This window comes from Podarcis gaigeae (assembly GCF_964106915.1).
Source record: "Podarcis gaigeae genome assembly, chromosome: 5".
NCBI lineage: Eukaryota > Metazoa > Chordata > Lepidosauria > Squamata > Lacertidae > Podarcis > Podarcis gaigeae.
The window spans coordinates 4,453,839-4,598,017 of record NC_139681.1 but is presented as its reverse complement, the minus strand read 5'-3'; the positions used below and the strand labels follow the sequence as shown (position 1 = coordinate 4,598,017).

The 144,179-nt window shown below is 42.3% G+C and overlaps 2 protein-coding genes across 6 annotated transcripts in view; one reads left to right on the top strand and one right to left on the bottom strand.

Annotated features, from left to right (window-relative positions):
* SCUBE1 (signal peptide, CUB domain and EGF like domain containing 1) overlaps positions 1-4,095 on the bottom strand; it is a 178,979-nt gene extending 174,884 nt beyond the window's left edge. For all 3 annotated transcript variants that reach the window (XM_083738725.1, XM_083738726.1, XM_083738727.1), the window contains exons 1-2: positions 3,905-4,095; positions 1-102 (exon numbers count right to left, since the gene is read on the bottom strand). The exon at positions 1-102 is cut by the window's left edge and continues 21 nt beyond it. In XM_083738725.1, coding sequence (XP_083594851.1) covers positions 1-102; positions 3,905-4,004 — 202 coding nt within the window. In that variant the 5' untranslated portion in view covers positions 4,005-4,095. The remainder of the gene's footprint in view (positions 103-3,904) is intronic.
* A 51,669-nt stretch (positions 4,096-55,764) lies between these two features.
* MPPED1 (metallophosphoesterase domain containing 1) lies at positions 55,765-143,557 on the top strand. Of its 3 annotated transcripts, XM_083738936.1 has the most exons (9): positions 56,032-56,297; positions 57,981-58,143; positions 69,398-69,455; positions 70,662-70,936; positions 75,941-76,122; positions 91,256-91,481; positions 126,123-126,238; positions 137,975-138,088; positions 141,590-143,557. In XM_083738936.1, exons 4-9 carry the CDS (start codon positions 70,785-70,787, stop codon positions 141,706-141,708), a joined length of 909 nt encoding a protein of 302 aa, XP_083595062.1. In that variant the 5' UTR covers positions 56,032-56,297; positions 57,981-58,143; positions 69,398-69,455; positions 70,662-70,784; the 3' UTR covers positions 141,709-143,557. The 3 variants fall into 3 exon arrangements, with proteins under 3 accessions (XP_083595060.1, XP_083595062.1, XP_083595061.1); XM_083738934.1 differs by lacking the exons at positions 56,032-56,297; positions 57,981-58,143 and adding an exon at positions 55,765-55,878; XM_083738935.1 differs by lacking the exon at positions 57,981-58,143.
* The last annotated feature ends 622 nt before the right edge of the window (positions 143,558-144,179 follow it).

The following is a 144,179-nucleotide window of genomic DNA, read 5'->3' as shown; positions in this document are numbered from 1 at the left end:
CTTTATAACCTGGTTTGCAAATGCATTTGTATGACTTAGGCGTGTTTTGACAAATTGCATCAATGTGACAGTCGTCTGTCCCTTCTGTGCATTCATCAGCATCTGCATCACAGAACATATAAAAAAAGAAAAACAAGGGATTTCATAAAAACGTTTGAGAGATTCCACTTGGAAAATCTGTTCACCTGAGTTTGCTCCAAGTGTCACCAAAGGCAACCCAGAATTATTTAGATGTCACCACTGCAACATACATACCATAAACAAAACGCAAATGCCTCGTATCTAGCAAGGAAGAGCTGTAGGCAAAAGAAAACTTAACCCTCGTGAATTGATTTTTTAAAAGATAACCTGGCTCTCCGTAAAATAGTTGGGCATCTTTTGAAGCCATTGGAATGAAGCCATTGGAATGAATGCTTCAGAATGAAGACCAAAATCCAAACTAGGTTTCTGCCTTAGAAACACACTAACATTGCCCATATTCGTCACGTGAAACTGGGGACCACTTCTTGCATTATTTTTGGCAATGAAGAATGCATAACCAAATACAAAATGCACGCAACTCCATCAAGCGAGACATGTGCCTGCAGTGTATTTTAGCGGTTGTGTCCCTTTAAAATAGATGCAAGCAGAAATCGCACCAGTAGGCTACCTTAGCAGGCACAGAACAAGGCAACAGGGCTGTGAGGCTCAGAAAGAGCAGCAGGGGCACCTGTCACCTGAAGCAGCCATCTCACTCTTAGCTAATGTTAGGGACAGCCTTTCTAACAGGTGAATACTGCAGACAAATGACTGCAGAAGCCTGTGAAACATGCCACAAAGTGAAGTTTAATCCAGCTGAATAGCCTGCTCTCTATGAAGAGATGCAATGACGGCACATACTAAGGAGCAAAACTAACGCAAGCTCCTTGATTTAAATCCGACTACTCTCAGTAGGGTGTAGTAGGATGCAGCCCAATCAGATACACAACTACTCAGAAGCAGGCCCCACGGAGATCCATGGAACTTACTCCATGGAACTTAAGTAAGTGTGCATAGTATTGTAGCCTTAAAAGGGTCAGGTGTAAAAGGTCTATTTCCAAAGGAGCCAACTGACTTTCAAGTGAGCAGCCCTTCTGAACATTTTCCACAACTAACGGCATACAATGGATGTCTAGTGTATTATTATTTCCATGCCCCCCCACTACGTTTTTTAAAGGGATACGAAATGCTGTACTGTTGCTGCTGCTGAGAAAATTGATGGAAGAAAGAGCTAAACATAATAAATACTCAGAAAAAGGAGTAAGAGGAAACCCATCAATCCACAATCCATGCTGTTTTACAGCATTAATTCAGGCAGGGGAGAGATATTGTCAAGAGAAACAGCATTCCCTGCATAAGGGGGAAGGCACTGGGAATCAGCTGTCCCTTTGGAAGAACTTTGTCTTTGAGAACCAGGCCTTGGGAGACCTTGGTGCTCACGGAAGAAAGTGGCCCAAGGCTATTGATTACTGTCTAAATGTCAATCAGGCAACTCTGCCTTATAGCGAGAAGAGCCTTTAAATGGATTTCCTCATAATTTAATACCAGAGGCCCATCTGGGGCTCTTTATCTTATTGGCTGCATAGCCTCCACCAGCAATAATGATATGGCTAACAATTAACTGCCTAAAATCATGAGCCAATAAATGTGAAGTTTTAAATTTATAATATAGTGGGGAGGGGGCATGGGGAGAGCAGAAAAAGACTCCTCTACCATCCATGTGCAGTTTGTTTCATGCCAATTAGATTAACAGATCCTAAGAAAAGGTGCACCAAAGTGAAAAAGACTTTGATTGTTAGCCTGAAATCCTAACGCTAATTGTTTCAGAAATGCTCACTCAGCCATCTCCAGCGATAAAACAAGGATTCTTCAAAGTCACAGAGGAGGGGAGAGGAGGGGGCTGCTAAGGGGCAGCAGGAATAATCAGATATTGTGGCCAGGCACACATCAGAGAACTTTGCAAGGGGAAGGAATAAAAAGCAGAGAGAGGAACTGTTATTTCGGGCGAACCTTCTAAGAAGTAAAATACTTAAAACACAGACAGGCAAGGTCCCTTCCGCGCTGGTGTGCTCCTAACAAAGCGGAGAAAGAAAGAAGTTTGCTCTCCACGACTGAAAGAGAGCGAGAGAGAGACTAGTGGCTTAATTGGTTTCTTTCTTTTGATTTATTTCAACTGCTCAAGCAGTTCAGAACTAGCTGTGGGGTTTTTTATTTTTTTTAAAGTTGGGGGGCAGGTTTCAGTAAATTTTTCAGGGCACAGTTCAGATCACATACACATGCCACTATGTATTCAGTCAGGCAGGGGATAAAGTAGGAGGTGGCGCTTTTGTTTCAAATGCCTAAGTTCATACTTTTGACTCATTAAAAGGGGCAAGCGGCTCTCCCATCAAGCTCAGCAGAAGTGACAGCTGGGCTCCTTTCTAATGCCGTCAAAAAACTCAAACTGCGTTGAGCCCAAAGGGGACATTTCACAGCAAACCGAGGATGCCTGAGAGTCAGGCGTGTGAATGCCAATGAGTCAAATGGAAAGGGCAGATCCAACGGCGAAACTTCCTCTGCTGCACAGCTCCTGCTAGGCTGCTTAGGCATTATATTTTTAATCCCTGACCCCTCACCATTTTTAGGGACAATGCTGGCTTATAGGGAAAGATTAATGCAACTAGATTCCTAGGTCTGTCTTATTCTTCCTGATACTTCTGACAGAAGAACATTTAAAAAATAGTAAAACTGAAGTGCACCCCCCCCCCAAAAAAAGGTCTGCTTTTTTGAATGTGAGAGGGTTCCTGTGTGTTTGTGCGCAGTATCACAATCCCGGCTGAGCCACCTCCAAGGTCAGGGAATTCTACAGCATCCCTCTGGATCAGAAGTGATTGAATACTCTGCTCCATGCACGATTCAGAGGGGCAGAATCACCTACCTACCCCCCCCCCCAGAAGTTGGCTGAAAAGGGGCAAGGCCAGAGCAGTGAATCATGCAGAGACACAGTGGACAGCCCCCTCCATGAGTACCTGGATGCTCACAGCAGCATTTAATTATTTAATTAAGTTATTTCTCCCAGCGCAGTAGCAGGACACTGTTTGCAAACTGGTGTTCTAGGAGCATCACTGACTTGTAAGGCAAGGGACAGAGACAGCTGGTCTCCGCATATCATATCTCCAGTTAAAATCTCACAAAACATAAACAGAACCACCAAGATGCTCTAAATTTCTGCTGAAAGAGAAGGAATATAATTTTCTTGCACCTACAGCTGCAGGTTCAGGCTATCTGGAAACCTACGGAGGGCCAGAGAAGAAACCCTATAGTAGCTTTAAGGTATTTGCCACATTATATTGAACCCTCCCCCCCCCCCCAATACAAAGAACCCAAGTCAAAGAAGGGTCAGGCAACTATTCGAAGCACAATAGAAGGATCCTGTGAAAATTTGGCTGGAGCAGGAGCCTGGCTGGGAGGGGCGAGGAAGCACAAGGTGAAGTTAAGAAATCCTATAATGAACCTTTTCGCGCTGCTGCTGCTGCTGCTGCTGCTATATGGGAACTGGCTCAACTTCTCTGTCTAGACAGGTTGACCCCGGACACCGCGAACTGGTGCCTTTGCATCTCCCCACTTCGGGGAGAAGAACTTTGAAGAGGAGTCGGGAGTCTGAGAGGCGCGAAACAAAGCTGGAAAAGAAAGTCCTGCACCGAAAACACCCTCCCGCCCCCCGCCCCCCCCCCGCCCCGCCATGCAACTTCTCCCTCTCCGGCGGCAGAGCTCCTGCTCCATCCCGGGAGAAGCCGCTTTCCCTCCGCCGCCGCCGCCGCCTCCTCTCTCCCCGCCGCCGCCAACCTGAGCCCCCCGAGCGGCGAGGGGAGAAGGCGCCTCCTCCTCCTCCTCTGGCTGCCCTTACCTGGGACGCCGCTGGCGCTGGCGGCGGGGGCGAAGCTGCGCGGGTGCAGCAGGAGGGCGAGCGCCCAGCCCAAGTGCCACGCCAGGCGCACAGTCCCCATGGCAATGAGGCGACCCGGCGCGAGGTGGGGCGTGCGCGGCTGTGCCCGGGGCGCGCTCGGCGCTGGCCGACTCGCAGCCGCAGGAACGGGCGCGCCCACAGCGCCCCGCTGATTCGCGGGGGCGCCGCGCGGGGGGCGGGACGGGCGGGGAGCGAGGCCAATCGCCCGGCCGGGGGAGGGGCGCCGGCTGGGGATCGGGGGCTCCGGGCAGCGCAGGGAGGGCAGAGGGGCCAGAGGCCCGGCGGGGCGCCCGAGTGAGGGGCGCTGCTGCCACCTCCTCCGCCGAAAGCCCGGAGAGGAAAAGATCTCCCAGAACGTTCTTAGGAAAAGTTCTGTGACCTTGCTGCTCACTTGGCTCTTTTTGAATTTTTCCTAATGCATTGCAATGTTATTTTAATGGATTATATGCGCGTAACGGTGGGTTGCAATTTCTGCCTCGGCGTTATCCGCTGATGTTTCGAGAGTTATTTCTATATTGTGCTACTACTCTGTTCAATACGGCTTGATTCCATGCAAGTTGCTCGTGTGAAGTGTGACTCATCTGGGTCGGGTTGTTCTCAGGTGCGTCGTCTTTGTGGATCATTCTGTCGCTGCTCCGGTTTGTCAACCTCCTTGTGCACAGCGACACAGAAAGGCGGTATACACATAAGAAGGGAAATGAAAAGGAAGTTTCCCTACCTCTTTCTCTCTCTTTCAAATGCAAACCACCAATTAAAATTATTAGTGTCAGCCGTTAACACTCTCTTTGATCTCCTTTCCAAGAAAACTCCCTTAACTGGCAGACCCTGCTCATCATTTTTGCCCCTTGACCTGCAGTCAGAGGGTAAGAGGGGCTGACTGCCATACCGGACTGTTTGCAGAGGTTGCATTAGATAATGTGCAGGAATGGGGTTGCCAACTGGTCAGCTAGTCTTGCTGTCCACCCCCCCCCCAATGCCTTTTGCACAGCCACCTGTGCAAGTGTCCTTGGTGCAGAGATCATCAACAGTAGTTGGTTGTAACTTGCTTTGGGTTGCCTCAGGCAAGACAAATCAACTCACAAATTTAATAAATAATAATAGCTGCCCAGAGTGGCTGGAGCAACCCAGTCAGATGGGCAACGTACAAATAAAGTTGCTGTTAGCAGTGGCGGAAGCAGTACCAAAATGCCAATAAAGGCAGAAAGAAACATGCATACCCTCCAACATTTCTCCAATGAAAATAGTGACGTCCCATTCCATAATGATAATTTTACTATTTATACCCTATTGACAGGGTTGCCCCAGCCACTCTGGGCAGCTTCCAACATATATAAAAACATAATAAAACATTAAACATTAAAAAGCTTTCCTAATACAGGCTTGCCTTCAGGCGGCTTGGGGGGTCAGATAACTCCATACCCTCCAACATTTCTCTAATGAAAATAGGGACATCCTAAGGAAAAGCAGGACATTCCGGGATCAAATCAGAAACTGGGACAGCTTCTCTAAATCAGGTGGGTCTCGGTGACAATGTTTACCAAACATTCAAGGTCATAATCTCTGGATGGCTGTGGACACTTGGCTGTGCCACCCTAACCAAACTTGGAAGCTGGCTTAGGTGCACAGCCTTAAAGGTCCCTTGTGTAGGCAGAGAGTGGCTGCCGTCTCCAGCAACTGCCGTTTTTATTTTTCTTGCTTCCCGAGGCAAAAAGTTTGACCCCCATCTCTTTCCCCCTTCCCTCCTCAGGTGCACAGCCGGCATATTTCAATGAGCCTTATAACCTGGCCTAGGCGTCTTTGCTGTGGTCATTGGGACGCCGTTCCTAGAAAATGTGCCTGGGATTGCAGCCTCCAACATTTTCAGAGCTGCAAGGATTTGACTGCCTGATTTGCAAAGAAATGGCTCGCCTCAAGCTAAAGGCAGGAATCTTTGAAGCCCACAGTCCAGCAAACCCAACAGCAGATCTCCTTGACAACCACTAAGAGGGATTCCCCCCCTCCCTTTCTTGGGCACAGACTAAAAGAAAACTTTTTGTATGTGCCTTTTTTCCCCTTTCCCTTCAGGCTCATCTAACCCTTAGTTCTGCCTTTTCCACTCCCTTCAGGTCATTACCATTAATACCAGCCACTAGATTTCCATAACGTTTGAACAGAGCTAAAAGGACTCCCCTCCCTTTTCTTGGGTATTTTAATTTCCTGCAATGTCAAGTGACAACGTTGTTGTTGATGATGACGATTTTAGCAAGGACATATTGAATTGGCTAGATTACTGAACTAGTGATAAAATGTAGCTCTTTTTATAAAAAAAAAATACAGAGGAGGGGATTCAGAGGGTCACTCCTTGTTAAGTGCAGATAATAATCATGTCAAAGTCGGCTACATGTGAATTTTCCAGCAGTACAAAAATAATCCTGCTCCTTCCTTAATTGCTTTCTTTAGTTCATTTTTCTTAGATATTATGAGTAGCGTAGGAAGGTAAGCTCGTGTGCTGCCAAGCTTTCTTCCATATAACTATATAACCAGAGTTTCTAAAAGCTTAGTATTGAATTAAGAAACTGTAGATAGAAGATTCTTCAGCCTGTTTTTATATTAGTTCCTTTATGCAAAATACTTCCTACAGCAATAGATTTCCATTTGAAACAGAAGTGAGAAGAGAGACAAAATAAATTATAACATGTAAAACACTAATTGCAGATAAAAGAGTTAAATTCCACTCCAACACATTATACATAGTGCAATAGCAGCTCCAACATACGGACATTTCGGAAGACGAAGAAATGATTAGGTATTTTTAAAGTCCTTGTTAATTCTTAATTATAAAAATCTAGAAATCCAATCTGTGATATATAATTTTAATTTTTTTATTATTACTAGGAAATAGTTTTGAATTCTTATTCTTCATCTATTGTGTTCATTCAGTTTATTTGTTTGTTTGCATGTGCCATTTTATACTGCCCCCTTTAGCCCCAAAGACTCTCGAGTGGATTATAAAAATCAGTGTTAAGAGACGTGCTGCCCTCAGGTTTACAAATGAGGAAGGCTCAAGGAAAGGACTTCTCAAATGTCTGCACCTCTCTCTCTCTGGATCTTGTTATTTCTTTAAGGCTTTTCTTTTCTCTGCTCTCCTGGACATTTGTGCAGAAAGGCATGAAGAAGTTGTAAGTTTCTTGCTGAGCTTTCTCTCTGCAAATGTCCCTGGGGAAGCTTACCTAGTACCTTAGAGCTCCATCTAGTGAACTTCAATACATTTTAAGCAGAAATTTCATTCTTTAAAAGATGGACATGCTAGAACTACCATTTAACAGACAGCTATGGCAAACATTCTGGATACGAAAATCCTCATATTAAAAACTATCACATTAAAAGCAAACCATTCAAATAACAATGTGTAACAAGCAGTTAAAGAAATGAGGCAGTGGCAAAAGTAATCGTTTCTTAAAAACCTGTCAAAACAAATATACATACACACAAACAAACACACACACACACACACACTATATATATATATATATATATGCTTTCGTAGATTTCGTATATATATATTGAGATTTCGTAGATTTCGTATATTTCGTAGATTTCGTAGATTTCGTAGATTTCGTATATTTCATATATTTCGTAGATTTCGTATATATATATTGGTTTGTACATATATTTTCCAAATAAAACACAGCATCTCTCATCTTATACTACATTTTGGCTATAGGCCTAGGACTTCCATCAACCACGTCTAGTGATTTTCGACCTTCATCTCATAGTTAAGATAAGGAAATGCAAGACTATTACTTTTAATAATCCATACTTTAAAATCCATTCTCCTAAAAATTTTCCTGTAATATTTAATATAGTTCTCCTTACAAAACTTCTTGTAATCCTACAAGCGAAGTCAGTTGATTACAAATGTTTTTCAAATAACCTGCAAATTTACTCCAATCCTTCAAGAATTTCCTGTCCCGCTGGTTTCGAATTCTTCCTGTCATCTTATCCAATTCTATGTAGTCCATTAATTTCATCTGCCACTCCTCTTTCATCAGCAATTCTTCCTGCTTCCATTTCTGTGCCAATTAAACTCTCGCTGCCATTGTCGCATATAAAAACAGTTTTTTATCTTGCCTATTAATGTCCATGCCTACAATCCCAAGTAAAAATGCTTCTGGCTTTTTAATAAATGTATATTTCAACATCTTTTTCATCTCATTGTAAATCATTTCCCAGAAACCTTACACCTTTTTGCATTCCCACCACAGATGATAAAAGGTACCTTCTTTTTCCTTACATTTTCAACATTTGTTACTTATTTTATACATTTTAGCTAATTCCACTGGTGTAATATACCATCTGTACATCATTTTCATCATATTTTCTTTCAAGGCATGCAGTAAATTTTATTCCTTCTTTCCACAATTTCTCCCAGTCTTTTAACTGTATATTATAACCAAAATCTTTGGCCCAATGTATCATAACCAACTTAACCTCTTTGTCTTTCAAAAGCCATTCCAACAGCAACAAAACAAATAGATTTTAAATTGGCATCTAAAGCCAGTTTCCAGATGCAGATGGAAGAGTATTCCAGAGCTGTGCCGCCACCACTGGAAAGATCCTGTTCCTTGTGCTTATCCACTGGAAATGTTGCAATGGCACTATCTGAAGCTGATCTCAGAATCTGGGTGTTTCTGTATAGGAGCAAGAGGCCTTTGAGGGTTTTAAAGGTCAGTTTAAAGCTGACCAGCACTTTAGATTGATCTTAGAAACAAATAGGTAATCAATGCTTATGCGGGGTTTGTGTTTCCTTCTAAAAGTGGTGTCTTTTACACATATATACAACCTGACCCTATGGCGGAGAGGTTCCCAGATTTAACACCCCAAAAACGTCTGCTTCTCCCATAGCCCCAGCCTTGGATTCCAACAGAAATCAGGCATGAAGTCTCTCAGCTGCTCAGCCTGCAGCTTGCCACACAAATTCCCAACTCTGGCCTTTGTCTTTCTAACTACCAGAGAATTAGACTACTACCTGGCACAGAGCCACTTCCGTTGTTTCCTTCATGGCCATTGCCTCACCAAGAAGCTAGCCTGGCTCTTTCCAGGAATTGAGGAGCCATGCTGGACCCAGGAATTAGAAGGAGGCTCAGGTATACAGTCTACTCCCGCAAACACATAACAGACATTATATGCACCAATCTGTGACTGCTCAACGAAAATCTGCCCCCAATATTTCAGAGCAATTTAACTTTGCCATACTCTTTATTAAACCACCAGGAACCAAAAGTAAGGCATGCTGCGCCTGAGCAGCCACAAACAAATGCTTCTACAATTCTCTACCCACCCACCCAACGCCAACTGATAACTTCACAGTCCTGAGGCTTTGAAGAGAGGTCTATTTGAAAGAGCTGAATATAGCAATTGTCAAGAAACAACTAAGTACCCCCCCCCCAGCTTTCTAACGTCAACTACCCTATAATTTCCCGAATATCAGACTTCTAAAATTGGACATTTGTCTTTGGGGAAGGAGTGTGGGGAAGAGAACAGCCACCATGGAAGAGTTCCTCTCCCCTCTTTTTCTTGCTGCCACGATTTTGGGGTTCCTCCTTTGCCCTTCATCACTCCTTGCCCTCTCCCTTACTACTGAGGGTCTCCAACACAATACCTTTCAAGTCTGAGACTATCCCAGCCAAACTGCCATGACCTTTCAACACTGGAGATCTCTCCTAACGGGAGATCCCATATGGAGGGTCACTGAACCAGCTCTCCTTATAAACCGGCTGCATTTGGCTCTTCCCCGCCCCCAGTTCTTTCCATTCAAGTTCAAGAACTTTACAGCTTTAAGAACTTGTGGCTGAGTTTGCTCTTCCCTCCTCACCTCTCTTTCCTTTTGTGTCGTGTGTTTTAGGTTGTAAGCCTGCAGGCATGCACTTGCCTTGTGGTTGTTGATCTTAGGTGAGCCTTTTTGGCTGAAGAGTGGAGTCATAAGCAAGTCCTGAGTTGGGTTTCTTTGAATGAAAAAGCACCGGAGACACAGAGCATTTAAAAAGCTTGCTTTATTTACAAACGTACAAGCAGAGCATAATGGAGACAGAAAGCCAATGTTGCAAGGAAGGAGTTTTGCCAGAAAATTGCCTAATAGAGGAATGACTGGCCAGCTGCCGCAGCACTATGAAGCTGTTGTATATGGAGTGTGACCTTTGGTGTATGTGTTGCAGCAATAATGCAGCCCCAGGTTGCATCAACAAAAGTATAGGTCTTAGTAGACTACAAGCTTAACATGAGTCAACAGTGTGATGCAGCGGAAAGAAAAAGAAAAAAAAGCTAATGCCATTCTAGGCTGTAGATCTAGTGTCCAGATCAAGAGAAGTTATATAAGTAATATTCCCACTCTATTCTGCCTTGGTCAGACCACACCTGGAGTCCTGTGTTGAGTTCTGGGCACCACAATTTAGGAAGGATGTTGATAAGCTGGAACGGGTTTCAGAGGAGGGCGGCCAAGATGATCAAGGGTCTGAAAAGCCTTATGAGGAATGGTTGAAGGAGTTGGGTATGTTTAGCCTGGAAAAGAGGAGATTGAGAGGAGGTATGAGAAAAATCTTCAAATATCGGAAGGGCTGGCACATGGAAGATGGAGCAAGCTTGTTTTCTGCTGCTCCAAAGGGTAGAACCTGAACCAATGGATTCAAATTACGAGAAAAGAATTTCTGACTAAACTGAAGGGGTTTTGTTTTTTTTTTTTTTTAATAAAAAGACAGAAAATAATCTCAAAAAAGACTAGTTAGTGTTCTCTCCAGTCCCATACAATTCCTATTTTCTGTGTCTCCTTTCTTGGTTTCAACTGCTTGGATTTTTTAATATAAAAAAATACCACTTACACTTTGCATTTCAACTCCCGTAATCACTGTGATGAGAAATTTTAAAATAGAAAAGAAGAGGGCACAGATCTTATTTTTTTGGCAGGCATTTGCTTTTTCCTCTCATTATTGGTCTTTTAAAGAAAACAACCAGGAGGAATGCACAATTTTCACACTAAAGAAAAATAACGGGGATTCAGAGCTGGAAACTCAATCTAGGCACCACTTAAGAAAAGCTTCCCTGGAATAGCCTAACTGCTGGAGGATGTCAGTTCCAACATTGCAGCATCAAGTTAAAGGGTTGAGAACCAGATTTGTACAGTCTCACAGAGCTAGAGCTATAACCCAGAGATGCAAAATCATGTGCAATGATATGGCTATGCCCACACTCACACTGCAGGGGTGGGGGGCGGGGCGGGGCGGAATGCAGGCCTTAAGATGTTATCCTTTTGCCACAGAAAACATGTAGGTTCATCCCTACATGTTAAGGGCCTTGAAACAAAAGAAAGAGGAGCTCTAGTAACGTAACTGAAACAAAAGAAAGCAGAGCTCTAGTAACGTAACTGCTTCTGACATGCTAATTTTAGTGGATGTTTTGTTTAAAAGTCACAAAACAGTAATTCTCCATATTAAGTTTTGGTTGTTTTGGACGTCTGGCCACCTCCTTCTAGAATTGGGGAATCATGTAGACTGTGGTCAGTGAGGGCATTGTTGCCGGGGCACGGACCTGAACAATAGCATCTAAAGCAATTTTTTTTAGCAACCCCTACTCTCCACTCTTTTCTGCCCCACACCCATTTTAGACTTCCGTTTGAACTTAGAGGGTTCTGGAGGAATTCTCCTGTTTTCTAGCCAGTCAGCTGTCTGCCCCACTGCCCTTAGCCAATCCCCAACTATTCCTGTGTTGTAGAGGTCCCACCTATGTTTCTTTTAATTTGCAAAGACCTCCATGTATAGTCCGATATTTGTAGGCCTGAATATCTTGATTGTGTCCAATATCCATTTTTTCCTTTGATTTTTAGGTTCTCCCCATTATTTCAAACCTACACACACTTTCCCTGAATCAAAAACTGGGGGAAGGCAGGCTAGAGATAGACCACTTCTTCTTCTTCTTCTTCTTCTTCTTCTTCTTCTTCTTCTTCTTCTTCTTCTTCTTCTTCCTCTTCTTCCTCTTCTTCCTCTTCTTCCTCTTCTTCCTCTTCTTCTTCCTCTTCTTCCTCCTCTTCTTCTTCCTCTTCTTCCTCTTCTTCTTCTTCTTCTTCCTCCTCCTCCTCCTCCTCCTCCTCCTCTTCTTCTTCTCATTCTTTATCAGTATGTAATTTATATCCATTTTAATTCTCCTCTAGGGATCTCCCTGGTGGTGGTATTCATGGGTCTCCCTTTCCATATGTTATCCTTAAAACCTTAAAAGCCCCCACCGTGAGATAGATTATACTGAGGGAAAGCAACTGGTGCAAGACCACACAAGGAACTTAATGACTGACTCATAATTTGAATTCTGATCTCCCAGGTTCCAGCCCAGTTAATATCCCTCCACCTTATATCATGTTCTGGGAAGAAGATGTAGAAGCGAATAAGCTGGAGGGGAATAATCTTTTCCCATTGGTCTGGAAACTTACGGGTTCCCTTGCTCACAGTCCAGTGTGGTACCTTTAGAACCAGCCACTTTAGGCTATACTCCTGTACATTCTTCCCAGGGAGCAATCCCCATGGAATTCAATGGAGGTTACTTTTGGTTTCTTTGACATGAACCCACACTAGATATTGTGAGAGCAGATCTGAACCAAGGTAAGACTGTTAGGTGTTAAGTATTTGCAGTTGTATGCTTGTCACGCTGGCCACGTGACCCGGACGTGTCTTCAGACAGCGCTGGCCCCTGGCCTCTTAAGTGAGATGGGCGCACAACCCTAGAGTCGGACACGACTGGCCCGTACGGGCAGGGGTACCTTTATCTTTTTAATGTTCAAGTGTCCGTTGCTGCTACTGCCCCTCTTCTTCTTCTTCTTCTTCTTCTTCTTCTTCTTCTTCTTCTTCTTCTTCTTCTTTGTAAAGGAGACCAATAAGGTTACCAGATTTTTTTTCAGTGAATCATGGGACACTTTTCAACTTCCTACTAAATAGATGGATTTTGTCAGGGGACCGATTTGTAAATCTGGGGACTGTCCCCTGCAAACAGGGACGTCTGGTAAGATATTTTGTAAAGGAGACCAATAGGGAGAGAATCAGAACCGGTGAGGCCACAGATCATTTCTGCCTATAGAGAAGCAACTGTGACAGAAGGGACCGCCCTCTGAACCAAAGTAAGACCCTTTTCAGTTAGGTTGCACACTAAATATTTTTGCAACTGCAGTGTTTAAATGTCCACAGTATCTTTGCAAAAGAGGAGGCTGGGGAGAAAAACGAGAGCAACTGGCCATGCCCCTGTGACCTCCTTAGTCTTGCCCCATGACTGCCCAGCTGCCACTCGCTACAGTGGGGAAAATCCCTTTCTCCCTCCTCTTACTGGTTCACACTGGGCTGCTGCTTGCATCATAAATTCACACAACACCTTGCTTCCTCCCAGATCTTGGGTACTGCTAAATGTTTATAGATTCACTGATGTCACCATTTTAGCTACCAGCAAATTCTGTAGTAAATTTCCAAAAGATTACTTTCTTCCTTTATCTCCTTTCAGTTCAAAAACATATATGCTCATCATTTGCTGACTATAGCATCAAGTGCTGACCTAGCGTTTGTGCTGGAGTCATCGCAGATTGATCATTGCAGCAGAACATTCACACGCAATGCTTTTCCCCGGAGACTGTTCACACTTCTAGCTGACAGTCAACAAATGTTGGTTCTCAAATAATGGACATATTGGTAATCAAATAATGGTGAACCAGCCATGAATTTTCTTATTTGACTGCATGAACTTCAAAAATTCCTTCAATGAAGTGGGATTTGGGGGTTTCCAGTGTTTTCCTTTCTTGTCTGACAGAATTTTTTCTGTAGGCATTGTTTTACGTTAACAGTCTTCCACAAGAACTTTATGACCAGATCAGATCATAATTATTTTATTTATTACATGTATATGTATAACCCTTCCTTCCAAAGGAGCCCAGTGCAACCAACAAAAAGTGATAAAACAATAAAAAACATCTAAAAACTGGTTCCAGTACAGATGCAGACTGGAAAGATTTCAGCTTAAAAGGCAAGAGAAGGCCCTTGTCTAATGTTCAAGGGGAGGTGCTGAAACCCTAAAGGCCCGATTCCAACACTGGGCAGAATTGATTTCCTGATGAGATGGTATCTACAGGAGCCTTCCACCTGCACAGTGCAGTGGTCAGTTGGGTTTATAAGGGGTGAGACAATATTTCAGATATCCTCGTGCTAAGCTGTGTATGGCTTTATATACTAAAATCAGCACCTTGGACTCCAGCAGTGAATTGGCAGACAGTGTAATTCTTTCACAACGGCAGCCCCACATAGAGTACATTGCAGTAATACAGCTTGGAGGTTACCAGCACATGGGTTACATTTATTCAACAACCGATGTATTAATTTAAATAAATTAGTTTGACAACATCTTTGGGGGGCTTAGGACACTCCTGTTGATTACAGTTCTCATTGTCTGCTAACTCTTCACCATGGTTCAGATGCACATATGATAACTGAAAATGGAAAATTCACATTTCTTTAGATTTGGTGTTCCCATTAGTCATTCCTTAATTGTTTGGTTAAATAAGGCTGAATATTATGTCATACCTGTCCTTATGCTCCAATTTCACTGCAACATGGGCTTAAAATATTCTGATCTACCACAGAATAGAAGAAAATAAATTGGAGAATAACCATCTAAAAATTTAAGTCTCTTCAGCACGAAAATTCTAGGATAGACAGGATGGAGTGGTGGTTGTTGTGGAATGCCAAAGTCAAAATATTGAAAGAATGTCACATCAATGCAAAATCATAATCAGAACAATACCATAACATATACATTGTATTAAATATAACAAGAAACAAACAGAAAGATATAATGAAAGCTCTTTCAGCAAAACTTCAGACATAAAGAAATTGGCACAAATAGCAGCTTCTGTTCCAGTACCATTCCTCCTTAGCTTCTGTGCAGCCACCACAAATATAGAAATCTTTTGTATGACATACTTCCCTAGTTTATATAGGGAAGTTTATATGTTAGCCTGCTTATTTATATTTGCCTTTTAGCATGGTTTTATGCTGCTATGAATTTACTTTTTAGTTCCATAGAAATGAAGGGACGCGGGTGGCGCTGTGGGTAAAACCTCAGTGCCTAGGACTTGCTGATCATAAGGTCGGCGGTTCAAATCCCCGCGGCGGGGTGAGCTCCTGTCTTTCGGTCCCAGCTCCTGCCCACCTAGCAGTTCGAAAGCACGTCAAAGTACAAGTAGATAAATAGGTACCGCTTTATAGCGGGAAGGTTAATGGCGTTTCGGTGTGCTGCGCTGGTGCCGGCTCGCCAGAACAGCTTCGCCATGCTGGCCACGTGACCCGGAAGTGTCTCCGGACAGCGCTGGACCCCGGCCTCTTAAGTGGGATGAGCGCACAACCCTAGAGTCGGACATGACTGGCCCGTACGGGCAGGGGTACCTTTACCTTTACCTTTACGCTGCTATGAATTTACTTTTTAGTTCCATATAAGTGGGACAACATGTATTGCATGATAATGTAAGTCTTCGAAAGTTTGTGGGTCACAAATGAGTAATTATTCTTCTATTGGAATTTTATGGCAGCAGCAACCACTGAGTGGCATTGCTTGGGATCTTAAGGTCAAACGGCCCTCTGAAAACAGATCTCTAATAAACATATTGCTTCTAGGTAGCAAAATAATGAAATCTGAATCAGCTCCACATCATGCAGGATATATAACTCGCCTCATTCAGACGCGTGAATCATAAGAGCCCTCTTGGGTGAATCATAATGGCCGATCTCAGCCAGCATCCTGTTCTCACAGTGGCCAACCAGAAGCTTATGGGGAGCCAATAAGCAGGAACTGAGCACAATCCAGCCTCCTGCTAATCTCTGTGACATGGAAAACATGAAAAATGATGGAAACCTTCTAAAGGGACATGAAGTGGATTCAGTGAAAGTATTTTGTATTCCTGTGATGCTGGCTAAGTGTTCAGAACCATATTCTGAACAGGAGCACTATTGCGATTTCAGCAGGAGAGTAAAATTAAATGGCCCATTCTTGGATAGATTGAGATTAAACCATATAATTTAAGAACATTTGTTACGATGAGGTTTTTTTTAAAAAAAATTCCCCATAATGATACAGGCCAAGCACACAAGGGGTGGTTGTGTTAATCTAGCAAAAACACCAGTAGCACCATGAAGGCAAAATCTTTTCTGGGACCAATTTTTCAGATGTAGCTTCAAGTAATTCTTTTGGGAAACATAATAAATTGTGCACAGGCACCAGCAGCTGCAGCTGGGATCAAAGCTCTCAAAAGCTGGATGTTCTCCGCTGCCTTCATTGACTTGCTCATGGCCTTTCACAACCAGTAGGCCATCTCTCAGAGTCTCTTTCCCTAGGGCAAAGGCACCTTCTGGGTCTCCACCTATTGCTTTCCCCGCTACCATTGAAGCTGCAATGCCTGGCAGGAGAGGCTTCAGTATTGAGGAGGGTTGCAAACCCACCCATTTGGTTCTTGTTCTACTGCTGGTGGTCTCCAGATCCGCCTGATGCCCACCAACTGCTGGGGCGAGCCAACTGTCTGACCTTGCCAGCCGTCACAGATGCAGCAGCCCTCTTCCTAAAGCCAACTCCTCTGGGTCAAACTGGGTCAAATACTGCCCCTGTTACTGGCACTAGAGCCGTAGGAGCAGGCTCTCCAGCAGTAGATGGCCCTGTGCTCACCATTGCTCTATGCTCCAAGACAAAAAGGAGAAGTAGGTTTGCCCCATTCTGTGTAAATGAGGGGGAGAGAGTTCTGGAGTCCCTTCTGAAGAGGAGGAGGGGGCTGAGATGAAAGGAGCATCTGGCTCTTTACCAAATGTAGCCTTCGCTGCTCTCACTCGAACACCTACTGCTCACTCGAAGTCTGAGTGGAGGAAAGACCTCACCGTAAATCTCTTGCCTGCGACCCACAAAAATCTGGAGGCAGACCTGTTTTCCCCTTTGGTATGTATAAAAATAATAGACATGCCCATTTAACTATTTCTGGTTCAGCATAGTAGTTCTGCAGCTGGGCTGGAGTTGGCCAGAGACACAGCTACCCCAGAGAAATTGTCACATAGGTTTGACTGCCCCCTCACCGCCCTTCTTAAATTGTGACCATCATTCTGATCATATGGAAAGGCAGCTGAGGCAGATGGGAGTTGTAGTCTAAATTTATGGTGAGCACCAAGTTGGGAAAAGGTAAAGGTCCCCGGACAGTTAAGTCCTGTTAAATTCAACTTTGGGGTGTGGTGCTCATCTCTGCTTTCAGGCTGAGGAAGCTGATGCTTCTCCTTAGACAGTTTTGCCTGCTGGCTGCAACATGGCTGGGAAATGCCATCAAGTCTTGTCAGAGTTTTTTTCCTTGCAGGGAAACACCTTTTTCAGCATAAACAAAACTTTTTCACAAAGTAGCATCTAATAGATATTACTGTGTGTCTTCTTCTGGAATGAGGGGGAAAGTGTGCTGTGTTGAAACTAACCACTGTAGCTATGGGGAAAATAATATTTATTCAGAAATATTTAGATCTCGCCCCATCCTATCCCCGTCGTCTGCACAAGGCACAATGTTAGCAGCATGATGGAAAAAGTGGAACTCGGGGCAAATAGGAACAATGCGCTGGACAGAAAAACATACAAAAATTATGAGATACATTAATACTGGATTATAATCATCACTGATGCCTGTCAGCTATGATCACGGAAAGAGCTAAGATGCTGAAATATAGCTAGGCATGTACAAAGGCAGAACACTGACAGGGACTCTTCAAGATCTTCTGCTGTCGTCTTTCCCATCCCTACTGCCTGCTACCTGACTATTAAGCTGGAGCTGCCAGGCATTGAACTTGGAACTTTGTTCTTGCAAAAACATTGGTTCTACCACTCAGCCATGGCTCTCAAGTTTAACAACTGGATTTGTTTTTTGTGAGTGTGGGCTCTCTTTTCAGTGTGGTGAGAAGGATTCTTTCCTAGGGGTTTTTGATGTCTTTTATGCTTTATGTTGCTTTGGGCACTCATTTGTGTATGAAAATCAGCTAATAATAATAATAATAATAATAATTTATTATTTATACCCCGCCCATCTGGCTGGGCCTCCCCAGCCACTTTGGGCAGCTTCCAAAAAATATTAAAATACTGTACTACATCAAACATTAAAAGCTTCCCTAAACAGGGCTTCCTTCAGATATCTTCTAAAAGTCTAGTAGTTGTTGTTCTCTTTGACATCTGGTGGGAGGGCATTCCACAGGGCGGGTGCCACTACCAAGAAGGCCCTCTGCCTGGTTCCCTGTAACTTGGCTTCTCGCAGTGAGGGAACTGCCAGAAGGCCCTTGGTGCTGGACCTCAATGTCCGGGTAGAACGTTGGGGGTGGAGACGCTCCTTCAGATATACTGGACATGATAAACAATAGATATTACACTCTATGAGTTAAATTCATAATTGGTAGAGCATGGGGCTCTTAATCCCAGGGTTGTGGGTTCGAGCTCCAGGTTGTGCAAAAGATTCCTGCATTGCAGGGGGTTCGACTAGTAGATGATCTTTGTGGTCCCTTCCAACTCTATGATTCTACCAAAGCAGAATAATGTTCTACCATAACATTATTGTATGATCAAGAAACAGAAGGAGAGTGGAACAATGCAGAGGTGTTTGTGGGTTATAGACATGAGAAGCAGCTCTGATTGTCAGTCACTGAGGTCACTAAGTCCAGGAAGCAGATTTGGCTCTGAACCAATTATATTTCCCTTTACTTTCATCCATATGAGTTAATGCTTGAATTCTCTCCTTGCTGTTTGAAATGTAATGTGCTGCACCTGCACAGACACTAGTAGGATCTTGGCTTTGGCCCAACTTAGACACTCTTTCTGTGTGTGCTTACTTTTGGGTTGTTCAGTAAAAGCACCAGCCAAATCTGAATTAATCATTTGGGAGTAGGAATAATCTGAATAACTTTATGTTGGATGGTAGATCCAACATTTTTTGTTTCGTTACATGTTGCATCTGTCTGGAAGTGTTCCTTCTGTAATTTTGGGAAACAGTGATCAATTCCAGACTCTCTCTCTCTCTCTTTTGAGGGGTGGAAGATATCTGCCCCCATTGACCAACGTGACAGCCATCTTTTCTCTGCCACAAAGAGTTCTCCTAAGAATGATGCTACATTATGAATTTGCCTCAGGGCTCTTTTTCAGTCAGAACTCTCCAGAATTCAGTTCTGGCCATCGTAAGAGAACAAGAGGCATTCATGGTGAGTTCCAGCACCCCTTTTTCGAGAAAAATAGCACTGCATTGCCTAATGATGAACTTATATTAATGTTATTGAGGCCAATGTTCATCAATAACTTTTTTAATGAGAGTATGTTTTTGGAATACATATGAGATGAACATCTATTTTTCCTGTTTGGCCAAAATGTTTTTGAAGCCACTCAGAATTTTTATTTCCAGCATAGACTTCAGAGAGGTCCATTAAATTCCAGCAATGGATTGATACTATCAAAAATTGAGGGAAAGGAGAACGAAAATGCCCTCCACAATCTCTCTCCTAAGGTATTATGGGCTTTGCTGGATAGGAGCTGTATCCCACTTGTCATGGATTTGCCCTACTCCATCCTATTGAGTCATTGGACATAATTACCTGATACCTTCCTAGTGTGGATGGAGATGAGTCACCAGATCTGCTCCATCCTTTTTTGGAGAGGTCTCTATGCATCCCTGCTAGGGCACACTGTCCCCTCCAGATGTTGATGAAGTAAGTAGATAAGGGCACACTCTAGCATGACCAAACAAGAGAATCGAGAATAGATAATTTTGCACATAATCCTCCAACCACAATTGCCTCTCCCCCCCCCCCCCCGGAGGTTAGACCAGTGTTGCGCTGGCACATGTCTTAACAGTAGGTGTTGGCTCTCCAGCTGCAGTAGATGAAGGCAAAGTCATGGTATGAAACAGCGGAAAGCCTCATACACAAAACACATCAACATGAATAAGAGCTTTGCAAGGGAACTACTTGCAATGGACCCTGTGCTTCCTGGTTTGTATCCCATGACTTACCAGTTTGTGTTCTAAAGAAGCGGCCAGACTGTTCTTAGATGTGAAGAAAATTTATATTTTGAAATGTTTACTTTTTATCAGTTAAATATTAGTTATAATTCTCTATGCAGGGCCAAGAATATGGCTTAGAGTATCCGTTTCTTTCCAAGACACGTCTAAATCCTGACCATTTCTAAAACATGTATACACATCCATCACACATTCTTTTTGCGACTGCTTCTGAAATCAGGATAGCCTTTGTCGTAGTAGAAGGACTATTGTTATTGTTTAGTCGTTTAGTCGTGTCCGACTCTTCATGACCCCCTGGACCAGAGCACACCAGGCACTCCTGCCTTCCACTGCTTCCCACAGTTTGGTCAGGCTCATGTTTGTAGCTTCGAGAACACTGTCCAACCATCTCGTCCCCTTCTCCTTGTGCCCTCAATCTTTCCCACTAATTTATCCACTACCATGAAGGTAGTTTCTGTTAAATCCAGCAACACAGTTCAAATAACAAGATGTTAGACTGAGCCACTGAGTGTTCAAAATACAGATTATGACAAGACCTAGGCTAAATATGTATGTTTTAAAAGGTTGAACCAGCATTCCCAATTCCCAGGCCTTTGTTGGTTTGACACTGTTCAAAACCTATGCCTATTATCATGGTACAGCAGTGGCTAATTAGGTTTGTGCTGCTACAGTATCTCTCCAGCAAAAGAAGATATTGAAATTCAGTGATGGCATTCCTTAAAACATCATTTGTCTTTCATCTGTGTAGAGGTATTTATATACTTTTTTTCTCCAAAGAAGCAGATTTGGCAGAATAGTGGGGATTTTTAGAAAAATAAAGGGCATGCTCTAAAAATTATTTAGCTGAAAATAACACAGTTACAACAGTTTCCAAAAATACCCATTGTTTCACAAAGACAGACATTACAGTTTGTTCTATTTTTTACTGAGATGGAGCCAAGTGACATCTTGTTGCCAGCACTACAGTAATCAAGATGATAGTATGATTTCACTTGCTAAAGCCAAGATATAATGTGCTGCAAATTAGAACGGAGCACTAAATAAAGAAAGATAAGCAACACAAGAGAAGATGATGGCTAATTAAAATTGAAAGATTTACAACCCTCGCCCACACCCCACCCCCATTCCTAGCCTAGTCCAAGTTTGAAGCTTGATTCCCACAATTGGAGCTTGTCTTATGTAAGAACTCATCATGCGAAACGATCATTTAAAACTGACCAGGATAATGCAGGAATAGGAAGAAAGGAAAATACACTAAAAGTAAATTCAGACTGAGGATGGGAAGACAGCCGATTGCTTCTTGAACGAGAAAAAATGGGAGGGGTTTAGGTTGACAAACATCTATTGCATCAGGTGTTCAGAATTTGTGAAAAACCAAAAACTAGTGACACAATTTCCCATCAGGTCTGGAGTGACAAGTAGGAACAAGTAGTTCTGTATAACTGGGGAGATCTATCGATGGGAAAGTGGGCAAGAGGGGGCCTTCGTGGAACCATGAATAATATGGTCACTTGTGAAATAAAAGAAAGCATTTGTATGAAAGATAAAAGGCATTATACGAAGCGCCAGATATTATTGTTAATATACCTTTAAAAAGCTTTCCAGTAAACCACTAAATAAACAGGGCCGTTTGGTCTTCACCCTCAGTACTTTAACTTGTGGCTTATCGTCGTAAATAATTGAGAACCAATGTGTTTAGTTGATATTTTTGAGACTGCAGATTCTGAGCCTGAAAAAGGGCCACAAGAGAGAGCATCTTGGTAGAGCAGTTTCATCTTTTAAAAAAGTGTATTTCTATATAGCATCCACTAAGATCCATTCATTTGTATCCAATGATTTTGGGCCTCTTCTGCACCTCATCCCTTCTCTCCCTTTCCTTTTTCTTTATAAGAATATTGTTTTGAAGTCGGCCAACGAAACATGTTTTATTTAAGTACTATATTCCTGGAGCAATGGATTCTTTGGAGAGCTAAAGGCTGCGGAGCACTTCATTAGTTCCACATAATGAAAGAATGGTGCGATTGAAGGAGGTCTCTAAGGGAGAATGGCGTGGAAATTAGAGATCCGTCTGCTCACTTGCAAAAAAAAAATAAAAAAATTGTGGATTTGCTAAATAAAGCACACCGTCTCCATTCAAGTCCACTGAGAAAAGGGTACCTCACTCAATCCTCTTACCGTTGACAATATAATAAAACCAGAGGGACTTTTTTGAAGTAGATCTGCACATTCCACATTTGGATTGAGGGGCAATGGACTGTTTAAATTGCTATTTACATTTCCAGCTGTTTTACCAGTGATTTGCCCATCTTAATAGCTCTTTAAGCTTTTAAACAAGAAAATAGCTATTCTCACGACTCAAAGAAGAAACCATGGTTATTTCAGACTGCCCCTATTGAAAAAGGCTTAGCTCCCTCTGTCTTTATATATGCTTTTCTTTTTATGCTACTTCCCTTTTCCATCCCTTCCAGGTTTCTAGATTTTGTCCTTTTTTTAAAAAAAATTTACATTATATATTTTAGTAACATAAGTCTTTCCTGATACTGCTGATTCAAGGGGAGGGGGGAGACTACAAGCAGCCAATACGGTTCCCTAGAGAGGCTTAAACTAGCCAGAAAACGAGAATTAAGACTATAATCTTCTGCTAGTTATTGGAGAGTTAGGTTAGTGTTAAATACTCTGAGATGATAGAAAATGGTGTATTTATTTATCCACTTTTCTCTGGAGATGCATCAAATTTAGATGCATCAGGCATGATTTAAAACTCTGTTTTTACTTATTTTATTTTATTTTGCAGATAGTGGAGAGAAAGAAAGAAAGAAAAACATATCAGATGGCAAATATGGAGGGATTTTATTTCCATGTTGATCTATAAAACACTGCAGCAATTCTGTTATAATTTGAAATCATTAGCTGCCTTCAACTAAGTGCCTTTAAATTGTTATTCATGGTGTTTGGGGAGAGGGAATCTCCCTTGTCTGAACCATACATGCCTTATCATTTTTCTTTTCTCTTAAAGTGTCTCTTATTAACTCTGAAAATATTCCATGTTTAAGTAAAGTGGAAAACTTCCAAAACTGATATTCTTCAAGTGCATTGACTGGAAAATATTCAGTCTGTTCACTGGAAAGAAAATTGACAAGCTATATTTTCTAGGCATTGTCATTTTAAATCATCACAGTCAAGAAATGGAAAGCATTTGCATTTGTGATTCTGCCCTCCCCCCACCACAACAAATTGTGTAGATTAAAAGTCCAGAAAGCCAATAAGATTACTCCAGAGTAAGTGGCCTTGAAACCCGTGGACAAGGTGTGACAATTGCTTGTTTATTTAGATTCAGATTTCCTCACCCCAGCCTTGGGGGACGGGGGGGGGGGGCAAGTAACAAGAAAACATGGATAGAGACAAATAACCCTCGCAAACCAACAGTTTTTTTACTTGTTTTGTTCAGCTAAAACCTTATTGTAATGTCTGCACTTTGCTAATTTAAGCTGAGTACAGAAAGGCAACCCAGACTGGCACTGATTTAAAGGACTTCTGAAAAATGCACAGGCTAGGACTTTGGTGTGTCTACACGGACAGGGCCTTATTTAATAACAGAGTGTGGCCTCCAAGAATGCCCCTCTTCATGCTCTCAGCCTTTGAACCAAACTGGTAAGAGGCACCATCAAGAGAGGGGCTCAGTGGGTCTCAGGGATCACCATTCTATGATTTATTCAGATTGTTGATATTTTCCATTACGTAATTTTATTGTCTGTATTCTGTATGGCATTATTTTACTGTAAGCCGCGTTTTGTTGTTTCTAATAGAAAAGCAAGTATAAACATTCGCTTAATTAATTAATTTATACATCCTTTCCTATTTGAAACGGGGCATTTGTTTCCGCTGAGGTCGATCACATTATTTGCACTTGAGAGCTCCCTTGGAAGCTGGACTCCATCTTCTTTATGCATTTCACAAAGCGGGTCCATATACAGGGGAATTCCTGCTTGCACAGGGGTTCCGTTCCCAGCAGCCGTGCGCACCAGCAGGACATGCGCAAGTCCATTTTGCCCTGTTCTGCTCCCTCCCCACCCCCTTTCAGCACCAAAAACTGGGGGGGGGGGGGCAGTCAGGCACATGTTGATTGTCCACCAATGGGTAGGTGCCTGTACCTACGGCCCAGCTGCACTGGCTATGAATTTGTTTCCAGGCCCAATTAAAAGTGCTGGTTTGGGCTTCTACATTCTTGCATGGCTCAGGACCCCATTACCTTAAGGACCACCCCTTTGCATATGAATTTACCTGGACCCTGTGATCATCATCTGAGGTCCTCCTTCATGTGCTCCCTCCATGGGAGGTCTGGGGAACAAGCCTTTTCAGTGGTGGCTCCCTGCCCATGGAATGTTCTCCCCAGGGAGGCTCGCCTGGCACCATCCTTACATATCTTCAGGTGCCAGGCAAAAACAGACCTTTTTCATATGGCCTTTGGCTTTTTACTACCTATGGTCTTTTTGCCTGGGTGGGACGCTGTTTTTGATGTGTTTTTCATTTTGTTAAAGAAACGGTAACTTGCTTTGAGTTGCCATGACAAAAAAAGTGACTAATAAATTTAATTAACAACAACAACAACAATTTGGAGCTTAAATTGAATTTGTTTGCAGGCAGGACCCAGCAAGCCCTGCTGAGTTTCCCTGTGAGAATTCCTTAGCGTAGCCAAGGAGGTTCTGTGTCAGCACTGTCAGGGAGCCCTGCTTGGCCATTTGTAGGTGCTGTGTGGATTCAGAGGCCCACCTGCTGCTGTGCTTTGAATCCAACTTGTGTCTGCAGATGGACTGCAAAGCAGCTTGCTATAACCACCAACATTATGGTAATCTTTGTACAAAATGTTCCTTTCATATCTCCAATTTTCTTGAACAGATCTCTGGTCAAGAAAATTAAAAGACGCCTGCTTCTTGGGAGAAAAGCATTGACAAACCTAGACAGCATCTTAAAAAGCAGAGACATCACCTTGCCGACAAAGGTCTGTATAGTTAAAGCTATGGTTTTCCTAGCAGTAGTGATGTATGGAAGTGAGAGCTGGACCATAAAGAAGGCTGATTGCCGAAGAATGGATGCTTTTGAATTCTGGTGCTGGAGGAGACTCTTGAGAGTCCCATGGACTGCAAGAAGATCAAACCTCTCCATTCTGAAGGAAATCAGCCCTGAGTGCTCACTGGAAGGACAGATCCTGAAGCTGAGGCTCCAATACTTTGGCCACCTCATGAGAACAGAAGACTCCCTGGAAAAGACCCTGATGTTGGGAAAGATGGAGGGCACAAGGAGAAGGGGACGACAGTGGACAAGATGGTTGGCAGTGTTCTCAAAGCTACCAGCATGAGTTTGACCAAACTGTGGGAGGCAGTGGAAGACAGAAGTGCCTGGCATGCTCTGGTCCATGGGGTCACGAAGAGTCGGACACGACTGAACGACTAAACAACAACAATATAAGCACCAACCAGCCCATCAACGGTTGCAGCAAGGAAGGCCTCTTGAATTTTGACTGGTGGGTGGCCTGTCAATGGAGGAATTGCGATGGTTTTCAAAGCAGGACTACACCACAAACAGCCCTGGTCCTACTCTTCGACCTTGGTACCCAAATCCTCTCCCCAAGTAAACTTTAAGAAATTCAATAAGAAGGTTGTAAATCCTGGAGGCAACACATGAATGCTAACGCCAGAGTTTTTCATCTGGCAGGGCAGGGCTGATGCCTTCAGGCACAGTTGTGTGAATAACCAGCAAAGTTGGCTTCCCACAGTAGAAGCAGCCGAGTGGATTATACGGCTGTTGGTCAGATCCAGCCAGGCCATTCTTAGGTTCTTATGAGATTTCCTTTTCAGAACATGGCCAAAATAATTCCATGACTGTGTCATCCCAGTTGCAGTTTTTAATCTTAGTGGGGGTGTACCTCCCCACCCTTTAATGTGGTTTTATAGAAACTGAGGAGGCTGCTTACTCGTTTTTCAAAGGGAAATTAAAGTCTTACTTTAAGTTCCAAATAATTAAATGCCAATGATTTCAAATTGTTGTTGACCTTGGGTGGGACAAGTTACTGTAAGTCGTTTCACATGTTCTGTCCTCAGAGCTTTCAAAACACCAAGGCGAACATACTCTGTACTCCACGGTGACATTTACAAGGGAAAACAAGCCATAATGTAGTTTACTGGTGTGGGTTTTAATCTGCTTTTAGTGTAGTGTTATTTAAACTTTTCAAAAGTCTTACATTATTATTGTTGTTAATTCTTCTTCTTTTGTAAACTGCTTTGAGAGAGTTTCTTACTTTTTACAATCCAGCAGTGTAGAAATTCTAAGAAATTAATAAATAAACAAATTCCCCCACCCCAATAGATCTCTAACACTTCTTCCCTGACCAATAGCATGGTTGTGAATTCTGAAGCGCAGGAGCTCAGAACAGCAGCCCACATGGTTGCACCCCCAAGGAGAGCCCAAAAATGCAGGCATTACACACACAGTATAGAATAATGATAAACATTTTTGGGGGATCATCAAGCAATCATAGACTAGAGAGCTGGCAAAGGGTGGTACAATGGTTAGTTTGTTGTAAATTGGTTGGTTCACATCCCTAACCAGATTAGTGAGATGTCAGCAAAGCTCCATTGGTGCTTACTTCTGAGTGCATTGGGTGAACTTGCAAGACTCATCCACACTAATTCCCTCCTCCCCCGGTGGGCACAGGTCCACACTTTCCCAACCCGTGTCAGAGCCCTCGCCTCTGCTCAGCAGCACTTCCTTCCCAAAAACCTGTTATTTAACACTCTTGGCAACCAATGAAAAACCCAAATTGCTGTTTGTTCCGATTCAGCATTAAAGAGCAGGTTTTTCTGGAGAAAGTGCTCAGACCCAGAAAGCATGGACCTGAGCCTTCAAAGTGCGAGGTAAAAGGTAAGCATGGATGAGCCCACACTGAGCATTGCCAGAAGATCTTCAGTTGGCTAAAAATAGCTCTAAATTAAAAAGTGAAACTATTTCGCAAAGAACTGTAAACTGCTATCCTGAACACCATCAAAGGGTACAATTATTCATCCTGCTTTTGATTATTTCCCTCATTTAGGCTAATCTGTCACAAGTACAGGAAAACTTGAAATCCTTGTTATCACTTCATTCACTTGCCAGAGGAAGGAGGATCCACCGTTTGCTTAGTGCTTGGGCAGATGATGTCACTTCTCCCCCTTTTTATTGACAAAGAAATTGTGGCTGCACGGCTTGTACAAACCAAATGAAGGTCATACCTAGTACATAGACCCACTTAATTGGTTTCTAATCATAATTAATTGTTGTGTAGAACCAATCAGTCGGCCACAGAGACTGGGGCTACTGACAGGGGGTCTCTAAACTCATAAACTTGTGACCTTCTTCCCCCTTCCCTGAATATAGCTTTTGTTGCTAAGGAAAATAATTCCTGGGTCTTCTCTTCTTCTTTTCAGGGGCTTGGAAATAAATAAATACACTATTGCTTCATCAAGTTTCTGCAGCAATGAGCTGCCTTCCAGAGTAGACCCTTTACCCGCCATTGTTTTCAAAGCAGATGACAAATGGGGACATGGAACTTGTGCAATGAGTTACTGACTGCCCCAGTTGCTAGCTTTGCTAAACGTTTCCACAGCTCTGACTCTCTTTGGAGATAACTGTGGCGACACTATCACACAAATTTCAAATAACTCCATTCTTAGTGAGATGTCAGCAAGCCGCTCCAATCTATAAAGACATATGACTGTGATTTCGGAGCTGGAAAAGGAAATCCTGAAGAGTTCTTAACTTTGAGAGACAATTACAAAGCCCTTGAATAAATTTGTCTTCTATACTGCACTTAAGCCAAGGGAGATTTTGGCTTTGGGGAGCTCTGTGTAGTTAGGGGAGGGAGAAAGAAAGCAGATGCTAGGAGGTGATGGCATAAGCTTGTACAGCTCCTTTATATTTTATGAAAGACATGCCTGCAACTTTCTAACTTAGCACATATTTTTATGGCCTTCTCTGAAACGAACTCCAACAATCAATCTGGCTTGCTTGCTTATCTTACCCTGTTAAGCATGAAGTTTCTTGTTAGTGCTATAAAATAAAACAAATACAGGGGGGAAAGCGAGAGTTTAGGGTTTGTGACTCACTAAAGGCTGAGTCGATGGGTCTCAAACCCTCAGGGAGTTTGGGAGGGTAGCCCATCTAGAAGAAGGAAAACTCTGATCCTAAACCTATGTGGAAAGTCTTCGTGAGTAGAATTGGCTAAGGATTAAGCCCCACACAAATTCAGAGTAGAGCCCCTAAGACAACTGGATGGAAATACCAGGGTATTTCTCCTTCCAGCAAGTCGTTCAGCCTAGCTCTGCTTTCCTTTGGACCACGTCTTGCCCTCTGGGCAGCCCAGCGCCTCCACACTCACGGCTCAGGCCTGCATCCCAGGGAGGTCATTTCAGTTCTCCCAATGCAGTGGTTTGACTTCCCCCCTGGAGGCGCACTCCATTCTCTCTCTCTCTCCCCCCCCCCCAATTGTTTACTCAGACAGGTAGCAGCTCTCCAGAAAAATGTCTTTCTCAGCCTTGCTACCTGGGACCGCTTAATTTAAATTACTGGGGATGGAAGCTGGTGTTTATACAAGTACTCAACCTCGGGCCGAGTTATGGACGCTGATGACCGCAATGAAAACTACATGGGGAGACCTCCTCTGTATAATCTGTGAACTGACCCTTACCTAACTTGCTGCGTTTGAGATGTATGCGTTAATGGCTCAATTTTAATTATTTATTTTAAACATTTATAAATCACCCTTCATCCACAAATGGATTTCAAGGGCAGCATACAAATAAATTCAAAATTACCACACAACCCAAAAATTCCTCTCTTACCAAGCACACAGGGAGCTGAATCTAGAGCTTCTGATGGGCTATTAGTCTAGTATGCTGGACCAGAGACAGTCTGAGCCCCACATTGGGGGAAAGATTCCTGTACTGCAGGGGGTTGGAGTAGATGACCCCCGTGGTCCCTTGCGACTCTGATCCATAGTGCATTCTGGATGCATTCTCTGATCCAGCAGGGCTCCACTTAAGTTCTTATGCCCACTGGTTTATCTATCTGAGTGTTTTTTATGTGGTCTGGCAGCAGCTCTCCTTGATCTCAGGCAAAGGTCTTTTTACAGCTTGTTACTGGAGATCTTTTAATGTGGCAATGCTGTGGCTCGCAGCTAAGAACTTCTGCATGCAGAATGTGTGCTCGGATCTGCCTTTGCACACTCCTGCTCCTATGTCTCTCAGCAGAGTGTTTCTGATAGGGGCTACCTGGAGGTCTGCATGGCCCTGAAGTTGAGCAGCATCCCTAGGCAGGCCCCTTCAGCGCTTCTTTGGGAACCTATGGACCAGGGGAATGCAAAATAAAAAAGGATCTGAAACAGAGGTGACCATGCATGTGAGCAAAAAGGAAAGAAAGTGGGGTTATTGGGGCACAGCCTTGAAAATGATCCAGGCACTGCACAGAGAGGGCGGGAATAAGCAACATGCGCTCTCCTGAAAGTTTAGTAAGTCTTATCCAGTGAGGAAAAAACAAACAGTGAAATTAAGGATAATTGGATAAATCAGCCCTTTAAAAAAAAGCATACGCAGTGAAGTCTACTGTAATTGCAGGACTCCTGAGTCAAACACTGATTTTATAAACTCTATTAAATTAACACTGTAGGCATATATTGTGCAAAGCTAGCCTGCTTCCTGGCACAGATCCTTCCACAAGGGAATTTTTTGTGTGCAAGTGATCGCTTACACAACCAAATTAATTGCTCAAAAATATTGAACTTTTATAAAGAAAAATGCTCTGTGTTAATTTGACAAAGACACTGCTGCCTCCTTGTGGAATGTCATGTCTACTGTTTTTATGCAGATAAAGTCGCTCAGATTCAGAAGGAGGTAGACTCCACCGTGGGAGCAGGGCCAGGGCAGGAGAGTGCTAGAGTTCTGTCTAGTCTTGTTATATGGGATCAATTCCTTCTTCCTGGTCCGTGTTCAGAAAGTGGTGTTGGGGGTTGAGTGTTCAGACCCCTGGGCTCTCACTTGTGGGGTGCCTCAGGGTTCTGTCCTCTCCCCCATGCTTTTTAATATCTATATGAAGCCGCTGGGAGAGATCATCAGGGGGTCTGGGCTGGGTGTTCATCAGTATGCAGATGACACCCAGCTCTACCTCTCCTTTAAATCAAAACCAGTGAAGGCGGTGAAGGTCCTGTGTGAGTGCCTGGAGGCGGTTGGAGGATGGATGGCAGCTAACAGATTGAGGTTGAATCCTGACAAGACAGAAGTACTGTTTTTGGGGGACAGGGGGCAGGCGGGTGTGGAGGACTCCCTGGTCCTGAATGGGGTAACTGTGCCCCTGAAGGACCGGGTGCGCAGCCTGGGAGTCATTTTGGACTCACAGCTGTCCATGGAGGCGCAGGTTAATTCTGTGTCCAGGGCAGCTGTCTACCAGCTCCACCTGGTACGCAGGCTGAGACCCTACCTGCCCGCAGACTGTCTCGCCAGAGTGGTGCATGCTCTGGTTATCTCCCGCTTGGACTACTGCAATGCGCTCTACGTGGGGCTACCTTTGAAGGTGACCCAGAAACTGCAATTAATCCAGAATGCGGCAGCTGGACTGGTGACTGGGAGTGGCTGTCGGGACCACATAACACCGGTCCTGAGAGATCTGTATTGGCTCCCAGTACGTTTCCGAGCACAATTCAAAGTGTTGGTGCTGACCTTTAAAGCCCTAAATGGCCTTGGCACAGTATACCTGAAGGAGCGTCTCCACCCCCATCATTTTGCCCAGACACTGATGTCCAGTGTCGAGGGTCTTCTGGCGAGAAGTGAGGTTACAGGGAACCAGGCAGAGGGCCTTCTCGGTAGTGGCGCCCACCCTGTGGAACACCCTCCCTTCAGATGTGAAGGAAATAAGCAGCTAAAAAGGTAAAGGTACCCCTGCCCGTACGGGCCAGTCTTGACAGACTCTGGGGTTGTGCGCCCATCTCACTTAAGAGGCCAGGGGCCAGCGCTGTCCGGAGACACTTCCGGGTCACGTGGCCAGTGTGACATCGCTGCTCTGGCGAGCCAGAGCCGCACACGGAAACACCGTTTACCTTCCCGCTAGTAAGCGGTCCCTATTTATCTACTTGCACCCGGAGGTGCTTTCGAACTGCTAGGTTGGCAGGCGCTGGGACCGAGCAGCGGGAGCGCACCCCGCCGCAGGGATTCGAACCGCCAACCTTTCGATCAGCAAGTCCTAGGCGCTGAGGCTTTAACCCACAGCGCCACCTGCGTCCCCTAATAAGCAGCTATCCTATCTTTAAAAGACATCTGAAGGCAGCCCTGTTTAGGGAAGTTTTAAATATTTAATGCTGCACTGTTTTTAGCATTTGACTGGGAGCTGCCCAGAGTGGCTGGGGAAACTCAGCCAGATGGGCGGGGTATAAATAAATTATTATTATTATTATTATTATTATTATTATTATTATTATGAACTACTAAACAAGCAGGCTCTCTCAGTCATTGGCTCTCCAGGCGGGAATGCTGGGCAGGGCCAGTCTCAGTTCTCTCAAGCAAAGCTTGAAAATGAAAAGGACATTGTCAACATCTTCACGGCCTTTATATGGTGTGACCACACACTGATTCTTATCTACAGTTCTGGTTGCTGCACCTCAAAAAGAATATTTCGAGTAGGAACACCTGCAGACATCAGGAACTGTGCCTCGAGGAAAGGTTACAGCAGTTGGAGAGTTTTTGTTTAGCTCTCTAGAAAAGGAAAAGTGGGGGCCTGACAGATTTATGAAATTATCCATGGGTCACCTTCTGAGGCCCTGATGTCAGCATTGGGTGGGGCCACAAGCAAAAATGGACACTTTTGTACAGCAGGCTAGTGAAAGGTGTGCCTGGGGAGAGGGCAGATGGCTGGAGAAATATCAAAGAGTCAGAAAATCACAGAGTTGGGAGGGACACCCAGCGGTCATCTAGTCCAACCTCCTGCAGTGCAGGATTCTCAACCTGCAAGGCTCTATCCAGCCTGAAACCAGACCAGACCATGCCATGTGTAGCTTTGCAAATGTGCTAGAGACTCGGTGGTGGTGCCTGAGACTGATGTTTCCTGGTTTAAAGCATTCTCTTACAACTTGAAAACAAATGCTGATTTTCCTTCAAAGTGAAATTGGGCTACCAATTTACCAGCATACAACCAAATCCCTGTGATCCTGCTTTCTCTTTTCAAATTTGACCCACCTACCCTTGGTCTAAGACAAACAGCACCACCAAACAAGGGGAGTCAAAGAGCTGGCAGCGGAGGTTCCTTTTTGGAAAGCGGGCACCTGCTACATTTCAGGCTACATCAGATTATTCTCAGGACGAACTCCTTTATCTCTAGGCAGCGCACTAGTTCTACAGGCTGTGGTTGGGGGAAAGAGTGGTTTTTAAAGAGGTTTGGGCAGAGGCCCAAAGCATATCTGGGTCGCTTCAAGGAAATGACCAGTCATGGTAGAAAAGCTTTCCTAAGGTCCACTTGTCCACATGCCAGTGATCCTTCCTGCAGCCAGCGGGGAGTTTTGTGCATGTACGAGGCCACACTGGTACGCAGGAGGGATGGTCATGCTCCACAACCTGCCTTGGTCAATGCTCTCTCCACACTGAAATACCCCACAGAACCCTCCACAGCCCACATGATTTCAAAGGCAGAAATACACGCGTTCCTCAGGTGGGAAGCTGACATGGAAAGGGTTTTCCCAGAAGAGGAATGTTTGAAAACCACACACACACACACACACAGTGCTTTTTTCCTAGAAAAAGAGGTGCAAGAACTCCCACCTTCTTTTTGACGGACAGCCTTATGTTGTTGAGCTTTTTTTAGAGAGCGCCAAAAAGGAAAACAATCTCAGCATTTTTTCTTAAAACTAACAGCCCTTTAGCAGCCTTGAATGTATCCAAGAGCAGGGGTGTCTTACCCATAGAGGTTAGTGGTGTGGGGCGCCAGGGTGCCAAGTTCTAGAGGGCGCCAGGGAAGAGGCGGAGGCTGGACGCGGCACCTCCTGGCATCAGCTCGTTCCCCTAGCCTGCCTCCGCCATGCTGCGCCGAAGCAGCTCCACGGCCGGAGCCCCCGTCTGCCATGGCCACTGCAGCACAAAGTGTCCAGCTGTGCCAGGAGGCGCCGCATCCAGCCTCCACTTCTTCCCCTGTGGAGAAGCCACCCTGCAGCCACTGCCCGCCTCCTGCAGCCCCGCCAACAGCGCCATCCTCCCTTAAAAAATCTGGGAAATGGGGGGGCACTGGAGGGAGCTTTGCACCACGGCGCTGGATATGCTTAAGACGGCCCTGTCCAAGAGCAAAACTTTGGGTCTTGTTGTATCCACCCACCTCCAGGGCAAGTGAAGATTATCTGTGAGCAAAGGTGAAAAATTATGCACCAGAGCCAATGCAGCTGCCAATCTGCCCCTCAAGTGCCGCCTGCCATCTTACCCTATGTGTGGATTTAACAGTTGATTTAAAACCAGTCTCGGAGGACCTCTGGATGCCTGGCTCTGGCATGAATATGCCCTTTGTCTTGCATCAAGCCTGCGGCTTCCATGTTTTGTCACCAGATGGCAGAATTCTCCATAACAATAGCAAAGAGATACAGCAGAGAAGAATGAAGTGGAAGAGCAAGCTGAAACTGGAAATAGTAGCTTTCAACTCATATGTTTCCATTGAAAGTTTTACTACTATTCCCCTCCCCCCCAAAAAAAATGTCAAAGAAAACAAAATTCTGAACCTACATTCAATATCAAGTCTCTCCCCCCCATTTTAAATAGGTTTAAATTTTAGTTTATTAGATTTGCTCATAAATTTTATAATTTTATGCTTCAATATGTCACTTGCAGAGAGTAATTAAAGAACACAGGTTCTTTAATCCAGCTAGGTTTTACTCTTCCTGGCATCTGTCGGTCTCAGGAGACAATGGAGGAGAGCGCCTTTGGGTGTAAAGTCAAACTGGTGGAAGGTTGCAGCGCCTGCTGTGGCTGTGGAGGCCGATACGGGAGAGACATGTTTTGTTGCAGTCGGGGCAGAGGAAGGCGTTCTCCTAGGCTCTGGTCACCGCTAGATCCTCCACAGATCATAGTATGTTTTACGTGTCTTTCTAGTCAACATCCCATCAATAACACAAAGTGGCCATTATATCCTTCCTGCATCTGGAGGAGACTTTTGTGCATGTATGATGAGTTATTATAATTATAATTCAATTTCTCTCTTGGTTTTGCATTAAAGTAAATACACAGCATAGTGCCATTGTTTTTGGAAAGGAAAATATTAAGAGATAATTAAGCCTTTAAATGTCATGCTGACTGGTGGGGGGTTGGGGGGGGAAAGGCAGCGTGGTCTATAGGGCACAATTGGTCCTCAGGTAAAGAATGCTAAAAACGGGTGCCAATTCGTTTGAGAGCCTTGCTTTTATAAAGTGGAAGGCAAATGAAGGCTTCAGAACTTCTAACCCAACCCCTTCACCAAAGCAAGTCATCTGGGGCCCAAAGAACCCAAACAAATATGTACTCAGACTCTCCTTGAGAATCAAAAACATTTTTTTGACCATAAGAGAATTTTTTCTCTCTTTTCCATTGCATTCAGGCTAGGTTGTGTGCAGAAACACGTTGCAACATCTATTATCATTTCTCAAAACAAGCATGGTACTTCAAACAATGCGTTTACCATCACATCTAAGCTTGGCCTTGAAGCACAGCTAACGGTTCTGGATTTTGGTCTATGTCTGATGGATTTGGATGCTTGACCCTGTACCACCCTCACAACAGATCATACCGACTCAAGGTTTATTCTCAGAGAGGCCACCACTATGGAAGAGGGTTGAGAAGAGGGCCGTGACATATAAGGACAATGAAAACTTCCAGTCTGGACCAACGGCACCGTTGCACAAAGGACCCCTCAGTTTAAAGAACCCCTCAGTTCAGAAACTAGACTATACATGAATCCTGTACAGAAACTGGACTCAGAAACAACTCTCCTCACGATACGATATATGATATCTTTATTGTCATTGTCCCATGCAGAACAATGAAATTTAAAAACTACATAAAACTACATAAAACATTCAAAAACCCCTAAAAACTCCGAAACTCCATTTTAAAATACCCTATACTATAGAACTCCTTGAGTTCAAGGGGGCTTACTCCCATGCAAGTAGGCGCAAGATTGCAGTCTTAATTTCTTTACTGGGCTGATCTACTACAAGACTGCAACAGCCATGCTGTTACATACAGAATTGCTTTGATGTTTATTGGAGCTAAAGGAATACAGTTTCTCTCAGTCTACCAAAGACAAGTAATAATTATCTGAAGGGTGGGAGAAATGGAAGGAGAACTGCATGAAGAACAATGGATAATAACAAAGGCTTTATTTAATCTGTTTCAAAATAATAATAATAATAATGAAAAAGGTCTAGACTTGTAACCACCCAGGTTCATCTAGAAATGCAAGGAATGTAAGAATTGGCGCGATCTGTCATTTGGCACTGATGTTGCATATGTTCTGGAGAATTATTCTTAAATTTCTCTAATCTTATAGCAACACACCTCCCATGGTACAAAGAGGAAAAACAACAAGGATATTTCCGTTTGGACTGTTTTGTATTAGATTTATTACAATATAAAAGTTAGCTCCAGCCATACAGTAAGAGATCCCCATCTCTTGCAGACCTGCTGGCAGGGCCGGCCCACCCAGGAGACAAGGCAAGGAGCAGCCCAAGCCCAAGAGAGGCGGTGCTGGCAGCAGCACTGGTTTCTGGCAAGATCTCGCTGAAATCTCATGAGATCTCACAGCATGCACAAGATCTCACAGGATCTCGCCGGAAGCCGTGGTGCCAGCAGGGCGGGGAGGCAAGTTCCTGTTTCGGTTCAAGCGGCAAAATGGGACTGACCACCTCTGCTTCTGGGCGATCCATTGTATGTGAAGATCCCTGGAGAGTAATGGTCCAGGCAGCCATACCCAGCCCCAAATTGCCAGCAAACCCAGCTGCCAGCGCACCCTGTCCCTCCACACACGGCTTTTGCCTTGGGTTGAAAAGACAAAACTGTTCTCCCTCACACCTGGTTTCCTATGTGGAGAGAGGATTTCAGTATGGAAGAGCTTTCAGTCATGTTAGAAGGGATACAGCCCAGGCATGAATGTATCTTTCACCTCAGTGACAATTAGCCCTTAGCATGTGCTAGTGATGTCAGCAGAATTCTCCAAATTCTCATTTATGTAGAAATTTAGGGTGTTGTGGTACACCAGTGTCTGCCCTAGAACCAACCCTTCTGCCTTAGATGGTCTGTCAGCTTTTGTCATGAAGTAGTAACTGATTTTGACTCAACAAAAAACAGGGGATTTTTACTCACTGCTTAAGTACATAATATCTTAATCATTTTGATGAATGATTTCTGAAATTCTCTGAAATTTTGAATTACTATTACTTTATTGAATTGTATCATTCATTTTTATCAATTTGTTGTTTGCTTTGTATATGCTATTGTGTTTGATAGTACAGTGGTTGCAATGTTTGTTGTTTTTCAATCTTATTATGATTATTGTGAGCCACTTTGAGCTCAACATTTGTTGTTGGAAAAGCAGAATATATATAAATATTAAATCAATTCAAATCAATGTTAAATCACATACTATAAGTTATGTTGACTGACTACTTTGTGTCTTATATCTGGCCTATTACACACCTCATGGAGTGATTTAGTGTTAAAAACCTGTCTTGGAAGGCTATAGCTAGTCAGATTTGACTAACAACTTTATTGTATTTTATGTGCTGTAAGTCACCTTGTTATATTTTATGAAAGAGCAGATAATAATTGGTTTTTTTAAATAAAAGAATAAACAATACAACTAAATGTAAGTGAAATTTTCCCAAAGAATGTATAATTGCCAGATTTTCAAGTAGCACCAAAAAATCAAGTTCATTTATTGAGATTCTGCCTGAACCACTTTGTAAGTGACATTGCAATGCAGATTCTCACTCTCTCCAGTTAAGTTATTTGGAATCCTTCACGATTTGGGGATGGTGACTGATTACCTGAATTACCAAATGTTTCAACAGTGCTGATTTATTTAATTGCTATTTCTATAAAATGCACACACACAAAGCGGGCATGGGGATGTGGGAATAATGTCATATAGTTAAGTCACTAGGTGGTATTGGACATAGTTCTATCTGAGTAGAGTCAGGATTTTTCAAGAATTTTCTGCTCTGGTTAGAGAGAGACTTTCCCCACTTTCTCAGTTTACTTCATCTTAATGAATGCAAATGGTATTTATGACTTACTCAACTATTTAATCATGCAACCTGCAGCTGCTCATTTCCGTAAATTTTCTTACATTTATATCCTGCCTTTCTTCAATCATAGAATACAAGGCAGCGTATACAAGGTTCCAAGTCAGTCACCCTCCTACTGACCAGAACTAGTCCCTGATGGTCTTCAGCAAGATGTGGCCTTTTATACGGCCAGAGTCAGACCATGCTCTCATCATATACCCACCTGATCCGCTCTATGGAATATTAATCTGGCTCCCTTCCGATCACAAGAAAATAATAAATAGATTTTTCCCCACCTCTGTTTTGCACTCCTTTAGATGCTGGAATTTGTTTCTTGTGCTAAGCAAGTTGCACTCAGGTTACATCCAAAGCATGTCTATAATCCCAATCACTGGTTCAGTTCAGAAGTATGATTACAACCTTAAGCATGTGGGTAAATGTAAGGATATTAGCTGTTAGGATTGCTACTGAGGTCAGGATTTTAATAAGTTCCGTGTTGTGTACGGCCAGGATATCAGATTTATGCAGTTGCAGTTTGGGTACTAGCATTTTTAGCGTCAGCATTTTTGTAGCAACATACCAGATAATTTCAGGGAATATTGAGTCCAGATAGTTTGGGTGCCTGCCTGCCTGCCTCCCCTCCCACTATGAGAACCTTCATCAAATTGGTCTTTTACCAGAAGGAGAATGCAACACTTTTCTTTCACCAAAACCAAGCAAGACAATACAAAGGCTAAAAAAGGAGACTGTTTAGCTTTATATCTTTGGAAAACTTTAGTGTTAACCACATACAGTACATTACATATGCATTTTATTCGCCGCTAATAAACTGCAGGGTTCATTTCTTTCCAGCAGGCAACATGTTCCAAGCATGTTTCCAACACTTTTATTTTTTCCAGTTGTACTGCAAGACTCTGAAGAAAAGAAGAAACTGAATAGAAGCGTAATCAAATGCATTCCTATTTAGCTTGAAGGGAGCAATACACACCCAAGATATCCTGGGATTAACAAGTAGATCTCCGGCCCAGCCAGCCAATTCCCAGCTACACTAGTGCAAGCCCTGCACCCTGGCTATGCCAGCTGAACAGAGACCGGTGGATCTTATGCTGGGGTAAACCCTAAAAATATTGGTAATGCAGGAGAGTGACAGCCAGGAGCAGGGCCAAACAGTGTCGGGGGGAGACTAAGCTGCACCCTAACTCCATGCAGCTCCATGCAGCTCTGTCAGAGAAGCAGAATTTACAGTGGCACAAATGGTGTAATTGTCAAACTCTGTTTCAAAGGCTTGTTTTCCTTTTGCCAGGCTTAAACAGCTCAGCCAGCGGTAGCTCCACTCTGGAACGGAATAATTTTTGCCATCTTCCTAAAGTTATAGGAGGATTGCAGCCTAAACCTGCCGCCTGCTTCGGGAATGCCAGTGACCCCGATGGCATTACTACACCAACAAAGGCTTTTAACATGTAAATATCAACTGTATGAAGATTGATTCAGCTTTGCTGACCAACAAAATAATATTTAATACAACAATAATATTTAGTACATAAATTTCAATATTTATTGCAATCATTAACAGTCTCCACATACCACTAACTGAGAATTCCTTGAAGGTGTATTTCGTGTTTAGATTGTTTATTATCCTGGGACATAAGACAGATTAGTGAAGCCCGACTATTCCTCTTAAGAGTGGAACAGAGTTTTTCAAGAAACAAAGGGTTCGGTCTGAAAAATACGGCTCCTTTGAATTCCACCTTGAGTACCATTTGCCATATCATGGGCAAATATCATTAAACTATATGTGTTTCCTTGATTGCCCTGGACATCAGCAGCTGCTGCTGGTGGAATCATATCATCGTAGAGTTGGAAGGGACCCTAAGGATCATCTAGTCCAACCTCCTGCAATGCAGGAATCTTTTGCGTCATGTGGGACTCGAACCCACAATTAAGAGTCTCATGCTCTACCGACTGAGCTATTCCAAGTCCAGACAAGGTAAAACACAGTGCAATGAGTTCAGGACACAGCAGAGATAGACTTTGTGCAGGAACACTTCTCTCTCTCTCTCTCTCTCTCTCTCTCTCTCTCTCTCTCTCTCACACACACACACACACACACACACGGTATCTCGTACATAATACACCCCATTATTTGCTGTGCATTCCAATAAACTGCAATTCCATCTCTAGAGGTTCATTGAAATGAACTGCGAGTTCAGCTTAGGCTACGCATCAGTATTTTATTCTTACCAGCCTTGTTACCCAGTGCTATTGCTATCTGCAATGAACAGATACTATGGCATACTCACTAAGAGACAGCGCTTCAACCAGAAAATCCCCTGTCTGTCACCATTTCACTAGTGACCTCAGGCAATCTCTCTCCCCCAGCTCCCTCTCCTCTCTGCTAAATAGTGACAGGAACAGGAACTTACCTAGCAGGGGATGGGGTTGGAAGATAAAGTAAAATAATTGGCCTCTTGGCTGCTGTCTTATTTTGTATTGTAATTTTAATGTATCTGGTACTGTATGCCACCTTGTGATTTCAAATGAAAGGCAGCATATAAATGCTTTAAATAAACACATTGATATAATATGTACCTTGATCATCTACAGCATCCAAGATTGTCAGCATGTACATATTTCCTTGCCAGAAAACAGCAGTTTGTGTTATTTACAGTCTGCACTATGCTCTCCTTCCAGTGTCCTTCCCCTGTTTGTTTCCTGTTGTGGCCTGTGAACAGGTGAGTGTGGAAATCTGGCCGTGCGAAAGTGTGAGTTTCCTGCCTGGTTAAAAACTCTTTGACAACTAGCATGTCAAGGAAAAGGCATCCCTGGCAGGCTAGCTGCCTACATGCAGGATCTTGAAAAATAAATCTGAGGAAAGATTCATACATGCAGGATCCTGCCTCCATTCAATCAATCTGTGGGACGTTCCAGCAAGAGCTGCACCAAAGGATTCTACTCATTGTGGAGTCTCCTTCTCCAGATTTCCTTACTTTGGTGCCACCTTCCATGAAGCCGAGGTGGCTAATCTGTGTTCCTGCAAATGTGGGTGAAATACAGCTTCCGTCCATCCCAGCCAGCCGGGCTGAGGGGCAGAAATTAGGCAGCATCTGGAAGGCCAAAAGTTAGCCACTTGTACTATAAGGCTACATAAAGGTTTAAAATGCAACCAGGTTTTAACAGCGGGGGGAAACAGGTTATATGCATTCTCTATGCATTGTGTGTTTTATAGTTTGAAATTACCGTATTTTTCGCCCTATAGGACGCACTTCCCCCCTCCAAAAATGAAGGGGAAATGTGTGTGCGTCCTATGGGGTGAATGCAGGCTTTCGCTGAAGCTTGGAGAGCGAGAGGGGTCGGTGCGCACCGACCCCTCTCGCTCTCCAGGCTTCAGGAAGACATCCGCAGCCTAGGCAGCCCTGCGGGAGTTCCCGCAGGGCTGTCTAGGCTGCAGATAGCAGCCTGCTTCCTTGAGCGTCGGGCGCGCTGAAAGCAGAGCACCCGGCGCTTCGGGAACACATCTGCAGCCTAGGCGGCCCTGTGGGAGTTCACGCAGGGCTCCCTACGCTGCGGATAGCAGCCTACCGCCCGGCGCGAGGGGCGCCCTGAAGCAGAGTGCCCCGCCCGCTGGAAAGACATTGGCCAGCCCCACAAGCTCGGGGGACAGCAAGGAAGCGCAGCGCCGCCATCCCGCTGTTCCCCGACCTGGTTCGGTTTCCCCGACCTGGTTTTTTTTTGGGGGGGGAAATAAAGGGATTTTTTCCCTTTATTTCCCCCCCCCCCCCAAAGAAAAACTAGGTGCGTCCTATGGGACGAAAAATACGGTATCTTCTTCTTGAGACTATGGGATAGGAAATTGGGCAGAGACAGTGAGTGGATATCGGCAATCATCTGCCACATGGTAACTTACTATGGCCATACTGCTAGAGGTGAAAATGTGTGATAAAAGGGGCACTCACTATGTGAACAACCATGCCACCACAAGGTTATTTCACATGCCACAAACTGAGTTAAGTCATTACAGAACAGCTCCCCTAATATCTGGCAGTAAGATGTTGGGCTGGAAAATCACACGCATGGATTGAGCTCATTGTTTTGGGGGATTTAGGATATGACACTTCGTAGTTACATAAAAACTTTAGCTCAGAGTGGCAGAGAAGCTTTTACACTTCTTTCTCCCCGTGTTTGACATTAGATGGATGAACAAATGTACCCACACCACTCAATCCCATCACTGATTGACAGCTTTGCAGCCTTTCCCTTCAGATGTTTTAGGCAACACCTCCTATCAGCTCTGCCCATTGGTCATACTGGCTGAGGAGCTGGAGGCCAACAGTATCTGGGTACATCAGGTTGAGAAAGATGGCATTGTAAGATGGCTCACAGCAGGATGTGGAAAGTGCTGAGGTGGGTGAACAGTCTTGCATCTGATCGTTCACATTGTGTGTGTGTGTGTGTGTGTGTGTGTGTGTGTGTGAACTCATCATCAGAACAAGAAAGTTCTGTTCTGTTTCAACCTCTACCCTGTTAGCTACTGCAAACACATCCCCACTGTAACCATTACCGTCACCCCTGTTTTTCATTTGCTTTGTGGTTTGAATATTGTCCAAATATTCCTGCCTCCAGGGGCACATCTGCTTGTATATATTCCTTCTTGTTTATATAATGAAAAGCCAAATACTGGTGCCAAATGGTGGACCCAAGAGAACTTTAACGGGGCATCCAAGTTCTGCGATTTGGCACAACAGTGAGATTTCCATATTTGTACATTCAGGCTGCGTGTATATTAATTATTATTTGTCAAGTACTGACTGTGCTTGGCAGTGTGGAAAGCATGGAGGCAGACATAAATTCTGCTACACACAAAAACACTCTCTTTTTCTTTCTTTTCTAAGTCTATACTGTAAACAAAAGAAAGAATTTGACGATGATGGTGAAGCGTGATAGCAAGTTGCTAAGGTGTCCTGTTGTCATAAAAGAACATGGCAGGAAAGAGAAAGGAATTCTGAAGATGGCAGCATAATGCTACATTAGGAACTGACCAAGAACAAAGATATTTCACCAAGAACCCAATAAATCTGCTGGTTTTGCTGGCTACCAGAGACTGCAGAACTGAGGGGTGTCATTAGGGATGGGTAGCCAAAAAACAACAACAGGTCAGCTGCAGAAAAGAGGACACAGGACAGGCTTCTTTTTATCCCACACTATCTTTTAGTTAATCTGTACATCTTAAATGAACAAACAGATTTGATGCTGGGCTCCGTCAAAATTTGCTAGGCCTGTCAAAACCCATGGGACTCTTGCCTTGATCAGCTCTGGGCTCTGTTCCTGAAACCAGAATGCTCTGCCCCAGCTCCAACACAAATTCGAGGGCAGAATGTACCCCAGCGTTTACCCATCCGGCCAAATCACAAAGCTTGTGGTTTCCTTTGGGTGGGCGGGCCAGGCATTTTGCAAGCCTGAGCGAAGCACCAAGCAGAGGCCTAAAACCATAAGCGGCCGTGGGCTTGTTGACTATTGTCTGGCGTGAGCTGAAATGTTGTAGGAGAGAAACGTGTTGGTGAATGAAAATAATAAAGCTTTCGAGAGCAGTATGGGCGTTATGCTTAAATGTGGTGAACATTTCTTTTATTGTAATACCATGTAAATAGCAAAACCCATGAAAGCCTAACCACCCACATGCAGTTCTTTTAGCCTGTGCTGGAGGGGGAAAGCACAATTCTGTACGTTTCTCCTGCTATGGAAAACAGCTGAGCAACATACGAGTGGCATTCAGGAAGCAGAGAAAGAAGGCAGTTCCTGCCTCATTAGCACTTTATTTTTGTCAATCTGATATACCTTGGGAAACGATTTCTGCTTTTCAGGCTCAAAGGCATCATCTTACCTAGCACTATAAATGCAACCCTTCTTAATTTAGGAAATGCTCTGCTGCAGATCTCATTTCCAGCAGTTTTTCCCACAGGATGAACCCACTTTCTGTACCAGACCCAGCCATGTTGCCCAGCTCCATCTTGCTTTTTAAGGATGTTTTAGTGACTAGTCAGTCAGTATGATATAGAGCAGGTGTGGGGAACCCTTTTCAGCCTGGGGACCACATTGTTTCCTGGACAGCCCTCTGGGTGCACGTCCTGTGGTGGGTGGGCCAAGGGCCAGGTAGGTGGGGTCAAAAAAGAAAAGTGGCCAGAGCCACAGCTGTCCCTCTTACCTTTGAACATATTGTCGAGATGTCCCAAAATTCAGAACATTTGGCTAAAACATGATGAATGTTTGGAATGATGATGCTGTATGATCAAGTTATTGTAATTCTGGGATGTCTGATAGATGTGGGAACTGAGCAAGTATATATAATTATAGTGCTGTTTTTCTAGAAAAAAAAGGTGTCAGAGCTCACCTTGAACTTCTCCCTTGTTCTCTTGGGCCATGGCACCCACCTGAGAAGTGTCAGAGCTGAGCTCTGGCTGAAAAAAAGTTATACATTTATCATTTGTTATTGGCAGAGAGGATTTATTTTGATAGTTCAGCATTGGACAAAAGTAAAAGTTACTTGAAAATTAATTATTTGTCCTTGTTGAAATGTTTGCAACTCAGTTATCTGATGCTTGATGTATGAGATGAGATACAAAGATTCAGTCAAAGAAACTGTAATACAAAACAGTATAGGCAGCATCTCCTCTTAACTGTGATCTCATTCAGACTTCTCTGGACACTAATGACAACCTCTTTGAGAGTTTTAATTATCGGATGTGTTTTCATTGACTTGCTGATCTTTCCTTAACTTGTGATGCACAGGTGAGTCATCGAGGTGAGGTTTCCAAGCAAGTTATTCCCCCCCCCGGCTCCTGGTGATCCCCCCCCTCCATTCTGCTGCCCCTCACGCCACTTCTTCCCATAGGCTCACCTTCAGCTCATTTCCACAGGCACCTTTGGGAAGGTGGCTGCTTTATCTACTTTGAGGTGGGTGTGCACAAACCAGTTTGGCAGTCCAGATGCAGACCATAGTTCCCTTCCGCTCCAGCCAACAACATTCTTTCCCCTTTGCTGCCACATTCTGGACCAACATACGTTTCTGGAGATACTTCAAAGACACATCCCATGCAGAGACCACTGCAGTGATCCAGCCTGGATGCAGATAAGGCCTGTTGTGACCATGGCCAGATCTGATCTCAAGAACGGGACATGTTTTGGAATATTGTGCATTTTTTGAAATTTTGACAAATGGGTACACTTAGAAACAAACCAGCATATCAAACTGGGCTCAGAAACAGATGATGAGCCAGTGCAGTTTAAAAAAACAACTGGTGAGGGATATCATCTGTGTGGTTCCAGTCAGCAGTCTAGCTGTCATGTTCTGTACTTTCTATAGTTTTACTCTTCACATTCTGCTGTGAGTAACCAGAGGGATCTGACTGGCCACAGCTGAAAACAGAATATTGTCCTTGCTGAACCATGGCAAACACCCGAAGGCAGACCTGTTTCAGGAAGCTTTTAATGTTTGATGTTTTGGTGTGTTCGTGGCTGGGGTAACCCAGTCAGACGGGCAGGGTACAAGAAAATAATAATAATAATAATAATAATAATAATAATAATAATAATAATAATAATAAATGTCACTTAAATCCCATTGACTTGGATGTCCCATTGACTTGGATGTCCCATTGTCAGCCTGGTAATGTTACAATATTGCTTTTAGGAGTCCAAAAAAATTGGCCTATGCAAGCAATGTCATCACCAGTTTCCCTTAAGACCATAAGAGGAGCCCTGCTGTATCAGACAAAAGGCTTATCAAGGCTGCATTCAGATGGCAGTTTATTCTATTTCCCCAATGTTTCCTTACCTGATAGTTTCTGCATTTTATTTGGTCTTTTGCATCACATAAAACCCACGTCTAGCAATCTAGTGGAATACAGTGAAAATTTAGCACTCATTTCGGTGTTGATTGTTTCTGGAAAAAATCCATTTGCAACCCCATTAAGCCAGAAAATCACAGCAGTAAAGTGACAAAATTTGCAGCTGTATACTGGCAAAATGCTATTTCCTGCCATTTTCATGGGTGAATCAGAATCACACATGCGCAGAAGGTGTGGCTGAGTAGCAATGCTATCCGGTGATGTTCCTTGTGCCACACCGTGGCCCACTGAAATGTAATGAAATTTAGCATGACATGCTGGTGTATTGGTCCAACAGTCACAGTTTTATAAGGCAACAGGTACTGCGGTGTGAAAGAAATGTTAGAAATTGGGAGAGAAGCACTGCTCTTTTTAATCAGTTAAACTAACACAGGAAACCCCATTTCTGATCCAAAGCCATTTCTGACCCTAACCCTTTGGATCTTGTAGTATGGGTCCCCCCAACAAAATTCAAAATTTGGCTTTGTAACTCGGAATTTATGTGATGTGATTTAATTTGATGTGATTGGCCAGTTAATAAAAATTATTTTTTTTTTAAAAAAGGAAACCCCATTTCTGAATGCAGCTCTAGTCCAGCACCCTGTTCTCACAGTGGCCAACCAGATGCCTATAGGAATCCCCAAACAGGACCTGAGGGCAACAGTTCTCTGCCCACCTGCAATTCCCGGCTGCTGGTATTTAGAGACATGCTGCTCCCAGCTGTGGAGCTACAATACAGTCAGTGATAAAATTTATCCGCCACGAATCAGTCAGACCCTTTTTTCAAAGCCACCCAAGTTAGTGACCATCGCTAAAGTTTGCAGGAGTGAACACGACATTTTTACTATGCACTTTGCAAAGAAGGATTTTCTCCAACAACCTGTGCTGAATGATGGAAGATTCAGGATGGCTCTGAGTTCTAGTATTATGAAAGAGGGAGAAAATAATTCCCCTGTTTGCTTTCTCTATATTATGCTTCAGTGGGCACTTTGCTAATAGCATAACCATCGTCAACAACTTAGAAGAAATAAAATGTGTGTGTTTCGTGTTCAACACCAAACCTTCTTCACTCACTTTCCTGAGTGCCACACAACCTTTTATTTTTTCATTTTTCATTTTTGGTACCTAAACCATAAAAAACAGTGCTTTGTTGATGAGATGAAGATTTGTGATTGGGGAATAGACTGGAGAAAGAGAGACAAGGTCAGGAGACAGACATTCCCTTTGGAATCTTCTCCCCCAAGCTGGCTGTTCCATGTCACTTGACAGTAACTTACTTCTAAGTCTCTATCTCACAACGGGTTAAGGTTGCCGCGGTGTCTCATGTGTTTCTGTGCCTTAATTGCTCTCTTATTAGGGTAAAGCAAAGCAAAGCTGTAGGTTTTCTTCTGCAGTATGAGTGTGTCTTAATTGCATTTGGGAAAGGCAAAGAGGGGAATGGGAGCTTGCCAACATTCATGCTGTCTGTCATCCACAACCTATTGATGACAAGGAGTTGAAAGCTTGGCAGCTCCTCTTATAAACAGCAACCTGGACGATGAGGAATGGAAAAGATTATATGAAATATACAGACAAAAAGGGAGGGCATTCTTCAAGAGAAAATTAAACACGAACAAAGGGCACAGAACAACCCCAAACAAGGGCCTTATCAAAACAGGAGAATGTTACATAAAATAGTTGCCTTTTTCAATTAAAAAATAGATTTATGCTAAGCAACATAAGCAAGCATAAAAACACAGTATTCTAGGCCTTGCCGATCAGAAGGTCGGCAGTTTGAATCCCCGCGACGGGGTGATCTCCCGTTACTCGGTCCCAGTTCCTGCCAACCTAGAAGTTCGAAAGAACGTCAAAGTGCAAGTAGTTAAATAGGTACCGCTCCGGCGGGAAGGTAAACTTCATTTCTGTACACTGCTCTGGTTTCGCCAGAAGCGGCTTAGTCATGCTGGCCGCATGACCTGGAAAAACTGTCTGTGGACAAACGTCGGCTCCCTCGGCCAGTAAAGCGAGATGAGCGCTGCAACCCCAGAGTCGTCCGCGACTGGACCTAATGGTCAGGGGTACCTTTACCTTTACCTTTATTCTTATAACTGTAGTGCAGGTAGATATCTCTGTCATACAGTAGTACGAGTAACAAGGTATTTTTCTAAAAACACATTTAATTGATGTGAATTGCAGCTCCATTGTGGTATATTAGCATAGAGACTTTGGGCATCTTCAGGCATTTGCCTGAACATGTGACTGCCAGAGTGTTTTGGGGGGTCAGGGTGTGCATGCAAGTCCCACCCTATAGCCTCCTGCACTTCTTTTCCCATAATGTGTAGGAAAGGTGTGGCTGGTGATTCTGCTTGCTTAAATGCAAGTGGAATTGTCCTCACAATCAGGGATCTCCTTTATCTAGCTCCCCAGTGTCACTGAAGGTTCAACTTGCAGTAAATGAAAAGGAGTGGAAGCCCAGTACACACCTTTTCTATGTAACACAGGGAAAGTTAGGGACTGAGCAGTGGGGCTGGGCTTGTATGCACATCCCTGCTGTCACCCACTCTTTGACACACCTGTCTGTGCAGAGCAAGAGGCTTTGATAAGCACAACAGAGGAAGCAGCCATTGTTGTTCACTAACCTAGTTTCATTCATATGAAAAAGACCAGCTCCTAGTACCTGAGAGGAACAAGATCTCTGAATGTATGCTAATGCTTAGCTCTGCACCGATCTGTTTGCCAACCACGAACACACACCTCCAACACGAACACACACCTCGATTTGGCCTTTAATTAGTCCTGGCAAGAACAAAGCACTACCTTCAAAGGTAAACTCACGTAAGTTGTTTGCATTCCTCCAAGCTAGGATGCCCTTTCTCTGTTTTGCTGCATTGGCCCCCTCCTCTTTTGCACTTGGCAGTCAAGGCCAGGTGCAGTTTGTACCTAGATTGGCTCATGGTCTTCAACTTTGCCCCCTAAGAGTGCTTCTCCAACCTGTGGTAGAACACTTGTCTCATCGTACTCCGGGTTGTTGAGCACATTCACCTTGATCTCAAAGTCATCTCCTTCCTTTAACCTCAGTTTTGATCTCATTCACCTTTTGTCTTAAGAAACATCTTACAAGTTTGTAAGCGCTTGTTTCCAAGGCACCACATTGCTAAGCCTTTGTAGGATCTCTTGAGGACAAATTGCTCCAAATGTAGCCGTCTCCCTTCTTCCACCTTGCCTCCACTCCATGTTTGTTGTTTTATTCACCTTACACAGAAATCTTAATGGGACATGAAACCATTTGTTCTCCCTTGTGGTCATTGTTTTATCTTCCACCATAGCATCTACTAGAAATCCTTTAGTTTTATTCTAGAATATTTCAGGTGAGGCACATTCTGGGTTGTCGTTTGTGTCCAAGATTTGTGATCAGTGTCTAATGGGCTAACCTATCAGTTTTGGTTTCTCAGAGTTTGCCATTTGTTCAGTCTTAAGTTCAGTCTGAAAACATGTTTTTCCTAATATGCACATTTTTGTATATGTACAATATACATTTGTCTAACATGTATATGTTATATGCATAATATATGCATTTTTGCAAGGAATTTCTCCGGTGTATGTTATTTTCACAAACATATGTTTTTGTGTGTTTTCCCTCCTAATAGAAACATTTCATACTTTTGTGTGTGTGTTAGAGACTGCATCACTAAACTCAGAAAAGTGTGAATTTAAAAGGGAGAGCTGCCCCTTGGTTTGTTTATTGGTTAAGAAATTTGAACAAAGTAGTCTCATATTAAACTATGAACCAGTTGGATTTCTCCCTGACCTCTAGCTCAGGTCACTATGAAACAGGAAATCTCCTTGGAACAGGTAACAATTAGGTTTGCAGTCCTTCTGTTACTCTCTAACTCCTCCATGGCAGCAGTAATGTTTCCTGCTTGCATCAATCTCTAGCAAAGAAACTCAAAGTAACCATTTTACTCTAGGCATTTATTGCCTTGCCCCCTTCAAGCAGCAGACTACTTTACTCTTCAGTGCTGTTTTGACCCTTCCAATAATTTTTTTAAAAACCCAAATTGAAAAACAATGGTTCTTGCATTCCCCCTAGCTCTTAAGGGTACAGAGCTCTACAACTCTGGGTCCAAGTGCCAAGATCCATGCATCCAGCAGCACTCCAAACACAGAGCCAGAGGCTGCAGAGGCAGCAGCTAAGGAGTTGGGCCAACTTTTTGGACCACCAGGACCTGTAGGGTTACTGCCCAGACCCTCGCAGTTGTTCTCCCCCTGAGCCTTGAGGAACCAGGCTCCCACAGCAATTCATTGGTCCAGTGCTGCAGGAAGCTCACCAGGAGGAAAACAGAGGAACAGAGGATGAGTGCCCATCTTCAGGCCCTAGCATTGACCTTTCAAAGCTGGGAGCTATCTACAAGGGGGTGGGGGCTGGAAGACAGAGCCAAGAGACAGAGGCTTAAAGGACTCCTTCTGCTTCCAACTTCTGTGGGAATAAGTTGCTTGCTTGGAGCTATCCATGGTCCTGTAACTTCTGACTCACCTCCTTCTCCTTAGGATCTGGCATCAGACCAGAACATGGCAGCAGTATTTGGGAAGTCTGAAGCCTCTGTGGGGACACATGTTAAAGGGGCATATGGCTTGGCACTGTGTCTGTTCGAGTGGACAATGGCTTGGTGAATGCTGTATGAACCAAATTTTGTTTCAGGGAACCATAAATATCCTTACCTACAGGCTGGAGGAGCAGGTCTGGTAGATATGAACCTTCCTCATCTCTCAAAGCCTCTGAGTCTATCTCAAGTAGAATATATCCTACCTCTCATTCATTTAAGCAACTTTTCTTATTGTTTTAGAATACTTGTTTATAATATACTGACATTTTCTCTCTCTTGCTTTTAAGTTAGCTGGGCTGGAGGGAGGGTGGTGGGAAAATGATTGCATTCTTTTATTTTATTTTCCATCTTCAAGCTGTTGTTATATAAAACTTTCTATTCAGTACTTATAGTAGCTCTGTTGTAATTTTTTCATCTTTTATATTGTAATCATCTTCATATATTTTTCTGTTTATCCTGGATCACACTTTCACTGTTTTAAAGTCATATATGTAATTTTTCACAATTTGTCAGCTCGCTAAGGTGCAACTTATACTTCCAGGATAGCCCTTGTAGTAACATTTGGTGTGGTGCTGACCTTTTGGTCACTATTTATATGCTCGCTGGAACAAATTTAAAGAATAGACTAAATTTAAAGCTGATTTTTCACATTGTACTATTGTTTTTCCTCACTTAGTGCCCCCACAACCCTCTGCATTCCACTGTGTCATCTTTGGTCTTGCATCATAGGAAATTTAGTTTTGATTGTAATATACGTGTGTGCAAACTTGTCTTATGTGGGGGAATAGGGGCTATTGTTTTGTTTTCATTATGTATTTTTATCTTGTATTTTTATTAATTAATTAATTAATGATAAATTGTGGGTTAAGGTCTGTGGCTGTGGCATTGTCTGGGAATAGCAAGAGAGGCCTCTCATTTCAGCAGCGGCAGGGACGCTCTGTTCTCTACCTCAAACTCACCTTATTGCCCACTGCATGACAACAACAACAACAACAACAAAAAGAACAGCTGGATTGCTGTTTTGTCTTGAAGCTGCTGAAGGCACAGGAGCTTTGTCAGAGAGAAAAAATAATTAACCTTCCTTGCCAGTTTAGTTGTTCATGCCATAAATAATAAATGGATAATAAATAAAATTGTTGAATGAATATGCGAAGAGGGGAAGGGGAATTTTGCAGTGGTTATTGTTTGATGTTGGAGGAAAACACTCCTTCGCTCAGGCATATCAAAGTGGTTTTTGCAATGTATGATTAAAAATAGATATAGGGAATATTGAAAAAGGGAGAAAAGTGGGGTCAGCTGGGAATAATAGCTGACACAAAATTGTAATACATAGTTCTTCTGCCTTTTTTTTTTTTGAGTTGGGGGTGGGAGAGAGTAACAAAGAGAACATATTGCAGTGAAAGAGCTGCTTACCCAGCCTAGGATGGGCAGCAGTTGTGGTCCATCGCGTCTGGCCATGCAGCCCCTCCGAGTAACCTCCATTAGGCGTCTGACCACTGATAATCCTCAGGCCAGCCACAAAGCACTATGGGGGTTCCTGCCTTACCTCCTTATGAATTTGGCCAATCCAGCTAGGCCCATGGCTTGGGAGTGGACCGGACTGCAGTAGTTTTCACTCTGGTTCGTTCCCACCCAATAAACATCGTTGGCCCTCTCCTTGGCACCATGTTCTGCCATGGAGCAGCACCCACCCATCCCGCCCTCAGTCAGCTAAGCTTTTGTGTTAATTTCCTAACATTTTTCTTCCAGGACTCTTTTCTGTGGGCTTTTGCTGTGGTTTTATAATGGTTGCTGTATTTCGAGCCAGGAAGGAATTTCCCCTGCGGATTAGGCAATGATTGGAATCCTTTAGTCCAATCTCTGGCGGTGGTGGGGTGTGTGTGTGATCATCACAGCAGCATAATCGCAGGGTATCCCAACAGCTGGTATATAAATATATGTGAAATATAAATATATACTGTATTCCCAATTTGATTTATATGTGTCTGTGCATCTGTATTTTTATATCTCTGCATTGCCATACAACACATTGTGAAATCATTGCTGATAGGTGGTAAAGAAATGTTTTTAATAAATGAATATATTGAAATAACTGTTCGGATACTTCTCTGTGTTGAAAGGACAATGGTCAGAGGGACTTCAAATGTAATAATTTTCAGACAGGCAGAATGCAATAGTGTAAATAAATAAACCATCACCGTGCATAGATAACAGTAAAGGTAAGGGGACCCCTGAACATTAGGTCCAGTCATGACCGACTCTGGGGTTGCGGTGCTCATCTCGCTTTATTGGCCGAGGGAGCCGGCGTACAGCTTCCGGGTCATGTAATGTGCTCCCTTAAATGCTCCATCAAGCATTACTGTAAATAACCAAAAATGTTCTTTAAAGCAGCAATGGGCAATTTTTTTTCATTTCATCCACGAATGATGATCCATCTTACTTAGACCTCAGCCTTCCTTCTCCAATCTACTTATCAAAACAACTGATCAACACTTAACCCAGTAAATTGGAGGAAAACCTTCAAGCTTTCCATTGTCAAAATTAAGCACAGAGGGTCAAAAATATTGCTGCCTATGCTTTATGCCAAAATGTCTTGTCAGTTTCGGAAATGCCATGGTACATTTATGATTGTCTCTTCAATCTGCCGGATTTATTTGTATCACAGGTCTTGTTCTCCTGGTCACAATGCAGATGTCCAGAGCCTGTGCTTATGATAAAAGCTGGTCTGGTACTGTCTAAAAATACGTGGGCTGTGAAGTACAGCAAAGGAGAAGTCGTTTGCATTGCTCACCTACAGTTGCTGTAAAGCACAGCTGGCTTTGAAGGACTTTGAGAGGTAGAAATCCTTGCCCTACAGTTTATTGCTATAGATAATATTCAAAGTGTCTTGCTGCTTTCCCCCCTTTTTCTTATAAGTTATTATTTTTCAGCTGTACCATAGAGGCAAATCACGCACCCACCCACACTGCCAAAATCCTTGAGCACTTTCCTCTACTATAGAAATGTCTTGGAGAAAGACCCATACTTTTGCTGTCTGCAGTTTTGCTCTTTGGATCTTTTTCACATAAACCATTTCAACGTATGGTTATTGTCAAGCAAGTATCTTGAATTATGGTTGCAATCGTGGCCAGGAAGTTGCAGATAGTATTTAGTTCACATGAACTAATATGGAGCAGAATGGTGTGATACTTGTGGCTGTGGGGAGGTAGCAACTGTAACTTTGCATACAGTACATCCCTACATCTGGTTTGGAACAGGGGCGTAGTGGGGGAGGGCAGCTGCCCCCCCATCAAGTAAATAAATAAAAATGCTTAACTGACCAATTGCATCACAGATAACTTGGTTCTGTCCCCACTAAAATAAAGCCTGGCTATGCCCATGTTTGGGAAGTGGCCCTTCTTTGTGTACCTCTACGCGAGGTCCGAAGGGTGGCAACCCAAGAGTAGGGCCTTTTCAGTGGTGGCTCCCCGTTTGTGGAATGCTCTCCCCAGGGAGGCTGGCCTGATGCCTTCATTATACACCTTTAGGCATCAGGGAAAAATGTTCCTCTTTAACCAGACCTTTGGCTAATTGACATCCCCTGCTCTTTTAAAATGTGTTTGAGGGGGGCTTATTCGGTTGTTTTTGTTTTATGTACTTTGTGGCTTTATATTCTGAATGTATCCTGTGAACCACCCTGAGACCTGTAGGTATTGGGCGGTATACAAATTTAATTAATAATAAGTGTTGTACCCATGACGTTAGCCACAGTCCGTACCTATTCCGTACCTCTCCTGTCATTTTTAACAAAATGCTGTGTTCTGATGTGTTCCCCTTGCCAAACCTGCTTCAATCTTAATTGAGAAAAAGAATGACCCAGCCTTGCTTTATGTTGGTGATATGTACAAAGCATTTGTGTCAGGTCTGAAAGTTGACTACTGAGAGATGAAAGTAAGCCAGAAGAGTTACTAAGGGTAAATTCTCCCTCTGCAGTAGCCACTGAGGAATTTGGGACACGGACTGTTGATTCTCTTGTGCAGAGGTTTTCAACCTTTTTGGGTCCATGGGTCCCTTGACCAACTACATTCTTTCTGCGGCACCCATGTGGGGCTCAGGAGCCCAGTTAGTTCACCCTTGCCTGCAGAGCTGGCAGCCTCTCACCCTTTTTCAAACTCCCTCCCTTGTGAAGTGTTCCCTCTCTGAGCTGCCCCTCTCCTGCCCCAAAGAGAGGTGCCTCCTCACACTGCCCCATAGGGGCCTGGGACTTGTCTGTCCATTCTCAACAACAAGGGCTGGCGGACTGGCAGGCTGGGCTCCCTCACCCACTTGCATGCTTACTCCAAGGACGCCTCAGCTCCTGGAAACCAGCACCCCCTGGCCAGCCCCAGAGACACCATTCACATGGGGAGCTTATAGCCAGGACTGCTGCAACAAACAGCTGTGCAAGGCTTGGGGAAGCAGAGATGCAAGAGGGCATCAGAGGGAGGGAAGGAAGGAAAGAGGGACAGAGGCCAGGGTTGCCCATGGCACCCCTGACCATTATTCAAGGCACACTGGTTGAAGACCACTGCTCTAGTGTACTGTTACCAGCATGGCTTTTGGATGACTCACAAGAGCATGCTACAAGTCACAGTAGCCCTGTGACGTAGATTAAACTGAGCCATACAGTGGCGTAGCGTGGGGGGTGCAGGGGGGGCCGGCCGCACCGGGCACAACATCTGGGGGTTAGGGGGCGCAAAATACTTGCCTTGCCCCAGGTGCTGACAACCCACGCTACGCCACTGGAGCCATAAGTGACTTCTGGCTTTGGGTGCAGAGAGTTCTGCGCATTAGTTTCCTCCACATTCTTCCCCCCACCCACTTCATATCATGTTTGAATGTAAACCATGACTTTACAATGTTAGCCACATTGAGCACATTAGCAGAAGGGCAAAAAGAGAATGTAGCAGATCAATACATAATGTATGAATCACAGAACAGTAGGGAAGGGACCCAAAGAGTCATCTAGTCCAACCCCCTGCAATGCAAAAATCTCAACTCGAAAAAAATCTTCAAAGGAGGAGAGTCCACCACCTTTTGTGGGAATCTGTTCCGCTGCTGGACAGCTCTTACTATCAGAAAGTTTTCCCCGATGTTTAGCCGGAATCTCCTTTCTTGATGGCACTGGTTTGAGTCCTACCCTCCAGAGGAGAAGAAAACAAACTTGCTCTATCTTCCATTGTGACAGCCCTTGAGAGATTTGAAGATGCTTCTCATATCTCCTCTTTTCCAGGCTCAACATACCCAGCTCCTTCAACTGTTCCTCATAAGGCTTTCCAGACCCTGGATCATCTTGGTCGCCTCCTCTACACACCAGCTTGTCAGCATCCTTCTTCAATTGTGATGCCCAGAACTGGACACAGCATTCCAAGTGTGGTCTGGCTAAGGCAGAATACAGGGAGACTATTACTTCCTTGATCTGGACACTAGAATTCTGTTGATGCGCCTAGAATTGCATTAGCTTTCTTTCTGCTGCTGCATCACACTGTTCCCTCATGTTCAGCTTGTGGTCCCCCAAGACCCTTTTCACACGTGCTACTGCTGCCCAGCCGGGTGTCCCCCATCTTTCTTTGGTGCATCTGGTTCTTCCTCACAGCCCTAGACTTATAGGGCTGGGAGGGCCCCCGAGGGTCAGGCCCCTCGGACCCCAAGGTCCTTGCCACACGTGCGGCCGGCCGAATCCCTCACACCACTCGCCCCCCCCCCCGCCCGTGGCGCCGCGGCTGAGGAGACGGCGACCCAGACGGGGTCGGGGGGCGAGGGCGGCCCCCAATGCGCCCCTCGGAGTGTTCGTCGTCCCCCCCCCGCTCTTTCTCCTCAGGCCGGGGAGCGAGCGAGGGAAGGAGGCGCCCGGAGGCGCGTCTCCGAGGGGGCTGAGCCGGCGGCGGCGGGGCTCTGGCTGGGGGGGGGGGTGAGTCGCCCGGGCCCCCCAGGACGAGGTGGGGGCGAAGGGGGAGGGGAGACCGGGAGCCCCCTTGCCAGAGATGGCTGCGCGCTTTAAAAGGAGGAGGAGGAGGAGGAAGAAGAAGAGGAGCGAGAGGCAGAGCCGGGCTCCGTGAGGAGAAGTGAGTCTTGGCGGGAGAGCGAGCGAGGGAGGCGACGCCTTGGCGGGACAGAGAGAGAGGCGGGCGGGCGGGCGGGCGGGGGGCGCTGAGGGAGCCCCCCTGCCATTGGCGCGGGGGGCGAGGCGGGCACCCCCTGCCCAAGGAGGAGGAGGAGGAGGAGGAGGAGGGCCGGCCTGCCTCTGCCTGCCTGCCGGGGAGGCGCTTCTCCCGCCCGCCCCGCCGAAGCCGCGATGGGGGCCGCTTCCCTCAGGCGGGCGAGGCAGGCGAGAGAGGGAGCGAGCGAGAGCGCGGCGGCGGCGGCGGCTTCTTCTTCTTCTGGGCAGCCCCTGGGCGCCTCTCCTTCCCCTTCCTCCCCGCCGAGGGCTTTCGCGGGCTTTGTTGCGTTTCCAGCTTCCTCCTCCGCCTCGTCTCGGAAGAAGGTAAGCGACCCGCCGCGCTCTGCCTGTCACGCGTCTCCCTCGCCCGGCTCGTGTGTGTGTGCGTGCGCGCGTCTTCGCGTGTCTGCGGCTCCTGCCTTCCGCTTCTAGATCCTTCTTCCCGGCTGCTTCGGGGCTCCGAACAAAGCGGAGCGGGAGGCGGAGGAGGAGGAGACGGGGCGGCGGGGTCTCCCCGGGAAGTTAGTCCGGAGTTTGCCGAGTTCCCGCGGAGGCTCCTCCGGGCGAAGGAGGCATTGCAGGGCTGGGCGGCTGCAGGACGCCGACCTCGGCCAGGCGGGCTCCCCCGTCCCTCCGCCGCGCTCCTGCCGCTCTTCCTCCGAGGCTCGGCGCTTTCCCGGAGCATCTCCTCCTCCTCCTCCGCCCAATTTCTTAAGAGCCTCCTGCCTCTTGTCCGCGGGCGACTTTGCAAGGGGTCGCTCTGCAAAGCGGTCCCTAAATCCTCGCAAGCCCGTGCTCCCTCCAAACCCGGCACTTTTTCGTTCCTGCGCATATGCTTGGCTTTTTCTTCCCCCTTTAATAATAGTAATAAAATTGGAAATGTTTAAATAATTCATTGGGAACCGGCTCCAACCCGGATCATCCTGCAGCCCCGGCAGGGCTTGTCAGGGATGCTCACTGAAATCCTCAAGTGTTTCTTCCGGGTAAAATGTGCGTAAGGTTGGCCTCTATCCTGCTGACACCAACGCGAGAAGTTAAATTCAAGGGGGTTCGCAGGTCAAGTCCTGTTTGCTCAGAAGTAAATGCCATTGAATTGCGTTGCATTGAAGCTCTTTGCCACAGGACTAACTTCAGCTGCGTTGGGGTCTTGGAGTTTCGGTTAGAGCATCGCTCAATGGATTTCTACTGGACAACTTGTGTCCTCTGCCCTACATTTTACTTTGTCAGTGGTAGTAATAAAACAAAAATTGAAGTCATGTCAGTGGCTAGTAACCTAAAGCATTGTTTTTCTGTTTGGGATCAGTGAGTGAATTCACTGCCTTCACCCTGTGGAAGCACTGGTGTCTGCTTGAAGCATAATTGTTATGTCCCAGTATGTTAGTTAATGTTGGATGTAGCAAAAGTCACTAGCCCATGGTGTAACAGACTATTGTTCCCGCACATCTGTCAATGAAATTGAGGGTATTAAATTTTGAAAGTTTCTTCTAGTAAAGCACAGTAATATGTATGTATGTATGTATGTTCAAGGTAGCAGGCCATTGAGAATTCCTTTGGGAAAAATACTGGAGAAACTATATTGGAGTTTAAGAATTTGAAAGAGAACAGTAGGATGTAATGGACCTGGAAAAACAAAAACACTAACAGCAACAGTAACAATAGTTTAAAGTTTTTTGGACATGTAAAATTTGGACACTTAAATTCATACTGTGTTTAAAATGCTTTCGCCTTAATAAATGTATTTTCTCGAAATCTTATTAAGTGTGATCCCATATGCCGTTAAGAATGGCAAATAGCTGGTATATGCTAGGCTGTAATTTAGCCATGGAGTCGTAATGATATGTTTAAACTGTCATCTCAAGGTTTATTTCATTATCTCACATGATAGGCAATTTTTATTAAATTGCAACCTTAAAATTTCTACCTGCAGGGAATGTATATTGTATGCATATATAAGTTAGGGCAGTGCATATTTATGAACACTCTCTCTCTCCTTTTCTCCCTCTTAAGGTTTAGGAAGTGATATGACTGATAGGATTTTTGACATCTTGTAAGCAATGTTCTATCTAGAGTGTGACTGAGGAATCTATCTCACAATTGATACCAATACCTTTAACTGCTTTTCTGAATTAGGAATTCAGTTTTACAATAATAATGTGATCCAATCTTAAAGGTAAAATCTGTAGCTTGTTCATCTTTATTTCTATAGTTTACGTCTGTTTGTTATATTGGAGGTGTTATTGGTCTCAGTGTAAAGATGGCCAATAGCTGTTACAGTCCTCCTATCATCTATAGATATTGGGGTTGTATATCCTGGAAACTGGTTTACCCCTAGTTACAGTTCCCAGGGCCCTTAACAGAATACAGTTCCCATGATAATTGGGGGAGGGAGGGGCATGCTTTAAATGTATTGTGTGTACATGGCTTAAGTTTCTAAGTTTATGAGAAGCAGCATATTATGGTTTTGTTGAACAACCTTTATGTTGCAGTTTTTTTTATACGCAAGCTATAACAAATAATACTCACGGAAGTTATGGAAACAATTGTTCACTTCAGACAGTCCAGGAAGTTCACAGACCTCATTTGCATTATTTACCTAAACAATTTCAATCCGACCATCTTTAGTAGATGAGGCAAAAACTTCCAGGGGATGTTGCTATTTACAAGGGAGAGTTAATTACTTTTTATAATTGAATACATGAATACCAGTGCCATCCTTGTTTAGATTGTGATGTGCCTGGAAAGGGTCCTACTGATCATGTGTTTTGTAAGACCTTATGTATGGTGGCTTATCTGAAGCATAAAAATTAACCATTACCACCATCATCTGCAGTTTAATTACTTAATTTGATGATAATACCACATGTGAAATTTGTTGCCAAATCTTGTTCTAACAGTCTTGCAATGGAAGGCCATTTTCGGTATAAGATCACCTTCCCTTGAAAACCTTGCCTGCTATGCTGGCATCATATTAAATATGTCACCGTTTTCGGTTTGGATTTGGAAGGAGTTGGTTGATTGAGGATGTGGAATACAGTACTTCCTTTCTGCATCATAAACACGTTAATGAAAATTTGAGTGTAAAACCATCTACCCCTAGTAATGAAGTCCTCCTACTCTCTCTTAGGTGTGTAGGAGAGAAGAAGGAAAAAAAGGTGGCACTATGCCTGGCAGCTTTAAGCTGTTTCCCCCCCTCCCTACACCTGCTCACAGAAGATAGATAACGAGTAAATTGATTAAACGATGGGTTAAGAGATTTAGGTTATACATTAGAAATAGTGATGAATAACCTGCTGCCTAAAGATGAAGTAGAACCCTTCTAGAAGTGATATGGAGAGCCATGGCAGATCCATTGGTGTCTTACTTTAGGAAACAGAAAGGCAGTGCTGTGTGTTGTGGAGGTGTGTTAAGGGGTGTGTTAATAGTGTGGTAAGGGTTATAAGGGGTCAGTGACCGAAGGCAGCAAAGGGGAACAGATTTGGATCCAGAATTGGTGTGTAGGGGTGGGATTGGAGTGCTCTGGGATTTATTTGTGTGGGGACCTATGGGGCTGAAAAAGTGTGAGACTTGAGTGTCACAGGGCATTTGGAAGCTGCAAGCTAGCTTTTTACGTTTGGATGTTCCTTTCCACTGAAAGTAGAAGGCGCTTTTTCTTCTTTTTTGCTAGGAGTGCTATTAACTTTTGTTTTGGTTTAATTTATTTATTAAATTTGTATATTGCTCTTCATCCGTTGATCTCAGGGCAGTTCACAAAATGCATACAACAAAATACATAATAAAAAGGAAAAACAGAGAACAAATTCACTATGAATTTATTTATAGGTGAATATTTTTGCCTGAATTTTCTAAACATAAATCCTGAAACAAATTGGTCACAAAAATCACTGACTTAGTTTCTAGTGATAGTACCAAGCCAGACAGCAGGTGAAATTACTGCATTTTTACTATTTTAAGTTCCACTATTTCACATTTAACTAATATCAACAGTGTAAAAGTTCATTGTTCAAAAATTATAAAGCTCCTGTACAAAGGCCTTACAAACCTTTTTTTTCTGTGGGGGGGTACCCATCTCTAATGTGTAGAATTGCAAACTAAATGATTTGCACTTTAACTCATTGGTATTGTTTGATTATTAAGGAGAGGATGAAGATTTTTTTAAATTATAGGTTATAACATGTTTCTTTCTGATTGATTGAAAACTAAGAGACCTGTAGCACTTGAAATGCTTAAATAATAATAATGGCTTAAGCTTTTTTTGATGACAGCCCACCTTGTCAGGTGCCAAAGTATTATTTGTTGCTTTTGCAACAAAGATTTGTGAATAGATTTCTGGAAACCTGCATCATTTCTTGTGATACACAAGGCATACATGCAACAGCATCATTCATTTTTTGTTTAAGCTTCTCTTTATAAATGCTTTTAAATAAAATGACTAATGTAACATAAGAATCATTTTTCTCCATTAGTTTTAGAAACTAATTAAAGAGTGAATGTTTTCTTTTTTAAAAAAAAAATCCTGTTAAATTCGTTAGGTAATTAACCGGCAGCAAGCAAATGAATTGTTCTTAAAATCAGGCTATATTTTGAGTTGTAACAAATTTAAAAAGTCTAGCACGGTAAAGGAAAACCATTTTTACTATATCACAATTTGATCATTGTAGAAAGTAAATCATGGAAAAACATTTAATATCTGGATTTGGAGTCATTAAATAAATAGATGGTCAGGTGTCATTTTGATGCAGAACACTGACAAATATAATTAGTCTTTCACTGTGAGTCCTAATTTTCCTGTAAATGAACAGTTCCTTTGTTTTCCTCTTACATTTTGCATGGAATTAGTCTGATTTATAAGAACTTACCAAGAAAATGTTATCCTTCTTGTCTACAATTCTTTATTTATGGACTTAATTAGATTTGGAGCCCGTCTCATTTTACAGATATAAAATGAAGATAGATTGTTCCTATCCTATATATATGTTAGACAAGGAATTGGATAAGAGTGGGCAACAATTTATGTACAGTCACAGGTGTTCATACATGCTGCACTCAAATAGAATTTCCTGGGGAGAAAGCAAAACAGAAGTAGGGGAAGGGAATGCTTCATAAGGAAAAATAAGGAGAGATATGAAGGATCAGAAATGAGAAGTGAGAAGACAGGGAGGTGAGGCTACTCTTCATTAAATTACTCCTAGAGACAAGTAATGGTGCCACAGAAATGTTAACAGAGAAAATTAAGGCATGGGATGGTAAGGAAAAATGCAAGGGAAGAGAGCTTTGAAGAAAGGGACCAGGATGTCTGTCCATGTGTCTTCTTTAATAGAGGACAGTCCTCTATTTGAAGGACTGTGCCCAACTCCAATAGAGAAGGGGGCTCACCAACACCAACTGGATGGCTCTTCAACAATACCTGGGCAGTAGACTGAGAAGACTCACAAGGAACCTCATCACTGTCCTCTCTTCTATGATGAGATGTGTTTCTAGTTGTTGTGTCTGAATTTGCATCTATACATTTAAATCAGCATCTGCATAGTTTATGGTAACGTGTCCTTGTTTGTCCTCTTTTTTGGTTATGCATTTTTTAACCAATTCCTGATCCACAAGAGGACCTATCCTTCTATTCAGTGACTGCTAAACCTACTAAGGAGTCTTTGGTGGGATACTTTGTCCAAAGCTTTTCGAAAGTCCAGGGTACACTATGTCAGCTGGATCACCTCTATCTGTACACTTGTTGACACATTCAAAGAACTTTATCAGGTTTATGAGACAAACCTTCTCTTTGCAGAAGCTAGGCTGGCTCTGCTTCAGTAAGGCTTGTTCCCCAGTGTGCTTGGTTATTTTATCTTTAACAATACTTTCCACCAGTTTTCTGGGGGCATTCAGCTAACCAGCCTGTAATTTGCAGGATCTCTGCTGGATCTATGTTTTAAAAAACATGTTGCCTTGGGTACTTTCTAGTCCTTGGGTATGGATGCTGCTCTGAGAGACAAGTTACATATTTTTGTTAGAAGATCAGCATTTTCACATGAGTACTCTCAGTTGGATTCCATCTGGACCCAGTGATTTCTCCGTTTTTGTTTTGTTTATTTGTCCTAGAACCTCATCTCTCATCACCACTATCTCCCTTTGTTTTACAAACTCATCTCCTGCAAAGGTTAGTTCAGGCACCGGCACCTGCCCTATATCTTCTATCATGAAGACAGATGCAAGGTATTCATTCAGCTTCTCCTCAACCCCTATCATTCTTTAGCACTCCTTTGACTCCTTTATCATCCAAGGGTCCAACTGTCTCCTTGCTACTTCCTGCTATTAATATATTCAAAGGACTTCCTGTTGTTGGACTTAACATTTTTAGCCATGTGTTCTTCAAATTCTATTTTAGCATTCCTTACTGCCTGCTTGAACCTCCCCACCCCAAGTTTGTGTTCTTGTTTCCTTTTTTGGGACAAGCCTTCAGTTTTTTGAAGAAAGCCTCTAAAACCTGCTTTGACTGGAGGTTTTTAAGCAGAGCTTGGATGGCCATCTGTCATGGACGCTTTAGCTGTGATTCCTGCATTGCAGGGGGTTGGACTAGATGACCCTTGGGGTCCCTTCCAACTCTGCTCATTAACCACACTGGTGTTCTCTTGACCCTCATGGTACCTTTCTTGATCTGCGGTATACACTCCAGTTGAGTTTCTAATACTCTGTTTTTAAACAACTCGCAAATATTTTGAAGTGCTTTGACCCTCTTTACTTTGTCTTTCAACTTCCTATTTACCAACTTTGTCTTCATTTGGGGGAGCTTCCTCTTTTGAAATCAAATGCACTGTGTTGGATATTCTTAGCAATTGATCATTTACATGTATATAATGGTCACTGCTCCCAAATGGCTCAACAACACATACATCTCACATCAGGTGCTGAGTGCCTCTCAAAATTAGGTCCAAGGTTGCCACCCCTCTGGTTGGTTCCACCACCAACTGTTCTAGGCTACAGTCATTTAAGGTCTCTAGAAATTTTACCTCCTTGTCATGACTGGAGCACATATGCAGCCAGTCTGTGTGAGGGTAGTTTCAGCCACTCGTTACTACAATGTGTCCTCTTTTGATGCTTGATTTCATTATTCATCTCAAGATCTCCCTGGACCCCTGGGGCCCAGTATTACCACCCACAATGATTCTATAGAAGTATTTGTCACTTTTGGGATTTCTAGCTAGCGGGATTCAATGCTGTCTGTGATGTTCAGAGCGACATAACCTTAGGTACACCCTTGTTTTTGCTTCCTGTAGACTTTATATCCAGAGATAACAACGCCCCACTGGTTCTTTCCATTCCACCAGGTTTCTATTATGCGTACTATATCAATGCCATCCTCCAAGACAAAGCACTCCCGCTTGGAGGCGTCTAGCATTAGCATATAAACACTTATATAAATCTCTCTTTGGTACTTGTGTTTGTCTTGTGGTCCTTTGGCCTCTCTGAATTTCTGTCCTGTCCCCTGCACTCTCAATGCCTAGTTCTCTGCCAGCCCATTTAATTTTTCCTCAGTTTCCTCAGTTTTACTTTGTGGTTGAACTGGTCACTGCTGCAATATCATTTTAGCTGATCTGCAACAGGCTCCACTGACCCAGGCAATCACAGACTTAGTCCTTCTTGCAAGTATGGATGCAGGACACTCAGGAGATTTTCTGCCTAATAGCCTCTTGCCTTTTAGTGACTAGTCCTACAAATCTGGAAGTGCACTTAGTTGTAATTGACCATTATATAAACAAACTGCTCAAAAACCAAAGTGGTTTAAAAATGTTTCATGTTTACTTCTAGTTAGAAATAGGCTTAGGTTTTTTTGTTTTGAATACTAATCCATAATTGTGCTGTCTTCAAGAAAGTTATGGGAGTGGAGAGAGAAAGTGAGAAATCACTATAGATTGCAGTTTAAAGTGTCCCAAAGGATTTGGTTCTCTTTTCAAGATGCTTGTTTAACTCCCATTGACAGTAATGGCAGATATATAATGCAGTCAAATTTTAATGAGTTGGCTTGTAAGTGCATATTTCCATGCTAGGCACAGTTTCAACTTAAAATTACACTTTTGAAAAAGGTTCATTCATTTACATTTTCAACTAAGACCGTTATTTCAGGGTTCTCAGTTCTGCCAGTATTTACGCACATCATTGACTTCAGACTGCAGATGCCTAAATGTCAGTTCATACTAGTATTGATGTCAGTTCCATAAATTGGTGGAAAGTTACTGATTTGGTCAGTGGTTTTCAACCAGTGTGCCTTGGCACCCTGGGGTGCCTTGAATAATGGTCAGGGGTGCCATGGGCAACCCTGGCCTCTGTCCCTCTTTCCTTCCTTCCCTCCCTCTGATGCCCTCTTGCATCTCTGCTTCCCCAAGCCTTGCACAGCTGTTTGTTGCAGCAGCCCTGGCTATAAGCTCCCCATGTGAATGGTGTCTCTGGGGCTGGCCAGGGGGTGCTGGTTTCCAGGAGCTGAGGCGTCCTTGGAGTAAGCAAGCAAGTGGGTGAGGGAGCCAGTCCGCCAGCCCTCGTTGTTGAGAATGGACAGACAAGTCCCAGGCCCCTATGGGGCAGTTTGAGGAGGCACCTCTCTTTGGGGCAGGAGAGGGGCAGCTCAGAGAGGGAACACTTCACAAGGGAGGGTGTTTGAAAAAGGGTGAGAGGCTGCCAGCTCTGCAGGCAAGGGTGACCTAACTGGGCTCCTGAGCCTCACATGGGTGCCGCAGAAAGAATGTAGTTGGTCAAGGGACCCATGGACCCAAAAAGGTTGAAAACCTCTGGATTAGGTAATAGAAATCCCAAGCTTTTAAACTCTAGTACCTCCTTCACTCCAGCATCTAGGCAGAGGTGGTCCTAGATGCTGGGTTCCTGGAAGTGTCACTGCCGCTGAGAAACAATAAGTGATGTGCCTATGTTTGAGTGAGGAACTAAGTGGAACTCAGCAAGCAGCAGTTCTAGCAAAGTGCTTCATTGCATAGGTATTCTCTGTTGTCAAGCAAGAGAATGAGGATTACAACTCAGGTGAAGGGAGTAGTGCTTCCTCCATGTGCAGGAACTTGCATGCATGAAAGTGTCTCCAGACTGTTGGAGGGGCTCAAGTGCTTACCAATAATTTAGGTTTGTGCAAATTTAGGTTTTCACAATCAAAGTGGGTTAAAGTGCTAGGGCACCTCAGTGGAGCAAATTAACATATATATATATAAATGCAGACTTTCTGTGGTTGGGGAGGTCACAGGGAAATGCACTGGAAAGTGTAGGATGAATGAAGGGTTAATGAGAAGTGGCTCACCATGTAAGCTGCATGTAAGCAAATCTGTATGAGGCTCAGTATACAGGCCATATAGAAGAGCACTGAGAAGCACACACAGATGAATTGTGAACAGGCTTCAGAAGGTAGAAACCTGCCTATCTTACTCAGAAGCAGATGAGATATCAGGTGCTCCTCCATCTCTCTCACTTTTTAAATTGTCTGGAGAGTTCCAATATGTACAGGGACTGCAGCACAAGGGAATTGAGAATTTAACCCTTCCACGTCCAAGAAGGTCAGCCCCCCCACCCTGTTTTAGCAGAGGCGGAGCTTGGCAAGATGGCCCTCTGTGTGGCGCCAAAATTTGACATCCTGCTGCCTTCCCAAAGTTGGGCAAGTGCTAACTAGGCTTTGGGAAGGAAGCCAGGAGGTGCCCCCTTGCCCCCTGCGCTGTGTTGAGGAACCATTCGTGCTGCCGGAAATCTGCCTCCACTGCTAGGAATACCATATATGTGTCTTATTTCCAAATAGCCTCAGGGAGGGGTGGTGGTAAATCTGCTCAATCTGTAGTACTGATTAGATTAGGCCTCCAGCATTTCTGTATGAAGAAAATCTAAAAAGACAAAGGTGCATTCAGACATCTCTGGTGCATATGTAGCTTAGCCCTTGTATGATTAATAATTTTATGAAATACTTTTACTTTTACCCATCTGATTATACCATCTTTTCCCACTGGATATCAATTCATTCCTATCTCCCCCTAACATTCAATTTATCCTTGCATCATCAGCATGTTATAGATTTGCAAATATCATATGAAAATGCACTTGTCTTCTCCAATACTTTGACCACTTAAATTCCACGTTCTCTCTTGTTATTTTTATGTATTTCCAACCTTCATTATAAATATTATGCTGTATGTGAGCAGTTTTTTGTTTCAATATTAGATTGCAGTTATAAGAGATAATCACTACGGGGCTGTATCTCTGGGGTTTGTGAAATACACTGTATAGGTATAGCAAAAGTTGAACAGGGAACAGTAGATAGTGGAAAGAGAGACATTATGAAAGCAGAAGCAAAGAGTTAGAAAAATGGAAATCAGGAAGAAAGAGTTCAGAGAAATATTGCCTTATCTGTAAATAAAAAGAGCAACGAAAATGTGATTGAAAAATGGCAGAATGCAAAAGATGGAATTACTTTTTGTAGACATGTCAACAATGATGGAATATGTTAGAGTGAAGAGTAAATATTCTTCAGCAAAAAAAGCAAAATCCAAAGTCCTATAAACACCTATTCATCTCATAGAATGAGATTTCTTTATTAAGGTGCATAAAATAATAATGTATTGCCTCTGAAAGGTCACACCAGGCTAAAAACTACAGCTGATTTTACATGCCACAGATAGTTGTATTAGTCCTTTTAGTGCAGAAAGCAAGATGTGGAAGCTCTCAGAGCGTCCACTCACAATGCCACTGGTTTCTAACACTCCTGGCTGTGGCCCTGCTGCTTGAGGTTTTCCTTGCCTCTTGAGGCATCCACACGTCAGAGTTCCATGTACATGGGATGTGCTCATTCTTTTTATTATTAAATGTATATCAAACAAAACTTTACAGTATTCATGATTTGTGGAAAGGAGCGCAGAGTCTTGAAACAAGACAGACTGTGTGGGTTGAATCCAGTGATCCTGTTAGTGCAAGTACTTCTTCTGGCACAACACTCTCCTCTCCCCTTGTCCCTCTGTGCCCTCCAAAAGTTCTCCAGAGGGTTGGGGAAAAACTCAGAACGTATCTGGAGTGTGCATGGAGCGAGGAGAGGAAGAGTCAGTTCTATCACACAAGCAGAAGTCTCTGTGTGAATGGAATGACTTCTTTAACTACAAAAATGACAGAAAGGAAGGTTTAGACTATGGGTAGGCAAACTAAGGCCCGGGACCCAATCACCTTCTAAATCTGGCCCGCGGACGGTCCAGGAATCCACATGTTTTTACATGAGTAGAATGTGTGCTTTTATTTAAAATGCATCTCTGGGTTATTTGTGGGGCATAGGAGTTGGTTCATTTTCCCCCCTTCAAAATATAGTTCGGCCCACCATATGGTCTGAGGGACAGTGGACCAGCCCTCTGCTGAAAAAGTTTGCTGACCCCTGGTTTAGACCAACAGGTTTGCAGATCCCTCCACTTGCAAGCTGTCTACAAATGTGGGCTCTCACAACTATGTTCTCCTTGAGCAGAGGACAGAAACTACAATTGTCTTTTGATACAACAGAATAACTAACATATGGCAAATCTTCTCCAATCCAGCAATACATTTAACTTGCATCTAGTTTAGACACTTGACTAAGTTGCTTATAAATTAGGTAAATATCTACAAATCTTCTCATTTTGCATATCTTAAAACATTAACAAAACAAAATTATGATTGTGTATTTTTGGATCAGAAAGTACCATGACCTGGGGTTGTCAATCCCATTTCTTGGGAATTTCCCTCAAAAGTGCTAAGTGCTGAGTGTGCTGTGCTTAATACCAAAACCTCCATCTTTATAGTTTTCAATTGCCACAAAAATGCTAGGTAGGACCTTCATGAAAATCCTTAAGCTGTCATGGCCTCTCACTTTGTCATGCAGAGTCCCAAATTCCCAGTTGCAAGCCTTCCCTCCCCCTCCTTGTAAAAAACCCCACCAAAATCTTTCCCCACCTTTTCATTCATTGCTTCTTCCATCTCCTGGCCAGGGAAAGAGAGAAGCAGCAACCTATTTCAGGTTCTCATTTGCACAGATTTACCAGCTGCTTAGCAACACTGCACACAATGGGGAGGGTCTGCTCTGTGTCCAAACCTCTTAGGTCCCGGCCCAATTGGTTTGCATTGCTGCCTCACCTTTCCTTGCCAGTTTCATTTGGGAACCTCAAGTATCACTGAGGTGTGTTGCGGGCAATTCCTCTTTGGGTCCTTCTTTGAAAAAGATGCAAGAGTTCTGATCCTGCAGCTTGTCCCTCTCTGTGGCTTAAAATGAACCAGACTAGATTCCTGGAGTGTAGGGGCATTTGGGGAGATGGGGAGGGGTCTTTCGGAGGAAAAATGCCTCCCTCCAAAGCCCTTTCCTGCCTGGATTCTCACTTGGATGGGAAAAAGACATTGATTTCTCCCATGAGCTAAATTGGAGTCGCCTTCTGAATATTGGGGCATGTGCAGAGTGCCCATTCAATACACCAGCGTTCGAGCCAAGAGGCGGGGGCATAGGGCAAACTTGCTACAAACACAAGTCTTTATACTTTAGATTGTGCTGAGTCACTCTCTGACTCAACTCTCACAAGTATGCTCACTCTTTAAGGAACCAGCATATACACGCTGGTACTAACCCATAAAACCTTTTTTAAATGTCAAAACCAGCATTTTGAATTTTTCTCAGAAGTGGGATGGTTGTCTGTGCTTCTGTTTATAAATTGCATGATTTCATTTCACTTCACTTTCAATTTGTATACCACCTTTATACATTAGTGTGCTCAAGGGTTAGAAATGACAAAATATATAACAATAATCACTTTGGTTCTATTTTCTACTATAATAAGGTAACAATCACATTGTCATTCTATAACAACTCAAAATGTCTTTAAAATATGTGATCGGCTAAATAAACCCAAGATATGCAATGTTGTAAATCCTTTTTGAGTTTTCTTCTGAAGACTATGGTTCTATTTCTGTGTTACAGGGTTTCCCTTCTTTATGCAGAAAATAAAATGTTATTGGGCTGATACAACTTATTTATCAAGAGTAAAATATTGCACTTACGATGAAGCATGCATTTTGCTTTTACAGCATATATATTTTATGAGCAAACATGGATAATAATTTAAGTAATAATCATCTCCAAACTGTTTTATGAATGATGGTTTGTTGTCTCACAAATTGAATGTGGCCTTCTGGACTTATAATAATGTTTTCAATATAGCTAGCAAATTGCCCATTCCCAGTTTATTACAACTGAGTCCAAATAAACAATGAACATTTTTTTCACACAGTTTTTGGTGTATTTATTCTTTCAAATAGAAGATGTGATGTTCCTTCAAATCAGGTTGTCAACTCTCCCCCCCCCGCCCCCCGGTAGGCCAGTGCTATTTTGGAGGGGCATAACCATCACTGTGATCAATCCAGTGATATTAATTCTGTTAATTTTTTGTGTTTTTCAGGAGATGCAGCAATGACAGTGTGAATGTGCGATGATGAAAACATTTGTGGTTTGAAACTGTAAGTTTCCACTGTTGGTGCTTGCAGAGAAAAGTATGAGATTTTGAGACTGGAATGATGAAATTATTTTAAAAATATGTTAGATTGGGAGGTGATAAAATTCTGATACAGTGAACAAACAAACTGATGCCAATTATATGGTTAGAATCCAAAGGGGAAGCTGCACATGACCTAGTGCTCATGCATAATTTTTCCAGAGTTTTCTGCAATCCCCCCACAAGCCGTTAAACTTTTTTTAAAAAAAACCTACCAAATTTACATATAGTTTGATTTTACGAAGGGAAACTTGGCAAAAGGGAAAGTGCAAAAAAAGCATTATTTCCATTGACATGTTCATTTACATTTACTGTACAGAATTGTGTGTATGCTCCACCTCAACCTGCAGATCTCAGGCTATGTAATAACATACTTTTAAATACACTGGAAGTGGATAATCTCAATGCAAAACAATAGGCTGCAGGTTTTGAAAATGGATTATTTTGGTGGAGTCTTGAGTAAATATATGGAAAAGCAGACAAAAATGCACAAACCTTAGATAGTCATTATTGTGCTATTTGTTTGTCATATTTTTAAAGATGTGGGAGCCACAATAAAGGTTTGGTAGATCCAGTCTTTTGTGACAACCATGTTCTGGATTCAACAAAGCATGTTCAGTTATATCTGTTACAACATTCCTCTGGGTAATTCATGGTTTTATGAGTGCCATTGAACCATAGGAGAAAGCAGACCTTATACTGATTTCTTTGGAACACACACTTGGTTGTAATCTCTTCACGCACAGGCATGCGGTAGATTGCAGCAATAATATAAACCTTCACTAATACGCTTAGACTAGGGGGAAATTAAAATTAAATAATTGTGTTTGCAAAACATTAAAACTGACATGCAATTTCTAAGCATTACTGCATTGTTCAGTAGATTTGTGATTCAAAGTCCTTACCATTGGAACATGTTGTGCCATGTGTCCTTTGATAAGTTTGCTTTCCTCCTTACTCACTCACTAAAACACACACACACACACACACACACACACACACACACACATCATCAAGTTGCTGAGTTGGAGAGATTTGTAATGAGATGTTCAAGTTGTTAGCATTTATCTTCCTCTCCTAAATCTCCTTCTGACATTAAATAAAGTGTATTTCAGGCAGATTAACTGTCAAACACTTATGCCAACTACATTTCCCCCCAATCTGCTTCTAGGTTTTCAGAAGGGAAAGTTGTGCATGATGAGGTACGGAACGAACATGGATATTTTTAGCCCGTATAGGAAGATAGTGGAGATGACCCCCTGAAAAAGCATCACCATCCTCAAACAGAGCAAGCATGGCTTTTGCCCAGTCGCACATTATGACAGCTAGAAGGCATCAGCACAGTAGACTAATAATTGAAGTTGATGAGTACAGCTCAAACCCGACACAGGCATTCACGTTCTACAACATTAACCAGGGACGTTTCCAGCCCCCACATGTGCAAATGTAAGTATTCTAGTTCTGTTATTGCTATACACAGACTTCTGAATGGTTATTGCTATGTCAGTGTGGTATTTGATGGGCCAGTCAAAAGCGGGAATCGAGGGAATAGTGTTTTGGGGAAAGATGTATTTTTATTAACAGATGCAAGGGGGAACACTGTGTTGTTTTACCTTGATATTTAATAAAATGGCAATAGACAATTGCAGGAGCTTAGTACTGTATTATACCCTTAATCAGTAACCACCCCACACCCTTACATGAACAGTTATTTTAATATGAAGCCTTTTAAAGAACAAAACAAGTCTCATTGTTTGGTTAGAGATTCAAGAGATCTGCACTGACAAAAGAATGGCAGCAACTAATGAAATAGTGTGAGCACCCGTGTGACAAATCCTATTTTGATTCTGACAGTATGTGAAAAGCACAGGGTGCTTAAAGTGTAATTAGATTAATGTGTTTGTTTTGACTTTTTGTGTACCGTGAAAACATCTGTAAAGTTAATTGCTCTGAAGGGTGATTTACTTTTAATGTAACATGGAAGATCATAACTGCAAAATGAACAGTGCTAATAAAGTTGAGAGCCAGAAGGAAAAGAAAAGAAAATATTTAGCCATAATAGTCAAATGAAGTATTGACATTATTGTAATATTTTGGTAAAGTATAAAAACTAGTACAGTATCCTTTTTCTCTTTAGGTTAGTGAACTGTAACTTGACCAGGATAGCAGTAGTAATAGACTTAATGAGTTCAAAACTATAGGTCATGTTTTTCAAAAACCAAACATTCACTGTGCACATTTGGCATGCAAACAGAATTATGTTGGCCCATTACCTGGGTCTTCTGCCTCTGCCCCCTCCCCTTTTGAAGATGGTGACAACATTTGCCTGCCTCAAGTCTGCAGGGACCTCACCTGTTCTCCAGTAATTCTCAAACATCATAAACAAAGGTTCTGAGATTACATCCACAAGCTCCTTTCGTACCCTTGGATGCAGCTCATCAGTCCCCGGAGATTCAAATTCATTTAAAGTAGCTAGGTGTTTCCTTACTACCTCTTTTCCTATGTTGGGCTGCAGCTCCCTCTTTACATCATTTATTCTGTTATCACTTTCCTTTTGGGTGAAGACAGAGGCAAAGTAGGTGTTGAGTAGTTCCGTCTTCTCCCTGTTTAGGTTTTGTTGGGTTAGTTAATTGTTAGCTAATTGTTTAGTTGGAGTTGGTGTTCATTTTAATTTGGGTAAAACTGTAAACTGTTTATTATTATTATTATTACTGTTGATTTATTGGTTTATCTATTTAATGTTTCATTTTTTATTACGTTTTCATATATGCTGTAAGCTGCCCTGAGTGGCTAGGGAAACCCAGCCAGATGGACGGGAAATAAATAAATAAATGATAGCTTTTCTCTGTCTTCTCCACGCAGAGGACCTATCACTTACCTATTTTTCCTCATGCTTTGGACATAGCCAAATAAACCTTTAAAAAAATTATTTTTAACCTCTCTTGCAAGCCTGAGCTCATTCTGAGCTTTAGCCTGCCTGACCTCCCCCCCTGCAACTGTTGGCTACTCGTGTATATTCCTCCTTTGTTATTTCCCCTTTCTTTCATTTCTTATATATGCCCTTCTTAACTCTCAGCTCATTGCTAAGCTTCTTATGCAGCCACTGGTTTCTTGTTGGAATTGTTGCATTTGGGTCTTCATTATTTCTGCTTTTAGAGACTCCCATCCATCTTGGACTCCCTTCTCTTTGAGTATTCCTGGCCATGGGATTTCACCCAGTAGCTCCTTAACCTTTTTGAAACTGGCCTTCTTAAAGTCCAGAATGCATGTCTCTTGCCTCTGTATCATGAAACCCTGGAAGACATGATCATTTTCTCCCAAGTTTCCAAATCCTTCCACTTTGTTGATCAGTTCTTCACTGTTGGTGAGGACCAGGTTCGAGATAGATGAACCCCTTGCTGCTGCCTCTACCTTCTGGGAGATGAAATCGTTGGCGAGGCCATGGAGGAATTTGTTGGACCTTACATTCTTGGCAGAGTTTGAGTTCCAACAGATATTGGGGCAATTGAAGTATCCCATGACTACTGTATCTCTCCTTTTTGAATGTTTGGTAATGTGCTATAGTAAAGCATCATCCAAATCTTCAGTCTGGCTCGGCGGTCTGTAGCAGACTCTCACAGCAAGGTCGCTGTTGTTTCTCTCTCCTGCCATTTTTATCAATATACCCTCAATCTGCTTTTCATACTCCAGTCATGGATTCCTTCACAAGTGTACACCAGCGTTCAAATCAACTGCCTCTCAGCCTAACCCACCTCACAGGGTTGTTGTGGGGATTAAATGGGGAGGGGGAAGCAATGTTTTATTCTCACCATATCGTAGAGCTGGCGATTTCCCATTCAAAACAGTCAGGGAAGGATTAAGCATATTTTTAAGTCAACTGATTTACAGTCATACCTCTTGTTGCGTTTGCTTCACATTGCGGCTTTTTGGGTTGTGAATGCGGCAAACCTGTCGCCGCACACACAGAAGCATTCTACGCACTTCACACATGCGCAGAAGCGCTCTATCGCACTCCGCGCTTGCGCAGAAGCGCAGCTCTAGTTGCGGACTTTTTGGAGTGTGAACAGCATCCTGAAATGGATCGTGTCTGTAACTAGAGGTACCACTGTATTGCACTTAGGGCATTGCCAACACCCCTACAATACACAAATAATTATAATGGGAAAGTAGGACAAAGGGAGATTACTTTCAGCTACAGTTTCACCTCTGAAATTGCTTCAAAGATCTTCAGAGAATATTTCGCCCATCTATCTTACCTGTTCTGTAAGGGTTTTTTGAGTTGGTAATTTATTATTCATTTATTGTGTACAATAATAAAAAAGTGCTCATAATTTATGTGAAGTGCTTTATAAATACTAAGTTTAATCTGAAATGTCTTAATGGTAGCCTGAACTGGGACTGGAACATTGCAGGCAAATTACTGTGCACAGTGTCTCCTTTTGCTGAGCAAAAATACCCTAGAGAGTGGAGTCAAAAGGCTGATGATTTCTTGGAAAATTTGGACTGAGGAAACCTGAAGCTACCAGTACCTACTTCTGCCACACTTTGTATATCTGTATTGATATTTTTTTGCCACCCTATCTGGGTTCAAGCCTGGTTTTTCTTTATGTTCTGGCTGGCTTTTTCATGATCACATATTTTGTTGTTCCCTTTAAAATGCTGACTTCTGGAACTACTTTTTGGACTATGTTATGCATCATTAAAATATCTAGGAAATAGACTGCCCTAGACTGATTTATGAAAAGGGTATGTTTCATTATATCTAACTTATATGAAGTAGTTACCATCCAGTTGCACTGTGAAACTTGGGGGCTTAATACTCTATGCAAAGGTACACAATGCTAGATAGTTTAGCATTAAGTGTTTATAATGTATTGCAACATGTGCATATGAAACTTAACAAAAAATGGCTGGTGAAGCACTGCTATGGGGCAATTGAGAGAAAGAGGAAAGCATGCCTTTCCAGTAGCCATTGGGAGCTGGCAGTGGATAGTGCTGGTGGCTCTGTCAGAATTCTGCAGGTATGTGGCTGCTGACAGCTCGCTGTGCTCTGGCACAGGTGCAGGTTGCTGATTTCAGCAAAGGCCAACAATAAGCTTCCAGGCTGTTGACTGAGCCCTACCTTCCACTGCTGTCTCCTGACAATTATCAGTAAGGATGTGACCAGCTCCTAGATTGTATTGCAGTGGCAGTGCAAGCAAGATTTCCAACAGCAAACTGCCTCATCAGCTGCTGGTAGACACAACTCCGTTTATACCCTATTTTTATGTTTGTGTTTCAAATGATCTCTGTTAGAACTGGGCAATATCTGCTTTCCAACATGGTAATATATCACCAGCCACAGAGATGCACATCTTTTGCCTCTTCCTGGTGAGGCCGGGCAGGCAGCGCCACCCTGGGTGGAGCACATCAGCTGGTGCGCTGCATGCCATGACACCACGGAGCCGCCGGTCTCCCCGGAACCACACCAACGATAGTCTCACAGTGCAAGCGGCGGCCACCAGGAGCCACCGTTCTACTCAGTGCAAGGAGGAACCAAGGGAGGGGACAGCCTGCCAGTGGTTGTATGGCCAGGGGGGAAAATGAAGTCACTGGCAGGCAGGCAGGCAGGCAGGCAGGCAGGCAAGCCCCATTCCCGAGGCTGGTGGCTGGGCTGCGGAGGGAGGGTGTGGCTAAGCACCAGGGGGTCATCAAGTGGCCTGACTGAAGTGCGCAGTGCTGGCTGGGAGTGGCACTGGGGATTCATGAAACGTTGACTGATAGGAAATTCTGAAATCGCTCTCGCAATTTTATCTTCAGGCAAAGTTTTTCTATATTGCCCAGGCCTAACCTCTGTACCTGTTAAACAGCTGTTGTTCTCGAGCTTTTTCAGACTGGTTTTCCTTGAAAGCTTACAGATGTTTCAGTTATGTATAATCTATGTTAATGTAAATATTACAGAATTGGTTATTTAGGCTGTAATCCTAACCATGTCTACTCAGAAGTAAGACCACTTAAATTAAAGCATGTTTACTCATAGGTGAGTGGGATTAGGATTGCAGCACACACTCAAAATATCTGTAGATCTGCAATCCAGATCATGTAAACTGTTCTCTCTCCAAATTAATATCACTACAGATAAGCCAGTTATTGATTTAACTATTGTGAAAAGTTGAAAAAAATGTATTTGAAAAATATATTTAAAGGTTTTAAGTGGTATGTTAACTGAACTTCAACAAGAAGAGGTATTTATTCATTTGCAGTAAGGAAAAAATAGCTAGAAAGTAATAAACATTTCTGATTTATTTTTACAACAATTTTGTCCAACAATTATGTACTGCTTGTCTGCTTGACTATTCTGAATTGCTGTGTCATACATGGTGAGAGTGTATTGGATTTGCAAACTAGATGTGTGAAAAACACAGTCATATGATTACATTTTGTAATAATTCCTCAATATTTTTTACATAGGGTGGATCCTGTTCCACATGATGCTCCTAAGCCTCCAGGATACACACGTTTTGTCTGTGTATCTGATACTCACTCCAGAACAGATCCTATCCAAATGCCATATGGTGATGTTTTAATACATGCTGGTGATTTTACTGAACTGGGACTGCCTAGTGAAGTTAAAAAATTCAATGAGTGGTTAGGTGAGTATAGCGTTACAAATAATTTCTAAAGCTAGTTTCATTTAACCAGTGAATAAAACCATACCTCTGCTTCTGAGAATTATGAATATTAATTTTGTCTTGGTGTTGAAGTAAGTGATCGGCACAATGACAAAATCAGATTACTGTGTGCTTCAGCTGTAAGAAGGAGCAGTTTGAAGTCATGAAATTTTGCTTCCTGAATTTTTAAACTTTGCTGCAACTCAACAGTTGAACCTTTGATGATTTGCATTACAACTCTTGCAAACATGGCAAACATTTATTTACCCCAGAGGCTGATAATTTTTCTGTTTGTGGCTCAGATGCACTGCAGTCCTGAAATCCAAACAAAGCAAAGCACGAGCATGTAGTTGCTGCCTTGGCTAGAGATGCAGATGCCTTTTGTAGGAACTGTTGGCATTGTTCACTGAAATTCTCTTCCATTGGGCATGCAAGCAAGCAGTAATCTACATGCACTGCTGCATTGTTTGCAGTAGGCGTTTAAAGTATAAGCTTTAGTTTTGCTTCACTAAGTGGCTGCCCCACTATTCCCATGAATCATGGATTTCCACTTTGACTGATATTTTCCTGAATTATCTCTCAAAAGAATAGGAAAAATGGCTGAAAACTGAGATTCATACATAGCTTTGAATATTTTTAGACCCCGTTAAAATTAATGGTCCTAAAGTAAGCATGTAGGATGAAAAAATTCTTTTTGGTATGAATGAACACAATAGATTTCATATGTCATGAACTGATTGAAGCAGTGGTATGAGTTAATACTTATTTTAAGCAAAGCAAGAAAATGATGGGTGGTGTATATTTTTAGCACTGTTAAGCCTCTTGTCATTAGAAGGCTAGCCTAACTGGTATGATGATGTGTGAATTTGTATATATTCGAATATATATCAGTGACCAGCTTTAATGATGGAAAGCTTTGCAGCAGATGGAATTAGAGAGGTGCAGCAGGTCAAACAATACAGAAAGCATTTTGAATCTTAAATCCTTTCTGCATCCACATTAGATTATGATGGAATATTCAGATGGGTAGTTTGGATGTGATCAGAGATTATTCCCTGCTCCTTTAAACTGCTTTAGTGAGGCAACAACTTAGCCCTTGTTTCAGTGTTGAACAGTGTTGATGTGTAGAATTTAAAGTCAGTTTTCGGTTTCATATCATGTTGTGTCCCTGTGCATTAGGCATCTTAAACATTGAGGGCATTTTTGCACATGGGGCTTAATACAGTTCTTCCTTTAACAGCAAATTCGGTTGGTGAGTGCCATCAGGGAATGGCTCTAAAATAGTGCCAATGAGAAACATATTGGCATGTCTGGAAAACCCTGAAGACTGTAGGATATGGAGACTGTAGAATAAAATCTTAAAATCCTAAGGGGGTAAGAACCCCAAAAGCAGTGCAATGAAAACTGAACATGCTGTTTTGCCAAAAGCAAAAGGGGTTCTTTATTATGGTGCTCTAAAGCAAACGCAAAACTCAAGTAGTGAAGAAATTCTTAAATTTATTGAGCAGCAGGCTTATCATACACAATATCAGAATGGGCTAACATACCAGGCAAAAGACAATCCCTCCTTCCTTTCAGCTGCTGGGGCAGTTGAAAAAGAAAAACAGAAAACTGGAGGTCAGGGGAAGAGTAGACTTGCCTGCTTGAATGGAATTGGCTGTGTGGAACCCTGAACAGGAATACTCCTGTTAGGATGCAAGAATACACTGCAACATTTTGTTACAGGTGCTTCTTGTTCCTCTGGTAGTGAACTGGGTGGTTGGGTGCCTGTTAGTTTGAAACAAAATGAGGACACCAAAATCAGGAAAGTGTTTCTACATACTCAGGGAACCCTCTAGAAATGCTGGAGTATATACATTTGTAAAGGAATATAAATAAATATAAAAGAAAAGAAAGGTTAAATTCAACAAAGTGCCCAATAACCACCTCAGAGCTTCCAGCGTTGAGAGCGTAGGGAAAAATAGAGTAAGATATCATTGCCTGAAGAAGGAACTTCCAGGTACACAGTGAATACCAAAGAATACCATTTACATTTGCTGTTCCCTGTTTGTTGTTGAGGAGTCACAGCTACACTAAAATTCTGATTTACCCCCCATTGTTTTCTGTGGGCACCTTTGACTCTTCTCTAGGGGTGAATAGGGATACAAAAGAATCAGAAGTTTGGCAACTTATGTGTCATTCAGTTTAGTGTGTGGTTGAGAGAAGTTGAGATACAAAATGTGAGGGTGTCAGTTGAGGAAGAAAAGAGACGGAGGTTTGGAGTAGTGTTCAAAATTAGCCAGGCACATTTTGCACCTGGCTTTTGACCATTTGCGACCAAGTGAAGATGCCTGGGTGCCAGGATGATGCCTGACCTCTCCACCATCTGGAGGTGCATGCTTCGGGATCATTAGATCTGGACCGTTTTCAGACACGAATACCTCATCCTGTAGAATTCTATCAGTTATATCAGTTTCTAACACTGGTTTGTGGAGGGGAAGAATGATTTGCTTAGTGAGTTCTCTGGAGTGAGGGGGTGGGTGTGCTATATGGGGATGTTTCAGGAGGAAGGAAAGTAAAAAGGACACCTTTGCTTTTCCCCATTCTCTAGCGGGAAATGCTGTTTCACCACTTATTGCGAGTGGAGGGAGTTTGTCCCACTGTCTGGGAGGGTGGCTAGGCCCCTCATCACATCACCAGGGTGGGGTTGCGCAACCATTGAGAGCAGGTTTCCTCAACCTCGGCCCTCCAGATGTTTTGAGACTACAATTCCCATCATCCCTGACCACTGGTCCTGCTAGCTAGGGATGATGGGAGTTGTAGGTCAAAAACATCTGGACAGCTGAGTTTGAGGAAGCCTGATTGAGAGGAAGGCTCCGGCCATTTCCTTGCTCCCTATCAAAATTTAGCCTACCGATGTTCAGTTTCCAGCCACAGATCCGTTGTTCTGTGGCCATTTAATCCAGCCCTGTGCAAGACAGTTCTATGAGCTGACCAGGACAATTATGTTTTCTAGTATTCTTTTCTTGAAAGTTGTTTCAGCTAGCCATTCAAGCAAGAATGTTTACTTTTAAACACACACACACACACACACACACACACTCTCTCTCTCTCTCTCTCTCTCTCCCCCATAGTATTTAGAGTCACTAGTCCCATCTCTTCTAGCAGAGATTTGACAGGCATCCTTGCTATGGACTTTCAGGTGTCTCTTGAAGATCCTTTTTAGGCTGACAGGTTTATGCAGCTTTTTAAATTTTCTTTACCAGACAGTTGTTGTCAGAGTTACTTTGTACTGGTCTTCTATTGTTTTATGTTTTAGTTCAATCATTGAACACCACCTTGATATTATACATGCGATGGTGGTATATAATTTTTTAACATAAACAAATAATATAGTATGGTGGGACTGTGCAGAATAGAGCGGCTCACAGATGAGGGAAGCAGAAAAATACTAGTTTGTTAAAGAAATAAAGGAGTCCTCTTTGTGAAAACTGAGGACTGCCCCTTGAGTCCTCGTCAGGGAAAATGTGGGGGGAAAGAAGTGAGTAAGTAAGTAGACAAGAGGATAAGCAGAGCCACCCATGTAACCACCTAAACTCAGAGTTTAAGAGAGAAATTAGGATTGGGGGAGCATCTGTTATCCATAGCTCAACCCCATTTTGGTTCTCCTCCCCATTATCCCCCCCCCCCCCCAATTGCAGTCCTTTGGGGGTGATTTAATTGGAATCAGATGGGAAATCATTTTCACTGATCCAAGTTAATGGGAGTACAGCCCCAACTGCTTAAAAGATCATGGCTGGTGAGTGAAATTAGTATCATAATGGCCATTTTCCAATCCAATTGTTATGAAGAAGCATCTCTAGCAGTATGTGCTACCCAAGGTGTGGCTTTAATTCTATTGCAGTACAAGAACTGTGAGCCAGAAGGACTCTATGGGAGGCCAGTCATCTACTCAGAGCTCTTAGCCAAGTTCAGATGTTAAGGAGAAGAGTAATTATATAAAATTTAGGAAACATCTGAAGGCAGCCCTGTAGAGGGAAGCTTTTTAAGGTTTAATGTTCTACTATGTTTTTATATTTGCTGGAAGCCACCTAGAGTGGCTGGGGCAACCCAGTCAGATGGATGTGGTAATAATAATAATAATAATAATAATAATAATAATAATAATAATAATGTATTATTTATACCCTGCCCATCTGGCTGGGTTTCCCCAGCCACTCTGGGCAGCTTCCAACAGAATATTGAAATACAATAGTCTATTAAACATTAAAAGCTTCCCTAAACAGGGCTGCCTTCAGATGTCGTCTAAGAGTCAAGTAGTTATTTTTCTCTTTGACATCTGGTGGGGGGGCGTTCCACAGGGCGGTCGCCACTACCAAGAAGGCCCTCTGCCTGGTTCCTTGTAACTTGGCTTCTCGCAGTGAGGGAACCACCAGAAGGCCCTCGGCACTGGACCTCAGTGTCTGGGCAGAACAATGGGGGTGGAGACGCTCCTTCAGATATACTGGACCAAGGCCATTTAGAGCTTTCAAGGTCAGCACCAACACTTTGAATTGTGAATGGAAACGTCCTGGGAGCCAATGTAGGTCTTTCAAGACCAGTATTATGTGATCTCGGTGACTGCTCCCAGTCACCAGTCTAGCTGCCGCATTATGGATTAGTTATAGTTTCCGGGTCACCTTCAAAGGTAGCCCCACATAGAGCGCATTGCAGTATTCCAAGCGAGAGATAACCAGAGCATGCACCACTCTGGAGAGACAGTCCGCGGGCAGGGAGTGTCTTAGCCTGCATACAAGATGGAGCTGATAAACAGCTGTCCTGGACACACAATTGACCTGTGGCCCCATGGACAGCTGGGAGTCCAGAATTAGACTCCCAGGCTGCGCACCTGGTCCTTCTGGGGCACAGTTACTCCATTCAGTACCAGGGAGTCCTCCACAGGGAAAGAGCACATCTAGCTGGCTACCTTTGAGGTCAGTCACTTTCTCTTCTCTCTTAGCCAGTGGTGAGGAAAGAAGTTGAAGGAAGGTAGTGTATTGGCAGCAGGGGGAAATGGCGGAGGAAATGTTTTTTTTCTTCCTTTGCCCTGTTTCCATTTGCTTGTTGGCCCTCTCTTGCATGCATAATGATTCTGTTAGTGCGAAAGGTTACTTTAGAACAGTTCCCCAGCTTTCTTGTTTAGTACCGTAGTCCTAAAGTTAGCTTTTCAGTTACTCATTTGATTCTCCTGTTCCTGGCAGAAACTCATAAAGAGTCCTTTCCCTTCAAATACTTGAAAAGTTGTATGTGGTACAATATATGAATTCTGTGGTTTTAGCTGGAATGCCATTTGCGACAACATGTTGATTTACTTCATACTGGTTCTATAGTAGAGAATTTTTCTCTTTGCTTTTGCTGTTTCCTTCTTGTTGGTAGTATCCTCTTTGGAGAGTGCATGCTCTTTTAGTGGGATACGGTTTTAAATATCAGACAAATAGTTCTCGGGGTTTTAATTAGTATACAATTTATTTACACTAAGCATATAAAAACTTACCCAGATTCCTTGAAAGAATTTCTTGTTTTCAATAAACCACCCCATGTGCCTCTTCCTCCCTCCTTCTTCTGCTCTCTTTATGTCTGTGATCTTGCTAATTTGTTTGAAGGAATAATTGACACCATATGGCAAGAGCTTTCACCCATTCCCACATATTCTTGCTGCATCCCAGATTGCATTATTTAACCCTCCCCTTACAACTTTTTTTTATTACTTTCTTAGATTTGGTTCCTCTCATATTCAAATATATACTGCCATTTTCTCCAGCCTCAGAAATCCTTTTCTCATATTTTAATGCCTATCAAACTGTCCTTCTTTCATAGTTGTGTCCCTTTTCTTTGTGTTTGCTTATTACATTCTTCCAGAAGTTTCCAAGCATTCTTCCAAGTGTTGCCCAACTTTATTTATTTTATTTTATTCTTTTTATAAATGGCTTCCCATAAAATAGCTCAAAGTAATTTCACAGTAAAAACATCAGCAGTTAAAAACAATTCCATATATACCGAAAATTAAATACAATTCAAAATATTAAAAACAATTTCAAATCCAACACAGATGCAGACTGGGATGAATATCTACACTAAAACGGATTGTTTTAAAAGGAAGGTCCTAGGTAGGAACCAAAAGGCAACAGAGGTGGTACATGCCTGTTAGTTAATGGGAGAGAGTTTCAAAGAGTGGGTGCCATCACCCTAAAGGCCTGATTCCTGTATTGACCTCCTGATAAGATCATATAGATTGGGTATATAAGGGGTGAGAAAGTCCTTTAGGTATCCTGGTCCCAAGCTGTGTATGACTTTGTACACCAGAAACAAAATATTGAACTTAGCTCAGTTGAACTGGCATCAAGTCCAATTCTTTCAGCACTTGAGTAGCATGGTGATACTAGTCTGCCCCAGTGAGAAATTCAGCTGCTGAATTCTGCACTAGCTGCTGCTTCTCAACCAAACTGAAGGGCAAACCTACACAGAGCACATTGAGGTAATCTAGTTACCAGCAGCGGTCGGATTATCCAGGTCCAGAAATGGCCGTAGCTGTCTCACCAGCTGAAGCTGGTCAAAGGCACTCCTAGCCACTGAGGTCACCTGGGCCTCTAGGGACAGAGATGGAGGACCTGCAAACTATGAACAACTGAGCAATAACCCAGACTTGGGAACCACCCACCTGCACATCTCTGTCTTGTCAGCATTCAGAGGTAGTTTGTTCTTCCTCATCCAACCCACCAACTGAGTCCAGGCAGCAGCTACATGGCTTGCGAGCAGGACCTCTCCTGATTCACATCTTAGAGGTAGATAGCATCACTCTACTGATGACTCTTTGCTCCCAAATCCCTAATGGCTTCATATTGCTGACAAGATGGCAGACCATGGCACCCCACAGCACAACTGCCAGGAGATTGAGCAACAATCATCTAATACTATTCTCTGAAACTGATATAAAATCTAAACTGTAAAACCTTGCCTCCAATAACCATCTCACCAAGATCAAAGACCATTGGGAGATCGAGTAAAGACAACAGGGTCACGTTCCTCCTTTCCTTCTCCCAATAAAGGCCATCCATCAGGTCAGCCAAAGCCAATTCAGTCCCATAATCAGGCCTGAACCCATGATGTTGGGGGTTGAAATAAGCAAGAGTCCCTGCAGCTGCCCCACCACAACTCTCTTAATCAGGCTTTCATGCCTTGTCTCCTGCCATCTACCGCATTTCAAAATCTAAGTATTGTTTGTTTTTAAAGGCAATATGCACAACTTCTCGGAAGTATCTCTCTACCTATACTCATCCTATTCTCATTTTTTTACTAAGTCCCCCTCTCAACTTTTTTGGATAGTACCATTTCTTTAGGTACTCATTTCCATACCATAATAATAAAATGGCATTTATTTTAATAGTAATTAACTGTAGGTTAGCTATGTACTTCAGAAACAGCACCAGTAAATGGCCTCCATATAAGGATTGTAGAGAAGATTTCTCATGTAGTACATCCCATAGTTACTCTCTTAAAAATCCCCTACATGTCTATAGTCAGAAGCAGTGATGTGGAGAGGTAAATTATCCAGTGCTTTATTTTGTTGTTGAAAAAAAATCTGTTTCAAAAGTCCATTAGTAACAATGAATGGGTGCAGATTGCAAATGCAGTACTAAACAAGTATGGCAGTTTCAATGTTTTTAGCTCTGCCTGAATTTGCCCAGGGATTTCCCCCCAGAAAATATCCCAATTGATTTTTTTCTAGAAAACCCACATCACTGGTCAGAAGCAAGTCCCATTGAGTTCAGTGGAGGGTATACCAAGTAAGGTTGTATACTCTAGTCAATTTTCTTAGAAAATGAATTGTCAGACCACTATAAATGTAATATTGGATATGGAAAGCTGTTATCCTCATCACATGTACTTGGAAGTAACTTGTAGTGAAATCAGTGACACCTTCTTTTAAGTAAATTGGTCTAGTTTCAAAATGGAGGTATATTTTTGAGCCAAAACAATTTTTCTCCCGTGTGTGTGCGTATACACCCACACCCACCTTTTCCCTTCCTATTAATATTGGTGCTGGGTTGTAGTATTTATTTGATATTTTAATGTTTAATTTAATTGCTAGCTTTTATTATTCAATGATGGTTAGATATAACAGTTTATAGGTTATTTAATAAGGTGTATTCATTTTCAATGTTAATGTAAATTTCCCAGACATCAGCCGAGTGTTTAAACACAGAACTGTCAATGAGATGCTTAAAATGCAATCTAAGACAGTTACACTGTCTTTTCTGTATCACTCACTTCAGTGTTCTAAAAGGTTGAAATGAGAAAGAGAAAGCGTTAAGTGAGCATTTATATGGTTGCCAGTGCTCTTGCAGAATACTAAAATCTGTTCAATAAAATATCTGCAGAAAAACAGAGCACAAACTGCTGTTAGGAGCTTGTGTATATGTCTCACTGAGGTTAGTTTATCATTTGTACTATTTATTTTCACACACAGCATAGGAAAGGATACAAAAGCATAGCCATGTAAAATGATTAGGCTCAGTTCTAGAACTGATGCTCCTTGCAGCAATTAAAGCCAACAAAAGAAGGAACAAGTCTATGTGGAATCTAGAGCAGATCAGAAAGGGTAAGAGTAAACACTGGTAAACCAGGCTGGGGTGTGTGTGTGTGTGTGTGAGAGAGAGAGAGAGAGAGAGAGGGAGAGGGAGAGAAAGTTTTCAGTGAGAAAATGAAGTGAAAGGAAAGAAAAAAATATTTGAAACAATGATACAATACAAATTATAGGTATACAGGTAATGCAGTTATTCCAACTAATGTGAAATTACTTACATGACCTGATCATTTTTTAAAATGCATTCCAAATAGAATTGTATTTATCTGTGCACAATCTGTGTCTAAAAGTAAACCGTTCATATATTGCAATAGTTGTCATCTCTTCTATCCATTGCTAAAAGAATAGAAAATCCAAGCCATAGAAGAATTCCCAGCTTCCCTCTGCTATCTGTGCTGTCTCTCTAAAATCCTTACTACTTCCCAAAACACCCTCTCCCTTTCTCTGGAAAATAGCTGGGATTGACAGAAGAGAGGAGATAGGTTTGACTCTGTCCTCCCCACTTCATGTGCGCGGGGCACTGACCAGAAGAATGCTGCACTACAAAATCAAAGGACCTTTGGCCCATTGGCTGCACAGCTTGCCTGGGAGATGAAGATAAAGGGGAAGCAACAAGCCTTCTCAATCTCTTCTCCCTGTGTTATCCTGCTGCTTGGGCAGGTGGACAGTGAGATCTTTCAGGAATGGGGAGGGCTGGTGGCGATGGGGAAGTTCATTTTGTCAAACCATGGATTACATTGACTTAAAATAATTTTTCTTCAAATTTTTTTTTTTGGGGGGAACTTGGCTCATTACGGGTTGTTGTTATTATTACTTATTTTATTTATTGATCATCTTACAAAAATAATCTCAAAGCAACACACAAAGTAGAAGAATCCATACAACACAGCTCAAGGAAATAAAACATTCAAATCATCAATAACAAACTAAAAGCAATGATCACCATAGATCATTATAAGATTATAACAAAACTCCTAGTTGATCTACAGCTAGTTTGGGAGAGCTCACCCATCAGTACTTTGCATCCAACAAAGCAGTAATAGATTTTGGAATGATGTCCTTTGCCCATGTTGTGCGCTGCTGACCATTCAAAAGTTGTAAATTTTAATATACAACTGCAGCTGCCCCTGCTTCTCCTGTCACCCTCCGTCCTCTGCCCAAGAGCTTGCAATTAACCTCTTCCTGCTTTTTATAAAACGTAGGGCTGCTGGGAAGGCTGTGATCAGGAAAGATAGGGTGCCTAAGTGCTAAGGCGACCTTTCTGGTGTAGGTGTAATAAATCAAAGCTGGGAATCATTTTGAGTAAAATAAGTACTAAAATTTGGGTTTTCAGAACCTTGGCAGCATTTTGTTTATTCTTGAAAAACATGATGAACAATAAGCTGAATGGGGCCCTTGAAATGTGGTAATATCCTACTTTTGTTGCTCCACTAATATGGACCACAGTATCTCACAATGCTGAAATCCTCACTATAAAGTGCACACTAGTTTGAAAATTGGAATACTATGTTTTAGCTGGCACATAAAATTTCCTCCTAATCCATTTCATATTCCTTAATTTGTAAAATAAATGTTCAAAATGAATAAACAAAGCAATTATCAGCTATAAGCTATAGACAGACACATGCCCATTAGACTGAAACCATCAAATTAAAGAATGAAGTGAAAAATGAAAAACAGAACTCACACTCACAAAGTTACTGGTGAAGAAGTTAGGGATATAAAGAAGATGCAGTTACACAAAAAAATCAGAAAAATGGCTAATTATATTTTGCTCTAGTTATAGATGTATATACACCTGCCAACTGAGGATTAAATTTCAAGCATCTGGTGAATTGGATTTTAGTCCCCAAAAGCTTATGCTACAATAAAAACAAGAAATACAGCAGATTTATAAAGATAATACTAAAACATGTTGGATGTATGGGCAGTGGAGCTGAGAAGACTCAGAGCTGGTGTCAGGTGAGCTTCTTTGGAGAAGGAATTCTATATATGAGCTTTTACAAATGAGAAAACCCTGTTCCCAGTCACTATTCCTCTGCCATCAGATGGTGCGTGGACCTGAATGTAGACTTCTGATGATAAATGAGGGACTCAGGCAGGTATCTGTGAAAATGGCAGTCCCTTGGGTCCCTTGACTATATTCTCTACTCATTCCCAGCCTAACTGGACTCTGGTAACTCTTCAAATGCAACCCCATGTATAACACTTTGTAGTAATCAAGTTGGGAGGTTAACAGGTCATGGGCCACTGTGACCATGGTAGCTCATAAAGGGGTTGCAACTTATGTATCATCCTTACGTGAACCACCAAGCATTGAACCTAATATTTTAGAAGGTTTGCAACTTCATTCAGAATAGATTGTAGATGTTTCACCTAACCAGGGAGCTGATGTTCAATGTCTCACCTGCACTAAACTTCATTTTATTGGCCCTCATCAAATCCATTACTGCTTTCAGATGTTGTTTCAGCATGTCCTCTATCTCACTTGAGTCACAACAAAAAGGAGCTGGGTGCCATCAGCATACTGATGGTTCCTCACTCCAAATCTTCATACAATCTTACTCAGCAGCATCAAATAGATGCTATGGGAGACAAGATGGAACCTTTGGGATCCAACAGCATAAACACCAAGGAGCCAAACTGCGATTTCCCACTACCACTTTCTGAGCTGGCTAACAATCTACAGTTTCCCCAACCCACATTCTTCTTTGGATCCTATATTACAAGTATTCTTCTCTCTCTTATTACACCAAAAACATAGGCAGAACACCATAAAGAGAGTCAGAAACGGTTTACTAGGGCATTGAGGGCTTCTTTTAACCTGATCATATTAGGAAATATATCAAAGGGTAAGAGCTTTCAAATTTTATATATTAGGCTAATCACTGTGCCCTGTTATTTATTAATAATTTGCACTATTTGATTTAGCATCTGAAAAGCTAATTTAGACATGCCTAAATGGGCACCCAGTCAATTTTCTTTGAAAGGCAGGCTCTTTTTCTATGTTAAGAACTGGTTTCCAAACTCCTGTAAGTTTCAAAACTGGTTTGTCATGCAGTAAAGTACTTCTGCTGCTCAAGAAAAACTTGCCTGTTAGGCAGAGAAACAGTTGCGTATTTCTTTACATCCTGGTCTTGGAAATTAATTCAAAATCATTGGAAATAATACACAAGACTTTCTAGTACAGAAGGATTTTCAATATTTGTAGTAATTGCCATGCCATGTCTGTTATGTTATGCTTAAGTGATGGGAAATTGTATGTTATCTTTCTAATTCATAAAAGAAGCCCAAATGCAAAAGCAATTTACCTTGCAAAAGAATGCTTTCAGAGTACTCTGAAACGGCAAAAGTATTCTGCATAATTTAACTTTAGATCCTAAGACTGCACTCCACCAACCAGTCTATACTGGAGTAGCTATGGATTCGTGTTAGTAGGATTTTAGGGCAACCACATTCTACTGACTTATTTGATTGGAATATCCCATCCTGCTTACTCCAGTCCAGTGATTTACTTCAGATAGAGTAGCTTACTCACTTTGAATGGCTTCTCCATGCATTTGATTAGGAGCCTAAGAAGCTGCTGCCTTATACCAGGACAGAATGTACTTGTCCATTTAGATAAATATTTTCTACTTAGGAAAAGGTATTTCATATCAGCTGTTACTAGTTCCTTTTAGCTAGAGATGCCAAAGACTGAACATAGGATCTTCTGAATGTGGGATGCAAAGCTCTGCTGCTGTGTTTTTATTTATTCATTAACCTTGTAGGCTGTACTTCATTTCAAAAGAATCAGAGCCATTTCCAATGGACTATAAAACAATACGTTATACAAAGAAACAACAAACATATAAAACTGTTAATTTTAAAACCATCAACGATGACAGCAGTGGTTTGACACATCTCAAGACCTCAAATTGTCTAGATTTCATTCACTAAATTCCTGGGAGAACAGATGGATTTTAACCTAAGGTTACCAGACATCCCCGTTTCCTGGGGACAGTCTCCGGATTTACAAATCAGTCCCCATACAAAATCCATTGAAGTTGAAAAGTCTCCCCGAATTCACTGAAAAAAATCTGGTAACCTTATTTTAACCTGATGCCTGAATTCCATCAAAGCTGGGTCATTCTATGCCTACTGAGGGAGAGAGTTCTAGTTGGGGGTTTTATTATGGATAAGGACTGATCCCGTATTGCCACTTGCCGTGCAACAGCTGACAACAAAATGGGTGACCTCTGCCAACCTCAGAGTCCAAATTGGCTGATATAGGAAGAGGTGTGGCCAGGCTATCTTGGTCTGGGAACAACCACAGCTAATACACAGTGGAAATAGTCACTCATTGCAAGTTCAGAGCCTCAAGTTCAGCACTGAATCTGACACTTGAGGGTAAGTGTGACTTGAGCCTCTTGGGCTTTCTGATCAGAAGGTTGGCAGTTCAAATCCGCATGATTGGGTGAGCTGTCATTGCTCTTTCTCAGCTGCTTCTAACCTAGCAGTTTGAAAGCATACCAGTGCAAGTAGATAAATAGGTACCGCTGCGGTGGGAAGGTAAACAGTGTTTCTGTCCTCTGGCTTCTGTAATGGTGTTCCGTTGCACCGGAAGAGGTTTAGTCATGTTGGCCATGTCTGTGGACAAATGCTGGCTCCCTCAGCCTGAAGTGAGATGAGCACTACAACCCCATAGTCACCGTTGACTGGACTTAACTGTCCAGGGGTTCTTTACCTTTAGCTTTACCATTCACCCAGAGGCAGGGAAACCACCCGTGCCTCTGTCTTGTGAGGATATGGCTTCAGTTTATTGGCCCTCTTCCAACTCATTACTGTTTCCATAGACCAGTGCCTCCCAAGATGTCAAATACTGGGGACCAGGGCTCCAAGCAAGAAACTATTTGTGCATCTGAACATCTGTGAATGAGAACTACTGAACAGCAAGTTCTTCTGTGGTTGAGCAAGCATAAATATTTATAATATTATGGCCTAATATTTAGTTTGGGGAAAATAATCAGGTCATTTTCTATAATGTAAGGCTTACTGACTTGCCAATAGGTATGGAGAAGCTTGAAAAAAGCTGTGCTGCAAACTCATCAAAAATAGAGTTGTTAATTGAACAGCTGATGGACCTATAACCACAACGATGCAGCTACCTCTATGATAAATGTTGCTGTACATTTAAAGTCATTTGATAATTTGCTTAAGTAACATCCATAGACAGCAGCATGACATAAATACATTATTTGAAGCAACAACTATATCCAGCTTACAGGTTTTAGTTTAGTAGATTTAGTAGGTTTAGATGAGCTGGAAATAATTTAGAAATCACAGTGGAAATGGAATTGTTCATGCAAGTTTAGTACAGTGGTACCTCTGTTTACGTACTTAATTCATTCTGGAGGTCCGTTCTTAACCTGAAACTGTTCTTAATCTGAAGCACCACTTTAGCTAATGGGGCCACCTACTGCTGCTGCGCCGCTGCTGCACGATTTCTGTTCTCATCCTGAAGCAAAGTTCTTAACCTGAAGTAATATTTCTGGGTTAGTGGAGTCTGTAACCTGAAGCATATGTAACCTGAGGTACTACTGTATTGAATTTTCTTCTATATTTTATAAGGATACTAGTTTGAAGCTTGTTAACAGCTATAGCACTTGTGTGATATTAGCAGCTCATGTTGGTGTCAACATATATATGAAAAGGAGACAAGTCTTTTCAAACTGCAATTGAAATTATATATAAATTTCAAGAAGAGTTTTGAATAAATCTAATTATATCATAAGGGCAGAAAATCCTGATGTGCAGTAAAGAATAGAGATGAAAGAGAGTGGGCTTTTTTATTTTTAAAAAGTACATATGTCCAGGTTATATTAAAGATAGATTTATTAGCTATCATTTCAAAATAAATATTCATGTAGATGAGTAATTTTGATAGGATTTCAGGGTAGGGGGATCCATTTTAGCTTGGATGGAAAAATAGGTGTCTGGGGGGGGAGGGGAATGGGTAAGAATGGATATTTACCGAAGTACTATACTAATGTATATTGACAGTTAGGGCCACGTGAGATGTGATAGATGAGTTTTGTGTGTTTAAGTAATGAAATGTCATAAACACACTAGGAGCAGGTATTTCAGTAGCAAAATATGTACCTGAGTAATTAACTTTTAATTTGCAATGAATTATAACTTTTAATTATGGTAAATAAAATTTCTACAAATGTGCAAAAATCACTGAACAATTCTTCACTTTGGTTATATCATAAGGGCAGAAAATCCTGATGTGCAGTAAATATATAAAAAATAAAGAAGCAAATATTTAAAGGGTTTGACTTGCCAAGCACTTGAAGAAGTGCAACCCGTATTGGTTTCCTAGGTATAACCACTATGAGTTTCATCTTTGGACTTCCTTTAGAATGATTGGCAACATCGGTGGCATAATTTGAATATGCATACTTCATTTTGAGGTTTCTAAAAATAAGTGTAACAATAAAGGGTTTATTGTGTTTTCTCCCTACCATTTAGGCAGCCTACCATATGAATACAAGATTGTGATAGCAGGCAATCATGAACTGACGTTTGACCAAGAGTTCATGGCGGACTTAATCAAGCAGGACTTTTACTACTTTCCCTCTGTATCCAAGCTGAAGCCAGAAAGCTACGAAAATGTGCAGTCTCTCTTAACAAATTGCATATACCTTCAAGATTCAGAAGTGACAGTAAGGGGCTTCAGGATATATGGCTCCCCTTGGTAAGTATTTAAAAACTTAACAGAATTGATTCATTCTAAAAATTGTGCTCATTTTGATGGTTATACAACAGGAAAAAATGGAAACCCGGGGTTTTTTTACACCCAGAACTTACTGTGTGGTGAATTCCGGCACCCCTTTGTTGCGTTCCGACACCTTTTTAGTGTTGCTGCAGGAATGGCTCTCATAGCTGCATGCTGGAGACATCTCATAGCGGCATGCAGTAGGTTGCTGCGATCTGGGCAGCAGTGCAACTCTTTTTCTTGGGAGTTCCTGAACCTCATTTTCTAGGAAAAAAGCACTGTAGAAACCATTCCATATATTTTATAATAAGGTTTCAACAGTTAAATGATTTATAAATTAGATGAATTAAGAACTTTTGATCAACTAAAAAGTGTCTTCAATTTATCAGGGAGCAGATTATAAATATTTGAATACAGGTCCTTATAAAAACTCTGTATAGCATGGAAGGTTATACATATTCTGCCTTCCCTCATACACAAGAGGAGGCATGGTAGATGTGTTGAAACCCAGAATAATTCCTGGCATTTTCAGATAGGGCTTTGATCGGAGGCAGGGAAGCCTTTTCCTTACTGGCAGACCCCATCTTATATAAGATCTCCTATAAAAACAAAAGAATGATGATAGGTTGCCACCAGACACAGTCAATCTCCTGCCATATCCAACGACTGATCAGTTGCCAGAGAAGCTTCTATACCCTGCTGCCAAGGGTTCCTCCCTTCAACCCAGTTTGAAGTCTATGGGAACCTGAGAGCAAAAGAAGCAGGAAAAGATTGATGTTTTGTCCAGCCATGAGATGTGCTTTATCTGTAATGGCACCGGTCTCTGTGGCCAATCAGGAATTTACTTTGAGCCTAGTTATTATGGGTGCCACCCTGGGTGCCTTCAGGAAGGATATGAATTGAATAAATAATAATGAAAACTAATAGGTAAAGGTAAAGGGACCCCTGACCATTAGGTCTAGTCGCAGATGACTCTGGGGTTGCGGCACTCATCTCGCTTTATTGGCCGAGGGAGCTGGGGTACAGCTTCCGGGTCATGTGGCCAGCATGACTAAGCCGCTTCTGGCAAACCAGAGCAGTGCATGGAAACGCCGTTTACCTTCCCGCCAGAGTGGTACCTATTTATTTACTTGCACTTTGATGTGCTTTCCAACTGCTAGGTTGGCAGGAGCAGGGACCGAGCCACGGGCGCTCACCCTGTCGCAGGGATTCGAACCACCGACCTTCTGATCGGCAAGCCTTAGGCTCAGTGGTTTAGACCACAGCGACACCCACGACCCTTCTAACTAATAGGCACCTACAAGTAAAAAAAAGCTAATCAGTTCTGGCCAGTTAATCTTTGTGAAAAGAGGCTTAACTTGAGGGTGTATGTTCAGAAATACAGTGGAACCTTGGTTCTCGAACTTAATCTGTTATGGAAGTTAGTTTGACTCCCAAAATGTTCGAAAGCCAAGGTGCGGCTTCCGATTGGCACAGGCGCCCTGAATCAATAGCCAACAGCCACATCAGATGTTCAGTTTGCGAAAAACGTTTGAAAATGGGAATACTTACTTACCACCGGATTTTTGCCGTTCAGGAGCCAATTTGTTCGTCAACTAAGCCCTTTGAGAACCAAGATTCCACTGTAACTACTAATCCAGGTTCACAGTGGAGGTGAGAAATCCTGGACGCTCCGGGTGGCGGTGTTGAGCTACTTTGGAGGATGTGGAACTCATCCTATTGGCTATAAGTCCTGGAAGACCAACTCCCTTCATTGCAGGCCTTTTCCCACCTGACCTGGGAGGGCGGGGCCCTGACTAATTCCAGCTACAAAAGTTGAGGCTGCTGAACAAACTCTTGGACTGGGGTGTTGTTTAGGATGTTTTGTTGCAATGGTGGTGGGAGGCTGTTTCTGTTATTGATAGCAAATTTTTGTATTGCTATTTTAGCTTTCTTATTTATATGGAAATTGTTCAGTATGTATATATAGAGAGAGAGCAAGCTGCCTTGAGCATGGTTTTAACTTTCAAAAGGCGACATAAAAAAAAATATGATTGCTTGCTCATGGGTCTGAGGAGAACTCCTGTATGAAATTCTGCAGAGTTGTGTTTGATTCCAACATTTCATGGTGTGAGTCAATGGCTACATAAGAAATTTGAGACGGGTAGCCCTGATAGTTACAATGAACAAATAAGAGTCTTCAGACACCTTTAAGACCAAAAGATTTATTATAGCATAAGCCTTTATAGGCTACAGCCCATGTCATCAGAAATGTGAAATATTATTCTTGGAGCAAAAGTTGGCATGATGCCAGAGATGTATGTGAAAGACATCTCCCCAAATCATCACTTTTGTCTTACTCTTTTGATTAAAAGCAGCTGCAGGTTATGGAGAGCCAATGTGGAAAAGGGAGGGATATCCAACTCTTCCCTTTATGTTGACACCCTGATGCAAATCCCCATTCCAAAGCCAGTATTAGTTGTGGAATGGAAAACATGCAGAAAATGTATTTCCCTATGTTTTTTCCCCCCAGTCTTGATGGAGGGTGTGAATTAAGGAATTAAGCTTATTGAGGGCCAATGTTTTTAAAAAACCATTGGAAGAGAAATTGTTTGATATATGTGACAATAGAACATAGTGATGGGGGATTTCAATGGAGTGGTTTCACTTGATGAAGCATCAAGAGAAGTATAGTGTCCAGATCAAGGGAAGTAATAGACTCCAGACCACACCTGGAGTCCTACGTCCAGTTCTGGGCACCACAATTTAGGAAGGATGTTGACAAACTGGAATGTGTGCAGAGTAGTTGGATCAAGGGTCTGGATGATCTAGGGTCTGGAAACCAAAGGTTTGGAAACCAAGCCTTATGAAGAATGGTTGAAGGAGCTGGGTATGTTTAACCTGGAAAAGAGGAAAAGAGGAGATATGATAGCCATTTTCAAATATCTTAAGGGGTATCACATGGAAGATGGAGAAGTCTGTTTTCTCCTGCTTTGGAGGGTAGAACTCGAACCCATGGCAAAATTTCTGACAGTAAGAGCTGTTCGGCAGTGGAATGGTCTCTCTTGGGAGGTTATGGACCCTCTTTCCTTGAAGGTTTTTGAGCAGAGGTTGAATGGCCATTTCTCATGGATGTTTTAGCTGAGATTCCTGCATTGCAGGGGGTTTTACCAAATGACCCTCAATGTCCCTTCCAACTCTACAATTGTATAAGATGTATCCAGCCACGGTGATGCAGGAACTCTTCTTCTTCTTTGCCGAAATAGCAAAGATACTCGTAGCCAAGTAAGATTGACTTCCATGAACACGGTCTTAACAGTGAGTCCGTAAGTGACTGTTGAGGCCAATTCTGGATCCACAAATCCTTCCACAATGGGGACATAGGTTTTCAGCGGGGAGTTGATCATGGTGAGGGTTTGCCAAGCATGCCTTCCTCTTAGCACGTTTCTCCCTTTTGTCCTGAGTTTGAGCGTCTTCAAAGTTCATGACACCTTTGGTAAAGGCTGTTCTCCAGTTGGAGCACTTGTAGGCCAGTATTTCGCAATTGTCTGTGTTTGTGCTACAATTTTAAAGATTTGCATTGAGAGAGTCTTTAAACCTCTTTTGTTGACCATCAGCATTACACTTTCCATTTTTAAGTTGGGAATAGAGTAGTTGCTTTGGAAGACGATAATTGGGCATCCGAACAACATGAGCAGTACAACAAAACTGATGTTGAAGAATCATTGCTTCAACACTAGTGATCTTTGCTTCTTCCAGTACACTAGTTCGCCTATCTTCCCAAGTGATATGTAAAATTTTTCAGAGACACTATTGATGGAATCTTTCAAGGAGTTGGAGATGGCATTTATAGGTGGTCCATGTTTCACAAGCACACAGTAAGGTTGGTAGTACAATAGCTTTGCAATCAAGTATTTTGGTTTCCCTGCAAATGTCCTGGTGCTCAAACACTCTGCCCTTCAGTCGGGAGAAAGCTGCACTCGCAGTGCTCAGGTGATGCTGGATTTTGGCATCAATGTTGGCCCTTGTGGAAAGATAGCTGCCCAGGTAGCAAAAGTGATTGACACTTTCCAACGTTACACCATTGAGTTGGTTTTGTGGTGCTGCAGAGAGGTTGTTTTGTGCTTGTTGGTGCAGCACTTTGGTTTTTTGGATGTTGAGTGAAGGCCAAGCTTTTCTGCAAAGATATTTTGGGTGGTTTGAAGGTCATCCTCCGAGTGTGCACACACGTTGTCATCAGCATACTTATGCTCTATGACGGAAGTTATGGTAACGTTACTCTTTGCTTTCAGCCTACTCAGATTAAAGAGCTTTCCATCTCTTCAATATATGATTTCTACTCCGGTGGGGAGTTTCCTTCAACAATGTGTAGGATCATGGAGATGAAAATAATAAATAGAATTGGGATGATAACACAACCCTGTTTATCACCTGATCCACTGTGAATGGTTCACTGAGAGCCATTGTTATCTGTGATTGTTGCTGTCATATTATCATGGAGGAGCTGAAGGATGTTTACAAATTTATCTGGGCACCAATTTTCATAAAGACAGTCCACAGGGCATTACGATTTACTAAGGACTTAGGTCAGTAAACACCATATACAGGAGTTGGTTTTGCTCTCTGCATTTTACTTGAAACATTCAAGCGGTGAAAATCATGTCCACTGTCCCCCTAGAAGGTCTAAAACCATTTGGAAATTCAGGAAGGGTAGTCTCAGATATTGTGAGGTGACGGTTTGCTAAGATCCTTGCAAGAATTTTGCTGGCTGCAGCTAATAAAGAGATACCTTGATAGCTTCTGCAATCCATTCTTTCACCTTTTTTTAAAAAAGATAATTTTGGCATCCCTAAAAAGATCTCTGGGATATCTCTCTCCCAGATTTTTTCGATCAGCTTGTGAAGTTGTGTAAGTTCAATTCCACCCACGTTGAAGACTTCGGCAGGTATCTTATCAGGTTCGCTGGCTTTGTTGTTTTTCATTTGCTTAATAGATCTCCCAGTTTTGGAGATACTGCAGGCTCATTTCTAATTTGTTTTTGTGGGATTTGTGAGAAGACCTCAGCAGCTATGGGGGAGTTGTGGTTAAGGAGATGCTGACAATGTTCTTTCCAGTGCAGTGCAATAGCTTCTTTATCTTTTAGAAGTGTGGTACTGTCTGTTTAGCCATGATTTGTTGGCCCATAGATAGTCTTTGTGACTTTAAAGAAACTCTGTGCATTATGAGTGTCGGCTAAGTGTTGGATCTCTTGAGCTTTTTTTACCCACCAGGTGTTTTTCCATTCTCTGGTTCTTCTTTGAACCTTAGCCTTAGCGTTGGCACAAAGTTTTTTCTTAGTGGCACAATTTCTATCTCTTTGCCAGATCTGAAAGGCCTTCCTTTTCTTGTCAGTCATGCATTCAGTCTCACTGTCTTTCTCGTCAGACCAGTCCTGAGGTATAATCTTCATAGCCATCGTGGAATTGGTGATCTGTCCAGCAGTCGTTGGCACTTGGCATAGTTCTGGTAAGGAGCACATCACAGTGCTCTTCAGCTCATACAGTTTACATAGCCTAATTGTTTTTCACAACCACTGGGTGATAACCTCACCAAAGTGGATTTTGTTTTTTGTGATTTTGTTTCTATGTGTTCTGTAGGATTGGAATGTCCCAATTTTTCATAAAGAAGATGTGTATTCCACAGTTGCATTGAAATGCAAAAAAGTACAGAATATGATAATACTGTGTGTGAAGACTGTTATGTGCTTTGTGTGTGTGGGGGGGGTCAACTTCTGTTTTAAAACAATAAGATTTCTAGTACTGCAATATATGGCTGCTAAAATAGAAGTGAAAGCATTTGCAAAACATCTGGTAAAATATCAGAAGCCAGTATTGTGGTTACATAACATTTTCCGTTGGTCTTCAGGTAGTACTTTGGTGCCTTGCCAAACTTCTTATCTCATCCCTGGTGAAATCAGGAAAATTTGTTTTATTTATACAGGTTGCAGAATGCAGCTTTTTCTTTGCCATTTTGGTAGTTTTAGTACAGTATACAGGGAATACTGGGTGTGCATAATCAAGGTGTATACTTGGAAGTTCAATAAACCCACAGTAAACTTTGTTACAATTTTAACCTTTAAAAAATATATATACTGAGGTGTCTGGTTTACGGTTCTATATTGTTGTTCTTTACAAGTCACATAAGTCTGGTATATAGGAAGCAAGTTGTCAGACCTAATGCACATACCTCAGTGTGAATTTTCACAGTGTGAGTAAACTGTGAAATATATTGCAATTTTTTTATAATGAAAATTGGCATTCACCAGCTTGATGCTTGTATTGGTGTTAATCCTCCCCACCTGCTGATTGTTGTGCATTTATCTAAATTTAAAACCACATTTCACTTGAAATGCACCCATTTATCTCCAATATCCAAATGGTTTTGTATTTTCTGCCTATCCACCTGCTGTTTTCAGTTTGATCTTCCAAGTTAATTTTGTATCTGTTATACATACAGCCAATACAAAACTAAGATTGGCTTCTACAATTACGAAGTAAATAACTACCATTCCCAATAGTATTTTTTTCTGTGGCATACCACTTTTGGCATCTATTACTAATTTGTAAATCTAATGTAAACATAGTAATTATCCTTTGACAATATTTCTGGACTCTTTCTTGGTATCTTCACAGTCGAAACATAGAATCATGGGTGTAGATACAAAAAAGACCTGCATTGCAGGTACAAGGAAGGAAAAGTAGTGGTGTTCTTAAATAATATATTCTGCACTGCGGAAACAGTAGATGATGTTATACAATAGCAAACACTTCCACAAATTGCAGAGAGATCCTGCTGAAGCAGAACCTTGCTCTTTTTAGTGGCAGCTGCTGTGCCCAAATAGCTAAATGAACTGGACTTCCCTCCTCCTGACAGGTTCTGTTCAGTGTATTGCTGTCATTGCCCAAACAAATAGATATTTGCTTAATCAGTAATACTTAATCTTTGGAATAAGAATGTGGTAAGATGCGAGACTCAGGTCATTGTTTTCTGGAAGCTCCTCACCCCTCTTGATTTATCTGGACTACCAGGCAAAGGGCAAGTGCTAGGAAGAGGTTTTCAAACACCTGCCTCTTCTTACTGCATGAAGGAGATTGCTGCCTCTTTCCAGATGCTGTTTTGGATGAGTCATTAGGCAATGTGTTAAAGGTAAAGGGACCCCTGACCATTAGGTCCAGTCGTGGCCGATTCTGGGGTTGCGACGCTCATCTCGCTTCATTGGCCGAGGGAGCCGGCGTACATGTGGCAAGCATGACTAAGCCACTTCTAGCGAACCAGAGCAGCGCACGGAAACACCATTTACCTTCCCGCCAGAGTGGTACCTACCGGTATTTATCTATTTGCACTGTGACGTGCTTTCGAACTGCTAGGTTGGCAGGAGCAGGGACTAAGCAACGGGAGCTCACCCCGTCACGGGGATTCGAACCGCCGACCTTCTGGTCGGCAAGTCCTAGGCTCTGTGGTTTAACCCATAGCACCACCTAGGCAATGTGTTAAGGAGTAGTAAATTGTTCCCTTGTAGGTTTTCATATATAGGATTGTAGCTTTCCACCATATAACTATGGTTTCATTGTTGCTTTCCAAAAGTGATTCTGGAAGTTAGTCATCCTCATAAAGCCTCAAAAGATCAGAATTATAATGTGGTGGGTTGATGCAAAGATATACCCTGCATTTCTCTTATGTGCTATCCATTCTTCTCAGAAGGAAACGAGCTTTCACGAAATAAAATATTTTAAGAGGTGAGAAAACAATTGAACACTCTCTTCCTTGATAAGATTGATGTAGAGTTTCTTCTAAATTTGCTGACTGAACAGGGTATTTGATGAGGGAAAGTGTGCAATTATTCCATTGCACAAGTGAGGTTTAAATAAGCTGTCAAAGAAAACTGGATTCAGATCTTTACTCCTCCTACCAGTTGATATATGTGATATATCCTTTTCTAATTGGGTTGCACAAACATCATCCCAACAGTTGCACAAGAGCACATCTGGATAAGGCATCTGGTCTTTTGCCTATGTTTTCCCAGCTGTTACTGTGCTCTTTCACATATACCGTATAATTAGCGAGCTTGCTAATCACATTTATCGACCAGCAGCACAGCCTCAGAATTTGAAAAAGTGTTCCTGTGATCACTGAAATTGACATCCAATAACTGATCACCAGGTTGTGAACCAGGATTGCTCATGGAATCTAGAACTCCAGATTGGCTGGAATGAGTCACATGATCATAAACACAATGTTTGAACCTGAGTTGTGTTAGGATAATCTGACCACTGCAGTCTCTATATTACTTACAGCAACAGGGACTTCCGGGTCGGCGCCATCGCCGAATGGCGGGCTCCCTCCGAGCTCCGGAGGGAGCCGGCTTGGCAGGGGCTGGGTCCTACCGCACCGGCGATGCGGGGACCCTTAAAAACCACGGCCAGAGTGAGGCCGTGGACATGGAGACTCGGCTGGCACCGTTAGCGCTCTCCCGACTCGTGAAGGAGCCTTTTTAAAGGCTACGGATCGGGTGCCGGGGAGAAGCGTGGTGCTTTGAGTTCTCTGCTATCCCTGCCGAGCGCAGCCGCATGCCATCCGGCGGAGAACGCTGACTTCTTCTATTGAAAATTCGGCTCTAAAGAAGAACCCGTGAGTAATTGGAATATGGACTAAAAAAAAGGGGATAAATTTTTAAAATTCGGAGCGAATGGGGGAGGCGGAAAAAAGGAAGTCAACCCACCCCTAAATTGTAGAAGAGCCAAAACAAAGGACTGGACAACTAAGATCGAGTGTAACCTTATCTTGCCGAATTAGCAACTTCGCGAGGGAAAATTATAAGATTGAGCTGGAGGAGAAAAGTGGAATTGTTTTTAAAAAAGCAACCCCCCCAGAATCCCTGGAGCGATTCGTGAAACTGCCTGGAGAAAAGTGACAGAGGTTTTGACAGCTGTCAAAGAGCTGTCAAAAAGGAAGATTAAATAGAGACTTTGTTATGAGGACTTTGCCGGTTATATTTGTTATAAATTGAATACAAACTGTTTTAAATATCGGTCAACAAGCTACTTGGTCTGGTGGATGTGATTCTGGAAGGGAACTTTGTTACTGTAATCCACCTAGAGGAGCCGAGGGATATTGCATGTGTTTTTCACAGGAAATCTGAACAGTTGAATGGAACTTTTAATCTCCTGGGAAACTGCAGGAATGGAACATTATTTTGTCTACAGAGGTCTACACACTACAGGAAACAATGGAACTATTTGTTGGAAAATGAAAGGAACATGATGCAATGCTTTGCTCCATGAATAACAAGCCTCTGCAGAGACACTAGAAACTTTTGGAAAAAGAACATTTCTGTGGGAGAACAGAGAAATAAAAAGGAGGAGAATGATTGACAAGAACAAGGAAATAACAAGAACTGGACAGAACTGGGGGAACATTTGGGATATTCAGGTTTGACAAGCTTATGGATACAAAATTGGAGTTTTTACTCCTGGATATAAAAACCTGGATAGAAGAAATGGGCCCTTATTTGATAGACTCCTTCTACGATTGGACATCCGTAATTAAAGACTGGCAAAGAACCTGAGGGACATAGTGTAATGTGGGAACTCCAGGAAGATATTAGAAGTGGAGGGATAGGTGAAACGCAAAGGGGAAAGAGGGGAGGGAAAATTGGAATCCAAAGGCTGTAAAATTACTATTCATATTTATCTTACTTCCATCTGTACTATGTTTGAAAGGGGGAAACTCGTGGAAGGGTATAGATCGACCTTAGGGGATGAGAATTTGGATAAATTGGGTTATTGATGAAGAGTGTAATTTGGGGATAAGAACTTGTTGAATTTAATTGCTTATTTGGAAGATTTGGAACACAAGAGGGGGTAGGGAGGGGAAGTCCTAGTTATTGGCAAAAAGTTTATAGATTGGATTTAATTTGTTTCGATTTGTTTTAATTTGGAAAACCTTAATAAAAATTATTATAAAAAAAAATATATATTACTTACAGCAACTACCAATCCACAGTGTCACCTCATATTCCAGTTATTTCATTCATTCCTCTCCTACTGATGATACTTCTCAGAGCTTCTTTCATTGTTTCTCTTTCACTTTTCTCCATAAGTAAAATACAATGCATAAGTAAAATACTATTCAACATCAAGATTGATAGGTTTACAGTGGTACCTCGGGTTACATATGCTTCAGGTTACATACGCTTCAGGCTACAGACTCCACTAACCCAGAAATAGTGCCTCAGGTTAAGAACTTTGCTTCAGGATGAGAACAGAAATCGTGCTCCAGCGGCGCGGCAGCAGCAGGAAGCCCCATTAGCTAAAGTGGTGCTTCAGGTTAAGAACAGGTTAAGAACAGACCTCCAGAACGAATTAAGTACTTAACCCGAGGTACCACTGTCGTTTCTCAGACACTGTGCAGATTTTAACTATTGTCAAAGTGCATATCAATTGAAATAAAATACTTATTTAATTCAATGTAACTTATTTAAATATTAGTGTCCACTCCTATGTTGAGAAATTCAGGATTGCATTTCTGTCTTCAAATTAATGTTGAATTAATCTGAATATAGCTTTTAAACTTACATGCCTAAAAAGTCCGCTAAAGTTCTGAAATGTTTGAAAACTGAAAGCTGAAGCCTCAAAACGGAAGCCTTAATACGTAAAACTCAAAGCAGAAGCCATGTTTCCTGTTTGACTTCCGAGGCATGTTAAAAAAACAAGGCATTTACTTCTGGGTTTTGGGCATTCGAGATCCGAAACGTTTGACTACGGAGGCGTTTGAAAACTGAGGTACCACTATATTGCTATATGATGGGAGGTTGATGTCTTAAATTTGATAAGGTTTAGTTTTCTTTGGAGCATAGAGAATATACTTTATTTCAGATGTTCAGTAAATTAAAGTTAAACGTGACAGATGCTTAATCTTTTCTTAAAAATACAGAATTGATCAGCATGTTAAAAAAAATTATTTTAGCATTCAACAGGCACCGTTTTTATTAGAGCATTGAACTGACATTTTATTTTTTTTTTCCAAAATTTTTATTAGTTTTCACAATATTATAAACAAACAAACACACACACACGACAAACAAACATAAATCATAGCCTTATTGGAAATTACAGTTATTAACTTTGTTAAGTGACTTCCTCGCTTCCCCTTGGTTGAATTTCATTGCATTTCCTTTTAAAGGTTTTCCAAATCCCAATTTTTATGAAATTTAACTTAAACATTAACATCCTTAGATCTTCACCTTATGGAATTAAACATACAGTATTAATTCATCACTTAACATAAATAAAATCCTAAGCCCATTAAGTATTTTCAGTTAGTTTAACTTAACAAATGTAACTAAATAATCATTAAATTTAATCCACTCTTCCTGATACTCCTCCTCCTTCGGGTCGCGGACTCTTCCGGTTAGGTCAGCTAGCACCGAAAAATCCATCATCTTCATCTGCTATTCTTCTATTGCTGGTAATTCTTGGGTTTTCCACTTTTTAGCTAACAAAATACGAGCAGCAGTTGTGGCATACAAAAATAATTTAACATCTTTCTTGGGCAATTCCAAACCTGTTATTCCAAGAAGAAAGGCCTCTGGTTTCTTTATAAATGTATATTTCAACATTTTTTTTTCAATTCATTATAAATCTTTTCCCAGACGTCTTTCACCTTGGGACAGGTCCACCACATATGATAAAAGGTTCCTTCCTTTTCTTTACATTTCCAACATATATTGTCACAATTATGATATATCTTTGCTAATTTTACGATTGAATTGACATTTTATTCCCAATGTTGTACTTACTCGGGTTCTCCATTCTAGAAGCCACCATTTCTCTTCAAAACTCTTCATTACCCTTTCAGGTATCGTTCTCAACTCTGACTCAAACATACTCCCAGCAAATCGCAGATGAAAACAGATACGTGCTTGCACCATCCCTGTTTTCACAGCATTTGCTACTTTGTGAACACCACATCCTTAATAATGGCTATAGATTACTGAAGGCTTTTCACTGCCTAGCTGTATACTGCAAATATTTACCCAGCACTAGTTTGTGTATAGGCCAGGCTAGGTCTGGGGGGAAAACATGGGTGACTATCGCAGACAAAACAAGCATGCAGTGCTTTTGCAACAATGTCATATAGATTCTCCATAAATTAATAAGTGAATGAAGAATTACAATTCCAGAGAAAGGAACTAGTGTGGAAGCAACCTAACAGTTCTGTGCCATGCACAGTTTGTGTAATTGTGTTATACTCAAGCAGCATACAGTTAAAACTTCATTCAATGTGAATGCTATCATTTCACACTCTTTTAAACAATATAATGCAAAAGTATGGACTTCATATAACTTTTTTCAACCGCGTGGGCCTTACAATAATTTATTTAATACTTGGCTATTTTGGAAATGGAAAGGAAAATAACTGATGTCCTGAGGTGTGTCTTCTGGACCTTTATGCTTTTCACTTCTCCTTTAAGGGCTCTATTCACACATATTATACACACTGTGCCTAGTAGCTGAATGTTAGAGGCAATTCCACTGAAAAGCACTGTGAATGTGATATGAAAGCTCAGTCCATGGAATACAGTGGTCATCATTTGAGGCTTCAGTCGTCAGATGATGTACATGCATTGTTAGAATTCCTGCTGCATGATTGCAGTTATGGGATTTTTGTCTATCACATGACAGTGTATATTTTGACTCCACAGAGTGGGAAGTGATGGAGACAGGATGTTTGTGTTACTGTGTTCCATAAAGTGGGACTAGTGTCCTTTGTTTTTTCTCTTTGCTGTCTAATGCTAGAGAGAGAGAGAGAGCCATGTTGCAGTGCTCCGTGTGTGTTTATATGTAAATAAAGTAGATTAGCCAAAATGCTGAGTTGCTGAGGTCTGTTATGCAACTGCGCAAACTCTGCAGATTCCGAAGTGTGCCAGTGTCTGTTGGCATCGGTCGCTGTGATGTTCCAGCAGAAGAAAGCTTTTGAAGCTCCTGAATGATCGGCCAGGAGGGAGAGAACATGCCAGTCAGGCATGTGTCTCTGCCAGGGTCCTACTCGATTGTAGGCTGAGCTCCTGACATGCATATGTGTGCCCTTTGTCTCAGAAATAATTAATGTATGCTTCCTGCACATTCTCAGGTTTTCCATATGTTGTATTTGCTTGCATGGGATTAAATGGCATCTAGTTTCTAGGAATGTGAAGTACCCCAATATGTTTCTGGAAAGTATCCAGCATTTTAGCTTGTACTAGCAGACAGAATGATCACTGTATGGCTGAACAGGTACATTTTGTTGTTGTTGGCAAAAATGGAACAAATTCAATGCAAAAATGCGAATGCAATAATACTCAAGGAGGCTGGGGCAGTGACAAGGAGGTAGGTCAGTGGGTGAACCCAAACCTGCATGAAGCTCTTGCACCATTTTAATGCTGTATGGGGCTTTGTGTAAAAAACAGCCGTGAAGTGGAATACAAACAGTGACAGATTATAGTATGTGATATAGCATGTGTCTCCTCAGCAGGTACAAAAAATGGGATGAAAAGCTCCTCCTCAGTCACAACCAGGGATGAGCATCCAGTTAAATTTAATTGTTTGTTTCCTTGCTTATTATAATGGTCATATATGAAGGAGAATTTCATAAGTATACCAGACTCTTACCTGTATGATTGTGGTATGAATTTTCTTACTTCAGCACAATGTTTTTAAATCTTTATTTGCTATACTGTAATCATAGTCAAAAATCTTTGCTTATTTTTGAAGGGTGTTAATCCTTGCATGCATGTATTATAACACGTAGTTCAGTTTTCAGTTACTTAAGAGAAAATAATTGAATTTTCAGAGTAAGTTAAAAAGTGTACTCCATTCAGCTGTCTTTTAATTTAAGGCCTGCAAAATAAGAGACCTATAATTTCACTATGGGGAATTGCTTCATTTTCAAGCAGTTCATAAAGCACAGGAATTTTAAAAAAACCAATCCCCGAAAGCATTTCTTTTTCTTTTTCTTTTTCCTCGTTTCCTTAAAAGTTTAATTTTATGAGGAACATCTGGGATTTTTTTTACGTTTTAGGTTTTTTTGTTTGTTTATGCTATAAAATAAAAACTTCTGCTACTAATTGTTCTTAATTTAATAGGGTGTCCATTCTTAAGGGGCAATCTTGCCATTGTGCATCCATGGATAAACCCCATTTACTTGCCATAAAGGCAAAAGTCACTGTACAATTACTTATATTTAAGTTCCATTCATTTCTGTGGTATATAGACATATGCAGCTGGGTTGGAGCCATTTAAACTAATGGGTTAGCTCCAGATGTGCAGTATAATTCTGCACATGTTTACTCAGATTCAAATCCCAATATGTGTGTAGAATGAGACTTACTCCCAGGTAAATGTGTATAGGATAGAAAGCTGCCTTTGATACTCCAACAATGCTTCCCTCCAGCCAATAATTTTTAATCTGAGTAGAATTCTCCCTTCTCTTCTGGCCACAGTTCTGGTCCAATGGGGTGAGGCAGACTGCCCATTTACTTAACTAATCCAAACGGCCAGATTTTGGTTGTCTCTGTAGAAATAACCAGCAGCTCACTACTATATCACCCATATATACAAATTGTGTACAAATTAGAAGGTGCATGGGAGAGCTTTTTCTGAAATATCATGTTTGTGCCATTGTTTTAGTGCACTTAATTTGTCGTTAACCAGATAAACAGAAGGTAGAAAGTCAGAAGAGGTGCTTTTTGTCATCTTTATTTTACTGAGATAGTTTCAGCTTTTAATAATTTTTGCCTACATGTTAGACATATAATATGCATGCACGTATAGACACACACACACACACACACACACGTTTCAGTTTATTATTTTCTGCTTATTTAACTGAAGCCTGCTTTGAATTAGAAAAAAAAGTTGGCAAGCAGCTAGTCCATATGGTCTAATTACTTTTGGTATTTTGGAAGGGGAAAAATGAAAGCCTTATGTGAGAAATTAAATTGAAAAGTGGATCTTATTTAGGCATTCCTTGTAAATTTTTAAAATATGTTTATTACACATATATCCTACTTTCTTTAGTCTTTTGTCCTTCTCAAATTTATCCCCCACCAGCAGGGGTTCGTGGAAATTTATCAAATTATGTAAGCCACAGAGGTTAATCTTCAGGATTCCTGTTCACACAGGGAAATTCCCATTCTACAAAGAGTCTCACACATAGCTTGTTCTTGGCTTTGTTTGTTTCAGACTGGACTGTGTTCAGACACAGTTCTTTTCTGAATTACAGCTGAAGGCACACTTTACTCTTTTACACCACAAAAGTATAAGACAGTGCGAATAAGCCATCATTAGAGGAGTCCAACCTTTGTTCTTCATGGGTATACCTAAAAAAAGCAGTGACTCATGGAGAGATGCCATGAGTGTGTGTTGGTACATACACTCATTAATAAACGGAGCTGCAGAGATGGGATTCCCACCCCCACCACCAGAACCAATGGTCCCTTTTTCTGGGAAATATTTATTTATTTAGGAGTATTTATACCCTGTCTACTAACCAACATTATAAATAGGGAGAGCACTGCAATTTCATCCATATTAAAAATGTATTTATTTGCGCATTAGCAAACCCATTTTTAAAAGAAGAAAAAAATAGCATGCAAGTCCAAGCAATAGGGGTCTCAGCCGCCTGTGTTCCAGCCAAGGCTTCACCCATCTACTATTCAGAGCTGGCTAGCTTGTGGCAGCTGAGGGGAAATGGTGCTTGCTTCTGCTCATGCTGTTTTTGCTGTGAGAATGAATGGATCTTTATTTGCGTCAGCCACCGGCCATAGCAATAAAACAACAATATGATATACAAAGAATAGAAATAAGAAGTCAATTATGTAAAATACACTTTAGGGTTTTGAACCAATAGTCAAATAGTGGATCTTATTCGAATTGCCCCAGCTAAAAACCTTGCAACCTTTGCTGTCACCTGCTCAGTTTGATCTGCCAAGAGAAAGGACACTGTGGCAGTGGTGGGGCGACCTGGAATGGACAATGAAAGAGGGGTGATAACTTCATTCCTCAGGCATTGAGAGTTTTATTGCAAGGTAAAATCTTCCTTTGTTTCCAGGCTCATAATGGTAGTTTCTCCAACTACTTTCCTCTTCCATTTCCTCCCCCTCTGAGCTTCTATGACAAATGAGTGCTTTGCTGTCACTCAAAGAGGAGTTATAATCTTCCTGCTTTTAAAAATGGTTGTATTTAAATGGGGGATAGACACTGTGGGCCACATGGTCAGCCCACAACCTGCATGTAGACCTCGTGGGGCTCCTCTGTGACATAATAATAATAATAATAATAATAATAATAATAATAATAATATAATAGCAATGTTATTATTTGTACTATGCCCATCTGACTTGGTTGCCCCAGGCACCATGGGTGGCTTCCAGCATATACAAAAACATAAATAAAACATTAAACATTAAAAACCTCCCTGCCTTCAGATATCTTCTAAAGGGTGTATAGTTACTTATCTCCTTGACATCTGATGGAATACCGTTCTGCAGGGTGGGCAGCACCATTGAGAAGGCCCTCTGCCTGCTTCCCTGTAACCTCATAGTGAGGGAACTGCCAGAAGGCCCTTGGAGGTGGACCTCAGTGTCCAGACTGGACGATGGGGGTGAAGATGCTCCTTCAGGTATACATCAAATATCTGGCACCACATATTTTGGTACCTCTAGCAACCTCCCCTCCCCACATTCAAGCTTCCCACATAGCCCAGGCACCAGACACCGCTACCTCTAGCCATGCCCATTGGTTTGTGGCTCCCAAATACTCATCCACTTGCTGTACATGACTCTCAGGGCAAAAAGTTTCCCATCCGTCTTATATGACTGCGTCTAAAGCTTTAATAGCTCTTTACCTCTTTCCCCTAATAGTCTGATGTTGCAATTGTATTTAAATTATATATTTAAATACACAACAAGATTTGACAAAGAGGTGAAGACTAAATGAAGAAAACTGGAACAGGTAGTCAACAGCGTCATCTGGATTCTCCATAAAAACTGAGTGGATGAATGATGCCAGACTACACAGCAGGGTGGTTCCTTTAGAGTAAATGAAATGCACATTTACAAGGGCAGCTGGACGTGATATAGATGCACAATATCCCACATATGTTGGGACAGCCTTTAATGTGGATACTATATTTAGCAGCTTAATCTGCCTGTTGCTCTTTCTGAATTCAGCTGTATGCTCCTGCATTATTCAGAGTAATGTGGAACTTGCTTCCAATTCGATTGACTTGTACAGAGGCATCCCAGACTACTATTCCAGTAGCAAGCTGAAGGAGGCAGTATTTCTTATGTCTCATGTCTGGACAGACACTGGTTTCCTACAACAAAACCTGTTGGTAGAGACCATCTGTACTCTGGAACAAATTGCAACAGCTCTTTCTAAGATGCCACTGGATGCTACAGTAGAGTTTAGCAGCAAACCTAGTCAGTTTAGTCAGGCCAGGTGATCTGTGTATTATTTTTTAAAAATGAATTTTATTAGGGTTTATGAAGAACAATACAAAGATTATTGTCAAAGATCTCTTTTTTTGTCCAAACTAAAACATGAATTCAGAGACTAAAAAGAGAAAGAGAAGAGGAAAAAGGAAGGGGGGAAAAGAGAGAGAATGTGTGTGAGAGAGCGGGAGAATTTTATATATACAGTCGTACCTTGGTTGTCGAACATAATTTGTTCCGGAAATCCGTTTGACTTTCGAAATGTTCAAAAACCAAGGCACAGCTTCTGATTGGCTGCAGGAGCTTCCTGCACTCAAGCGGAAGCTGCGTCGGACATTCGGTTTCCGAAAAACGTTGGAAAACTGGAACACTTACTTCTGGGTTTTTGGCATTTGGGAGCCAAAACGTATGAGTATCAATGCATTTGAGAACCAAGGTACGACTGTAATGGACAAAGAATCAGAGGTTCCTTAGCTTCTTAGCTTTTCTCAATCTGTATACAAATCTAAAGCAGGAGGGTGTGCTCTCTTTTTCAAAGTACTGGGTTCTGTTTTCTGGAGCCTAAGATGTAGCAAGCTCTGATGAGGCAAGAACAGAAGGCCTTACTGTTAGTATGTCAAACTTGGTGAAGCAGAGACTCAACACCGTCTTGCAATTGCATGCTCTTATTCTTTAATGTGCTTGAAGAATGTCCTGAGACCTGATCATACATAATTCGAGGTAATTTACTAGGCCAGGCTATACGGTGCTTAGGTAAGACCCTAATAAAATACTGCTTTTTATTGCATTTAAACCAATTTTAATTATGGGTGTAAATCTGCAGAGGTGAAAAATAGCGAGTTCACCTCAAATTGGAGAACCAAAAGGTAATAGCCGCATGGTGTTCCTTACATTTGGCTGAAGCTGAACTATCAATGAGTTGTTGGTTTTTTTGCTGTGTGTATCTTAATGTTAAATATATGACTTTTTATTCCCACCTACCTACTTGAATGTTTCCTTCCATCATCATCATCATCATCATCATCATCATCATCTTTTGAATTTATATACCCAGGGGTCTTCAGAGGAAGTGTAACCCCATCAAGAGCAAGTGATCTCCCACCCATCTGGTCTAGGGAACCACCCACTAACTGTGCCTTAGTCTTATCTGGATTGAGTTTCAGTTTGTTGGCTCTCATCCATTTCATTACTGAGGCAAGACACTGGTCCAGCACTTCTACTGTCTCACCTGCAGATGTAAAGGAGAAATTGAACTGAATGTCATCAGCATACTGCTGACAACGTACTCCAAACCTTCGGATAACCCCACCCAGTGGTTTCATGTAGATGTTAAACAATGTGGGGGGATAGGATTGAGCCCTGCGGAACCCCAAATTGAAGGTTCCACAGGGCTGAAAAGCATTCCCCAAGTAATACCCTCTGGGAACAACCATCCAAGTGGGACTGGAACTACCGCAAAGCGGTGCCACCCAGCCCTAGTTCAGAGAGTAGCTCCAGAAGAATATCATGGTTGATGGTACTGAAAGCTGCTGAGAGGTCAAGAAGAATTAACAAGGACATGTTTCCTTTGTCTGTCTCTCGACAGAGGTCATCATACAGGGCGACCCAAGCAGCTTCTGTGCCAAAACCAGGCCTAAACCCCGATTGAAATGGATTCAGAAAAACAGTTTATTCCAAAAGTACTTGGATCTGGTCTGGGACCACTGGCTCCAGAACCTTGCCCAGGAAAGGGAGATTAGCAGCTGGCTGGTGGTTAGTTAGGTTTTCCAAATCCAGGGAAGGTTTCTTAAGGAGTGGCTTTACCACTGGCTCCTTCAAACAGGCAGGGACCACCCCCTTTCATAAAGAGGCATTGATAACCTCCCAGGCCCTGCCAGCTGTTCCCTGCATATCAGACTAATTTTTGGCAGAATGGGGGTAGGTGGGGAGGTAACACAATTGTATATATTCAGCATTCTGTTAACACTATTTTCTATGTGTTCCTATCTTGTCTGTCTTAGTTATGGAGATAAGACTTACTTAGTTTTATTTTCCATTGTTTTATAACAAATTAATTTTTAGAAACAATCATTTCACATTAGTCACAGCTCGAGTCTTTCTTCTTTCCAGTCAGAGATGCATGAATTCTCTTGTTAAACAAAAGGTGAATGATTCCATGTGTAATTTGAAAAAGGAGAAAAAAACAATAGTTAATACCAGAAATGCAAAAAAGAAAAGAAAAAAGTACCAGCAAATTTTGATCTCTGTGTCTCATTTTCGCTTTCATTTTAAAAATGTTAATTTAAGACAGAATCCCTTGGAAACTTCACCTGTGCCTCATTGAAATTTAAATGTGACATGGAGTTCTGCCATACCCTTTGGGGCAAACAAAGATGGTTAAGAATGTTGTGAATATTCGAGTAAAACAGTGAGTACTGCTATTAGAATACTTACAAATGAAATTGAAGAGAGTAGGTGCCTGTTCACATTAACCCTGTCAGCCTCTGCTGCCACTTCATACTTTTCCTGGCCCAGGGACCCATTTGCTTAATTTGGAACAGAGTAAGTCACTTGCTGTAGGGATGCGAGTGAGTAGGGACGTGGGTGGCGCTGTGGTCTAAACCACTGAGCCTCTTGGGCTTACCGATCAGAAGGTCGGCGGTTCAAGTCCCTGTGATGGGGTGTGCTCTCGTTTCTCTGACCCAGCTCCTGCCAACCCAAAAGTGCAAGTAGATAAATAGGTACCGTTCCGCCGGGGAAGGTAAACAGTGTTTCCGTGCACTGCTCTGGTTCGCCGGAAGCGGTTTAGTCATGCTGACCACATGACCCGGAAAAACTGTGCAGACAAATGCCAGTTCCCTCGGCCTGTAAAGGGAGATGAGCTCCGCAACCCCAGAGTCGTCTGCGACTGGACTTAACTGTCAGGGGTCCTTTACCTTTACCTTTAAGTCACTTGCTAGATACCCCAGAGACCCCAGCAGAATATCTTCTCTTGAGAAAAGGAGCTAGGACTGCTGGCCAACACGGTTAACTTTTTCTGCAGTCACTCTGCACTTGACCTGAAGGCATCAACACCTGGAGATGGGAGGGGGGCTTTCTCCTCCTCCTGCTTTCTCTTTCTCCTTTGTGGAGTTTAAAACTACATTAGGGCAATGACTTTTATTAGGCCAACCAACGTGTCACCAAATAGTGTATAAGGTTTCAACTTTCCCTGGTGCTCAGTAGTAGAGCACTCTTTGCATAATGAAGAACAGAAGCTTAATCCCCCAGTGGAGACAGGTAGGGCTGGGAGACACTCTTGCCTAATCTCTGAAGGGCTGCTTCCAGTCAATGTGGGAGGTTCTGAGCTAGATGAATCCAAGGGTCTGACTTGCTATAAGGCATGTTTGTGAAAATGTACTATTATCAGTACTGGCCCACCCATCAAACAACGAGAGGTGACCGCCTCAGACGGCAGGATCCACAGGGGCAGCAGATCCTGATGTCCCCCCCTCTCCTCCCCCCAAATTCCCTTGTTCCTGATGTAGATTTTCACTCAACCCTTCCTCCTTGGCTATGGCGGGGCAGAGGGAGGCGCCAAAATGTCTTGGCGTCCCTGATTAATATTGTTTGTTCACTAAGTTTCTGAATCATTTTAGGGCTTCCTTTTGAATTATTGCTTGTTGACACTTTCAGGACAAATAACAGTATTCCGCAGCTATCTGTAGCCAAATGTTACTCTGATGTTATTGAACTTGGTTGAGTAGATTGTTAAGGAAGTTCTTCCATGCAAGCCCCATTAGATGAATAGGAGCTGTGCAAAAGGCTGGTTTATAACTCGTTTCTTTCAGTGAGATGCAGAGAATCATGACCAATATATTTAGAACCAGGGTAACTGGAAATAATATGATGGAGTGTGCAGGATTGAAACAATTTTATTTCATCCGCATAATAGGAAGATGACAACAATAAATGTGTCTTAGTTTAATGTGAAAGCCTTAGTTTAATGTGCAATTTATTGATGAGCTATAGACCACTGCAAGAATACATTGTTTGATAAACTGAAATGAGGAATTCACCAGAACAGTCTTTATAAGGCATTTTTTCCAATTTTGGGACAATTGCAGCAGTGTCTTCCTCTTATATAGAATAGATAGTGCATTTGTCCTGATTACAAAATATCTACATTCTACGAGTAATGTGGGAAGTAGAAATCTAAAGTTGCAATCCTATGCATGCTTTTCTGAGATTATCCTTAGCAGGGGTTGCTTTTGCATGTATATGCGCCAGACTGAACTCTAAGGGTGTTTTGTTGTTTTTATTTTGCTCACCAATTTATGTAAGGGAGCATTCTTACATTACTGTCAGTGGCTTGTTTAACTTACATGAATGAAGGCAGGTATAGATTCTTTATTACACTTATAGTTATCTGCATTTAAACTAGAAAAAATAATACTTCATGTTCTTGGGCCAGTTTATGGAAACAAAATAGTGCAATTCTTGATTGTACTTTTCTGAGAAATGAGACCACAACCAGATTGCATCTGGACCTTTTTTCCTGTGTTCATGCCCTGTTCATTTCTGCAACTGTTAAAGTCATTTGAGGGGCGTAAACCCTCAATTTCCATGTCAGTTAAAGATCAAATCTACCGAAAGCACTATAGCCATGTAAATTACATGTATAAATGTGGTGCATCCCATTTAAATAGCACCATTTGAATGACACCGGCCCTTTTTAAAACAGAAGTTGAATAAAACCAGAAACTGATAAATAATTAGTCTCAAATTCGCTTGTCCACTTTTTTTTAGTCTCGCTTATTTCTGTTATTATGGTAGCAGAAATGAATACTTCAGAGAAAACTAAAGTGCTAATTATAGCTAAAGAGGTCATTTATAAGAGGTTAAATTGGTTTAATTAGAATTTATTTGAAGGTTACATAGGAGTACAAAGAGATGTTAAGGGGTTAACCCATAAGAGATTATATTGTAGTCAGTGTTCTGTTAAAGTTTGAATTAATTTTTCCCATGGGTTTTTCACATTCTAATTTTCAACTAAATGAGACATCTGTTTCAGAAAAGGAAAATTTGCTATGGTTGTCATAGCAACTATCATTCTGTAGGAAAATTATTCCAATGGTTACTTTACAGCAGAGAGGCAGACATTCGGTACATAAAGCAGCATCCAAGAGCTAGCAGAAATTCAGTCCTTTTGTATTTGACCTGTAAAAGTTGTTCATACATTTTAACATAAGGTTAATTAGGCTGTAAACAATTTTTTTTGCCATTCAGTTCTTCTCCCTGGAGCCTTGTGTGTAGCAAAACCTTTTCTGTCACAGCATTAACAACATTCGGTTTATATGGGATGCAGAGTACTGAAAGAAATTTGTTCTCTTTTGGAAAGGAAATCTGTCAGAATACGGTGCTTTGTCATGAATACTTTTGTTTCTTTAGTGAAATGCATGGCCGTTTAGATACATTAAGTAGATTAACGTTCCAGAAATATGTGAGGGAATGTTTGCCAGACATCTGCTTAAATTTTACTTCTTTTATTTAATCAAGTGAAAGTAAAATAAAAGTATAAAGTAAAATAAAAAGTTGTATGAGCCATATTTATTTTTAAAAAAAAATCACAGAGAAGATCCTAGAAGGGTACTCAGAACCTTAAAGGTAAAGGTAAAGGTACCCCTGCCCGTACGGGCCAGTCTTGACAGACTCTGGGGTTGTGCGCCCATCTCACTTAAGAGGCCAGGGGTCAGCGCTGTCCGGAGACACTTCCGGGTCACGTGGCCAGCGTGACATCGCTGCTCTGGCGAGCCAGAGCCGCACACGGAAACGCCGTTTACCTTCCCGCTAGAAAGCGGTCCCTATTTATCTACTTGCACCCGGAGGTGCTTTCGAACTGCTAGGTTGGCAGGCGCTGGGACCGAGCAGCGGGAGCGCACCCCGCCGCAGGGATTCGAACCGCCGACCTTTCGATCGGCAAGTCCTAGGCGCTGAGGCTTTAACCCACAGCGCCACCTGCGTCCCTACTCAGAACCTTAGTTCCAGATATTTAATCAAATGCTCTAAATTAAGTGTGAAGATCTTTTTAAAATCAAGTTTCATTAAGAGTTTCCACATAAATACAATAACAGCCAATTTGGTCTAAAGAACATAAACAGGAAACAAGCAAGAATAAGCAAAGGAAGGAAATAAAGAAGAAGAAAGAGAAGAGAAATAAGAGAAAACAAACAAAAAGTCCTCCCTCACAATGATGTCTTAACCCCCAGGGGTCAGCAAGTTTTATTTTGCCTGGGCCAGATCGGTCCCGCAGAGATCCATGTGTGGGCCAGATTGTGCGTGCACCTGCAATTTTCAGCATCTGCGTGTGCACACCTGTGATTTCTGGCATCTGCGTAGATGTGATTTTCGGTGCCGCAGAAGCGAGTCCCCACGCTGTACTGGTTTAGCGCAGGACGCAAGCAAGCAGCTCGGTTTGGGGGCGGTTCAGGGGCTGGTCAAACAACCTCCGTGGGCTGCTTCCAGCCCATGGGCCTTAGGTTGCTGACTCCTGTCTTCACCCTTATTCCACACATACTGTAGAAGAGTGAACCCTCCCAGCTCTCACCGAGGAGCTTCCCCCTCTTCCCCCAGCCTCCCACCCTGGGAGATCCTCTCTCCCTGTCCCTCACACAGGGCCCTTCATCTTCCGTTCATCACCTTCCTGTGTATATCTTCATTAATCCAAGGTAGGAAACTTCAAAAAACAAAGCATAAATATAGATAGAATTAACAGAGAGAAAACAAGAATTAAAGATAAGAGAAAAGCAAGATAAGAGAAAGGCGGGGGAGGAAAAGAGGGTCCTCCGATTCTCTGTCTGTCAATTATGTGTATCACAATTATTCAGAGTATGCACTCCAGGATTATTAATTAATGTCCAGTTTTTTCTCAATCTGCTAGGTGTTGTTTTCTCAATCTTCATGCCAGGCATCTTCATGCTCACCTTTTCCACACAAAAAGTACATAAGTACTTCAATTATTGTTGTCGTTAAGTGCCCAAAATAACCCCTCTCCAATCCAGTGCGATGAATTTCTCCCCAAGGGTTCCAACAAATCTTAATAGTGTAATAGTCCGTACTTATTTGCTTGTTGTGTCTTCATTAAACCATACTCGGTTCTATATATTCCAGTCCCATCATGCTTCATCCTGGTTTGAGGAAATAGGGGGAAATCCTTTTTCTTCCACGTCTTCCGTTCTTTTTCCAAATCAATTGCCAAGAGCTTAGAAGCTTTGTCTTCTCTGGTCACCTCAGTTTGTGCACTAGGCCCTTTCTCTGTTCCATCTCCAGTTGTCTCTAAATGTCTCTGATCGCTAATCCATTAATCTCTTCTGGCATCACAACAACATCCTTTGTCAGTTTAATGCCTCCAGGCTTTCCATGGAAAATTGAATTAGGGGTGAGGATCTTGTGGATCTTCAGATGTCACTGGACTCCAACTTCCATCAGCCCCAGCTAGCAGTCCTAAACCCACAAACATGGGAGTAAGCCCCATTCATGTCAGCAGGACTTGGGGCTTATCCACACTTACCTTTCCTGCATTCTTTCCAGGCATGGGCTGCACTTTAAAGCTGAATCGGAGCAAACAGCAATCTGTGAAAAACCAAATTGCTGTTTGTTGCACTTCAGCATTAAGTAGCAGGTTTACACGGGGAAAGCTCTGGAGCAAAAGGAAAGTGTGCTTGGACATGGTGTTTTAAAGCATGGACCTTGTGAGTAGACACTTTATAGGATTGCAGTTTAAATCATCTTTAAATGGAAGAGGGGGGTGTCATAGGATTATTCATAGAATCATAGATTTGTAGAGTTGGAGGGGAAACCCAAGGGTCATCTAGTCCAACCCCCTGCAATGCAGAAATCTCAACTAAAGCACCCATGACAGATGGCCACCCAACCTCTGTTTTAAAAACCCCAAGGAAGGAGAGTCCACCGTCTCCCAAGGGAGACAGTCCCACTGTCAAACAGCTCTTACTGTCAGAAAGTTCTTCCTGATGTTTGGTTGCAATCTCTTTTCTTGTAACAATCTCCTTTTTTGTTACAGTGCATAAAGAACAATAGTTTCCTTCTTTACACTTTACATTTTAAAGATTTTTTATAATGATTCACTAAAAGGTACCTCAATGCTATACTCCTAGAATGGTTTTGAATGTGTGTCTGTTAGGCCTATGAAGTGTGTGGAGAGGCAAGAAAGAACACGAGGCTCGTGCACCAGATCTTTTCTAGGGTTTCATCTTTCTAGCCAGATTTTGGTCTGGTTTGAGATTATCATAAGACAGAATAATGGCAAACCACTCGCCTTAGCGCTACCTTTGCATAAAAGAACAGCTTTAGCTTCCATAACTTGGCGGATCTTAATATATACTACAGTTCCAAGGGAAGAGAAGGGTGGACATTTCTTGTCCCATAATAAGCTGATCATTTCTATTCATAAAGGAAAACACATTTTCTAAGAAGAAAAATGTGGGTTATGAATATTAGGACTAATGGAGGAAATGATAGCAGTGGGATTTTGCATGTATTGCTTAGGACCGATGAAACCCTCAGTTTCAGTGGTGTGAAAAAATAGAGATTATATTTATTCCTTTGTTATACTTTACTGTAACTATAGATTTCTTCAGTATATGACCTTTTCTATATGATAACTTTGTTATTCCTTATTCCATTTGTTTATCCAGTATCAGCTTTAAAAATGCACCAAAAACTCCAATGATAGCTATAGATATCTAGGTGTAATTGGGGGCACCTAGTCAAATATAGCATCTGATGATCCTGCAAGCAAATCCATATCACCATTTGCATCAGAAGATGCACCCAGGAAATTCAGTGGGGCTTGGATGAGCACCGTCCACTGGAAATCCACTGGGAATCACTGGGAATCTGTTTGTACATTGCAAAGACATTCATTGACACAGTTCCCATAACTAATGGCAGGGAAAACAATAGAACAGCAGGATTATATTTTCATTAAAAGCTCATTTTTTCAGATTTGTTGAAATATGTAATGAAAGTGAAGCTTTGTTTAGACAATTTTGAGGGAAGCCAATTTCAGGCTAAGGAATGGTCATAATTCCAGCCATACTTTGGTCACTGACTACTGTAGCCTGGCAAAACAATCCACAAATGTTACTTGCCTGCAAAAATAAAAATGACCATTCTTCTCCTGGCTGCAAGTGGAGGGGTGGAGAACTGTGCCCATCCTGTAGCAGCCTATAGTGTTTTTATTCTGGGCATAGAGCAGGAATGGAATAGAACATCTTGTGATGGACAGACCCTGGGTCCACCTCAGTGGCATGCGGTCAGTGAACTAGTGGGACTAGGCTAGTCCCCTAAATGTGGTTGAAACTAGCATGATCTGCCCCCATGACGTATTCTCAATTTCTCCAATGGAAGGGCTTGAGATTGAGTGACTTTGGACTGCTTCTCACCCCACCCTTGCCATTCTCCAATAGGTCAAAAAACCACTTGAGAAGCCCCCTGACTTTCAAGCTATAAAGCCCGCCTTCTAATAGCTTTTAATAGGCCAGGTGTTGAGGCTGCCTGTTTCCTTTTGTACCCACTGGCCTGTTTGACCTGCCAGTCACCTGGGGCATGTAAACGATTGAGCCTTCTGAGGGAGGTCAAGAGGCAATGGGCCATAGTCCTGTCTCAAGTTCAAAGTGAGTAGATACCACTTGTCCACTTCCTGGCGACCTGGCAACCAATGGGATAGACCTGGAATCAGATAGTGTAGGCGGTTGGGGTTTTCAACTATCTGAGTGGGGTCAGGGAGGGAAACCTAGTTTTGGTTCCCTAAGGATTTGGAATCCTAGAATGGGTTGAGTGGATGTTGTACGGATAGCTAAGCAGTGCCGTTTAAAAGTTTCTCTAAAAGGGTTCGTGTCTTTAAGTATTAATTACAGTGTAATTAATTAAATAAACATAAAGTTTTGTTCCAGACATTCCTCCTCATGCTTTGACGCTCTGGGTGGAATGAGTGGACACTGGGCAGCCTTCGCTGAAATGCAACACCTTGCTGTTGTGAAATCTGAAATAGTCAATTGTAGACCTCTGCTGTGTAATACAGGATTTTTAAAATTATCTATTAACACATCCAGAATATCAGTCACATTACCCAGCACCCATCTTAAGTGAGGGTGTCTGTCACACATCTCTCCTCTGCCAGCCGGTTCACTCGTTTGCATTCAGTCCCTTGTTGCTTTAAATATAAGGTTGGACTACTGTAATGTTAGAGCTTTGAAGTCCCGTATGCCATTTTAAATTGTGAAACTAATTTTTTGCAAATTTCTTCAATGAGAGGTCTTTAAAATAAAATATGGTTTTGGATGTGAGGCATTGAAATTTGCTATTATGTTTGTGATTAGACATTTAGCTTGGTAAGTCTATGTTGGATGAAGAAACACATAAAGTGATTTTGGAAAACCAAAGGATTTTAATTTTACCTTCTGAAAATGTCAGGTAATGCTAAATAATAAAAATAAATATTAATATTAATATACCTGCATGTACTTGAAATCGTTTTCAATGATTTCTATGCAATTTTACAAAGCAAAACTAAATTAGATTAATTTAACCAAAATATATTTTGAGTTTCCAAGTCTTGTTTCAAATTTTTAGCACCCATCATTTTTTGTACTTTAAAAGTTGAAAAAATCAGCACACGTGTAATGGGGATTGGGGTTGCTTATGCGTAAGCCGCAAACTGTTCCAGGCTGGGTTGTCTGGCTAAAACTTTCCCCTGGCTGGACAGCCCTTACACTGTGGCTGTCTCAATCACTGGCAGAATCCGTCAGTGGGTGTTTCCTGAACTTCTTCCAACATAAAAGTTATTTGACACCAAGTCTCCGCCTAGCCTCCCTGCGCGGAAGCTTTCTGCGCAGAGTGGGCGTCCCAAGCGGAGGTCCTGTGCTCTCCCCGCTGGTCTCGCTGGAAGAGTCTCAGAGCCCTCCCTCCGAAGCCCTCTCAGCCTCCCCTTTCTTCCTGGCGTCACGCTTATTTCCTTCCCCAGCGGAAGCTCTCCCTCTCTCCTTGCTGGTTCCCTCTCCGGCGTCATTGGGGAGCCTTACCTCCACCCTGGGCTCCGATGGCAGTTCCCTGACAACACGCCTTTCATCATGCCTTAGTCTACCTGGAAACAGTGGTGGACTTTAAAATTTCAACGGTGCCCTGTGCAAGGCCAAAATTTGGTGCCACCTCTCACCTTTTCTACTTAATTCAGTATGTTATAGTTGCAAATCCCTGCAGCACCCTGTAGTGTCAGTTCCCAGTGCAGCAGTACCAGTAGCTCTGGCCAAAATCCACCTCTGATGGAAACCTGTTTGGGGGGTTTCCCATGGAAGAGGAGGAATAAGGAACTCACATCAATTCAGGAATCTCATACCATTCTGCTCACACAAGTAGACTTCTACAGTCTGTGCAGTGCAAGGCAACTGCTGACTTACTGTGAGAACCAGCCATCATTGTGTCTATCTGAAATGGTTTGTGTGCAACCAAAAAGAAAAGCAGCCACTATCTAATATATTCCTTTTTTAAAAAGTTCTGGGCTGTATGATTGTGTATTGTTGCTACCACTATAGAAGGAGAAAATTAAGGGGAAAGGTGATAATTGAAAATCTGGAATTGAGAGGATGACAGGATAGTATACACCTATTCATGCGTAAGGAGAAACAACCTCTGTCCAAGTTCTCTATAGAGCTGACAACTTTTGAATTGTCTTTCACAAAGACCTAGTTTCATTGAAAAGAATGTAATGTACTACACTCATGAATGTAAATGTACTACACTCATGCATTTTATGTTGCTATATTCACACATCCCCAGTATGGATTGACTGAGTGGATCCTTGGAGTGCCAATGCCTCAGTGCAGGAGGGAGTCATAGCCTTCAAAGCAGTGGTGGGGTGGCCCCTTTTTAAGAAGTCCTCCCTGGACCCTTAGTTGTACTGCCCTGTTGCATATATTCCATCCTGGTTAAGGTGATTGAAGGGTTGGTATCTAGTCAGCTTCAGACATACCTGGATGAAAATGATTGTATAAAACAGTTTCAGTCTGACTTCAGTCTTGAATTCTCTACTGAAACACTCTTGGTTGCTCTTGATTAATAACCTTTATTAGGAGAGAGAGATGGGTGGCGTGAGAGGGGGGAAGTGCTGTTCTGTTGTTTCTCCTAGACATCTCAACAGCTTTTGATACCATTTGCTTTGGAGCAGTGCAGGTTTGGAGTTGGACCACTGTTCCTCGCTGCAGATTCACTCCTAGAAAGTGGCATTAGGGAACTTTGGCTTGACCCCATGGCATTTGTGCTGTGGAATCCCACGAGGATCCACCTTGTTCCCCATGCTATTCGACATCTATGAAAGTTGCTGGAAAGAGTCATTCAGGGATTTGGCACAGGATGTCTTTCTCTCCATTCCATTTGAATTGGGAGAGGCTGTATAAAGTGCTGGACTAGTTTCTGGAGACAGGCATTGGCTAGATGAGGGCCATTAAGCTGAGACTGAATCCGGATAATACAGGTAACTCATAATGTCTGGGAATTGGAGATATTTCCCCTGATGAAGCAGATGTGTAGCTTAGGGGTGCTCATTGACACGCTGCTGTCACTGAAGGACCATTGGTGAGGAATGCCTGTGCCCAACTCCACCAGCCATGGTCATTCCTGGACAAAGATAGCCTGACTTCAGTGCTCCACACTCCAGCAATGTCACACTGGAGTTTTGCAGTGTGCCCTATATGGGGCTAGTCATGGAGATGGTCTGGCTGTTATGCTGTGTAGTGAAAGGGATCATCTAATAATGATTCTTAAACCACTACACTGACTGCTAGGGCCAATTCAGGGTGTTAGTACTGGTATATAAAGCCCTAAATATCATGGGGCCCATATATTTTAGGGAGTTCCACTCCAGTATCTGCCAACCCATGCTCTGAGATGTGCATGAGAGGCCCTGCAAATTTTGATCCATTGACAGCCTGCTAAGCGGTAATACAAGATACAGAGTCTTACCTGTGGCAGCACCTCATTTGTGGAATTCCCTCCTGATGCAGATGTGATTTTGAGCCTCAAACCTAGTTTTCCATTTGCTTATGAGTTCATTTCATTGTTACAGATTGATGCTGGTATGCAGCTGTGTGTGTTTGTAATTGGCTGTATTTTGCATGATTTATTGAAATTTTTGCAGGAGGGATGGTGCTCTAGCAGTGAAAATGGAAATAAGTAAATATTGGTGAGCATATTTCCTATCTTAACTTAATAATTTATGAGCTTTTCTATTGCTAGTTACTGGCGTGGGACAGGGGTTGGACATGCACCATAGGCCATAAAGGCAATGGCTGTTTACAATAGCATCATAAAGAGCACCATGGAGTGTTAAGGATATATGTTGTTGTTGTTTAGTTGTTTAGTCGTGTCCGACTCTTCGTGACCCCCTGGACCAGAGCACGCCAGGCACTCCTGTCTTCCACTGCCTCCCGTAGTTTGGTCAGACTCATGCTGATAGCTTCGAGAACACTGTCCAACCATCTTGTCCTCTGTCGTCCCCTTCTCCTTGTGCCCTCCATCTTTCCCAACATCAGGATCTTTTCCAGGGAGTCTTCTCTTCTTATGAGGTGGCCAAAGTATTGGAGCCTCAGCTTCAGGATCTGTCCTTCCAGTGAGCACTCAGGGCTGATTTCCTTCAGAATGGATAGGTTTGATCTTCTTGCAGTCCATGGGACTCTCAAGAGTCTCCTCCAGCACCATAATTCAAAAGCATCCATTCTTCGTCGATCAGCCTTCTTTATGGTCCAGCTCTCACTTCCATACATCATGACTGGGAAAACCATGGCTTTAACTATACACATGGGATCAGTTCCAGGTGTACTTGTATGGAGACAAAATGATAGAAAATGATGCTTAGGAAATGAGAGCCAATATATGCATATTGACTTCTCTCCCTGATGTTGGCAATAAAAGAGGAAGCCTGTTAGATTATCTTTCTGTCTGTAAAATAGGATCATGCACTAATATTAACTCTATATGTATTGCATATGCCTGTCTCTTCCCCATCCGTAGTAGAATTTAGTTAGAACTTTTGAGGACTGGAAACAGGAGTCGGGAGGGATGGTTTTCACATCTGTCTTCAGTAAAACCTTGTAGTTCTGATAGTCATGGAATATTGAACTTTAACATTAAGGACTTCCACGTGAACAAGCAATACTACAAAGACTATAAAGGGGGTGACATGATCAGAGAGAGAATATGTGTTCTCAAAAGAGGGGAGAAGCATTCTGGAGCATTTCTGCCATTTCTTTTCTACCAGTAACTTTTATTATTTATTCTCTCAAATAAAATTTATTCTATATTCAGGCTAGTTTGCATTTATAATAGCTCCTGGAATGCAGTATTCTACAAACATTCCAAAATACACACACAGAGAGGAAATATGAAAAAAGCTTCAGAAAGATTGCAGACAACACGTTAATTTCTGAAAGCACTAGCAATTCATCAGTGGTGGAAGAAGATAAATTGCAGCTTCAGGGGCACTTCCTTTTGTCTTTGCCGTGCAGTATACAAAGAATAGTTCAGAGCATTTCTTGAAAGAATTCTCTGTCTTTTGTTGATGTAGCAAGGAAGTAGTGTAAAGCCTTCTCCAAAGTAACATCTGTAAAAGAAGTGTAGTTGATGTGCCTATATTGCTAAGCACTAACATTGCAATTATCATAAAACTTATTAAATTATAACAGTCTGTTGTTGTTTGTTGTTCCTACTGTAAGGGATATAGCAAAAGCCCCATTCAGCAGTCCATCAGAGAGATGAAAACCCACAAACGTATTCAAGAGTATCAACCCCACACTCCATTACTTGTAGTATTGCCAAGAAGCAATTGTTTGCCACTGTAGTGATAAATTTTAATTACTGAGATTGCAATCCCTTTAACTTCCTTACATAATGAACACAGTTTAAAATAGTAACTTCAGAGTCAAATATTTAAATATGAAGGATTGGAATAGTAATAATTAGCATATCAAATGCCAGAATAAAACGTTATATACTAGTAATTGAGTAACTGGAAAGATTAGTTGTTAATTTCAAATTTTGGAAACCAGAGATTTAGTTTTTTATTTTGTTTTTTATCAGATTCTTCTTAGAACTGCCCCCTCCCTTTAATAGGAACTTCAGTGCTGCTGACATTGCTGTTAATATACATCTCGATTTAGGCAATTGCCTTTCGGACCATTAAAAATGGTTGGACATGCCATCTACAGGTGAAACTGCTATCTTAATTAAATACCATATCAACTTATGTATTTGTTTCAATAAGATAATTTAGCAGGCTAAGCAGGCATGGCCAATTAATTTATTAAGAACATTTAAGCTGTGGAGAGAGTTGTGTATAATTTAATACACATTATTGTTTCCAGTACAGCTTTAATAATTGGCAAGGATCTTACTTTTCTATATTGCTAAATAAATTTTAGATAATAGCAGTAAAATATGTTTTGATTTAGCACACATTTAATCTGACCCTGTGCAGGGACCAAATTATCCTGTGTTGTTGTTTGACTCATTAACAGGCTGATATTACAAGTTGCACACCCCTAATCTCCAGGTTATTGTTCATAAGGGTGGGTGGCAACTGTTCAGCTGTGTATTACTTGAGGAGTTGCTGTAGGAGGGTTGGGTGTATGTTTCTTGAATAACTACAGAAAAGGCAAGTCAGGAAAGGTCGGTTTGTCACTAGGATATGAAAACTTGAGTCCCTCCCAATGCCTTGTTATATTCCAGGGCTGCAGTGCCTCAGGGATAATTCATCAAGGTCTGCAAACTGGTAGTGGGTGGAGCCAGAAACAAAAAAAACTAATCCAGTATAGACAGCGCTACTTCAATTTTCACCATGGCTACCTCACATTAGAATTCCCAGTTTATTCTTCAGTAAACTACATTGGGTTTGATGGGTTATTCTGAAGCAGGAATGGGAGGAGAAAATTTATTCATTTTGCATGTAAAGGTGAATCCATGCACTTTCTGAAATGATACACAACTAAAACACAGCCATCCTTTAAAATTTCTGTGTCTCTTAATTTTGCAGTGGCGTGCTCCAACCAAATACAAAGTGCATATATGCTAAATTAAAGAGTGCATAAAATGCACAGATCAATGAAAATAACATACAAAAATGTATTAGGTAACATTGCTTTGCAATAATGTGTGAAACAGGCAAAATTGCATATATCCCTATATATTAGGATAAATTTGCACTAAAATGCAAAACAGTAAAATATTTTAATACACTGAAATTGTAAATGTTCGTATGGATTACTCTGTGTTTAAATTTGGTTGGTAATTGAATTGTTCTCATCTGTTTGGCTAAAGTTGGTCAAATGGGAGGTATCTAGTGAAGGAAATTATGTAAAGCAAGATTGCTGTATTTTAGAATTTAGCCGTGAACACTGCTAAGGTGAATAGAGTGTTGGAGCGCACCTTCTCTGCTTGAAAGAAACAAAGCAAAGCTGCAGAAGAAGGTAAAAGTGGAAATCTCTCATAGGATCTGCAAGGCATGTCCTAGTTGAGAAACAGAAGGTCGAGTGCTGAGCTGTGGAAAGAGGAAAATACAGTTGTTTGGAAGTTAGAAGAAGAGACTGTAAGGCATGCTTAGAGAAGCATGTGCATTTTAATATTATGTTCTAATTCATCTACAACTATAAGTTTCTGCAAGTAAATTTTTTGAATGTTAAAGTCTGGACATTGGTTTAATTTCCAAAGAAGGGTATCAGTCATATGATTTGAGCTTCTTAGCAGCGTTTTCATTACTCTCACTTCAACACAGTATTCACAAATTGATACGGAAATGTGTAGAACCGAATTTAAGATTAGACAAATGAGAAACTGAGAGAACAGAAATTGACCTGTCCACAAACCAAAATAGGTGCTGTTAGTAATTCTTTCCTTAATTGTGTGCTCCACACCACACTACACCACAATGCAAACTTTCCCATTTGTTTTACACGGCTTGGAGGAATATTCCCCAAGCCATGCAGCCCAGAATATGTACTTGTATCCATTATGAACAAAGTTGAACGGAATGTTTCGTGGTTGGTCTTAACTGACTAATCCAACGTGTATATAGCACTGAAGAAAATCTCTCCCTTTTTCGGCAGGCAACCTTGGTTTTATGGCTGGGGCTTTAATCTTCCGCGAGGCCAAGCACTTTTAGAGAAATGGAACCTAATTCCAGATGGAATAGATATTCTTATAACACATGGACCACCTCTTGGTAAGAAAACACTGAAAAATGTTTCGGGTCATTATTTATCTGTGTTGTGTCATTGCAAGTAATAGTTTGTAGATTCTGCTGCTTCTTAGAATGTGTGGGTTTAAAGGGGTCTGATTCTGCAATGCTTTAGAGTGAAACAGTATTCCACTCATGCTTGCAGTCCTCATTTCTGTTTTTTATACAGTGGTACCTTGATTTGCATACGTCTTGGTTTACATACGTTTTGGATTACAAACATTTTGGATTACATACGTTTTGGATTACAAACACGTCAAACCCGGAAGTGCGAGTCCCAGTTTGCAACCTTTTTTTGGATTACAACCCTCTTTTGGGGGGGCATTTCGAACAAAAAAATTTTTGGGAGGCCCCATTGGCAAAAGCGCACCTTGGGTTACAACCTGTTTTGGTTTACAAATGGACCTCCAGAACGGATTATGGTTGTAAACCAAGGTACCACTGTATTAGGATTTTATGTTGTGAAGCACCCTGAGATCTATGGGTATAGGCTGGTATACAAATTTAATTAAATAGAATAATTAATTAATTAATTAATTAATTAATACAGGACGCTTTAGTGACTTAATGATTGAAATAATCAAGATTATAACAATGAAATAGGAAAACTATAGTAACACATTGCTTATGGAGTGTGAAGTTCTAGTGTACTGCTACAAGATTTTGTTTCTTTGTGGTGTCTGCAATAAGTGCTATACTGCAGAGATGCATGCAGAGCTCAGTGGAAGCAAAGGGACATTCCAAAAGCACACACATAAAATACATGCTAACCTTGCATCCCAATGTGTATGTTCATTGGAACATTTGAATTCCTATGGGTGAGTGTCTGGAGGCGGTTGGAGGATGGATGGCGGCTAACAGATTGAGGTTGAATCCTGACAAGACAGAAGTACTGTTTTTGGGGGACAGGAGGCGGGCAGGTGTGGAGGATTCCCTGGTCCTGAATGGGGTAACTGTGCCCCTGAAGGACCAGGTGCGCAGCCTGGGAGTCATTTTGGACTCACAGCTGTCCATGGAAGCACAGGTCAAATCTGTGTCCAGGACAGCTGTTTACCAGCTCCATCTGGTACGTAGGCTGAGACCCTATCTGCCTGCGGACTGTCTCGCCAGAGTGGTGCATGCTCTGGTTATCTCCCGCTTGGACTACTGCAATGCACTCTACGTGGGGCTACCTTCGAAGGTGACTCGGAAACTACAACTAATCCAGAATGCTGCAGCTAGACTGGTGACTGGGAGCGGCCGCCGAGACCATATAACACCGGTCTTGAAAGACCTACATTGGCTCCCAGTATGTTTCCGAGCACAATTCAAAGTGTTGGTGCTGACCTTTAAAGCCCTAAACGGCCTCGGTCCAGTATACCTGAAGGAGCGTCTCCACCCCCATCATTCTGCCCGGACGCTGAGGTCCAGCGCCGAGGGCCTTCTGGCGGTTCCCTCATTGCGAGAAGCAAAGCTACAGGGAACCAGGCAGAGGGCCTTCTCAGTAGTGGCACGCACCCTGTGGAACGGCCTTCCAGCAGATGTCAAAGCGATAAACAACTACCTGACATTCAGAAGACATCTTAAGGCAGCCCTGTTCAGGGAAGTTTTTAACGTGTGATATTTTACTGTATTTTTGGTTTTTATGGAAGCCGCCCAGAGTGGCTGGGGAGGCCCAGCCAGATGGGCGGGGTATAAATAATAAATTATTATTATTATTATTATTATTATTATTATGCCTGGAAGTCTTCACATGCTTTGATGAACATGCTTTGAATCACAGAATTGTAGAATTGAGAGGTTTCCAAAGGTCATGTGCAGCAAAATCAGCTCATGTTCCTTAGAGAATGGGATGCAATTTTTTTTCACAACAAGATGTTCATTCACTGAATACCACCTTTTTGCAATGAGCTGTGGAGTCACTGGTTTATCTTGAAAAACTGAATCACCTCCCATACTTCAGCTTGCCTGCATATTTAAAAGCTAGTGAAATATAGTGGTTCATGTAACATGAGCTATGATCTAGACTTTCCCAGTTCCAAGTGCATCTCAGCCATAAACTCACTGTATGATCTTAGACATGACACTGTCACTCAGCCCCTCCATTTGCAATGTGATGACAATAATACCAGCCTATCTTCCAAGATTCCAAGGATTAGTGAATGAATGCATGTGAGCAAGATAATATATGAACTTCCAGAGTTAAGCACTTTAGAATCCCATCAGATATCAATAACCACACAACTTTTAGAAGACCTTTGAAGGCAGCCCTGTATAGGGAAGTTTTTAATGTTTGGTGTTTTATTATGTTTTTATATTTGTTGGAATCTGCCCAGAGTCGCTGGGGCAACCCAGTTAGATGGGTGGGATATAATAATCATAATATCATGGAACTGTAGAGTTGGAAGAGACCACAAGGGTCATCAAGACCAACCCTCTGCAATGCAGGAATCTTTAGCCCAACGTGGGGCTCAAACCCACAACCCTGAGATTAAAAATCTCATGCTCTACCAACTGAGCTCCTTCTTACGTCAATAGGAGATATTCGCCTACATGCTTAAACTCACTAATTTTGAATAATAATAATAATAATAATAATAATAATAAATTTTATTTATATCCTGCCCTCCCCAGCCGAAGCCGGGCTCAGGGCGGCCAACAACAATCAAAACAATCCAACATTCTAAAAACATTCATTATAAAATTAATTAAAATCAAATTGATGGCAACCACTAAGCAAAATTCTGTGCAGATTGCCAGAGGAGGGGGTCAGGCTGCGCCCTGACCAAAGGCCTGGTGGAACAGCTCTGTCTTGCAGGCCCTGCAGAAAGATGTCAGGTCCCGCAGGGCCCTAGTCTCTTGTGACAGACCGTTCCACCAGATTGGAGCTGCGGCCGAGAAAGCCCTGGCTCTAGTTGAGGCCAGCCTAACCTCTCTGTGGCCTGGGATCTTCAGGTTGTTTTTATTTGCAGACCGTAAATTTCTCTGTGGGACATACCAGGAGAGGCGGGCCCGTAGGTACGAGGGTCCTAGGCCGTATAGGGCTTTAAAGGTTAAAACCAGCACCTTAAACCTGATCCTGTACTCCACCGGGAGCCAGTGCAGCTGGTATAGTACCAGCTGAATATGATCTTGCAGCGAAGACCCCATAAGGAGTCTCGCCGCGGCATTCTGCACCCGCTGGAGTTTCTGGGTCAGTCTCAAGGGCAGCCCCACGTAGAGCGAGTTACAATAATCTAGTCTGGAGGTGACCGTCGCGTGGATTACAGTGGCTAAGTCAGGGCGAGAAAGATAAGGAGCCAACTGCTTAGCTTGGCGGAGATGAAAAAATGCCGCATTTGTTATAGCTGTAATCTGCGCCTCCATAGAGAGGGAGGTATCGAAGATTACATCCAAACTCTTAACGGACGATGCTGGCACTTATTGCACCCCCACAAGAGATGGGAGTTGCCCTCTCAATCCCATATCGCCCCGTCCCAGCCAGAGGACCTCTGTCTTCGAAGGATTTAACTTCAACCGGCTCCCACGTAACCATCCAGCCACAGCTTCCAGACATCTGGTCAGCGTGTCTGGGGCCGAGTCAGGATGGCCATCCATCAACAGATAGAGTTGGGTGTCATCGGCATACTGATGGCAACCCAGCCCAAAACTCCGGACAAGCTGGGCGAGGGGGCGCATAAAGATGTTAAAAAGCATTGGGGAGAGAATAGCACCCTGAGGCACTCCACACACCAAGGAGTGGCGCGATGACAATTCCCCCCCAAGCGCCACCCTCTGTCCCCGACCAGAGAGAAACGAGCGCAGCCATTGAAGGACTGTGCCCTGGATCCCCACGTTGGTAAGGTGATGGTCCAGGAGTTCGTGATCGACCATGTTGAAGGCTGCTGACAGGTCTAGGAGAATCAGCAGCCCCGACCCGCCTCGATCCAGCTGCCTGCGGAGATCATCTGTTAAGGCGACCAGAGCCGTCTCGGTCCCATGACCAGCGCGGAAGCCGGACTGGAATGGATCGAGAGCCGATGTTTCATCCAGAAACCTACCAAGCTGTTCAGCAAACGCTCTCTCAATCACCTTACCCAGGAATGGAAGATTCGAAACCGGGCGGTAATTGGATAGATCGAAGGGATCTAATGATGTTTTCTTTAAGAGCGGGCGCACCACTGCTTCTTCAGTTCCCCAGGGAATATCCCGGTGCCAAGGGACAAATTGATGATATCACCCAGGGGGGCCCGCACCTCGTCTGGACACGCTCTAATCAGCCAAGACGGGCACGGGTCAAGAGGACAGGTGGTGGGCTTTCCAGCTCGGAGGAGTCTGTCCACATCGATATCCTGTCAAAGTGGTCCAATACTGGACCCGAGGACAGTCAAGGAGCCTCCAGTTCCTTTATTGTATCCAAATTGGCAGGGAGGTCATGGCGGAGCAACAGGACCTTCTCCGCAAAAAAGCTCGCAAATGCCTCACAGCTGTGTGTCAAATTGCTATTATACTAAATAATTGCGCCGGGCGAGAGCTAGCGGAGGCAATAGAGGCCAAGAAGTAGGACTTCTTAGCGGCCTTCACTGCCATCTCATAGGTTTTCATAAAAACCCTATAAGATGTTCTTGAGGCTCCGTCACGGGCACCCAGCCATACTCGCTCTAGCCATCTGAGGTCCCGCTTCATTTTCCGAAGCTCCTCGGTAAACCAGGGAGCCCGGTAAACCAGGGAGGGCGCCTAGGTGCGATCTCATGGATGGCTGCTAGGAGCTGGTTATTCCAGCCCTCAACAAGCTCAGTCAATGAGTCGCCAGGGGGAGCAAGGCCTGACAGAATCTATCAGGGTCCATCAGCCTCTGCGGGCGAGCCCAAATTGGCTCGCCACCTAAGCAGGGTGGGGGTGGAAAAATCAATCCTGGCTTCCAGAGCGTAGTGATCAGACCATGGCACCTTCATCGAAGGAGACATGATCACATCTATACCGACGCCAAAGATCAAATCCAGCGTGTTGCCTGCTTGATGTGTTGGGCCCGAAACAAACTGGGAGAGCCCTAGTGTCGCCATGGAAGACACCAGGTCCAGAGCCTGTGAGGAGGGAATGGCTTCAGCATGGATGTTAAAGTCCCCCAATACCAATAGGTTAGGGAACTCCAAGGCCCAGCCAGCCACCGCCTCCAGCAGGCCTGACAGGGTAGCTGCTAGTGCGCTAGGTGGCCGGTACACCAGCCAGACAGCCAAGCTCACCTCGGAGCCCCACACTAGGCCAACACATTCAATGCCGGGGATCGATGGTGATGGTAGAGCCCTGAAAGGACAGTCTTCTTGGATTAATAATGCCACCCCTCCCCCCCGGCCCACAGTCCGCGACTGGTGGAGGACGGAGAAACCCGGGGGCACCATCTCTCATAAGGTAACAGTTTCCCCTTTGCGCACCCAGGTCTCCGTCACACAAGCCAGGTCAACCCCCTGCGAGGTGAAGAAATCTCGCAGGGTGGCGGTTTTGTTGCCTATAGACCTGGCATTGCACAGCACCAGTGACGGAGGTGAGTAATCCTTGCTCACCCTACCTTCGTCCCTCGGGATGGGGCGCAGATTGGAAGGGGTACTAGCATATCCGTATCTCGATCCCCTTCACCTATAACATCTGTCCCCACCGCCATACCTCCCTCGCCCCACTACAGTAGCAATCCCAAGCCTCAAACCAACCTCCATTTACGAAATAGAAAAACAAATCAATCCAAAAACAATTGTACCAAACAAAACAAATCCCCACCCCACTCAATATCCAACCCCAAACCAAAATAAAACAGAACAAAATAAAAATACATCAATAAAAACCACCGTTCATGGTGGTACAAGAAAGTAAAAAGTAAAAACCCCTTTAAAACACTTTAAAATATATAAAAACATTTATAACATTTGCTGCAGCAACACCAGTGTCCTTAAAGCTGTAGCGGTGGCGAGTGTGGGCCCCGCCCCCCAGGCCTGGTGGAATGGGCCTGCAGGAGGGAATGGCCTTCCCCAACACCCACGGTGCAGCAACAGCAGCGAACAATGGAATATAAAGCTAGATCATGCTCTAAGTCCTAAGTGTTAGGAAAGACCTCTGGAAATGGGTTATTATTCCATTCTGAATCTTTGTTGAGACTTCTTAAATTTCCTGATAGATACAGGTTGCTTATAATTTATCCTAGCTGCAAAATATTATTGATGGCAACAGTTGGTCCATTAATATCTCTTTTTCTTGTTGACATACTTTAATGAGCTGATAGTTATGGTGCCATATGCTTTGTAAAAAGAGGAAAATTCACTTTCTTACTATCCCCCCCCCCCCCGCAAAAAAAATTACAACACTGTTGAAAGTTTTGGGGACTTTCAGCAGGGCACCCTAGAAAGTGCATTGGAGATGGTTATTGCTCTGTGACATTAGATTTATTATAGACTCCAATAAGATGTAGCGGCTGTCTGTTTCATAATTCCAGTGACAGCTTATTTCTTCTCTGTAGGGCCCATGGGATGATGTTGCAACAAGACTTGAATCCTGCTCCTTGCATTAAATCACAGACAGCTTTGAGCCTAAGCCAAAGAGGTTAACTGCAAAGTTCTTTTATAGCTAAAAAATTTCCAGAAATAATGTTAGAAGTACCTGTGAAGATACAAGCTTAGTTGTAGCTAACAAAGCCCCAGAGATTAAAGCTAAATTGCACACCCAAAATCCTTGTAGTCTTTGTTTACAGATAGGTAGCCGTGTTGGTCTGCCATAGTCAAAACAAAACAAAATCCTTCCAGTAGCACCTTAAAGACCAACTAAGTTAGTTCTTGGTATGAGCTTTCGTGTGCATGCACACTTCTTCAGATATCTTCACCAGAGTTTTAGTCTCTCCTATAAGTCGGAAGTCCCGAGTTTCAGGTCCCAACACACAAACCAAAAGAAGAGGGGGAAAACATACGCGTATAAATACCAATATAGATGTATATAACTGTCCCCTTTTTACTTTTCACAATCCCCACGCTCCAAGATTCGTAATGGCGGCGGAGCCTTCTCTTCCCGGTTTTGATATCTCTTGTGTTCTAACACGGAGATAGAGAAACGCCCCTTCTCCTCTTCACGCCCTCCGGTTCACCAAGAACACCGAGTTCCAATACTTTATCTCTGGCCCCCTTTCTCTTCCCTCCTTTCTTCTAATATAGCGCTCCTACTTATAAACTTGCTTTTTTTGGGGGGGGGAGATACTTGGAGGAAACAACGTATCCGCTAAGGCGACTCACTTTCACTTTCTCCCGCCCTGGTGTCGCGCTGTGTCTGAGTTGATTTCGGCTTTCAGCTAAACTCCGTTTACATCTCTTTATTGCTCCGAGACTTCCTTGTTCTTTTGTTCTTTGGCCGCAAAGTTTTAAATATTTTGCGTTCGGAGTCCTTTAATCTGAGAGCATACCGCTCTCTCCGCAAGCTCAGGGCTTTGCTATCTGAAGGTGAGTAATGGCTTCCCTCGACCCGCTAAACCTCTCCGCCGCTCTCTTCACCTCTTCCAAGGCTACCTGGCGGCCGGGTTGGTCGCTCTTTGGCCGCGCCGGGAACCAGACCTTCTGAACACCCTCCAGAAGTATTTTGGGGGGTCTCCGCGCCCTGGAGTTGCCCCTATCCTTCAAAATAGCTCGGGTTCTCCCTCCCGGTAAGAACCCTGCTTGCGTTGAGATCGCGGTGCACCGGAAGTCTCAGACTTGTAGTCTTTGTTATTCATTGTGAAACTTGGAGAATGAGATGAGAGCTTGGGAGGTATGAAAGGAATGGGCAAGAGTGTATGGCCATAGTGAACCTGAGTGGTGTAAGGAAGTATTCAGGTTTTAAAACTCATTGAATGCTGAAAGTCTCACTGAATGTGACAGCAAATAGTGATATCGTGTCCTCATCATGAATAGATATGGGGAAAAGTTCAGGAGTTATGTTGCCAAATGAAGTTAGGGAAACAATAATAGACGTCTGGAATAAACCTAGAAAATTGACATCAGAAATACCCTTTTAATGCCCCCAGTAACTGGGGGGGGGGGAGAGTTACTCATTCCAACCAGCTAGATAGCTTTTTAGGTGGAAGGGAATGGAGGCAAAAAGTCTTCGTGAGGATTTTTGACTTGTTTAAAACTTTATCATAACTCCCCCCCCCCCAAGAATACCCATAATCTTTTGATGAAATTGGTTGCTTAAAGGTGTTCTTTAGGGGGTTCTAAAGGCATGATCATTGATGAGAAGGAATGAGGGATTTGCAGATCCTAATCAACAAATTTCGTTTTCATAGAATTATGAATCATAGAGTTGAAAGGGACCACAGAAGACATGTAGTCCAACCCCCTTTCATGTTCTACCAACTGAGCTATCCCAACATCATGGATTTTGTAGCTTTAGTGATTTACCCAGTTTTGGAATTATCTTGTATGCATGTTTCACTTAGGAGTTTAAAGATGATTTGGTACTGCTTAAGAATGCTCAGATCAACATATTTCTGGCCCCTGTCATCCATCGTTCTTACACTTTAATCTGTGAACGTTGTAAAAAAAAGTAAGTTTTTTAAATAATGGCTTTCTAAGTGTTTTCCTCTCAAAATCCATGGATTTTTTAAAAATGAGCAAAAACAAAAGCTGTCAGAATATTCAGGAAGTGCAAATGCCAGTGAAATAACGAAGTTCCCATCTAGTTTGGGAGGAGGTATGGATCAGATCATTTCATATCAGAATCCTCAAATACCAGAATCCTCAGCCACAGTGCTCACTTGCCCACAGAAATGCACTTTGCTTTTTCTCTGCCACCACTTCCTACAAGTATATCCATTTATAACTAGTTTAAATGCCTGGGGTTAGGCTGGTAATAAGGTGGTTAGGCAGGAATATTTTGATCTTGTTGGGACCCAGTGGATTTTTACTTTGAGTAAAAGTGCATTGTTTAAAGTGAGATGTTTACAGTGCATAGAAGGCCATCCCTGAGCCCCTTGGCTCAAGTTAGAATACAGTATGAATAAATCTCTACATCCATCCCTGGCCTAATTCAAAATTCTTTCCTTTCTCTAGGGGGGACTTTTACTCCTTTTGTCTTTTGTTTTTAAACAAGCTTTCATTTCTCCTTTATGTCTTTATCAAACAGTCTGTTTGATTGTTGGTGACAAAGATTTATACTTTCCTGCCAGTTACAGATCCCTGTTTTCAAGTAACCAAGCGTAGGGGAGGAAGGGGGAATCTAAAGCAATCTCTAATTGTTAGCTAGGTGTAATCAATTATTCTTAGTTTGTGTAGTCAGGTGTACATAATAAGCTGCAAACATATGGGAAAGCTTCAGAAGGCTGATATTGCATGCAAACAGAAACATGTTCAACATAAATAATGCTTAATTTAATGGAGAAGTTAATTTCATGGATTTTAGTTTGCAAAGTTTTTGAAGTGGAAATACTTTTTGTCTTTACAGACAGGCTTATTTATAATTAACTATTTCCAGCCACTGGACCAGCAGCGGTTTGAGTTTCAGTCTCTGTTTGTTTCTCAGGACATTCTATACAGGAGATACTTTTTCCATTATGTACTTTCCCTTCCTTGTCCTTGGCAGAAGGGTGATGCTGGTGATGTTCTGCCTCGACCGTCGGAGGCAGTGTGGCTCTGAATACCAGTTACTGGAAATCACACGTGGGTAGGATCCTGTATGCTAGCTCCTCACAGACATATGGTTGGCCACTGTGAGAGCAGGATACTGGAATAGATCGGCCTGCAAGACTAACTCAGCACAGCTCTTCTTATGTTCCTAGAATGGCCATTTTGTACCTGTGCACCCTCTTGCAACAAGTGGAAGCAGGAAGAATCTAATACGTATTGCAACACTTTTCGCAAACTTTGCCTTTGATTTGAGGCAGGGATGCTTTAGATCAGGGATGTCCAACAGGTTTTCAATCTACTGTTAGATCCCCGCGAGGTTTTGGTAGAACATGGTTGATCTCCGGTTCCCTTTCCTTAGCGTCGCTAAACTGACTCCTGCCACGTTCCCTCTCCATTGTTCTATGATCTCTGGAAGGGAAAACGGAGCTTTCTCTGTGCTGCTGATATTCTTCTGAGTGACTTTATCCCTTTGTCCGTATCCTTTAACTATCCCCAAAACGGAACTCCTCCCTAAAAAACTGGGCTTTCCTCCTCCCGAAAAAAAGCTCAACAATTTTGAGCTGAATCCCTTCCGAAAGTAGATCACAGTCTCTTGAGAGTTGGCCACCCCTGTTTTAGATTATATGCCATTATTATTATATTTATTTTGCATGTTGAGCACCATATAGATAACTTTTAAAAGCCTTGCTAGTCCCAGTGGAACACAAAACTGAACAGAAGCATTTGGCATGCTGTAGGTAATGTGCACAGAATTCTGGTTAGAAACCTTCCATATGGCTGAAACTGGCAGAAAAAGCACAAGAGCATTAAGAAGAGGCTGCTGGGTCTCAGGCTAAAGGCTCACCTGGTCCAGCATCCTGTTCTCACAGTGGCCAACCAGATGCCTGTGGGAAGTCCACAAGCAGAATCTGAGCACAAGAGCCCTCTCCTCTCCTGCGGTTTCCAGCAACTGGTAAATGTTACACTTACACTTGAGAGCCAGTGTGGTGTAGTGGTTAAGAGCAGTAGACTCGTAATCTGGTGAACCAGGTTCACGTCTCCGCTCCTCCACATGCAGCTGCTGGGTGACCTTGGGCCAGTCACACTTCTCTGAAGTCTCTCAGCCCCACTCACCTCACAGAGTGTTTGTTGTGGGGGAGGAAGGGAAAGGAGAATGTTAGCCGCTTTGAGACTCCTTAAAGGGAGTGAAATGCGGGATATCAAATCCAAACTCTTCTGATGATGATGATGATGATGTCACATGTTTTTATTTCCTTACCGTAAGGCTCTTTCACTGTAGCTCTTCAATCTCTAGCCATTGTTTTAACATAGTAAGCATCACAAAGAGGCAATAGGAACGAGAATGGAAATGAGGGGTCATTTTCTGACCTCAGCTGGCAACTGCTAACATCTCTCACCCTACTGAACCACAGCCCTAACAATGGGTATTTAAAAATGGCGTGCTATACTGCTGATTAAGCACTTTTATTCCGAAGATTTAAAAAGAGTAACTACAATATTCCCCACCTTCAGATAATTTTATTCTTGTCAGGAATGTTATTAGAAACTCCGATATACTATACATGAGATTAGGTGCTCTTTTCTTCTCACATGGGGGCCACAATACATTAAGTCATCAAATTTCCATTTCCATTCATTTTAGGTGTTTGCCTGTACTCCATGAGAACTTGATATTAGGCACCATGGTTTGAACATAATGGCTGGTATTCAATTTATTTCACTAGGACTCAAAGCAGAAGAATAGCTGGATGCAGGAAAACAGCAGATATGTCTTAAGCTTATTAAACTATACATTTAGTTTAATATTAAACTGTACATTTGTTAACAATTATTTATTAGCATTTATTTAAAACCATATCTACCATACACATACCAAAAACACACAAACACACACCTTTGTTGTTAGCAGTAAGATTAGTCTTAATCCCTTTTGTTTGCATAGTTTGATTATTCCATTTTATTCAAATTCTTTATAAATGCACTTTCAAAGATAATTCTTCATAGAGACACAGTCACAAGAACTAGGGAGAGATGTTCAATGCTGTGCATTTTTAAAATTCAGGTTATAAAATTTCTCAGATAATATCTGTTTTCTTTGTTCTTCTTTTGTCCTATATCTTTTATTCTAAAGGTTTCTTAGATTGGGTTCCTAAGAAAATGCAAAGAGTGGGATGTGTTGAGCTGCTGAATACAGTCCAGAGACGAATACAACCACGTCTTCATGTTTTTGGACACATCCATGAAGGTCAGAAAGCCTCTTTTTGCGTATAGATTGAATTCCAGGTCAAACTTTCATTGGATGCCGGACCACACCAAATACAAATTGAAGAGGTCCAGCTTCTGTTACTATGTTGAAGGCCTAGGTTGTAACATACTGTGTTAATACTGATTTCACCTGAATTATGTCCACTTTAGTTCCCTAAAATTTCTAAAAGAAAAGCCATAGTACGTGGATCCTGAGGGGCAACTATCTGCTAGTTACTAAACAATGTCAGTAGTTTCCTTTTCCAGAATTGATCTGACATATTTATCTTTTTCTAAAACCACAGTGCCTTTATTTCAGTTACGAACATCACATTACAAATAATCAGTTATACTGATTCTGAAGTCAATTTATATAACAGCAAAACCCTTTTGAAACTCAAGGAAATTTAAAAACCAATATGAAATACAGCATGGCGATAGAATATAGAATCATAGAATTGTAGAGTTGAAAGTCCAAGCCCCTGCAATACAGGAATCCCAACTAGATCATACAAATAAACATTTCACAACTCCCCCCAGGCACATGCATGTCAGCTCTGGAGCCGACTGCGCGTCGAGCGCTGGCTCTGCCCTGCTTATAAAACCCCAGAGTGGACTGGAGTGAACCCTTCTCACTCCTGGTTTGCTCACTTGGCCCTCGCCCCAGCAACACTGCAGATTGGCCTGTTTTAATAGGGGTCAGGCGGGAACCCCAACAGCCCGTGGTGCTGGGAAGGCAAGCCAGGTGCGGCAGACTAGCTTGTCGCCAGGGAGATCATGGGTGCTGCGCACCGGTCTGCAAATGGCGCCCACCGCCAGATGGGTGAGCAGTTATTTCCACACATGGATACTTGAGATAGACTCTCTTGCAATGTGCATCATTAGTCTTTTTTGCCAGCAAAACCAGTCAGATCAATGCTGTCACAACTTGTAGCACAAATACTACCCAGAACTAAATAATCCACTACAATGCAATGGTGAGTATGTAGTGTTTGCTTTGGCAACAGCATGATAAAGGATACAGAATATTATTTATTGCAGATGACAGGAACTTAAAGAAAACAAGTAGGAAACGGCAAGCTAGATGTTATCCTGGGACGTTCAGGTTCCTCAGGGAAGAACTCCCAAGTAAGTTCTATAGACAGCCTTAGAACAACAAGCTCCTCTTTATAGTGTCTGCATGCTGTGAGCAGTAGAAATCTTCCCCCAACCAACCAAAGCTACATCTGCAGTTGTCATTTATAGAACCTTGGGGAGGAATAATAACATACTGTTCTCTCCCCTCTAAAACTTTTTTCCTATCAAAAATGTCCCACCTGAAACTATATTTTCTGCTGCTCACTTCAAATGGTGACAGAATCACCATTATTCGAGTGCTGTTGCCAACTGCTCATTCTTCAGCCAGGGCTCAGTTTCAGTTTATTGAGGGCTGATGAAATCCTAAATTCTCCCTCTCTCTCCCTCCCCCCTCCCCCCCTCAGAGTTTCTTCGAACATTTTTTCCCCATTCTTATCTCCATCAGCTGTTCAGTCTCACCCCTTTAAAAACTGTTTAGGAAAAACTACTGAACTTTCTAGGCAGCGCAGCTACTTAGGAGCTGAAGGATGGAGCCTGCAATGTTTTCATGGCATTTCCAGCCTTTTGTTTTTTAAAGGTCTCAAAAAGTGCAGGAGTATTGCCAACTTTCTCAAGCTCTTGTGTGTTTTTATAAGCCAAGACCCATATATGAACAATATCTATCAACTGAACTGAACAGGTTTGCTCTTAAGAGTCCATTCATCTTAAAGATACAGTAATGCATATAATCGTGAAGTAAGTGCATAAAGTAGAAAAGAGGCAGCATGATCTGTGTGCAGTGGGGAGTTGAGAAGAATATGGAGAAGGCTAGAGGAAAAAGAATGGAGGTGACCATAGGAGCAAAAGGGGGCTGCAAACAAAGAGGGAGTAGGAGGCATGGAAATGTGGTTGAAGATAAAAGCAGGGACATGAAAAAGGGGGTGTCTTCATAAGGGCTGGTGAAAAGCAAGCTTAGTAGTTGCCTGGGGTGGGAAGAGGAAGCTCTGGAATGTATGGCAGTCCAGCAACACCTGCAAGAGTGACATGCAAAGAAACAGAATAGAGACAGGAATTGCTTTGTTCCTTTTTCCCCTCCTCCTGCACCGTGCTGAGTTCAGCTAAGATTTGGCTTACTGTGTTATCTGAACCTGGGCTTTTGGCTAAAATCTCTTCTCACTAACCACAAGCTATAGCCAACCTTTGTGATGTGTGAAAGCTAATGTTTTGAGTCCTTAATGCCATTTAGTTCACACTGAGGTCAGGTAATGAGGAAGAAACAGGAATGTGGACCTTCAAGCACAGTCGTAGCCTCACACCTCCATTGTTTCCTCATGCAAGAGGAATAGGAACTATTTCCTTTTCCAAAAACCAGGGGTTTGGCAACTGACACATGTTACTATTGTTCATTTCTGAGTTTAATCCAAAAATGTCCATTTGTAATACAAAATGGATTTGGTTGTTTGAGCACGTAAGTGACCTTCAGGTCCTAATGTTCGCCACCTGGAGGACCAGACCCTGCTGTGACCTTCAAGCTGAGGCCAAGGAACTCCACATAATCCCTGCATGCCAAGAGGCAGTTTAGTGAGATGGCCTCATTCACACCCTGAAGACCACAGCAGGGTCTGAGTTCCCAGGCCTTGGCACGATGGCTTCCAGAAGAAAGCTATTGGGGCTGGGTTTCAACACAGAGCTACTTAAACTGTAGGAAACAGAATTTGAGCATACCTCCACACGACTTCTCTGGACACCATCCCCCTGGGTGACAATGGCCAGTATTTTATATTGCTTCTTCTTGAAATGTTTCTGAACATTATGGAAGTTAGAATGCTGTTTGCTTATATTCCGGTGAAGACAGATGGAGTGACATCATTCAGTAGAAAAGGGTGCTTTAGCCTTTTCAGCCCGTAGTGATGCTACAAAGCCCTTGTCATGGGGTGTGATGGAATGAGGTCACCATGTAAAACACCACTGCACTTTCTGCCACCACCCAGTCTTGACTCTTTTTGAATGCCAGGACACGGCAGAACCCTAGATGTGGTCGCTGAAGCTCTTTTCCGGACGAAATGCAGAGTCAAAATACTTGAAGAATATCAGGCTAGAATTGCTGTTGCTGCCTTTGCCAAACAACCACCGTTTTGAATTCCCGGATTCCCTAATGCCCTCCAGTGAAAGTTAATTTGAAGCCAAAAAAGAGAGAAGATTATATATGGTCTGGCTGGTGGTTTTAACTCCTGTGATTTGTATTGCATTTTATTGTGCTGGTCTTTTTGTATTTGAATCATATGCCAAGCTGGATTTTTCAGATTTAACTGTGATGGTGGGAGGATCACAGTTATTCTGTATATTATTTATTCTGTTTTTGTTACAATGCTTGGTAAACTTGTTTGATGAGATGTCTTAACAAGTACAACTGAGTAATAATAACAACTATCTTTTTAAATTCTAGGTTACGGAGTTATGGCTGATGGAACTACCACCTATGTGAATGCTTCTGCATGTACAGTGAATTACCAGCCACTCAATCCACCTATAGTTATCGATTTGCCTACTCCAAGGAACACATGATTATCACACGCAGAAGTATGAAGCCTGCAACCTGCGTAAAACATTGGCTAGCAGCACAGAGCTGCTGATGTAAAAACTAAGCATACGCTAAATTATGAACGTGTTTTTTTTTTCTCTTTATGAAATAACTGGAGAGGCAAGAATGGACAGACATCAGAGGTATCTGGTATCACAGCCTTCTAGAAATACTTCAACAGATCTAACATTTCATCATTTTAAAAAGACTTTTTAATACAGAAAAGGGGTGTACATTCCATGTTATATCAAGAGAAATCAATGCATTATGTATATTCCATGTGCTATATTGAACTTACTAAAATGACATGACTCTTCAGCCAAGTGGTTCTTTATGAAGGTTTACAGTTTTCATGTGTGTTAAATGCTATCATTTGCTCATTTAAACCTGGTTTCACAGGATAATCACAGTGAGGGGAAAATACAATTGTGCTAGATTCTTAGGACTATTATTACAGATATAAAATGACTCCCCATGTATTTAAGAGGTCAAAAGAAGCACATTATTATGGCACATACTTTTCAAATCTATAAACTTCCAGTCTTGTAAAACCAAGTATAGGAGAATTTTAAAAAATCTTCTTCCATCTGATATTAAATATGGAAAGTGATATTATGGTGGAGATTACCGAAATGCAGTATACAGCACAAAAAAATTGAAAGAGAAGTAGTTTAAATTAAATGTAAACTCAGGAATTAAAAAGCCCCCTCCCCCCAAAAACCCTAATGAATTCTGCAGCTGTTAAATCTCATACAGGGCAAACCTAATCATGTTTCCTTAGAAGTAAGTTCTACTCTCTGCAACTTTCTGTACAACGATGTGCAAATGCGACTTGAAATACTTGCTGCATTTTCAGCCACTACTGTGCCCATAGCCATAGCTTTTGCCCTTGCAGCCCAGTTCTCAAAGGTCAATTCCACACTCACCCAAGCTGGCAAATGTGTGTGCATGCAGCTGATCCAAACATGTTTAAGAACTGCGGAACAATCCACATGAGCACATCACAGGGAACATAAATGTGGATTTTAACTACTATATATATATAGGCACATAACTTCAGGAATGTGGAGTTCAGGGTCAAATCTGAGAGAGGTACAGAATGATAACTAGACTTGTTGCTTGTTCAGTACTCAATTTGGTTGGAATCCATGGAACAGGGACTTGTCATTTTATGGCAACCTTATGTATTCTGAAAATATATATTACTGTGGATCAAATTTACTCACAAGATCGGATGTGCAGATATAACTTTGCACAGAAAGGCTACTGCAAACCAGGCTAGATGGCAGGTAGATGGCAGATATCTCTGGCCACCGTTGCAAGAAAAAGCAAAGCCGCTATGACAAGTAGCCAGTTTGCACCAGCCTTTCAGCACATTGTCATTCCTCCAAATGAAATAATTCTACATTGTCAACCAGACTTTTAATGTGGCTATTTTTATAATAAACCTTTACTTAAGTTTTCTAGTGACAACCCCAGAAAATAAAATAAACAAGCTTCCTGAAACAGATAAATGAGTCTAAAATGTTTACAATAACTCATAGCACTTCAGAAACACTTAAAAAAGGAGGTGGAGCATATTATTAAAATAAGAGGCCTTTCCTTTTTTTGCCTCAAGAACATTTCTATGTAAGTCAGGATATATTCTCTGAAGAATATTTTTCCCCCTGAGAATATTTCTTTGGAATATTGTGCATTTTTATGTATGAATGACATTAAGAAGCTTTTGAGGTCATGAAAATTTTCAGGTGTGTTGACTCATTTTGGCATAACTGGATTGTTGTTGTAATTTTCTGTCAAGCATGTTAGACAAATAAAAATCTTTTAAAGCTACTAATTGCGTGGTGTGCACATAGACAGGAACAGGGCATTTCACATTCAAAATGCTGCAGTTGTGGACTCATTTTTTGGTAAGCCAACAACATACATTAGAAAACATTTACCAGCAGATCTGATGAGGCTTGGTGTGCCAGTCAGCCATTCTTCTTTGCTCCTGCTCTCACTAGGCACAGCCTTCTAGTTAAATTGTTGACAACACTACATCATCAGTCAGTGGGCTGTCATGGATGCTTGTAGGCCTTCCTGGGCCATCTTATCCCACGAGGTCTCATTCCATCTGAAGAACATAAGGTCCTTCCACAGAATAGGGTGTTGTTTCAACTTGGACAGTAGTAAACTTTGAGCAGGCACTCTCTGGGGCCACCTCACCCACATTGTCTTCCTCCGAGGAAGGGCTGCCTTGGAGCAAGGCATAAGAGAGTCTGTGTACTGGTCCAGTAAATGCTTCCGCTGCGCAACCAGCAACAGTTCTCTTTGCAGAGTATTAATTAAGTCCAGTGCAGAGATTCTTGTTGCAGTACAAGCTTCAGAGTCTCAGCAGCAAAGAAATAACAACACAGGGAAGCCTGTCTTTCCAAAGACAGGTTTATTGCAGACAGATAACAGAAACACCTCC

Excerpts from the sequence above, each read along its gene's own strand:
- MPPED1 (XM_083738934.1), top strand. The coding sequence starts at position 70,785 with ATGGCTTTTGCCCAGTCGCACATTATGACAGCTAGAAGGCATCAGCAC. Across the intron at positions 126,239-137,974 it reads AACACATGGACCACCTCTTG|GTTTCTTAGATTGGGTTCCT; the intron begins GTAAGAAAACAC and ends TTTATTCTAAAG. Across the intron at positions 138,089-141,589 it reads TTTTGGACACATCCATGAAG|GTTACGGAGTTATGGCTGAT; the intron begins GTCAGAAAGCCT and ends TTTAAATTCTAG.